This window comes from Panthera tigris, chromosome B2, assembly GCF_018350195.1.
Source record: "Panthera tigris isolate Pti1 chromosome B2, P.tigris_Pti1_mat1.1, whole genome shotgun sequence".
NCBI classification, from domain to species: Eukaryota; Metazoa; Chordata; class Mammalia; order Carnivora; family Felidae; genus Panthera; species Panthera tigris.
Window position 1 is genome coordinate 16,936,368 of NC_056664.1, and position 144,179 is coordinate 17,080,546.

Genomic DNA, 144,179 nt, shown 5'->3' on the forward strand with positions numbered 1-144,179 from the left:
AGCCTCTGCCCAAGCCTTTTTTTTTTTTTTTTTTTTTTTTTTTTTTTTTTGCTGCCAAGTGGTGTGATAAAACTTGTGAGAACAGGTTTTCCATGCGAGGTAGCTGATGCATCTGTATCTACTTTTGGCAGAAAAACCAAGAAACAAAGGACTTGGAGAAACCTTAAAGAACATCATAAGGGGCTTAATATGAATGCGCTTTGGGAGTTTAATGATTATTCCCAAGGGATGTGATTTTTGTCTGACCTTTATTCAAGCAGCTTCTCCCTGTCATAATACTCACGCTTAGCTATAACCCAGCGAAACTAGCTGGGACCTAGGCAAGTCACTTTTATTTGGATGAATTATAAGACTTTTCCTGTTCAACATGATCAGCATGTGGCCTAGGAGATTTTTTTCAACGAGGAAGCTGCACCATAATAGGGCCTTTGACCTGTTATAAGTGTCAGAGGTCTCAAAGGCTTATCACTTTTGATCCTAGGATAGAATTGCTCTAGCTGTCCAATAAATCCAGTGATTTGAATTCCTCAGTGAAAGCAACATTTTTTTTGTTTTCCACCCTTTCTCTTTAATAAGAAATAGAACCAAAAGGAACATATGCGGCCATGGCTTTTCATCAGAAACAAAGAGGGAACGCTGTGGCGTTCTCCCGGGGCTGAGGTCTCTCTCCACTGGCCTCCGAGGGTGTCACCGTGATCAGTTTTTAACTTTTGTTTACCTCTCCACTCAGACCCAAGGAAGCAGCCGTGGGGACCGAGTTCTCAGCTCTTACCACAAAAACCCAGCAGCTGTTTCATACACGCTTGATGGAGATTCCAAGCCTCAAGGTCACCAATGTAGATTTATAAAACGCTTTACTGGTTATCTCATTGAACTCTGAAGATGAAACGTGGGGGCAGATGTTATCACCTGTCATTTTAGAGACGAGGAATCAAGATTTTAGTGAGATTAAGTCACTTTTGCTATATTCAAAGCGTGCTCCGTGGACAAACAGCATCCGCATCAAGTCGGGTGGGATTTTGCTAGAAATGGAGGATCTTGGGCGCTCCCCAGACCTACAGAACCTGCATGTGACCCAGATCTCAAGTAAATTGCATGCGCATTGAAATATGAGAAGTACTGTTCTACAACCTAACTATTGCCGGCCGAAGGGAAGTTCAGCTGAGGCCCCAAATGCAGAGCGACCTAAGGAGAGGGATGTTTCCCCAGGAGGAAACTTATCGCAAGCTCCCTCTGATTTTGCATTATTTATTTGTGGTTAATCCTAAAAGTTAAATCCTGCTAGCTTTTCCAAGTCCAGTGAAACAGAATCGTAGCCTTTATGGGGCAGATGGATCTTTGCTCAATACTCTCTTGGAGGGGCAAAGGCACTGTTTTCATGTGAATCTTTTTGAAGGTCCCTAAATGGAAACATGTTTATTGCTCCGGTTAATGTTAGGGTCCTAGGTAATATGGCTTTTTAAAAAATATTTTTTTAATTTTTAATTTATTTATTTTGAGAGAGAGACAGAGAGAGTGAGCAGGGGAGGGGCAGAGAGAGAGAGGGAGAGAGACCATCCCAAGCAGATCAAAGCCTGATGCGAGGCTCGAACTCATGAACTTAGAGACTATGATTGGAGACGAAACCAAGAGTTGAGCACTTAACTGACTGAGCCACACTCAGGTGCCCCATTATGGCTCTTTTGAAAGCCCATGTAGTTTGAATATTTTTGGAGATATTCACAGATAAGCAATATTGATATTTGCTTGAACAAAAGATAACTGATAGTGGGAGAGGAGGAGAAGGAGTTGGGAAGGAGAGGCTTATAAAGGTCCCCACCAAGCTGCCTCTGACTTCATTCCCCTACCTGAAAAGCATCTTTTACCAAAGAAGGCTGAATAGGCCACTCAGGGTCTGTCTTTTTTTTTTTTTTTTTTAATTTTTTTTTTACATTTTATTTATTTTTGAGAAACAGAGTGAGACAAGGCGTGAGCGGGGGAGGGGCAGAGAGAGAAGGAGACAGAATCTGAAGCAGGCTCCAGGCTCTGAGCAAGCAGTCAGCACAGAGCCTGATGCGGGGCTTGAACCCACAAACTGTGAGATCATGACCTGAGCCGAAGTCAGACGCTCAACCGACTGAGCCACCCAGGCGCCCCACTCAGTGGCTGTCTTTAAGATGTCCTTATCTAATCTCATGGTTCGTGGGTTCGAGCCCTGCGTCAGGCTCTGTGCTGACAGCTCAGAGCCTGGAGCCTGCTCTGGATTCTGTGTCTCCCTCTCTCTTTGCCCCTCCCCTGCTCATGCTCTGTCTCTCTTTCAAAAATAAATAAACATTAAAAAATGTTTTAAAGAGATGTCCTTATCTAAATAAAAATATTTCTGGATTCTTTTCACCTTCTATTCTTACGAATTGCCCATAAGAGTGGTCAGGAAACCAAATAGCATGATTTCAGATATTGTGAAAGTCCAGTTGTCCAAAATGGATCCAATACCCTTGCCACTATCTGCTCTCCTGCACCAGGAATTTCATCAATCAGTGAATCAGGGTTTTTGCTCAAGGAATACTCATTCATATTCTAGAAATCTCAGAGTGGTTGATTAAGGAGCCATAGGTCCTGGGGCACCTGGGTGCCTCAGTCATTTAAGCATCTGACTTCAGCTCAGGTCCTGATCTAGCAGTTTTGGAGTTCAAGCCCCACATTGTGCTGTCTGCTGTCAGCACAGAGCCCACTTGGGATCCTCTGAACCCCCCTTTCTCTACCCCTCCCCCACTCACTCTCTCTCTCTCTCTCTCTCTCTGTTTCTTAAAACTAAATAAACATTAAAGAAATAAAGAGAGAAAGAAAGAAAGAAGAAAGAGAGAAAGAAAGAGAAGAAAGGAAGAAAGAGAAAGAAAGAAAGAAAGAAAGAAAGAAAGAAAGAAAGAAAAAAAGAAAGAAGAAAAAGAAAGAAAGAAAGAAAGAAGAAAAAGAAAGAGAAAGAAAGAAAGAAAAAGAGCCACAGGTCCTACTGCACAAATGTGATGATTTTGAAAAAAGATTTCAGGCCCCAAGCTTAACTTGTTTATTTGGGGGCATTGGGACTCAGAAATCCAGACTCTGTGACAAAATGACTCCTCGTTTTTCTTTCCGTCTTGAGTGTCCTGGGTCCAAGCGAAAGCTGCCTTAGTGGACAGATGTGATTCTTCCCTTTCTGTGCAGGCTGCCACATCTGGGATGCATGGCATGATTCAGGCTGCTTGGATAACTCTGTTTTGTTAGAGGACAAATGTGTGACAATTTTTAGCATGATCTTTCTCAGGCTGTGGCTTTTTCATTTGATCAACTGTATACGAGCTTGAGCCCCTTGTATATTATTTCATCTTTTTCTGTTCTAGGACAAATATAGTAGCTCTAACCACAATCTGTCTAGACTCTAGTTAACCCTGGCCTCTAAGAATCCAAATCCAATGTGCCCTACCCCATTATTCAAAACTCACTTCACCCCTCAAATTCTCCATAAACCTCTAGGTATTCTGAATCTTCTATGTTAACCTAAATATTAACTCTCTCTTGTGCCTTTTGATTTCTCGTTCTGTTTCTGGGATCGGTGACCTCGGCATCTACACAGTGATGATAATTTTGCTCTGTCAAATCTCTACTCCAAACAGCACGTCTGTATTGGAAAATTGACCTTCAATTCAACATAAAAACCATTTATCGAAGTGAAGAGTTTATTATGTAATCAATGAGGAACATTTAGTTGTTTTTCAACGAGAAACTGATATGATTTAGTCTGTATTTTGGAAAACTCGCTCATGAGGCAATGTGAAAAGGAAAGGTTTCAACCTCAGAATGAATGACACTTCTCTCCCTACCCAAACTGTGAGATTTACTAGAAATTGGCATGTAAGTAGTAAATATAAAGCTTTAGATACATGCAATGTATAAGACTGGTTTCTTTTTTAAACATCAGTTCACACACACACACACACACACACACACACAAGCTAGGCAAAAAAATGAGGTCTTACAGGACCTATTTTGGCTCTCCACGGCTGAGTGGCAAATTACCCCAGTACTTTGTGGATTACAAAGGTAAGGTCTTTCATTATTCTCACAATTTGGGCAGTTCTCCTTTGCATGATGTTGCGGGGGTGCTGGGACAGCTGGAAGGTTCACAATGGCCTCAGCCCCATGGCGGGTAGTTGGTGCTGGTGGCTGTCTGGGAACTCAGCTGGGAGCTTCGGTTCTTCTCCGTATGAGCCAGTCCACATGTCTGCTTGGGCTTCCTCCTAGAATGGTGGTTGGATTCCAAGAAGCAGCCTCCCAAAAAGTAAAGACAAAGTTAAGGCTTTGCCTTGGAGGTACACAGCATAATTCTGCAACATCATATTAGTCAAAAGAGGTCACTGGGCTGGCTTAGATGCAACAGGGGCAGAGAGGAAATAGGCTGTACCTGTTTATGGCAGAATGGCCAGATCCTAGTTCACAAGACCTATAGAATGAAAGACATTGTTGTAGATACCTTTGAAAATGGAGTGCACTTGTAATGAGCACTGGGTACGGTATGGAAGTGTTGAATCACTGTATTATACACCTGAAACTCATATTACATTGTGCGTTAACTAAATGAAACTTAAAAATTTTTTTAAAAAGAAAAGAAAATGGAGTCCGCCACAAGGTCATTTAAAAGCCCTCTTGCATGGCACTTGAACTGTTCAGAGTGGCAGGAAAAATATTATGGCGCTTTAAGAAAATAAAGGGTAGGATGCCTGAGCTTTTGATAGACCTCCTGCTCTAGAGGTGTATTCTTATTCACTGGGTTCAACACATTCCTAACCAGTGTACAGGGTAGAGAAGGACCAGAGTTCATTTTCACCACTTGAACGAAAATATTAGTTAGCACCAACTAATGGAGCATCCCAACTGTATTAACTGATTGCAGTACATTTTATGTGTTCCCTGTTGCTAGCACTGCACTAGGCATGGGGAGCTGCACAGGGGGAAATAGCCAGTCCTCGCCCTCCAGCACTTGCCCCCACGTCTTGCGTACCTAGATGCACGCTTGAAATGAGAACCAATTCCAACAGAACGGAGCAGCCAAAAGTCTACCTAGCCATACGCTTCCGAGAGTCCTGGGAAGTTTGGTTAAACTTATCAAGAGTTTAATGGAAACAAAACTAAGGAATCATTTCTTGACTTGCTACAACGCTTCAAGAACAAATGGTTGGTGGAATCTGGCCTAGGGTAAGATGCAGACCACTCTTCTGGGGGAACAAGTCATAGTAGCAAGTCAGATTAAAGTCAAATTAAAAACTGGAGGCTCTCTGGGGAGTGCGGGAGGTTTGGAAGAAGGCAAAATCTGGTGCATGTTGTCCAGGCATGTGGCTCCCAGTTGCCTGACCCCTTGTGGTCGCAGCTTAGTGTAGGATCGGAAGCTTTGTTAGATGACCTTAGCCTGGACAGAAAGTCTCTTGGTGCAGTGAACTCTGGCAAGAGAGGAACTGGGCACTCCGTAAAATAATCTGGTTGTGTTATTGGAGTAAGAGACCATAACGTGATTTGTCTGTTGGCATGATACAAAGCTTATTCGTTTTGTATGATGAACACAAAGATGTGTCTCAACTTGCCCAGAATTTGTATGATGAATACAGAGTTGGGTCCTGACTTGCTCAGAGGTAGCAGATACGTAGTAGGCATTCAGCAACTGTCGAGTGGATAATTGCATGATTCGAACAGACAGATCAATTGAATTTCCAAGTCTCCCCATCTGCCCTCAGCTCCCACCACCATACACACATGCCTACCATTTGAGTTGCCTTCAAGGACCCAAGAGACTATAAGCTGCTCCAGATTCTGAAGCATTTCAGACCAAAAGTTTAGTACATATTTCCTAACTCAAAACCACACAGACTGCATTCAGTCAGTCCTACTACTTGGGAACAGTTGCTTTCCATAGCAAGACACTCAGCAGTTGTAAGTAAGAAACAGGGCTCAAGTGGAAAATATTTGTATAGGGAACAAAAGCAAATGGTGTTGTGTTTGCCAACGACATCTTGGAAAACCAGTGGGTAGTAAGAGAGAGAAAACAAAGAAGCCTGATATTATAATATGCCTTTCTTTCAAGCACACACATACACAAAACCAAAATAAGGCAAGCCCCTGTAAGGGGGAATATTTCTGGCAGAAATAATTACTCTATACTTATTGCTGTTGGAGTTGTGGCCCAACAGGGGAATAAGAAGTGCAAGGCAATGGAGTAGAGCAGCAAGGGGGGACCAACGGGCATTGAGCAATTTATAAAGGGCTCAGTTTGTTCTACCTGGAGAAAGGAGTGTATATTTTAAAATATCACATTTAATTAACACTTGAAGAGAGGAACCTAATGGCTCACACAGTGATTCTAGGCAGCTTTTGTATGAAACAGATGAAGGGGAAAAAACCTGATTAGGCACTGGCCTTAAGCACAGTTTCCTTGGATTTCCTTTTTCCTCTTTACCATATAATAACATGGCTGAAAATTAGTTCTGACGGCTAATCAGGGTGAGTGGCTCTTTCTTTTCCTGGAGTGGTTAACAAGGACTGTGCATTGTGCCAACACACCGTACTACTGAATGGATGTGGGAAGGAAAGACCTGATTAGTTATTTCATTGTAGGCAGCTCTGTGCCTCCCTTCAGTTGAATCAGAGGGCTCCTGTGGTTACCAGGGTCTGCTATGTGTCTGAGGGCAGTCTGGGAATGTCAGAATTCGCTTCTACTAATATGGTGGTTCTTCCTTTTCCCTACTGGTCCTTATGTGCCCCCCATCTGTCTCCGATGTCTCCCACTCCTAATTACTTCTGTTTCTGATGGTGTATTGGAAATCTGTACTATTAAAGATGGAGTGTGGTGCTATATTTAAGCTATTGAATGATGAGGCAGGAATTAACTAAAGACAGAAGAACAAAATCAAATCCTGGTTGGCTCAGAATAGGACGAGTATTCACGTGTAAAGGTCAGATGTGAAGCAAGGTCATCCCAGGTGTGTAGGCAGGTGCTTCCCTCGCTAAGGGGGCGTCTTTTACTGGGTTGAAGGGAGTTTGCCTTACCAAGAGTTTTGTTTTTCCAGCTTGGGATGCTAAAAGGGCTGCAAAGAAATGGAACGGAGGTAAGGAGCCTTACGATACTCAGAGGAAAGCTGTGCAAAGGAGTGCAATGATTGCCCCACCAATTAAAAATAATAACAATAGCAAAGGTGGCCAAAGTGCTGGTATCTGGACCAAAAAGAAGCCCGTGGGATTCCATGACACCTGACCTGGAGTTGATCTCATTTGAAATCCTGAAGAGTATCCCTAAACTATAGTTTCTGACATGTCCCCTTCCTAGGGAAGGAGCCAAGGGAATGGGTTCTGCGTTTAATGGGAAACATAACAAGCCAAGGACTGAACTATGGCATCTTCGACTGAGTTAAGAGTAGCCACATCCATAGCAGTGAGCTGGGGTGCTTGGTTATGCCCAAGTGTGGTCCGGGCTGGACTCCTGAAATTTCTCCCTTTTAGATCATCCTTTGAGGGAGGAGTGGGTACTCATATTTTCCAGCCCAGTTTTCTTTGGCCTTCTGGAAGGAAGGGCCCCTGAAATAAGAGTGAGCTTTTTAAAAATTTGTATTTATTTATTTGTATTTCTTTAGCACAAATGTCCTGGCATTTCAGGGCTCTGTTTTGCGGTGTCCACGCAAGACGTTCAAAAGGAGAAAGAGAACCCAAGCCTTCAAAATTGCCTACAAAATGCACAGACTGTATTTTGCCTGGATAGACACTTGTCCTGTCCTTTTTCATAACAGAAAACTTACATTTGAATTATTTAAAAATGTACAGTTCAGTGGCATCGAGCGCATTCATAATGTGCAACCATCACCACCATCTAGTTCCGGAACTTTGCATCACCCTAAAAGGAACTTGTACCCATTATCAGTCATTTCCCATTCCCACCTCCCCCACCCCTGGAAACCACTGCTCTGCTTTCTGTCTCTATGGATTTGCATCTTCTGGATATTTCACGTAAATGGAATCGTACAATATGTGGCCTTTTGTGTCTGGCTCCTTTCACTTCATATAATGTTTTCGAGGTTCATCCGCACTGTAGCACAGATCAGTATTTCATCCCTTTTACGGGCGAATAATGTTCCATTGTATGGATATACCCTATTCAGTTTATCCATCCATCAGCTGATAGACATTTAGATTATTTCCACCTTTTGCATCCTGTGAATAGTGTCACTATAAACAATTGTGTGCAAGTTTTTGTTTGAACATTTCTTTCCAATTCCTTTGAGTACCTGTCTAACAGTGGAAACGCTAGGCCATGTGGCAATTCTATGTTTTACTTATTGAAGGACAGCTAACCTGTTTTCCATAGAGGCTGAGCCATTTTGCGTTCCCACCAGCAATGTATAAAGGTTCTAATTTCTTCACATTTTCACCCACACTTGTTATTTTCTCTATTATTATCGCCATCTTAGTGGATATGGAGTGATATCTTACTGTCGTTTTGATTTGCATTTTCTAATGACTAAGCAATGTTGAGTGTCTTTTCATGTGCTTATTGACTATTTGTCTATCTTCTTTGGAGAAATCACTCTTCAGGTTCTTTGCCTATTTTTAAATTGGGTTGCTTCTTTTGAGTTGTAAGAGTTCCTTAAATATTCTGAGTATTAGGCTCATAATCAAATATGAAATTTACAGGGGTGTCTGGGTGGCTCAGTCAGTTGAACGTCCAACTCTTGGTTTTGGCTCAGGTCATGATCCCAGGGTCGTGGGATCGAGCCCTGTGTTGGGCTCCATGCTTGGCATGGAGCCTGCTTAAGATACTCTCTTTCCTTCTGCCTCTCTCCCCTGTTTCCATGTTCTCCCTCGAAAAGAACATAAAAACAAAAATGCAATTTACAGATATTTTCTCCTGTTCTATCGGTTGTTGATTTACTGTCCTGTTTTCAAAGAGAGGTATCAGGCAAAGCATTTGGATGCTTTTGAGAAAGGAGTACCAAACAGGACAGTAGCAGCCTTAAGAGTTCTGACCGAAAGGAAGCCTCCTTACTGTCATTTTTCTCTCCCTCTCTTAGCCTCTAGTGGGTAGCTCTCATCCCAAAGTCTCCCGGAAATAATTACATCCACAACAAGTGTGTAAAGATTCCATGTGCCAGGGGTGGTGCTGGGTTGCATGTTCTCCTGTCTTTAGAGCTAGTCTGTAACATAAGAGTTGTTAATCCCATTTTACAGATGGGGAAAGTATGGTGCAGATACGTTTGTGAATGACTGAAGGTCTCCATGCTCCCAAGCATCAGAGTCAGGATCCCAATCCAGATCTGCCAGACCTCTTTCTACTTACCCACCAGTTTATTAAATTTTGTTCTGGGAAGCTCTGGGGCCTCTGGGGCCTACCTGGCTGTAGGAAGGAGGATCAGGTTTGGGTCCTGGCACCAGCTCCCACTCCTAAGAAAACAACTCTGTTTTCATCTTTTTTTTTTTTTTTTTTTAAATAATTCGGGGCTCTGGTGTGTGACTTAAAAAAAAAAAAAAAAAAAGAGGCTTCCGGTGCTTTAGAAAAATGTTTGAAAACCACTGTGGACTCATCTTGCTTCATGGAAGAAGATCCCAGAGCCCTTAGAACTTCTTGTAATACAGAAGTTCAAAGAAAAGTCAGTTCTAAACAGGGAGCTGCTGTTCCGTGGGTACAAGGTTTCAGTTACACTGAGTGGGTAGGTTCCAGAGATCTGCTGTATCACACGGTGCCTACAGTTAACGATATGGTACGGTGCCCTTAAAATTTGTTAAGAGGGTAGATCCCACGATAAGCGTTTTTACCACAAACAAAACAAAACAAAAAACACAACAGAAAACAAAAACAACACCAAAAAAGCCCCAGAGACACAAAAACAAGCACTTCGGGAGGCATCAGATACCCCTGTTCCCTTGAGTTGTGTGTTCAAACTCATCAGATGGTACACATAAGAATACGTGCAGTTTATTCTATACTGATTATACTTCGATGAAGCTACGTTTTAAAAGGAAAAGCCGTTCCTCGCTTCATTGGTAGAAACCTGTCCTACTGTGTTTGCGCACCGCCACCCCCACTCGCTCACGAGCCCTCTCTCCTTCACCCTTTTCCTGCACTTTCTACTCCGGGTGGGTGATGCCAGCTCCGGAGTGGGTTGCCTCTGAACTCCCACTCACCAAAAAAAAAAAAAAAAAAAAAGTAGCTTTTGCCAGTGACCGCACCCACACAACTTCCTGGCAACCAAGACTTTCACCCTTCATCTGCCAGGTATGCAGCCGGCTCACCTCTCACAGCATTCTCTCAGCCTCACAGCCTCACAGACACCCCAAACCAGAGACACCTTTCTTGCTTTACTTTTCAATCAGCACAATGAGTTATACCGCCCATCAGCAAGGGAGACTTTAGCTTTCCATCATCTCCAGTCACGGTGACCGGATTCAGGAAGAGAGCCGCTGTGCCAAAAAAACACAGATCTGAGGCCAGCTCTTAAGAGAAATAGCTTGCAGGTGACTGTCTTCCTCGTCTGGCAACAGTTAAGTGTGTGGCCTGGTGAAGGGTTCGTTTAGATTGCCCGTTCCCACTTAACGTGTCCGATGGTCTAGACAGAACTGGGCTCAGCTCGGCAGTGCTCTGGGCCGGGAAGTCCCCTGTGCCCAGAAGTTAGGTTTGGTCTCCAGTTCTGCATTTCCCTTCTCGGGAGGCACCGGGAGCCCTGGGGGAGTTTCCCCACGTTGGAATCGACATCTGAGGGTCTTTGCCGTGTGCAGATGAACACTTGACGGGAAGGTGCCCTGTAGTGGCTGGCCAGGCACGTGGGTTTGTGGCTTCTTAGAACTGCGTGCTTCTTGGGTGTCTGAACATTTATTCTGTGTGCCAGTAGCTTGTTGCCAGATAATTTGCTCAATCACGGTTCTGGTGTGCAATCACGTGAAGAGGTTTAATGCTGTTTAACCACTTTGGTCAGAGACGAGGAAAGGGTGATGGGAAACCTTCCTGCGCACTGAAGAAATTGAGATCCAAAAGTGGAACACCTTCGAATCATGCACTTGGCGTTTTCCCCGACTTAAACGGAACACAGGACATCTTGTTTCCTTTTGCTCTCAAACACGACTCAACTGAGTATTTATTACCCAACTCCTATAGGGTGAATGGTGCTCCCTGGCTCCCTTAGGCACTGACCATGATCGTTTGGGCCCGAACAACCTGCAAGCAGAAACTGGAGAATAGGCAGGTGTCAACAGGCCGTACTTTCCAAAATGGCCCAAGGCCTTCCTCACCTCCAAACCCTCCTCCGTTGACTTATGCAATCTAGCAAAACCTTTCTGAACTTTAAACCATTGAAGTCACTCACAGGTTAGCCAATCAATATGGCGCTGTTGCTACCAAAAGGCCCCTGGTAAAGTACACATAGTGTCGTAGACCCAGCTACAGAGTGACCCCTTTTGGGGAACAGCCAGACCACACGGACCCAACGAGACACAGATAAGAGCAAGCCCAGGTTTGTCCTACCACTTGCTGCTCTGGTGTGCACACCCACGCTGGGCTGTGCCCGACTCACCTAGCCACACTGCAGGTGAACATACGGTGAATCATCCCTGAAACACCGCATGTCCTGAAGTTGGGAAAGTGTCCCCTTTCCTCCGTCCTCGTTCCTTTCAAAGCCTAGGAGTTCACCTCTCATTTGTTCTCTTCTTTACAATCGGGAAAAGTTTTCCCTGTGTCCCAAGAAAGAATAAACGAAGAGGAGTCTGTTATAGCTTGGCTTGCCTCCCTTCACACTGTCCCAGATATTTATACAGTGTGGTGTCTAGGTTTTGGTGGTAAAACTTCCAGCTGGGAGTGAGTGAGCAATAGAAGGACAAGGCATTCCTCCTCTCCTCCAACCCCCCACCCCAACACACACACGCGCGCGCGCGCACACACACACACACACACACACACTGCCAGCTGATGGGGAAATCACTGACCACTGTGTTGTGCCACTCAGGCAAGAGCAACAGCTATCTTTAGACTCTCTATTTACCAGAGAGGAAATTAGTTGATAGGCCTTTGGGAAAACAGAAAGCCTCCCTGAAGGCATATAAAAGAGGGGGGATGAGGTGTGGTGGAGAGGCATGGTATCCCTGGAAGGAAAACAGTACGATGAGGTGCAGATATAAACCCTCTGTACTGTGGTGTGGCCTTGCCGTTTAGGGGATCCTTTGCCTTAGGTTTTCCTGTTGAACTGAACTAGCAAATCCGAGGGATCCCGGGTCAGAAAACCCCAGGGATTTGATTTAGAATGGTTCCCAGAATACTTTTCTCTCGGGACCTGCAAGATTTCAATGGGCAAGAAATAATAGATTTATGCTCGAGGATATGTCTTATATGAAATAAAAAGCAAAACAAAACAAAAACAAACAAACAAACAAAAGCCCCCCAAAAAACCCAAGAGAGTGTCCTTCCTCTGAAACGACATAGGCTGTGGGCAGCATTTCAAAGTAATCACAGGGCACAATTGAACACATTGGGTTAGGTACACAAAATATGGTTAGTACAAACGTGCTTTCTTTTAAACTATATAGCTTGCCAAATTAATTCCTATAAGCAATGAAGAAAGACATTCCATTGTCTGACTAATTATTGATTTGTCCAGGTCATGCCTCAAAACAAAGAAAATGGTGAAGGTTTAAACGTTGCAATAGGACTTTATGAAGAACCTGCATTTGAAACAATGTTTTATTTCTGTTTCAACAGTACCTATCATTCTTCTTATCAAATGAATAGATTTAGGATCCTCCTTTCTGAACAGTGCCCTGTTTTCATGCTGGGATACAGGTGGTTCTGGATGTGTTTAGGATTTGAGGAGCAGGCACAACTATTTAGAGTCTATCTGCTGGAGCCTAAGAGGTTTCTAGGAAGCAAATTATGCATCCTTCTTCACCCTGCCAATTATATACCTGCGGCGAATAGCAGAATGTATAGTTAGAGGTCATATGATGCTTGCGGTATTTTTGATGCCCCAGTAACAATTTTACCTTGGGACCAAGATTTATACCTGACCTCAGTCTCACTGTTAACCATGAACCAGGACATCCAATTTAAACGATTGCTTTTTCAGGGAGGGGAAATGACACGGTTGTTAATGAGGCAAGAATTCAAAAATAACTCTTTGGAGGTATTAGATTAAAAAGGTGTGGTTTCTAAAGGGTAATCTAAGGATAGTAGTTTATTGAAAACAAACACACTCCAGACAAGAGAGAGAAAAAGGAAAACCAATTCTAAGTGTTTAGCTCCGTATATAAAAACCTGGTGTTAATGTCTATATGCATCTACACCCCCACCCACAACCACACTCCTATTTCCCCATCCTCTGACCCAAGGTCATGCTCCCGAGAATGGTCACCCTGTAATAAAGCTGGGTGGTGGTTTTACCCAATTCTGTGGTTGCATTGGTGACCATCTATTCCCACTCTACCTTATTAGACGGCACAGATCTATAAATCCCTGCCATGGCAGAAAGTTCTGCCGAATGGTGCTGAGCTAGAGGATATTTCCTGCAATTACCTAGAACTGACATCTTTTAAAACAGTGCCCTAGCCCTCACCAGTTGGTTGAGCAAACATGTGATGCTCCTGCCATCTCGGTGAACGCACAGTGTGCTGGTTCAGCAAAGCCACAGCGAGCACTTTTGTTTCCAGAGCCCACATTTCCTGACGCATCAGGCTTCTGGAGCTATGCCCTCACTCTTCCTAGATCCCACGAATTTATAACCACTGTTGGTATTGAGTGGAAATGGGGACACGGCATAAGAAACGTCCCCCTCCCCACCCCCCACCCCCCCCCCCGCCCCGGCCAGGGGAAAGGCAAGTTAGAAAAAGAAACAGAAACAAACTGCCTGTCGATCTGATGATTCATTGCTGAAAGATCAAATTGTGAGCAAAGTGATTTATTTGTTTTATGAAATAGTGAGCCCCTGCTATGGTCTCTCCTCTGGAGTCCTTCACAGTTTAGTGGGGGGAGTTTAATGTGTTCACTGATTCTTTTTTTTTTTTTTTTAATTTTTAAAGTTTATTTTGAGAGAGAGAGAGAGAGAGAGAGCACATGAGCAGGGGAGGGGCAGAGAGAGAGAGAGAAAGAGAGAGAGAGAAAATCCCTTACAGGTAACATACAATGCAATATTGGTTTCAGGAGTGGAAAGTCAGTGATTCATTATTTACATACAGCACCCAGTGCTCATCACAACAAGTGTACCCTTCCCCTATCTAGCCCATCCCTCACCCAACAAACTCTGTCAACCCTCAGTTTGTTCTCTATTGTGAAGAGTCTCTTGTGGTTTGTGTCCCTCTCTCCTCTTTCTCCCCTCTCCCATAGGTTCATCTCTGTTGTTTCTTAAATTACACATATGAGTGAAACCGTATGATTGACTTTTTTTCTTTTTCTGATTGGCTTCTTTGTCTCAGCGTAATACATTCTAGCTCCACTCACGTCACTGCAAATGGCAAGATTTCGTTCTTTTTGATGGCTGAGTATGAAACTGTATTTTTATATCTTTGGGTAAATACCTGGTAGTACAATTGTTGGATTTCATGGTAATTCTATTTTTAGGTTTTAGGGTTTGTTTTCGTTTTTGTTTTTTGTTTTTTGTTTTTTGGTTTTTTTTGAGGAACCTCCATACTGTTCTCTAGAGCAGCTGCACCAATTTGCATTTCCACCAACAGTGCAAGAGGGTTCCCCTTTCTCCACATCCTCACCAACACCTATTGTTTCTTGTGTTGTTAACTTTAGCCATTCTGACGGATGTGAGGTGGTATCTCATCGTGGCTTTGATTTGTATTTCCCTGATGATGAGTGATGTTGAGCATCTTTTCATGTATCTGTTGGCCATCTGGATGTCTTCTTTGGAAAAGTGTCTATTCATGTCTTCTGCCCATTTCTCAACTGGATTATTCATTTTTGGGGTGTTGAGTTTGACAAGTTCTCAAGATAAGATAAGATTTTGGATAATAACCATTTATCAGATACGTCATTTGCAAATATCTTCTCCCATTGATAAGTGACAAACTCTCTCTTCTAAGTGCTTTACATGAAGAAGTACAAAATACTTTGGGAATATAGATGCTAGAAGGATCCCCAGGTGAAAATATAACACACTATTTTTCAAAATTTCTGAGAAATTTAGCATATAAACCAACCAAAACTTGTATAAGTTATTTGGAAAGAGAGAATAGTAGGGCAACTTAGATAATGTTTTTTTTTCTTCAAATAACCTTTTTTATTTTGGAATGATTTTACATTTATGGAATAGTTGCAAAGAAAGTGCATGGAGTCCCCAGATGACAGAAGGTCTCTGATTCAGATAGTAATGACTTCAAGTCCCAGTTCTGCAATTCGTTATTGTATCCTTGGACACATTATTTAAACACCCATATACTTGGATATGGCTTCTTGAATTTTAAAATGGCACCAAAATACTTGCTTTAGAGGTCCGTAGGGAAGAAAAAATGATAGAATATGCATGAAGTGTTTTGTACGTGCTAGGGTCATTGATGTGCTTAATAAGCATTAGCACTTATAATTTATATGGATGATATATTTGTTTTAAGAAATTAATGCAAATCACACATTACAATAATTGTAAATGGCCAATGTTTAGCAATGATAATTTCAGCTCTTCGAAGTATAAGTTCCATTCCCTTCCTTATCTTTCTTCTTTCTTTAGGCAGCTGATGGAGCTCTTGGCTCTAACCTCCATCTAGGCTCATTCCACACCAGCCAAATGGATCCACCGTCTTCTTGTCTCACATTGTCAACCAGCTCTTCCCACCTAAAGAAATGGAGGGAAGGTGGAATGGGTACACCCATTTCTTAGTTCAGACTGCTATAACAAAAACACTGGGTGGCTCAACCAACAGTTCTGGAGATGAAAGTTCAAGATTAAAGTACCAACAGATCCAGTGACTGGTGAGAACTCACTTCCTGGTTTGCAGAAGGCTGTATTTTCATTGTCTCCTCACACGACAGAGAGCGGAGAGAGGAAGCAAACTCTCTCCAGCCTCTTCTTATAAGAGCTCCAATCCCATCACGAGATGTCCACCCTCATGACCTAATTACCTTTCAAAGGCTCCTGTCTCCAAATACCATTACCTGGGGCATTGGGGTTTCAATATGCGAATGTTGACAGTCCGTAACACTCATCCAGGATAGGAGGTCGGAACATTCTGGTTTGGTCTGTTCAATGGAAGCTCACCGAGGATGGTCACAGTGCACCCTTTCAGGAACTCTGAGAATGGATACAGGACACTATTTTCTTTGGGGCTGGTGAATGATCAGCTTCCTAATGTCTGTCTGCTGAGCTGAGAAAAGGGGTATAAGGGCAGAGAAACCAGGGGGCCCAAGCATCATCTTCCCTTTTCTTCCATGTCTGTGAACTTGGAGGTGCTGAGGGCTGTTTCTCTACCTCACAAACACAGAGAACTCCCAGGATTCTCTGCAGGCTTCTCTGTAGTCCATTAGGGTCATGTACATTTCCCTTCGCCATTGACTAACAGTCACTCCTACCATCCGATTTCCTTAGAAGAAAATAGTTTTATCTAGACAGGATTTGGGCTATGCTTTCAAAATCAGCTTTTTCAAGCTTCAAAATTTGGTAAACAGTCAGGCATATTTGAATTGTTTCCATATTTCTCTGTGCTACCAGAAGACTTTTCTGATGGTCACTTAGCACCCCCTTAATTAAATCAAAGACAGCAGCTCAGGGCTGAGTGTTTGCTTTTCCTCCTACCTTTCCTTGCCCACATGAACTTGCATGTGTATCTGTGTGTGTGTGTGTGTGTGTGTGTGTGTCTGTCTGTCTGTCTGTCTCTCTCAAGAGAGAGGTAGTGATAATTTGTAAACATCAGATGTTAGGTCAATTTCAGTTGCTCTTTTCAATTCCTAACAAACTTAGCAGGGACGCTGGGAAATTACTGGTCATTAAAGTTTGAATGGAAAGCCCCAGGTCAAGGGTAACAACTTTTCTTCAGTTTAAAAGCTAATGTGGCCCTGAAGACAACTCTGAAATACATTTGAAAATTGTTCCCATCAATGTGTTTTGGAAAGAACTCAGGCTGCTTGGAATAGACAGCCTGTTAATACCATGCCATTCAGCAAAGATACATAGCAGAAGTTGCCACTGCAAACACACTTCCTGGTGCTTAGGTGCTTGTGCTTCAGATGCGCATTCTGATCAGATGATGGCTGCGAGGACAGACGTTGTCCAAGGACTTTCTACGAGACCTCACGCTTATGGAATACGTACCATCTTCTAGGCTCTCTCCTTCGCATTTCACACGTACTGTTTCATTCGACCCGACTGGAAACACTATGACTTGTGCACCATTATCTCCACTTTACAGCCGCAGAAACAGAGACACAGAAAGTTCCACGAGTTTGCTCACAGACACACAGGTGGGAAGAAGTGAGACCAGGACGTGAAGTAAGGCACGCTGATTTTGGAGCTCCTGGCCATTGCATGAAGGCAGTTTGCCTTGCTTTGCTTTGGAGGCCGTACTTCTTTAGAGGTAAACATTTAGCTGCAGGCTGGCAGCCTCACCGAAATGACAGAAAGCAATTCGAGAGTCTTTGAAATCACCCGGCAGCTTTCAGACATTTCCTCTGTCACCCTCTTTCTGATAACGTCCCCACAATGACGTCACCGCTGGCAGGCGGTAACGGACCAAGAGCAGTGCCAGGACTGAGGGCTGGATTTTTCTACTCGGCCCTTGATCCCAGGGCTTCTAGACCTAGCATGTTCTCTCTGAGCTCCTGGGCCAACCGATGCTCACACTAATGCCACTGAAGAGCCAAAAAAAAAAAAAAAATATATATATATATATATATATATATATACAAAAACTCTTTTTACGTTACTACTGTGGTGGGGGAGGATGTCATTAGGCCTTCAGTGAAGTAATCATTGTTTCCAAAAACAGGGGGAAAAAGTCCGCTTCTTGCACCTCAAGTAAGTTCATTGGCAAGGAGGCTTCTTGGTCTGAGGACAGCCTTGAAGACAGGTGGCTGTACTTCATGTATTTTCCATTAGGACTTCTCCAGATGCTTTTCGCAAGATTTCCTCTGACTCTTGGAAGGTGGACAGAGAAGGGGAGCAGGTAGAATACTGTGCACAAAAGTTTTTTTTTAATGTTTATTTAGTTTTGAAGGAGAGAGAGTCAGAGCATGAGTGGGGGAGGAGCAGAGAGAGGCGGAGACAGAATCCGAAGCAGGCTCCAGGCTCCGAGCCGTCAGCACAGAGCCCGACGCGGGGCTCGAACCCACAAACCGCGAGATCATGACCTGAGCCAAAGTCGGACGCTCAACCGACTGAGCCACCCAGGCGCCCTGTGCACAAAAGTTTTGACCTCTTTGAAGACAAGTATACAAAGGGTCGGTACCAAAGTAAAGAGTCCGACAATAAATTTCATATATTGAAAAACAAAACAAAACAACACAAAACAAAAGTCAAGAGTCCGAAGGAGACATTTCCTCCAATCAGCTGGGAACCAGCTGTACGTCTGTCTCCAGGAGCTGACAGTCTATAAAACATTCTTATCCTGAGCAGGCCACGTTTCAGAGAAATCTACCTTTGTCGAAGGTAACAGGAAGAGGCTGATTTTCTTCTGTACTGGTGTGTGCTTTATTTGTGACATCACTAAAAGCTGGATTCACTTTAAGTAGCCCCAAATGCCGTGAACGTTCTGGTGGAGAATGGTGCAAATTGCCTAGCGGCCATAGAGAAACCTCCACTAACCAGATAATGTGAAGCGTTTCCAGCTAAATAATTAACATGTAATAATTTAGACTTGCTTGGCAGGGAGAAAATGCCAAGGAGGCCAACAGATTTGACCTTAAGTTTCAGCCATTTGGTTAACACGAATTCTCTGAGGTTTCATGTAATTTTCACATACTCTGAGGATGGCATTTCTATTCAGAGGGCAGCCGGGTAAACGATTAGCCAAAACAATTCTTTTTGACCAAATGAGTCAAGTCTGCAATAAACAATCTGGCAATTTTTTGTTTTTTTTTAAGTTAAGGGGATTTTTAAAAGCACAGCAACATTTTCCTCACTTTTATGAAACACTGCCCCATGTTTCCAGGCAGAAAAGCAAAAACTCTCAAAAGGTCATGTAATGTCATTTCAGCAATGCAGAAATAAGAAGAAAACCAACTAACAAGCAAAAAGGATATAACTGATAACGATCTTTGGCAACAGGTCTTAAAGGAGAAGATATAAATATGCACACGTATACATGTAGTGCTAAGAGGATTTCACCTTGAAACTTCATAGCTCTACTTCCATAATAAAGGCCACTTGTTTGTCTCCGGCTAGATTAGCCTTTGAGCTGGGTTATACAGGAAATCAAATCCTGTTTCATTGCAGGAAGCATTGTCAATCTCCTCCCTGAGTACAAGTTTCAACAAATGGAGTAAGAGGCAAATAAAGCCTTTTCTTCATACCAGGCTGGAGCAGTGGGTGCACACAAACGCAGACTGGGATCCTGAAGTTCTCCCATGAGGCTCTGGGGAAGAATATATCCTCCCCTCCCCACAGGATCACGGCCTGTCCCACACCAGGGACATTGAATACTTCTGGCTTCTGCCAAGCAGTGCTCCTCAGCTGGGGATGTTATTCTTTCCAGGGGACTTTTGGAAATGTCTGGAGATATTTTTGGCTGTCATACTAGGAGCGAGCTGCAGTGGCACCAGATCAACAAAGCACATCAAAGTAGCATTACGAAGTCTCAAGAAATTAAGTTATCGTTGGAACCAGCGCCTACAAAAGTCAAGCCGGGCCCTGAGTGCTAAAATAAAAGATTTAAATAAGACTCAGAGTCTTTAAGATAATAATCAAAATGTCTAAGATTAAATGAAAATCACTGGCCACACCAAGAACCAGGACAAGTACGACTTGAATGAAAAAAAGGCAATAAACTGACACCAACGGAGAAACAGATATTGGAATTATCTGACAAAGATTTTAAGGAGTTATTATCAAAATGCCTTAAAGAACAATTATGAATTCTCCTGAAACAAATGAAAAATAAAAACCATTGGCAAAGAAATAGAAGTTATTAAAAAGGACCAAGTTGACATTGTGGAACTGAAAAATACAATAACAGAAATAAAAAAGCAAACAAACAGTAATAGGGTGGGCTCAGTAATAGGGTAGAGATAACAGAGGATCAAATCGATGAACTTGAGGACCAATTAATAGAATTTACTCAATACGAAAAACAGAAAGTGGACTGGAAAAATATAAACAGAGCCTCAGGGAACTGTGGGGATAATAACAAAATTTTCCAAAATTCGTATTGCCGAAGTCCCAGAAGGAGAGTAGAAAACGAGTTGGAATGAACGAGTATTTAAAAAGAATAATGGCTGAAAATTTCTCAAATTTGGTGAAGGACATAAATCTACAGATTTAAGAAATTGAGCAATTCTCCAAATCTGATAGGCCCAAAGAAATCCAGGCCACCACATATCACAATTAAATGCCTAAAAACTAAAGACAGGGTCATCAAAGCAACCAGAGAGAAACAACACATCAACGATAAGGAACACACATTCAAATAAAAACACATTTCTCGGGGCGCCTGGGCGGCTCAGTTGGTTAAGCATCCGACTTCGGCTCAGGTCATGATCTCATAGTTTGTGAGTTCGAGCCCCGCATCGGGCTCTGTACGCACAGCTCAGAGCCTGGAGCCTGCTTCAGATTCTGTGTCTCCCTCTCTTTCTGCCCCATCCCCACTCACGCTCTGTCTCTCTCTGTCTTAAAAATAATTAAAACATTAAAAAAAAAATTCTCATCTGAGACCATGAAGGCCAGAGGAAGTTGTACATTTTTCTTTTTTTTATATAGATTTCTTTTTCTCCTTTTTAAAAATGTTTTTGAAATGTTTATTTAATTTTGAGAAAGAGAGAGAGAGAGGGCATGCGCGCACAACTGCGAGAGGGGCAGGGAAAGAGGGAGCCACAGAATCTGAAGCAGGCTCCAGGCTCTGAGCTGTCAGTGCAGAGCCTGACGTGGGGCTCGAACCCACAAACCATGAGATCATGACCTAAGCCAAAGTCGGCTGCTTAACCGACTGAGCGACCCAGGTGTCCCACACATTTTTCGAAGAAGAAAACAAAAATATTGTCAATGGTAAATTCTACATCTTACAAAAGTCTTCAGGAATGAAAGGGGAATAGAGGCATTCTCAGATGAAGGAAAACTCAGATGAAGGAAAACTAAAGAATTTTGTTGCTAGCGGTCTTGCCTTCAGAAAATGGTGAAAGGAAATATAATTGACCCTTGAAAACACCAGTTTGAACTGCCCAGGTTCACTTCTATGTAGAGTTTTTTTTTAAGAGTTGACAGCAGAAGCCACAAAATGTTCATTTACAGCTGGGCACCCGAGTCTCCACAGGACCAGATCAAAGGCAACTGGGGCAGAGGCCCTGTCTGCTGGCCCCTGAGACACAGGGAGGCCGACCAAGGCTGTCGGAAGCCCCTGGGGGCCCCTGGACCAGAGCTGCAGGTTTCCCTGTGCCAACAGGGTGGTTGGGTGAAGTGCTCGGGGCTGGCAGGAGGGAGGCTAGGCTGAGCAGGGGGATGGCACAGAGGGCAGGGACCACAGTAGGTAGGGAGCCTGAGCCCCTGATGTCTCTGTCCCGTGTTCTCCATACACTAGCTTGTGGAAGCTGCTCTGGGCAAGCTTGGAGCTTCAGGCCCCACCTGGGCTGGGCATGGACCCTTCCCCATGTGGTGCTCTGGCTCTGAGGCCTCCTTGGGCACTCACAAATGGCCACAGTTACGGGCTGATGATATACTTGTAGGCAGAAGTGGCAACCGTACTATTCCTCTACGCTGTGCTTGCCAGCTTTGGGCCCAACCAACAGCTGATACGGCTGAGCTGGGGCCAACAGGAGAGGAACATCACCATGCTGGGGCCAGGCCCACCCTCACTGCTGTCTTTCGGTGGCCCAGCCTATCTATATGTGGACTGTTTTCAATAAGTATATGAACGGTACTATAAAAGTATTTTCTCGTCCTTATGATTTTCTTAGTGATATTTTTCCCTCTGGCCTGCTTTATTGTAAGAGCACAATATATAACATATACATAATGCTTGTCAATTGGCAGTTATTGGTAAGGCTCCCAGTCAACAGTAGGTTATTAGCAGTTACGTTTCTAAAGAGTTGACAGCTGTATGCAGACGGCTGGGGATTGGCATTCCTCACCTCAGCATTGTTCAAGGGCCAATGGTAATTCAAACCGAAAGATGATGATAAAGGAGGGAAATTGGAAGCATTGGAAAGGATGAAAGAACAATGTAAAGAGCAAAAGTATGATACATACAGTAGACTAACTCTTGTCACGATCTCTGTAAATCATATTTAATGAGTACAACAAAAATTACAATACTATCTGATGTTCAAGACTATGATATTTAAAAGTGGGAGAAGTATAGGAACTAAAATGGAAGCAAGGAGTCCACACGTCATTTGAAATGGCAAAATGTTAATAATAATAGACTCTAATAAGTCACATGTGTATATTGCCATACCCAGGGCAACCATTAAGAAAACTTCCAAATAGATACACTCAAAACCGCTATAATTCAGTCAAGATAGAATACTAAAAACATACACAATACACTGGAAGGAAAGGAGGAACAGAGGTGCAAGAAATAGAGGAAACAAGTCATAACAAGTAATTAGATGGTAGACAACTACCTTAAATGTAAATGGTCTAAATATGCCAATTAAAAAGCAGAGATTGGCACAGTGAGTTTAAAATTAAAAAAAAAAAAAAAAAGCAAAAAACCACCCACAACCCATCTATGTTATTTACAAGAAATTCACTTTAGGGTCGCCAGGCTGGCTCTGTTGAAGGGGTGTGTGGCTCTTAATCTCAGGGTCATGAACTGGATGGAGCCCTGTGATGAGTGTAGAGATTATTTAAATACATAAAAACTTTACAAAATTCACTTTAATTTCAACAAAATTGGTAGATGGTCAGTAAAAGGATCAAAAAATATAACTACGTAAACATTAACTTAAAAAAGAAGGAATGGCAATATTAATATCAGATAAGGTAGACCTTATATGAGCAAAGAAACTTATTAGAAACAAAGAAAGACATTGCATAATGATAATTCCTAATCACCAGGAAGACATAGCAATCCTAAGGATGTATGCCCCAAACAAGAGTATTAGATACCTAATGGCAAAATCTTATAGAGCTGAAAAGAGTAATACACAAATCCATAATTATTGTTAGGGATGTCAACACCCCCTTTCAGCAAATCATATAATTATTAGATAGAAAATCAGCAAATCAAAGTGCAGGTTATGTATATGACTATATATGACTCATATGTATTTCTATATAGACTGCCAAAACAAGATAACCAGAGCTTAACTGCTGATCCTCTTCTGGTGAATTTCCCAGGAAAGCAGAAATTCACACGAGAAATTTCAAAAGATTGAAATTAGAGTGTGCCCAAAAGATTGAAACTAGAATGTGCCGATTGGTCAGTATTGAGTATGTTTCTTAAGTATGCCAATTCATTTAGAAGAAAAAAATCTGTCGGCAGTATCTGAGTTCTCTTATGAAAAAACTTAAGTCTGACTAACATGGTGTTTGCAAAATACATGAAATGTGACATGGAGTCTGAAAAAGGCATTTTTCTTTCTTTCTTTCTTTCTTTCTTTCTTTCTTTCTTTCTTTCTTTCTTCTTCCTTTTCTTCCCTCCTTCCTTCCTTCCTTTCTTTCTTTCCTTTTCTTTTTTTTTTTTTTTAAGATTTTATTTATTTATTTATTTATTTATTTAGAAGAGGTGGGGTAGGGGCAGAGAGAGAGGGAGAGAGGGAATCCTAAGCAGGTTCCATGCCCAGCACAGAGCCCAATGTGGGACTCAGTCTCACAACTGGGAGATCATGACTTGAGCCACCCAGGCACCCCTGAAAAAGGCATTTATGAGTAGATACTTTTTCTTTAATAACTTCATCAGACCTCACATAATCAAGTGACGCACAAATTCAAGCGAGAAAAATTCACCTGAAAATTCTAGAACTTGGGTACAGAACAAAGCAATTCAAAAGACAGTGAGAGCTCCCTGGCTTGATTGGGAGACATGTATTCTAGTCACTGCTCCCCTATTAATTGCTCTGTGATTTGGGGTAAGTGCCTTCACCTCTCTGAGCTTTAATTTTCTCATCTAAAAGATGAAAGAGGTTGAATTAACTGACCTCAAAAGGTTCTTTCCTGCCCTGAACTTTTCAAACAATGTGTCAATTTCAAGCTTGTAAACAGGAAGCTGCTTTGGCCTCTGGATTGAAAATGCCTCTTCAAAACTGCCAACAGAGAACTTCTCTCCTTTGAGTGAGTTCGAGAAGATCACCACAGAACACTGCATTCCACTGTGAAAACAAACCTGGAGGCCAAAGTGTAAGGTGGGCCTGAAGGAAGTGTCCCAGTGCAACAGGCAGAGTAGAGTGGTGGGCCAGGAAAGTTCTACTAGACCAAAAAAAAAAAAAAAAAAGGATAAGACTCTTCTGCTTTTCAGAGTTGACGTTGGTAGCTGGAAACTCACACATGTTCTCACCCAAGAGATTCAGAAGGGGTCTCCAACGAATGTTCTAGTTTTTAATTTTTTTTTTTCAACGTTTTTTATTTATTTTTGGGACAGAGAGAGACAGAGCATGAACGGGGGAGGGGCAGAGAGAGAGGGAGACACAGAATCGGAAACAGGCTCCAGGCTCCGAGCCATCAGCCCAGAGCCTGACGCGGGGCTCGAACTCACGCACCGCGAGATCGTGACCTGGCCGAAGTCGGACGCCCAACCGACTGTGCCACCCAGGCGCCCCATCTAGTTTTTAAAAAGCAGAGTAGTTGCAGTGCCCTCTAAGAAAACAAATGTGCCGGGAGGGGGTATAAATAACCCAATGAGTGAAATGCTTCATTCTAACTCAGCTCTTAGCTGCATGTATAGCAAATGGACAAAGGCTTGTAGGGGAGCAAAATGCACTGAAAATAAGAGCCTGCTCCCCCTGCACCTTGGCTGCAACTGCACATCACACGCATTTGTTAATTTATTTATTTCCAGAATCACTCTCTTTTTGCTGGGGAGAGTCCTTTAGAAGTCAATGAAGTGACACTGAGTCAGGGGCAGCAGGGTTCTAGGAAAACACAACCAGCTCTAGGTGATGAGGGGGGTAACGGTCAGGAGAACCACGGGTTCAAGACCCCCTAGGTAGATATTAAGAATACCACAATACTAGAATTGATCCTTGCAAACAAATATTCGTGAGCATCTGGAATTTGCTTACAACCACGAATAGTTCTGAGGTCCCGGAGGTGTCCCAGACACCCCTGGAGGAGCTCACAGTTTGGTTGGCCCCATCAGGTAGGGTTCCGGCAGGAAACGGTCGCCTTCTCAGATGGGAATTTAAGGATGGGACTATTGACTGAAGAGTGGGCGAAGTTAAGGGAGGTTGCAAGGCGGGTGGAGGCATATCAGCTTTCAAGGGAATGAGCCATCTCAAAATGGCCGGGTGCAAGTTAAGAGGCAAGTGGAATGCAGACAAGGTCTACTGACCTTGCAGCTTAACACGACGGGGATTCGCTAGGATTTTGTTTGCTCAGCGCTTGCAGTTGGAGGGGCCTCTCTCTTGTGCCGAAACGAAACCATACTTCTCAACCTTTTCACCATGACCTCAAGAATGCTGAGCTCTGCCAGCCCGATTTCCTTCTCACCGCTGTGCTACCTGTAACCAACCTGCCAACGCTGAAGAGCTCTAGTTGGCTCCATGGAATGAGTAAGCATATATCTGTGTGGGCTTGGGGCTTCCCTCCAGTGTCTTCAGAGGCCACCCTTGGCCAGTTCCTCCTTTGGCTCAGTAAATGTCCTGGTTTTCGGAAGCAAGACAATCACCACCCTAGGTACCCCAAGTCCCATTTCACCTTCAAGGTAACTAACATCCCATTGCGGCTGATGGCCAGCCAGCCCAAGGTCACACAGTAGACTCAAGCCCAGCTTGGGCCCCTGCTTTTCGTACCTCATCGTTTTATGACTGGCCTAGGAATGGGTTATAATCTCTCCCGGGCAAAGCCGTTATCCACGCTGGCGGCCAGAGCTACTGTGTTCAGTGAAATCGCTTTAATCTTTATCTTCTCCTACATAGCTTCTGGAGTTTTCCCATGATTCCCTCAACGCATTTATCTTGAACTCAATCTTCTGTATATTTAGAATGACGGAAAATATGCAGGATAATTTAGGTCCCATTAGTAGGCTATGCGTGCCTCTGTTATAGTACTTATCACATCATGCTATAATTTTTTTGTTTAGATATCTGTCTCTGCCACTTGACTGTGAGTTCCTCCAGAGCCCGGGATATACCTTACTCATGTTAGTGTTCCAGCTCGTCCGCAGAACTAAGCAGCTGAGCACTTTGAACATAGTAAGTTTTTAATGAATGAGCTGGCTTTAGAGTAAGGCTCAGTAGACACCTATTCCGGGTAGATGCGTATTTGTGTATTTGACAGATATTTCTCAAGTTTTTACTGTGTGTCCAGCACTATGCTGAGCTCTAAGAATCCCCAAACACCACCTCTGAACCCAGGGAGAGAACAGTCGATTAAAGAGATTCATTTCTAATTGCTATGGAGTAAATCTTTTGTTTCTCCAAAATTTTTGTGTTGAAATCTTAACCTTCAAAGTGATGGTATTAGGGGGTGAGACCCTAGAGAGGTAATTAGACCCTTAGGGTGGAGCGCTCATGAATGGGATTATTGCCCTTACATAGGAGTCCCCAGAGGGATCCCTCACCCCTCCTCACATGCGGAGTTGTAGGAAGATGACCGTCTATGAACCTGGCAGCTCTCATCAGACACTACATCTGCTGGCGCCTTGACCTTGCACTTCCCAGACTCCAGAACTGAAGGGAATACATTTTTGTTGTTTATAAGCTACTCAGTCTACATTTTTTTTTTTGTTATATCATCCTGAATGGACTAGACGCTAATAATCATCATGCAATTTGCAGAGATGCAGGGTATTAAAGAAAACTAGAGGGGAATATTTAATATGGCCTGGTTTTTTTTTTTAAGTATGAAATTTATTGTCACATTGGTTTCCCTACAACACCCAGTGCTCATCCCAACAGGTGCCCTCCTCAATGCCCATCACCCACTCACCCTTCCCTCCCACCCCCGATCAACCCTCAGTTTGTTCTTAGTTTTTAAGACTTTCTTTGGCTCCCGCCCTCTCTAACCTTTCTTTCTTTCTTTTTTTTTTTTTCCTTCCCTTCCCCCATGGTCTTCTGGTAAGTTTCTCAGGCTCCACATAAGAGTGAAAACATATGGTATCTGTCTTTCTCTATATGACTTATTTCACTTAGCATCACACTCTCCAGTTCCATCCAGGTTGCTGCAAAAGGCCATAATATGGCCTGTTTGAGGAGATGTTCAGGGAAGGATTCCTAGAGAAGGAAAGTGCTGAGCTGCATTTTTTAGAGGATGGTATCCAGTCAAAGGCACTGGCACACGACATAGCCAGGTGTGGCTGGAGGAACATCAAATGTAAAACCAAAATGAGGCTGGAGAGAATACCAAGTTGGGGATAAGACTAGAATCAGGAAAACCAGGTAGAAGACGGTTGTCGTGGTCCTGGAAAGAGATTGGAAAGACTCGAACCGGGGCAGTTAGAGACAGATGGAAAGAAGAGGCCCGACTTGTGCTTGATTTAGAGTTGAAGTTGTTAGGATCTGGGGAAAGAGGGAGACAGAGGAGACCAGGAAGACTCCCAGGTGGACCATGGGGCCATCCCCCCAAGACAGAGGATAAAGGCAGAAAGTCAGGTTTGGGGCAAGACGGTGAGTTCATTTAAGAGATCTTGAGTTTGAGGTGCATCTGACTCATTCAGGAAATATGCAACATGTACTCAAAGATCTATTTGAAGCTTCGTGAGGATGGGGAGAGGGCTGGGAGTACATATATAAAATTTGTGGTCATAAACTGGAAAGTAGTGGCAAACACTGTGATTTGCGGTGGGCGGTGTCACCAGGGTGGGTATGTAAGGAGATGGACAGAGGGCTGGAGCAGGTCCCTGGGAAACACCAACACATAAGGAAGAGCAAAGATAGAGGAGCTCACACAAAAGACTGGGTAGAACAGTCAGAGCATGTTGGAGGCGTGGGGAGGGCAGCCCTGGTCATGTGTGGCTTCCTAGGGCCAGCTTCCCTGACCTCAGAACACTCCAGGTCTTGTGCGATTATCCTCCACAGAAGTTACCAGAAGTATAAATTAACACCCAATTGTATTATTCTTTAATGTCCACACCCCCTACTAGAATAAAGATTCCATGAGGCCAGGGATTGGATCTCTCAATATTTCTTTCTCTCTCTCTCTCTCTCTCTCTCTCTCTCTTTCCCCAAGGAATCCACAGTACTTGGCAATTAGCAGTTGCTCAGTAAGCATTTGTGACATCAAAGACTGGTGTTCCAAACTCCCAGAGGGTAGAGAGTTTCAAAGAATGTTCTTTTTAGTAGTCAAGTTATCTGTTCAATTCAAAGTATAAAATATGCTTATTGTATGTTTTTAGTACTTCCTATGAAAAAAACGCATGTTTCTGTCAGTTTTTTATTAAATTAGGAAACAATTCTCTGTTGCTTCGCCTGGATATGATGTGAGGTCTCAAGATACTTGGAAAATGGAGAAAGGCAGGCTAACAGCAGATTTAGTATGTATTAGTTTATAATATTGTGTAGCTAAACAGTCACACTCATTATTCCCCAGAGCTCTACCTGTTCTCAGAGCAGGAGACAGATGGCCAAAGTGCTTCATGAAAATGTATCTGGTTATTCAACCACAGGTACAAATTGTGATGTGAACATGGTCACAGGTAGAATTTCATTTTCACAACATTTTTATAAGAAATATGCTGAATTAAAAAATTGTATATTTTCTTTTTTTTTTTTTAAATGTTTATTTATTTTTGAGACAGAGAGAGACAGAGCATGAGCAGGCGAGGGCCAGAGAGAGAGGGAGACACAGACTCCGAAGCAGCTCCAGGCTCTGAGTTGTCAGCACAGAGCCTGATGCGGGGCTTGAACTCACAGACCGAGAGATCATGACCTGATCCGAAGTCGGACGCTCAACCAACTGAGCCACCCAGGCGCCCCCAAAAATTATATATTTTCTATACACAAATCCTCATATATCATCTTATCCATTCATTAAAAAGCTAACGATTGGATTACAATGTCAAACATTGAGCAACTTACAAATTTAAATAATCGTATCAATATTTATGAAAGGCTTCATCGATGGGCATTGAGGTTAATGCAGGAAAGAAAAAAAATCCTGGTGTTAAAAGGTACCCCCAGGTCGGGTGTATGCATCCCAGACATTTGCATGTTTCTCTTCCTCTCTTTTCTCACTTTTTCCCCAAATCCTTACACATCTGCAGATTTTTGCTTGATATTTTTGTGTAAGGGGATAAAACCCCTAAATCCATAATGGCAGGTACCGTGAAAACACCCCAGGAGACATAGCACAATAGCTTATGTGTGCGCCAAGTTTCAAAACGGACCTGTCCTTTCCTGAGAGAACTTTCCCGTGGGAGAGATAGAGGAATAAGAGGGGTTAGCGGGGAGTGGAGAAACGTTTGCAAAGGAAGTCATAGGTTCTGCAGAGCAAACATTGTTGCTTTGTGGTCAGGCTCGCTGGTTAGAGTGCAGACTATAGCTCTGTCTCTTGCTACTTTTCGAGCATCCTTTTAGCAGCCTGGCTTCCATTTCCTCATCTGAGAATGGAGTTCCTAATAGTGAGGTTCATCGTGGTACTTACTTCATATCGGTGTTTAGAGTGTTAAACGAGCTAAGGTGTGAAGCACTCAGAACAAGGCCTGTCACGGTAAGTATTGGCAAAGCATTAGCTGCTTTTGTAATTTGCCATTATTTTATTCATTTAATTTTTTGAGGATGAGAGAAAGCATGAGCAGGTGAGGGGCAGAGAGAGAAGGGGACAGGGGATCTGCAGCAGGCTCTGTGCTGACAGCAGTGAGCCGGGCGGGGGGCTCGAACTCACGAACTGCAAGATCACGATCTGAGCCGAGGGTGGACCCTCAACCGACCGAGGCACCCAGGCACCCCTGTCATTTGCAATTTTAACCCAGGCCATGGATGGAGTTGTGTCTAGAGTTTTATGTCACCATTTGCCAGATCACCCTCTCCCCTGGCAACACTTCCGAGGAAGACCCTCCATTGCTGGCTCGGGTTTGCTCTCCCCACCCTGGGCCACCATCTACCACACTTCCTGATGTCTGGGGCCTGATGACTCTTAGGAGGTGGGTCTGTTTTTCTTTTGCAGCCCACGTGCAGCCTATGGTTCCTTCTCCCAGTACTCGCAAGCCCTGGTTAAATCATGCAACAGCATCAACTCCAGACTTACATACTGGCACTGGGAGCCCTTCCCTTGGGGATTTGCGCAGAACCCTCTGAGTCAGTTGCCCGGGGAAACAAGCTGGTGACGTCACAAGGTATGACACTTCTGGCGCTCTCTCAGGGTCCTTCTGTTGAACCTGAGCAGGGCCCGGTTCTGCTGCCCGGCCCGAGCACATGCTCGTCCTCTCTAAGGCAATGCAGAGACCCTCACTGTCTCCCAGCAGTGTCTAAACTCAGGTATGTTGGGGTCATGACTACATACCTCTTCCTGTGCTTCTTTGGCCACCGACCTCACGCCATGCTTCTTCCCTCTCAGGGCTCAGAAATACCCATGCAAATAAATATCTGGGGGAGCCCTGGCTAACCTTTGATTCTCCTGGGCTTAGATATAAAACTTAAAAAAAAAAAACAACAATCTTGGAGCCGTTCCCCGGAGAGCAAAGTTTGTTGCAGGTTTCATAGGGCCCTGGAGACCCCGGGAACAAGATTACAACATCCTTTCCCATTCTCCTTACCTCCCTCTCCCTCTCCCTCTCCCTCGGTGGCATAAACATGCCCGTAATGTCTCCCTTCTGGTACATCGACCTGATCCTCATCTAGCAAGAAGTATTGTCCCAGCTTTCTTGTTCTGTCCAAATGAAAAGGAAAGAAAAGAGAAAAAGAGAAAAGAGAGAAATACTGTGGCCAGGACAGTATTTATTAGTTTATTGGCGTTTCACAATAAGGTCATTCAACCCCCACCCCAGCCAAACAGTGCAAAGGGCAGTTCTGGCCTTCCTCCCTGCCTACGTATTTATGCAAATCTGAGGATTACTTGTTATCTAAAGGAAAGCATCTCAAAGCCAGGAATAATCCTGTCTCCCAGGTTTATCAGGGAGGGAGCCTACGAGAGAAGGAAAATTCAGCCTTGTTGGAACTCTCAATCCCTGAGGGGTGTATTTTACAGCTCTCTGGCCTGCCCCGGGACACCACCTATGACCCACAGGAGGAGAAGGACGCCGAGGAGAGCTCCCTGAGACATTCATGGCTCCGAGGTCAGAGCTAGCCATGAGGAGAACTTGCACATGCATTTACCACTTCCTTGTTTGGAGCTGGTATCTTTTTCTCAATTACTACATCTCGCAGCAAGGAGGGGACCAGCGGAAATCCAAAATCTTTCTAAATGGTGGACAGTGGAAATACTTGACCTTCCTAAATCTGGTAAGTCGGTATGACCATACCAGGAAGCGATCTGTTTGTCTAGAGTATCAGTGTTTTTGCACCTATCACCTCTGAATTTTATCGGATGCCAGATCCCATTCTTTGCCTTCCTTCTTCGTTGTCTGGAAATTTTGGCTTTTTCCTTGACAATTTGCTCTGAGAGACCCAGTTCAGAAGGTACCTGTAGCTACGTGTTGAACTAGTTGCCCAGGGCTCTTTCGAAAAGGATCCTGTCGTGGAGCTCTTCTCCGAGAGCCCAAACGGAAAGACTAAATGAATGGCTTCACCAGGGGACTGACTACAAACACAGGCAGGATTTTGAACTTTGCTTGGGGAAATCTGTGAGGGAAGGCAGAGTGGCGGATGTTGTGTGGGAAGCATAATTTCCAATGGGGGGAACGATGCCATTTCCCAGCGCAGACTAACAGATTTATCTAAGAAAAGCAAACACGTTTTGCCATGTTCAGATCCCACTTCAATTTTTTATAGGCTCAGGCTCCATCTTAAAGGATAAATCACCCAACCAAATGGCAAATACACATTTTCAACCATTTACAAACCAATCCAATGACTTGATTCCTTCTCGTCTCTCTAGCCCAGCTGACCACATTCTGATGAATGAAGGGAAAATGAATGGGAGAAAACTCGATTAAAAACAATGTGTTGGAAATATGTAAAAATATTTTCAGACTTCAAAGCTAAAAATAGCACATCCTTTGGGGATGCTAATGGATGTTTGAGATTTTTAACTAAAATGTAGGGTGTGGTGAAAACCTCTGATTTCAGAGAGCAGGCAAAAATATTCCAGTCCTTTGGAATCACGATCCTAAGCAGAGGTTACGCGTGGTCAGAACGCGTTACGCTGTAAGGGGAGGAAATTCAGAAGGTTCGAAGCAAAGACGCCTGGATGTTCTGCTTCCCCCTCCCTGGCCATCTGCTGGCTTTTGATTTTGGCCTGGAAGACCCAAGCCCCCGTAGCTCCAGGGTCCCTGGAAATTATCAAGATGACTGCTTGTTTGAGTCATAGGATTTTATGAAATAGACACACAAATGGAAAACAACAAAGAAATGCTTTTGTGAAGCTAGAATAATTCAGTAAAAACCTCTGCTCTGTGCATCCATTGGCTTTATCTTAGAAATGGTCAACTAAAAGACAAGGGTGTCTGTAGTCGGGGTGGATAGTGGAATCTAACCCAAGCCCAGTATGGAACCTCACACTAAGCATGGCTGAGAACAGACTTATCACCTACTCCCACAAACCAGCTCCCTGACTTCTTCGTTTTCACTCAGTTCCGTGCCCCAGAGCTGTCATATTTCCAAGTATGGAAAAAAGCCACTTATCTTGTCAAAGACACTATCATTTCCTAGTATTAATCCCCTTTCCACTTCCCTGACTAATCAGCCACCAAATCCTATCTTTTTCCTGTTGTTAGGCTCCTTCCTTCTTCCCCAATCTTAATATCCCTCTTATTACAGGCTCTTATTAATTTGTACCTGGGTGATGAGATTATCTCTTCATTGCCCTCTCATTAGCAATTCATCTATCTACCGCTCAGATTCCAGATTAATCTTCCCAAAGCACTGTTTTTGGTTTAGTTTTGTTATAAACATCATGAGCCTGCTTGAGAAATGGGGTCTGCTACTGAAGAAACCACAGTGGCTCCCTCCTACCTTATGGAACCAATTGCAAATTCCTGACGTGTGAGCTCACCTGCCTACCCAGCCTTCAGGCCCCCCTCTCCCCAGAAAAGCTGGTCTCTTCTCCAGGAAGGCCTGTGTCTTTTCCAGCATTGGTCCCTACGCTTCTTGCCGTCACTGTTCTGCCTGTATTTACACCGTCCTTGAATGAAAGGCCTACCTGCCCCTCCACCATTTTGCTGTTTTCATAGACCCCTGATATCCCATGTTTTCCTTAAAATCTCTGCTGACCAACTCCAGCCCACATTTGTTTTTTTATTTCTGAGGTTTTTTTTAAACTCTTTTTAATGTTTGTTTTATCTATTTTGAGAGAGAGAGAGAGTGTGTGTGTGTGTGTGTGTGTGTGTATGTGTGTGTGAGCAGGGGAGGGGCAGAGGTAGAGGGAGAGAGAGAGAATCCCAAGCAGGCTCCGTGCCATCGGTGCAGAGCCTGATGTGGGGCTTGAACTCACGAACCATGAGGTTATGACCTGAGCCTAACTGAAGAGTCAGAAGCTTAACTGACTGAGCCACCCAGGCTCCCCTTTCCCTGAGTTTTTATGACATCTCTCAGCCCCTGCTTATTTAGGTATAGTATGATTTTTTTATTTCCTCCCACATGTGAGTCTTAACATTCCGATAAAATCATAAATCCTCTAAACCAGGAGCTTTGTCTCCTGACATTCTGGTTCTACACTGGATTTGCTACAATGGCTGGCATGGCGTAACCCCCGTATAAAAACTGAGAGACTTGGAACGTTGACCGCACTTGACCTTCAGTGTTTTCTGCCTCCCTGTGCAATATTATCTCTTCTGACATCTTCTGGCCTTTGAAATGAGCAGAGAGGGGCTCACCTGCAGCTGTTTCCTTTCCGGGCTCTGTTAGGTGTCACTGAAAGTGTGACTTGATGCAGAGTTTCTCAGTTGGCGACGATGGGTTGACTGTGGTTGGCTGTGTGTCAGCGGATCGATTTAAAGAATAGATTTCACATATGTTACCCAAGGTGAGATACTGGGCCTGAACATTGCTCTGCTTTTAAGGCCTCATGGGCTGATGAAGGGTTGCGTCTTTTAATGATTAATTGGTGTTAACTAAGGATTAATTAGTGACTAGCTAATGGCTGTGTTTATAAAGTCATAGAAGTCTCGTAACCTGCTCTAACACTCTTCAGTTTATTTTATGTAAGCCTGTGGAAGTCAGTACCCCAGCCTGCTCTCCAGGAAAATTACACCCCCTCCCTTGAAACAGCCTCAATTTTTACTTGGCTGAGTGTCAGTTATGCCTCCTTTCAAGAGCACAATCCACTTTGGTGCGGGTCAACATTCTGAGCGTCCCATTTCCTCTTGAAGCATCCCAGGGCGTTCAAAGGGAAGACACACAGGCTTGGTGGCGGGGGTGGGGGGCTGGGGTGGGATGGGTGTCACTGAGAGTTGGGCACAGTGACCTATTCCTGCCTGGTGCTTAAGGAGAGTAAAGGAAGGAGAGGGCAGTTGGGAGGTTTTGCCTAATGAGGGAGTCCACCCTCCCCAGGGAAGGGGCAGCCGATTCTCTGTGGGGAGGGAGAGGCTGTGTAGCCTGGTGGTTATAAGCATGAGCTCTAGGGTCATGAGTCTCTGGGATGGTTACCTCAGCCTCCCCACCTCCAGGCTCCGTGACACTGGGCTAGGTATTTCTTTGTGTTTTGGGTTCCCAAAGCTGCCAAATAGAAAGAAAAGCAGTGCCTCATCACAGAGTGACCATGAGGGGTGCGTGGCCTGGCGTGCCAGAAGCACTCAGAATGCTGTATGCGCTGGATGATGAAAAGAGAAGGTAGGAGGGTGGGGATGAGCTTCTAGTCATCCCGTCTTTGAATAGAGGTCGTGCGGAGGGAAAGGCGGTTTAGTGCGACATCGGTCCCCTCACAGCACCATGGTTGGTGGCTCCCGGCTCCGGGCAAGGGCCGCCCACCTGCCTCACTGCTCTGGTATCTCCCTCTGTGGGTGACACGCTCCAGCTTCCCAGCCAAAGGATGGCCACCGCGGAGCCCCCGCTAGACTTGTGCAGGTGCAGCCCTCGGGATCTGGGGCCGTCCTGGGAGTAGACTTTGCAGGCTCAAGCAGGGAGCATATGATGAATGGGGAAACCCCTGAAGCTGGGAGCGGAGACAAGGCAGTGCTATGGACATCCTCATGGTCCCCATGTTGGCTCTGGCTTCCAGCGCCCGGGACCTCCACAAATTTTGTGTCCCGCCTCCGTAGTCCACTCCATTTCCATCCAGGGACTGTCTCTGACCTCAAGGAATATAAGCTAGGAGGTGGGGGACGGAGGGGACTTTTAGCTTCGATTTAGCTTGTTGACTGAACGGCTTGCTGGGTTTTCCTCTTTTTAAAAGTAAGGTTCCTTCTGAAGCCCTGTTGGAGGTGGTGCCACATAACTGGGATCTCCAGGGGAGATTCTGGGTGGGGCCCTCCCCACTTCACCAACCGAGACACGACCTTTCCCTCCATTTGTCATAAAGTTGCCCAAGCCTCAGGCAGCTCCGACCTCATTCTCTTCAAGCTGTCACCATGACAAGAGCAACCTCATCACAGAGGTCCTCAGGGACAGTAAAGCAGGGCCAGCGGAAGAGAGATCCTTGAGGAGCCTCCATGGGTCCAAACTCCAAAGCAGCTCCCGAACACTGGGAAGACAGGGACCCATTTACGTTCCGGCCCCCACTTCGATACTCGGGGCCAACCTTGGATTTCCATCATCAGGTCAATATATCAATCCGTGGATCTCTGATGTGCAACAGAGTCAGAAATACACTGAACTGTCCTTTCCCAAAAATGCTTAAGGCCCCCGTTGTTAGCGCTCAGGCGGCTGAAAGGAGGAGAACCGATGGCAGGAACCTGTCACCACCAGCACCCAAAACAGAATAGCTGTAGCTTACTGAGCAGCCATGACATTTTGGTGGGTTCTTTACACACAGTATAGATAGAGGACGGGTGACCTGGGTGTGAGTGCTGGCTCTGTCGTTCACGGGCTGTGTGATCTTGTGTGGGTTACCTAACTTCCCTGAGCCTCAGTGTCCTCATAGGTAGTGTATACTGTGGTGTGGCCCCCAGGATCCCCCCCCATCTCCCTAGCATCGAGGTACCCGTTCCCCAGTTCCCGGGAAGAGTGTTGGCTGGTGATGACTCACAGCTAGGGTCCTGTCCTAGGATTGCCCTTTAGCCGAAGGGAGCTGCCTAGACAAGACTTAGGGCCCTCCCTGGAGTTGCTGCATCCAGTGACTGGCTGGTTTGTGGTGTGAAGGCCGGGCTCTGGGACCACACCGAAGAGTCAGCTCGGATCCAGAGTTCCTTTGGGGACCAGACGATTTCATGCCAATGCATTGCTTTTCCTCTTTTCCTGCTGCTCAGACCTGCTGTCCCCCCTCTTCCCTCCCGCTCACAGTTGTTCCGGGGGGTACCCCTCAATGAACACTCTGCAGGCAGATCTAAGCATCTGATCCTTTCCCAGGGAACCTGACCTACATAACATAAAAGAGTAAATGTACAGGAAAGATGCCTCCTCCTGCTTCTCCTCTCTTCTTCGTCCTAATAAAGACACATTAGCACAGGGCCTGCCCTGGCCTGTACTGTGTCTAATACAGGTTGTGGCACCTACACTCTGTGAATGTTGGTGGCATGAATAAATGACCAGAACATGGGTCTAACTGGGAAGAGTTAAACCCTGGTCTCTCGGGCCCCCCATCCCACCTGTAGGGTCGTCTCCCCACCCGCATCTTGCTGTTTCTCGAAGCCAGTTATCATCAGCACACAACACTGGCTGAGCGTTCTTAGAATTCTTCTTCCAATCCCCTGACAGTGTTCTTGGTTTCTTCTCTCGTTTTCCTCCACTTGTTGCCAGCTTATATTCTCCATTTCTCCTATGTCTTCTATCTCATTCTCTTATCTCGGTGTTTTACTGAAGCTAACTGCACCCGAATGATGTTTGAAACAGTATATTGCACATTCTGCAGCTAGATTTTAGCAAAGGTTTCTTCTACCTGCCCCCAAACACCACTACTCTCATCACCGCAATTATAGAAAATACTCACCACAGTTAGTCCCCATTTGCTGTTTTATTCTGGAATAGTCTCCCACTGTAAACCTTGCCTCATTTGGAAGGCAAGACCTAAGAAAGGTCCAGCCCGTTCAAGTCAGGCACAGAGCTGGGCTGGGTGTTGGATGACGACTCATCCAATGAGAGTTGTAATGCCTTGTTCAGAAAAACTTGTGGAATCTCCCTCTCTGGAGTTATTTCTTAAATAGAAGAAATTCTCATTTCCTGAGACAGTTGAAGACAGTTCTGGCTTAAAGGCAAAGAAATGAACTTAATGACTTAGAAAGGCTAAGTTTCCATAATTTCAAGATTTTTGTGAATCTTGCGAAGACACATGAATATAAAAACGAAATTTCCTTTAGCTATGGTTTCTTAAATTGCCCTAGTTATAAAAAACGTAATTCAGCCTTCCCAGGTGGTAAATTTGTTAGCTAGCAACAAAAAAAAAGCGGAAGCCAGCTAACAAACTTAGACCAGCAACATTTCAGAATAAAAGGCACAAAGACCAAAGAGATTTAGAGCAGACCTGGTCGAAAAGATAAATCACAGGGCAGTAGCTCTCAGGCAAATGCTGGTCAAGAAGATACCATTAGCTGTGCCTTCCTGGTGGCCAAAATAGTTGAGAAATGTAAATGACAGTGGGGCGCCTGGGTGGCTCAGTCGGCTGAGTGTCGGACTTGGGCTCAGGTCGTGATCTCGTGGTACGTGAGTTCGAGCCCCGCGTCGGGCTCTGTGCTGACAGCTCGGAGCCTGGAGCCGGCTTCCGATTCTGTGTCTCCCTCTCTCTCTGCCCCTCCCGCGCTTGCTCTCTGTCCCTCTCAAAAATAAACTTTAAAAACATTAAAAAAAAGAAAAGAAATCCAAATGACAGTAATTTTGTTGTAAGATTCTTAACTGGGCCAGTTGTTGCTACCTTGTTTTAATGCTCCCGTGTTGGTCCGCTCCGGCCACCATAACAAAGTATGACGGACGGGTGGCTTAGACAACAGAAATTTATTTTCCCACAGTTCCAGAGGCTAAAAGTCCAAGATGACTGTATCAGCAGTGTTGGTTTTTCCTGAGGCCCCTTCCTCAGCATGCTGACGTGCTCCCCGTCTCTCACTCGGTCATGCCCCACTCTGGCTGTTGTCTGTGTCCTAGAACTCCCCTTGTAAAGACACCAGCCTTATTGGATCAGGACTCACCCTTACCGACCTCATTTTAGCTCACTTACTTCTGTAAAGCCACTTTCAGAGGCACTGGGGGTTATAACTTCAATGTGAATGGTGGGGGGGGGGGCATCATTCAGTCCCTAATAACTACCATTGTCGCCCTTGACTGCTCTTGCTGTGCTTGTTTGACAACCATTTCACTGTGTTGTCCTTAGGGACTGAGCAGACCCTTGTCCCATTGGACAAGGATGGTCCCATTGGATGGAGACCTGTTCTTGTGGCCGTCCAAGGAGCCTACCCATTGAATGAGCTTATGGCACCTCCCTCTCCCTGCCCTCCAGCTCAGCTGTGTGGCTCCTCTCTACCCTAGTTCTGGCTTACGTATTTCTCTTGGCAACATCCTAGCGCCTCCCTCCCGAGCTCCTTTGTGAGGGCTCCACAAATATTCCTTGTTGAGACAGATGATGGCATGCCAATGCAAGATGAAGATGGGCGGGGACAAGGCTGCTCTACCCACCCAGCTGGCATCTTCACAGCGTGGCGTATGTACGGGAGCTGGGGGGGTAGAGGTGGAGAGGCGATTGGCCAGTTTGCGGCACGGAGAAAAGTTTTATTGATGAAGGGGAAGCCAGGGAGCCTCTGAGTAGTGTGTTCTTTCCCCCAGTCCGATTTCGACATTTTTGACTGGGAAAAGCAAGAGAGAGTTAGGACCAGCTTGACTCATGGGGACTCTAGAAAGCTCTTGCTAAGGAAAGCGGTCACATGGACCTCACATGCTGGGTGGAGGCGGCCTCTCCCCAAAGACAGAAACCCTGGCAGACTCTCCGAGCTCAGGACGTGATTAATTGCTATGTTGATAGAAGAGTGTGGGCCTCCTCGCCGGGGCCCGGGCCCCATGCCTGTCCTTCCTTACTAAAGCAGCTGCCTGCTGCGGCCTGAACAGCTGGAAGTGAAACCAGGGGTGAGGTGAGGGCTGCTGGAGGGGTGGGAGTGGGGAAGGGTGGAGGAGGCGACTTCCTCTAACATCCATGTACTCCAGATTCTACAGCCTGAGGGCTGAGTGTCAAAAGTAGATGATGGGTATTGGGGTGGCCGCGGGTTTATGACATTTATTTAACGCTTGCTTCCCACCCCTCCCTGGAACTACCCTTCTGGCTCGAAGCTTCCTCCTCCCTTCTGGGGCTCCTGTTTGTTCTGTCTTGTACCATCAGACCATTCTTTGCTACTTTGCTGACCCTCTTGGCCCCGTGCCCTTTAGACGAAGGCATCGCCCCAGCATTTGCTTTCCATCTCTCTCTCCCTCTCTCTCTCTTTGTCCGTTGCATCCCGCCTCTCTTGGGAAGGCTGGATCCAAATGTCCAAATGGAAGTTCCTCTAGGCAAGTGGTTCTCAACCTTATCTGTCCTAATTAGAACCACTTGGGAGATTTTTTAAAAATCCTGACGCCTAGGCCACACCCCCAGAAAATTAGAATCTCTGCGGGAAAGGGTGGCAATCAGGCATCAGTATTTTTCAAAGCCATTTTTCATCCTTCCACCTGGAGATAGTTTTCTTTCTTCTGACCTCTCACGGTGCTTTACCTGAACTGTTCTTAGAAACCTCTGTTTTTTAAAGTCTGACTCTTGTATGGAAACCAATCTGACAACAGATTTCATGTTAAAAAAAATAAAATTAAATAAAAAATAAAATTAAAAAAAAAATAAAGTCTGACTCAAGAACCGGACTCTGGGTTTCAAATCCCCATGTATCTACCACGAGACTTTAGGCAAGTGTGTTCATGCCTCTATGCCTCAGTTTCCTCATCTGTAAAATGGGTCGGGAGAGAGCATAATAATAGGACTTACCTCATAAGGTTGTTACGAGAAATTAAAAGCCTAGATCAGTGCCGGGCACATAACATCAGTGAAAGTCGTCTATTAGCTTTGAGGAGTCAGTAGGATTTGTAAGTGATAAATTTATATCTAACCCAGTGAGTGTCTCCAGAACTTCCTGGAGAGTTTGCTAACGAGTTCCTGGACCTCACTCCCAGAGATTCTGACTGCGTAGTCTGGGGTGGGGCTGAGGTCTGCATTTCTCATGAGTTTTGGGTAACACCAGTGCTGCTGGTCTGCGGACCCAGCTATGCATATTGCTGGCCCAATTCACCTCTGTATCCTCTCCCACCTGCTTCTTCACGCTGAAGATTGGTAGGAGGCCAACTCTGCTAGAACTCTCCTCGAGTTCAGACCTCAGAGGTCATTCCCTGACAGCTGATTGATCCCTCCTGAGTACAATGCCCTGGGGTCCAGAACTTGCCTGACTCATACTCTCAGAGAGGAGTCCAGATGGCCCCTTTTGTACCAACCCAGAGCTTTTAAGGAGTAGGATGGGTTCTAATGCAAGCACAACTCAAAACCAACCCCAGCTCTGTAGTGTGACCCATGAGGTCTTAAATCAGGAGCCATGGGTTTGTACGAAATGGTAAGAATGGGCAAAGTTTGCCCCTGATTTGGTTTTACTTCTCCGAAGAAGGCCGTCCTTCTCTTATATCTGGGCTCAGGGACCTCGTGGTATTTAGTGACACAGCAGAGCCCCTGGGTTGCTCTATCCCTGTGGATTTAAGTCACTGCCTTAGCCAGATTTTCTTTGTAAGGCCTTCGCGCACCCCCTTGCAATCAGAGAAGGACATCAACTTCTCCCTCAGATAAGCAAGATGCCATTTTGTGCTTCTCCCTCATAAGAGCACAGAGCTGCCTTGTGGTGCTCTTGACCCTGATTCTGGCTTCTTTAATGCGATTGTAGCGCTAGGCATTTAAACATTTTTTGGTTCCTTCTGGAAGAGGCCAGAATACGCCCACCATTGTGTCTGGCTCTTTGCCCTCGTGTTGTTTATTTGGTTTTGCCCACCTCTGTGCAGCTAAGGTATCTATCTCATTACATTCTCCTTTTAAGCTGACTATTTTGTTTCCATTTTAGCTCAAGTCCATTACACTAAATACTGTACACATTATTATCCCCTAAACGACTTTACTCAATCAGTTTTAGCAAGCAAGGTCAGGGCCCACTGAGCTGGAAGACCAGCCCTTGAATTGGCTCTCAACCAAAACAGCCAACAGCCCCCCCCGCCCCCCACCTCCTCAAATCAACATTGCTCCCAGAGGGACGGAGCTTTACGTTGGTGAAGAATGTATTAATTAAAGCAAATGAAAATGCCCTCATTTGTTGTAATGAATTTAGCTCTTGCAGGCCATTTTCTACGGGGTCGCCTGCGTGGAAGATGTGCTGAAAAGAATTAAAGGGGAAAGAGACCTTAAGTTCGTGACCGCCTTCAGAGACCTGCTTTTTACCACGCTGGCTTTTCCAATATCCACAGTAAGTGACGAAGGTGTGTTAGTAATATAATACCCAGGTAGATTCGCAGGAACAACACATCCCCCGGGCAGCAAGGCTGTTCAGGCCCCCATTATTGCAAACCAGAGCAACTGCGTTTGCATGAATGTCTTGCCTGAGGACTGTACCGTGTTGCCCAGTGGCATCCGGAAACAGGGCTCATTATGGACTGGAGTTAACACTGCCTTCTTATCTTGGTGAACGTTCAATACAAGATCCTTGTTGATGTCTAATGGGGAAGGGTTTGAAGGATCTTTCTTCATCAAACGACAGCTAAGATAACCTTGGCTCCATGGGAGTACCGGGAATGCAGGGTGCTGGGGAGACAGATGACTCATTTTCCCTTTTATACATCTTGTTTCACTTGCTACAATGAGCATATGTTACTTCTGCAAGTGGAAACCATAAAAAAAAAAAAAAAGGGTATGAGAACTTCAGAGTTGGTACGTGGAAAAGACAATTGGGGAGAGAGCGAGACAGTCTGTCCAAAATATCTCGTGTGGGGTGCACAGTGAGAGCCTCATTCATTTTGTTGAATGAATGGACCCTGGAAAGAAGTACAACATATGCCAGTGACAGTGAGCGTATCTGCTGATACGATCCACGTTTCGATGACGTGGCTCCTGTTTCCATTCATCTGGCAGAATGGGAATGAACTGGGATCAAGCCCGTCGGCCGCCCAGCAGAATCTGTGCTTAGAAATGGCTGCCTCTTTCCACCTATCCTTGTCCTGAATTCTCTAGCATTGAGCCTTCAAACTCAGATGGGCAAGGAAAGTGTAAGACTCAAACCACCCCGAGTGGCTGCTCTCAGTATTTCTGATGAAAGCTTAGACAAGAGAGGTCATTGGTTAAAATAAAATGACTTGGGGCACCTGGGTGGCTCAGTCAGTTGGGTGTCTGACTTTGGCTCAGGTCATGATCTCACAGATCGTGAGTTTGAACCCCGGGCCGGGCTCTGTGCTGACAGCTCAGAGCCTGGAGCCTGCTTCGGATTCTGCGTCTCCCTCTCTCTCGGCCCCTCCCCGCTCACACTCTGTCTCTCTCGGTCTCTCAAATATAAATAAACATTAAAAAAATTAAAAAAAAAAAAAACAAATGAAAATAAAATAAAATGACTTAAGAGTCAGTGAATCCTGTTTATCTATATCTACCCTGTCTGCTACGATGACAAATAATTAATCCCGAACTCTCTGGAATCCCCAGAGAGGACCTAGCAATTCAACAGTGAGGAATTTTGTCTTCATTTTACATTTCTATAATGTGCCTGGAGGATATCTTTAAAACTGGTGTCTATTCTTATTTCGCCATGTTTCCTTGGTTAACTTAGAAAGCTCCGACTGACAAAAAAATTTAATGATGCTATTTTTGTGTTCTATTTTCCAGTTTGTATTTTTGTCATTCTGGATCCTCTTTCTCTACGATCGAGAGCTCGTTTACCCGAAGGCCCTAGATGGTATCTTTCCAGAATGGTTGAATCATGCAATGGTGAGTGAGGGGGAAATTCAGTGACTTTGGAAAGGCAACAGCCTCTGTACTAAGAACTCCACAGTGCCTTATTTATGTTTCCAAACTTCTCAGCCCCCAGCATCCTGTTCACTTCTCACTCTCCATCCCATCACTATTTATTTCAAGAGCACAGTAAGGATACAAAATGAACAAACATGGCTGCTGTAATTGGAGCCACTGCGAGCAGAGGGGATGTCGAGGCAACCCTTTTTGCCAAGTTACTTCTGAAGTCGTTGAAAAGACACCCAACCATAAGGACAGGCAACCTCTTGGCGGCTGCAGTCCTGAAAGAGAGGTGACTTCCGCAAATGGCATGTAATGAAAACCTGATCTAGGAAAGAAGTCAAGCAACCTTTAAAAAAAAATCCACCCCAGCATCCAAGGAGCAGCTCACACAGCTTAGCTTTTTAGCTAATACTCGATAGGGCTATACATGGCAACTGGAATTAGCATTAACACATTTCTGTGGATATATTCCCATTTCGTTTTTTATTCGCATGTTTATTTTTGAGGGGCTGGATAGTAAACAGAACCTGTTCTGAGATATTCAGGTCACTGGTATCTGAACGCCAGTAACAGTGAGCTGGACAAGTGGTCCTGGCACACGGCTGTTTAGGTCTTGGATGAAAGGGGAGGTCTGAGTCATTGGCATTGCATGCATGCGCTAATCATTCAAAGTCCTAGCTCAGCTCTCAATATTTACGAAGGAGGCAACATCACATGAAAGCTCTTCAAGCTCACAAACTTTCTTCTGCTCCCAATCCTTACATTGTCTTAAAGCTCAGATGATTACCAATTTGGAAAAGCAACTCATTCCATTAACTCTGCCCCTCTGTGTGCCCTACCCCTGGAAAAATATAGTCTTTCACTTTTACTATGTACTCAGTGAGATACTGATGATTAATTGACAAAGATACGCAAGTTCTGATCTAACTTAGAGTTCGGGACAAAAACTATATATTAAATGAGTCCCACCTCTCGGGAATCCCTCCACCACCTTCTTTTGGTTAGACCACTCCTCACCTTCCCAATTTCCCATTAGCATTAATCTCAGATACCCATGTAGGGAATATTTCTGCTTTTTAATGGCACGATACACTGTGCTAAGCTTGTTCCTCAAATATGAGTTCATTTAATTCACACAACCTTCTTCAGATGACAACTGTAATCCTGATTTTTTGCACAAAAAAAAAAAAAAAAGCTCAGAGAGGTTAAGTGATTTGTGTGGGGCTACCAAGCTCAAAAATGGGACAGGTGGATTTAAATCCAAGGCTAATTCACTGTTGCTTTTTAGTACAATAAGTGCAAAATTTGTGGCTCGATCGGGTTTCATAATTCACCAGGCAATCAAAAAGATGTCACTCAGCTTGATTAACATAGCAAAGTGAGAATTCTCACTTAAAAAAAAAAAAAGTCCAGAATCCCCATCTGTATGCTCATAAGCCAAAATATGACTTAAGAAAATGAAGTGATTGGGGACAAGTGACTGAGCTAGTTGTTATTAAAATATAAAGACAGAGTCTAGGAAATATCTCTTATTTGGAGCCAAAGACATATGTCAAACACCTTTTTCCTGGCTTTGTGAGTTCATGTAGGAGTTTTCCTACAACCATTACAGGCTTCCCTACCTCTTGCAGGTTCCATTTTCCACATAGAAGTCAAGTTGGACTTCTTCCAAATAGTTGCAATGGTGATGCCTGGCATTTGTGACCTTGCTAAGCGGCCATATGGATTTTTGATAATTTTGGAAGCAGATAGTTGGATAATGTGCATCATATCCACAAACTAATTAGCAAGGCAGATATTGTACAACAGAGGTCTTAAGATATTTTTGTGCTTTCACAATCTGGGGGTTTCTGTTGACCCTTCTATGTGGCCTCTGGTCAATTAAGTAACTTGAATCCCTTAGAGAGAAAGGACTAGAGTCTAGAGAGTCAACAGAGGAGTCAACAGAGGAGTGACACAGGTGACAAAGAGAGGAGAGGGGGAGGCAAACTGTCTTGGGTCAGACACAGACTCTCCTGTGTTTCTGTTCATTTCATTGGAGAAACTCCCAACAGAGCCTTGATGGAAAAATGTCGGCATCGCAGAACCAACAGTGGGTGTCCCTGATGTGGTCACCTTCAAAGTGTCATGCTTCCTTTTGTTCTGCTCCAAATCCAGTGTCTTCAGGACTGCATCTCATCCCTCTTTCCCAGAGTGTGTCCCTTACCGTCTCTAGTTTCTGTCCTAATTATTAAATTCTCCTAGTCTATTGCCTTGAGGAATGCTCTCTACTAATTTCTTAAATACCAGTATGAATGAATATGAAAATGGCTATCACTGGGTCAACTTGTCGACTCTTTCTAAGTTCTAACAGTGTCCTTCCATGACAATCCAGAGGAGCGAATACCTGGAAACCACCACAGTGGCAGCCAGGGTGATAATGAGCGGTTAGGCTAGACATTTGGTACCAGTCGTCTCCATATGGGGCCGGCCCTGTTCTGAAGGGAATCGCCCCCTTTTCTCTTCCACAAGATAAGGATTATTATTGTCCATAGCCAGTCACAAGCTTTCCTTAAAGATTCTCTCATTTCACAACAGTCCTCATGTTTGTGATTCTAACCTTAGCCCTGAAATATTTCCCCTGTTGCCATTTGTGATGTTGCCCTGGGCTTTATGAGTAGTATTTGTCATATTAAGAAATACCACTCTCTCCTTTGACACAGTGTGGTTATAAAACCTTCATGATTCATCAGGTCTTTGGAACCCTACCAGCCTGACCCTTCTAGCTCCTTGGCGGTGTATCATTGAAGAAGAGTCATTCAGAGTTGACTGTCATCTCTCACGGACATTTTCGTACCCTTGTTTTTTAGTCAAACCAAATAGTAACATGAGATATTTGCATTCACCATTGCCAGGCTGCCATTCGCTGGTGCCCTAGGAACTCGAGTAGATCAACCTGACTCACTGCTGAGTGGTTCTCCAGTCTTCATGAAAGAAAGGGAAGATCAGCAAAGTATTCCTCCAGGTTTCACCGGGGAAAACACTACCTCCCTGGGTCTTATCTAAATGACTCTTGACGATAGAACCAGAGCAGCCAGATTTAAATAGCAGGAAGACGACTCAGTAACTGAGGAAACCATCAGATCCTAACCTGAAGAGAGCTAGGGAACTTATTTCTCTGGAAACCAACCTAAATTGTTCAGGTTGCCCCTAAGGAGAGTTGAAATAGATCAGAGAACCCCCCTCAGAGCCCCTCTACATTTGAAAATAGTACCTAGTTATTGAGAACGCGTTATTGCAAGCACTTTTATGAAATATAAAGGATGGCATAGATATGTGATGGTCATAGAAAACTCTCAATCCATGGTCACAGAATTTTAGAACTGAAAAGCTTTCTTTCGTGTTAACAGAGGTTTCAAAATCATCTGCTCTTAAGAGACAGGCCTTACCTTGGCTGTTTAAATTGGAGCAGGTGCCGGATACGGCTTCTTAGTTATTAAGTGCCTTGCCATTTATTCATTTGAAAAAAATAATTAAGTACCAACTATGTGTGGAGCATCACGATCAATGTTTGACAAGGGTTTTGATTTCAAGCACCCTTAAATCTGATTGAGGCTAGTATATACACACAGAGGTGAAATAATAAAATAACACTTAATACGAACGTAAGACATTGACATATGAGGCGTCATACAGAAGTAAGTCATTATTACCAAATGAGTGACGTAGACAGGAGGGCTTCTGTGCCCCCTGTGCCCTGGTCTGGCTGTGACCGACACATGGTTCATGTCTAGAAGGCCAGTGGGCCCTCTCTGGGGATGTGCTGGGGAGTCAAAATGTCGTGACAGTGAAACTCTAAACCTTCCAGTTTCTTCCTCCCTCATAGCATGCAAGACGCTGTCTCGCATAAATTCAGACCCAATCTCAGATTTTTCTCTCCCACCCATAAACCTGGTGTGAAATAGTTGGGCTGCTGAGTAGGTGAGTTCTGATGAGTAAAGAAGGTCAACTGTGGACCTATCAGTACCAAATAGCCACACTTTGTTGTCAAAAATTACCAACCCATCCTCCATACCTTCCTGATTCCTCATCCCAGCCCTGCCTCTGAGCAGAGGAGACCCACAATCTAGATATCTATGGATAGGTCAGTGGTTTTCAGCCTTTAGGGAATAGACCTTTTTGTGAATTGGGAAGTCTCTGAGTCTATAAATTCCATTTATGGGACTCTGGTTAACCTTTCCTGGCATAACTGAGCATATGCCTGGAAAGAGGACCCCTAGATGATTTTGATGCTCAGTTCAAATCGAAAAGACAGAATCAAGAATTATGCATTAATTTTTTTCATTTAAATGTTTGAACGTTTATTTATTTTTGAGAGAGAGACAGAGTATAAGCAGGGGAAGGGCCGAGAGAGGGAGGGAGACACAGAATCTGAAGCAGGCTCCAGGCTCTGAGCTGTCAGCACAGAGCCCGACGCGGGGCTCGAACTCACACACCATGAGACCATGACCTGAGCCAAAGTCTAATGCTTAACCAACTGAGCCACCCAGGTTCCCCAAGGATTATTCATTTAAAAAAAAAAAAAAGCCATTATGAAATACTTAGATCTGTTTTCATCTTTATGGGGTGAAATGTGAGATATGTGTCCTAACTGCAAAAAGCTTAAACTATAGATATTATATATATATGTATACCATACACATATATATTCCCACTCAGCCTTTTAACTTACTAAATGCAGAGGCTGTGTTTTGTAGCATCTTTGGGAGGATATTTGTGACAGTAAAAAAATACAAAAACAACCCCCACCCCAGTATTATTAACCAGAACGTCCACATCTGAAAGGAAAGAGGGACCTGGTCAAGTTCCCATGGGATACTCCACCTCCCATCCACCTCTGTGTCCCCATGATGTAAGACATCAGCCAAAGTATGTCCTGTTGGTAGAGTGCCCCAGCCCATGTCACTCTTAGGGTGGTAAATGAGATCTGTTGGAGGATATTTGAATCACAGTCCAAAGTCACTGGAAGCCATGCAGCTCTCCTACAGTGAGATAGCTGGAAATAAACTCTCCTCAAAAATACCTTTGTAAACCCTACCTTGATGGACACCATTTTTATCAAATGTTATCTCACTATAGGGAGCCTCCTTTATATTATATCTACATATTTTTATATAATATATAACCTTATATATTTTTTTCTAGCTAATGTATATAATAATAAGCAAGACCTTTAACTTTAACACGAAGCAGTGCTAACAAGCATTTATAGAGTAGCTTCTATGTACCAGGCCCTCTTCTAGGCACTAAAGATGTAAAAACAAACAAACCAAAGAAATCTGTCCTTGTGGAGAATATATATAATCTTAGTAGGGGAGAGAAGCAATAAATGAATAAATAGTGAATGATGTCAAGGAGCGAAAGTATTAAAATGAAAAGTAAAGCAGGGTGAGGGGACAAAGGAGTGTGTGTGTGTGTGTGTGTGTGTGAGTGTATAAAACTAGTAGGTTTATAGGGTGTAGGCCAATCAGAGTGGTCAGGGATGCCTCTGTGGTGAGCTGACATTTTCAGAGAAATTTGGATAAAGTGAGGAAGGCGGCCACAGGAAATTTTGGCAAAAGGGCTCAGGCAGACAGTAAAGCAAGTACTTGGGGCTCGATCTCACAAACACGAGATCATGACCTGAGCTGAAATCAAGAGTCAGACGCTTAACTGACTGAGCCACCAGATGCACCAAGAGAGATAAGGTTTTTAAGCTAAGGCATGGGGAAAGGGTATGGATGGAGATCCTGGGGACAGTGCAAGGGTTGAGGAGGACATGTTCCGTTTGGACATGTTTGAGATGCCTGTTAGATGGCAAAATCGAGGTGCAGAACAGCAGGTTGCCATTTGAGCATTGGGGAGATTTTAGGACTGGTGCTATAAATTTGGTTGTCTACATCATGATGATTCTTTTTAAAGTTAATTAAGATCACCTAAGGGGTAAGTACAGCTCCTGAAGATACTCCAGGACTAAGCCTTAGAACATTCCATTTCCTGTGCCTGGGAGGAAAAGCAGAGTTTTACGAAGGAGATTGTGAAGGGGCTGCCCATGAGTTAGGAGGAAACCCAATGCCTTTAGGTCTCCCAGAAGTCAAGTACACAAATGTTTCAAGAAAGAGGAAGTATTGCATGTCAGAAGCTTCCGAGAGGTCAAGTATGATGATACTGTAAGATGACCTGACTTAGAATCTTCCATTGGCTTTGGCAATACTAAACTCTCCAGTGACTTGCACAAGAGCAATTTGATGGAGTGATAAGGGGAGGTAGAGCCTTGGTAATGCTACATGCATTAGTTTCCTGTTGCTACTTAACAAAGTAATGGAAACTTAATGATTTAAGACAACATAAATCTGTCAGCTTAGAGTTCTGGAGGTCAGAAGATCAAAATGCGTCTTGTGGGGTGAGGTCAAGACATCAGTGCAGCTGCATTCCTTCTGGAGACTCCACAGGAGAATCGGTTTCCTTGCCCTTTCCACCTATAATCTGCTTACATTCCTTGGTTCGTGGCCTCTTCCCCCTTCTTCAAATCTGTTGTACCATTACATTCTAAAATCTTCTCTGGTGATTTTCTATTCTGGACTAGGTTCACGTCAGAACGAAAATATGACTGCCCAAAAAGATCAGAAAATGGTCTTGGGACATGATTCATCCTGGGACTTTAGGGAGGGTAGGGATACACTAGTTAAGTCCTTGAATGGATGGTGTGCCACTGAAGAGATCCTTTTCCAGAGCATTGTTCCAAAGCTCCTGAACCAAGAATGAAAATATGGTCAATGGCCACATCCTGATATTTCCTTGGATATTTTTTCCAGGTTTAATCACTACAGTGTTATTTATGGGTTGTCCTCTTGTTTAAAACCATTTCTAGCTATTACTTTATTCACACTATTCCTTTCCTAATCTAAGGCGGGTTAGACTCTCCAACAGACATTCACCTGGGAAACAGGTTGAGTGAATGCTTAAGGCTCAGCAGTGAAATCAGAAGCTAAGCTGGGATTAGGGAGCAGAAGTCACTGAGTAAGGACAATAAAGCCATCTTGCCCCTCAGGAAGTCTTAAGGTGAACAGCAGATTTTGATAATGAGCTGCCAAAGGAGTACCAATCCACTCACAGTTTTATATAACTACAACCAAGCGATCACAGTGCGTGCTTTTCTTTGATGTTCATTTACTTTTGAGAGAGACAGACAGAGTGTGAGTGGGGGAGGGGCCAAGAGGGAGGGAGCCACAGAATCCAAAGCAGGTTCCAGGCTCTGAGCTGTCAGCACAGAGCCCCATGCAGGGCTTAAACTCACAAACTACGAGATCATGACCTGAGCTGAAGTCAGATGCTGAATCGACTGAGCCACCCAGGCGCCCCATGCTTTCTTCATCTCCTGAGAGCAGGGAGGGACCCGAGTGGTGGAAGTTTATCTTTATTTTTCTTTTTTTAAATCCCACTTTGGAGAACTTCCCAGGTGTGTTGAAGAGTGGCTCTCTTTTACGATTCCACGATCTAGTATTTCTTCGTATTTCTAAACAGAATACCCATTAGAAAATACATCCCAGTTTCAAAATGAAGGTCCAAGACTTTTATTTTATTTTTTTAATATCCAAATGATATACGTGTCTTCTAAGTAGTTACTAGGAATTTGAATAATTAAAATCATTTGGTGCCCTTGAGGCTGTGCTGCTGAGTCTGCCCTCCCATGTGATGTAATTAATCCCTACTTCCATGGCAACTGTGTGTAACACTACCAACAAGAAGAATGACTTTGTGTTGAAGAATAACCGGGACGGAGAAACTCATAACGGGAGGTCCTAAACCCCTCTGAAATACCAAGAGAAAGAAAAAAAAAAAAAAAAAAAAAAGCTAAGTGGGTAGGAAAGAGCTTACTAACATCCCGTGATCTCAGAACAGAAGTGAAAATGCCCAAGAGCAGCAGGGTGGGCGGGTGGGAGAGCCTTCTTCTCCGCCAGATTCCAATGAACGTCACCCGCCTGATTACAGAGGCAGCACAAAGTCCCCCCATGCCTGTGGCTGCTTGGGAAACCCACTGGAAGCCACTCAGACAGCTGTGGAGCCCGGTCCTCTCCTGGAGCAGGGAGCCGCTGCGGGACTTTCAACCAGCCCCCAGCCCCCCGCCCCCTTCCCTGGTCTCTGCATCCTTTCTGCCTGTGGAGCAGTCACCTGTGCCCCGCTGGAAATTTCGAGCTTGTCTGAGTCTACCACCTCGTTCTCACCTCCAGGTGCTCGCGTTACCGAGCAGGAGAACATTTCTGCAGGACACTGCTCTCCTGGATGGTGTCTCCACTTACCCACATGCTGCACGCCCATGGCATGGATTCCTGGCTCGGAGACGCTTCTCTGTCTTGAGTTTTGAATTCTCCGCCCTGCCCTTCCTCTCCCTCTCACGATCTAATGGGCACATTCGTGTACATGGGCGCTTGCTTTGCCGGCTCGTTCCTAAATCTCGCCCACTCTGGTGCCCTAGCAGCGACCGTACTTTCTTACGAGCTGCCCCGTCTCACCTGCAGGTACTCATGAGATTCATCCATTTTCTCGAAGGTTTCAGGAAGTGAGCACGTGGGGGCAAGAGACAGCTCTTTCTCCAGGGAGGTCCTGCACGCTGAGCCAGGAGGCCTGGGGGGCCACTGGGCTCCGGGAGTGGGAGTAAAAGCTTTGCTCAAAGTGGGCATCCTGCTTTGATGCTCAGTGATTCTACACGCGCATGGGGCATATACTTACAGCCCTTTGGTTTGTTTAAAAAAAATTTTTTTTAGCATTCATTTATGGAGAGACAGAGTGAGACACAGAGTATGAGCAATAGAGGGGCAGAAAGAGAGGGAGACACAGAATCCCAAGCCGGCTCCAGGCTCTGAGCCATCAGCACAGAGCCCCACGCGGGGCTCGAACTCACAAACTGTGAGATCATGACCTGAGCCGAAGTCGGACACTTAACCCACTGAGCCACCCAAGCGCCCCCCCTTGTTTGTTTTTATAGATAAAATCCTTGTCCTAGTCCCGTGCTTTTGAGGGAGGGATGAATTAAGGAGCCAAATTAGAGCAGAGCATTTTTTTTTTAATTTATTTTTTAATCTTTATTTATTTTTGAGACAGAGACAGAGCACGAGCAGGGGAGGAGCAGAGAGAGAGGGAGACACAGACTCTGAAGCGGGTTCCAGGTTCTGAGCTGTCAGCATAGAGCCCGACGCAGGGCTCGAACCCACGAAAGCGAGTTCACGACCCGAGCCAAAGTCGGACACTTAGGCGCCCCAAGAGCAGGACATTTTTGCGCCTTTGCTGGGCGTCCAGATCGTGTCTGCCGTGTGCTGTGTGTATGGGGCCAGATGACGTATGATACAGACCTAGCCCCCGTCTTCATGGAGTGTATAGTCTAGAGAAGGGACAGATATTAAACAGTCTCCTAAAGTAATGGATAAGGACAAACTTTACGTATTCTATGAGAAAGACCCACAGTACAATGTGGGTTTGTGGGTCAGAAAAAAGGCCTCTGTGAGGATGAGTGGGGGGTAGCCGGGAGGGAGCAGGGGGCAAAAAAAGGAGTTCAGGCAGAGGTAAGCGCACATGAAGCCCCCAGGGCGGGAAGGAGCTCGGTGCACAGAGGAAGGGAGAGCAAGGGAGAGGTGCCGACCAGGTCGGAGAGCAGCTGGTGGGGTTGTCGGGGCCAGAGCATGAAGCCCCGTGGACACCAGGCTGAGGACTGTGCATCCTGTTTTTCTTGCCATGGGAAGGCTCTGTGGAATCATTGCCGGGGGGGGGGGGGGGGGGGTGACACGATCCGCTCTGTGTCAGGAGAGGCCCACCCCGGCTGCCATCTACAGAACACTGTGCAGGTGACAGGACCACTGAGGACGCCTTTGCGGGCATCCAGGTGTGGGTCGTGGTGCCGGGGCCCGCGAGCCAGGTGTGGAGATGAGCAGAGACGGAGGGACGTCGGGAGTGTTCGGGCGGTAGAATTAACAAACTTGCTGATGGCTTGAAGCGTAAGGCAAAAGAAAGGAGCCAAGATTACTCCCCTGAGACTTAGCTTGAGACACTGGGGGTGACTTTGCATAGAGGGGGAAGACTGGGGAGGGGAAGACCTGGTAACTTGGCGGGCTTTCTTTCCCTTTTCTGGGGCTGTGGGCTTTTTTGTATTCTGCTTAGTGCACAGCGGACCTAATGGCCCTTCCAAATTTGAAGCTGTAATGGGGCCCATGCATCCAAATGCATGCAGGCTTGGAGGCTGCCATAAAGCAGCTTTGGGGGGACCATTTGCAGTCATGACCAGGAACGTCTACAATTACCAGAGATGCTACATGGATCGTTTCGTACTCGATTTCCCTACGCCACGGTGTCCCAACACAGATCCTAGCACTGGGAGGCTCGCTGAGTCCCTGAAAGGTCTCTGGTCCTGCAGTTATGAGCCACTGCTTACCTTCAAGGTCTCTTCCTCTGTGAGTAATCAGAATTAGAAATAAGGCGTTCTGGAGGGATAGCATTTTAAAAAAAAAAAAATTGCTTTCGGTCATTATTGTTATTGTCGTCATTTCTTTCTAAATAAAAACCAAGGAGCAGATGATAGACCCGATTCCAGGCCTTCCCCTTGGGGGTGTGGAAACAGCAGGGAGTAGTCTTAGACAGCCTTAAGGGGTAGCTAGTATTTACAAAAACAAACAAACAAACAAAACACAAAACTGGAAATCCGCATTTTGAAAAATTGTGAAAACTACACAGTTAAAAGCACTAGCTCTTGGAGCACCTGGGTGGCTCACTCAGTTGAGTGTCTGACTCATGATTTCAGCTCAGGTCATGGTCCCAAGGTGGTGGGATTGAGCCCTGCATAGGGCTCCATGCTGAACGTGTAGCCTGCTTGGGATTCTCTCTCTCTCACTCTCTCTCTCTCGGAAAAAAAAAAAAAAAAAAGAAAGTTCTGGCTCTAACTATGATTCGTTGAATGTATTTTCCTTTTTTTTTTTTCTTTTAATCCTTTTTGAATGTTTATTTATCTTTGAGAGAGAGAGACAGAGCACAAGCCGGGGATGGCCAGAGAGAAAGAGAGGGAGGCACAGAGTCCAAAGCAGGCTCCAGGCTCTGGGCTGTCAACACAGAGCCCGACGCGGGACTCGAACCCACCAGCCGTGAGATCATGACCTGAGCCAAAGTCGGACGCTTAACCGACTGAGCCATCCAGGCGCCTCTGAACGCACTTTCCTTTTAATCAGACTGTTTTTCTTACTTATCACAAATGCCTCTCACTTATCATGATGGAGAGTATCAGAAAACATAGCAGCTTCTTATTCCACTGATTTCCTACCCACGAAAGTCTGCCTTGATTAAACCTGGGAGTGAGGAGTGGACAGCTGGGCCGAGCCCTGTGACTCTGTAAAACACATACTTATATAAGGAGCTAGAGTTATCAACATTTGGGTAGAACTTAGACTTTTGAAAGCTTTCATTCCTGTTTCTGTGAAATTTGTCCACCTATTCCCATTGTTAAAGTCTCCCTTTCTGCCAATTGTCTAAGACTTTTTGTAACTTATGGACACCCTGCTTTTCGTATGATTGGAGAGAGAATGTCTTCTCTCACTTGTGGGGGTTTGCATATTTGTACCTGCCTTTCTTGTTGTGGATATACTTGTAGTCTTTAAGCGTTTACTGAAAACTAAAAATGCCCTGGATGCCATTACAAAGACCCTCCATTAACACAAAAATCTGCATCTCTCTGCTCAGAGAATCAGCTGTCTAATTATGAATGTTTAAAACCAGAATTAGGGGTGCCTGGGTGGCTCAGGGGGTTAAGCAGCTGTCTCAGGTCATGATCGAATAAGAACCCCCTATTGGATTCCAAGCAGTGGACCTGCTTGTGATTCTCTCTCCCCCTCTACCACTCTTGCATGCTCTCTCTCGCTCTCTCTCTCTCTCTCTCTCTCTCTCTCAAAAAAAAAAAAAAACCAACACAAAACAAAACAGGATGAAAGCCTGATGTTAGATAAGGGGCAAAAGGGTAGGGCCACTGCTTGAAAACGCTACCTTTTGCGATTGTCTTAGTTAGGACGTGTGACTCTCATAGACAATAATACAGCGATAGTTCTCTTTTTTACCCATTTCGTGCTTGGCAATAAATATTCTTTTATTCATTTCTATTCACTATGCATTTGTAGCAGTGATTGGCAGAGATACTACAATACTTAACCTATCAAACAGTATTTAATAAAAGTCTTTTGTCTCCAATCAGCCCAGGGAGGTTAGTTTAAGGCTTATATGTGGGAACATTTTAATTAATATGCATGCTTTTACTGACATATTTTAAAATACTTTGCTAACCTAATAATGTCAGAGTTAGAAGCATTGAAGTATCATGATGATCACAGAAACGGTGAGCCCGACACAAAAGGTGCTTAAGAAATATTTGTTGAATGATTTTTGACACCTGGAATATGAGTTGTATACCCAATGACAATGGGACTTAATGGTAGTCGGGGTTTTTTTTGGGGGGGGGTGGGCATTGACCCGTAGAGTACAGTAAGGTGCAAATAATCTAAGACGTCGTCAAGTGCAGGCCATCAGGAAATGGACCATCTGGTGAAGAATTTTCTATCTTCACATCTGTTAAGTTTCTTCTGGGGCTGAAAAGTTGAAAGGGGTAAATTATTAGGAAAAGGGGTGATGGAGCTTGATCCTCAAAAATCAGGTTGGGGTGAAAGGACGCAAAATTTCTTCCCTCTGTGTCTAAGTTGCACAAATGATTGAACTCAGATGTTTCCTACAAGTTAATTTTTTATTTCCTGACAAGAATGGCCTTTAAGTGCCAGAAAATCCCAGTTTGGGCCCCATTTCTGCCATTGTCTTGCTGTGTGATCCTGGGAACGTTAGTAAACCTCTCTGGGTACTGGGTCCCTTAAGACAGGCGTGTTTACTATTCTTCCCAGGGACGTTATTAGGAGCAAAGAAAATTATCCATGTGCAACGTGAAGCTATCAGTGATACATAAATGACCCATACCAAATCGTTGTCAACTTAGAATCACCATGACTCCCTTCTCCAACCTTCTATGCGTAGCAAGGAGAAGCTTGGGACCACACACAGCTTCTAGAATCACTTTCTCCGTATGGTTCCAGGCGAGAGTCAGCCAACGAGGGGCATCCTCATGAGATGTGCGAGAGAAGAAGCCATTATTCTCTAGTGGCAGTTGAGAACAGCTTTGTGGGAAAACAGACACAAATTTAGCCGCATCTGCTGCACAAGCATCTAGGAATCACACACTTTATACTACAGTAGCTAAATCAATGGTGGCAGCTCCCAGAGACTTATGAGGGCTGCCACGGCCTCTTGGCCAACTCCCTTAAATCCTCCCTTTGAGCAGAAGTTTCCCTGACTCTTACTGCCCTACCTTGTCCAACGGTTGCCTATCCCCCCAAGACCTTCCTCCTTGGAATCTCTCAACGGGCTTCTGTGTTCCTGCTGGGCTCCTGGCGGATACATGGCCATAAAATTCCTGCTTCCTTCTGAATCATGCCCACACCCTTCACATGAGAAAAGATCCATCCAAAGGAAACAAGGTCTCCAGTGACTTCTGTTTCTGGCTGCAGAGTGGGCATAAGTACCCTGAAACAAACAGGACAAGACACCTAAGACGTTTAATAAAGTATTTTTAAAAATATTTTAAAATATTTGACTGACAAGAAAGTTATGGAAATTCCCCCAGATAACCAAAAGAGGAGCTAACAAAGAGAGGGAGGTATAGGCAATATTTGAAGAGCGGATCACTGGTTATTTCCTAGAATTTTCGAAAAATTAACTCTCCGATTCCAGAAGAACCAAAAATTGTCACGCAGGACGAAGGGCAGACATGTAGCCACTTGTATGACCCCGTGGACACGTTAGACGTGAGGAAGATCCTAGAAACAGCCAGACTAACAAGATGGGTTTCCCAAATAGAAATCTGATAGCTGATTTCTCATTAGCAACGCCAGGAGACAGTAAAGTAACCGCTTCAAGCATTGAAGAAAGAAACAAAAACAAAAACAAAAAAACCCCACCAACTTATTTACTCTATGCAAGTGTCTTCTGAAACAGGGGCAAGAGGAAGGCATTTTCAGACACACAGAAACAGACTTTATCACCTGTAAAGGCTAACGGGGATACTTCAGGAAGCAGGAAAATGATGTCAGAAGGGAGGTCGGCGATCCCCAAAGCAAATGGCAAGCAATTTGTTCAACTTCCGGTGATTTAAAAAAAGAATGCATTAAAATGCTGGATGGAAATAGGATGCAAATTGGGAGAGGATGGTTGGAAGGAAGGCATTCTAAGGCTGCCTTGGATTGCGGGGGGCGGGGGGGGGGAGTGGGGGGGGGAGGATGGGGCGAGAGATAAGGACTTCTATTGGCCCCTACTGAGTTAAAGGAGCACGTTGTAATGTCTACAAGGGCGACATAAAAATGGAGCGTATGGCTTCTGCATCAGTAGAAGAAGAAAAACTGAAGAGGAAAAAAAAAATACACTGATGAAAATTTGAATCCATAATCAGAGGCAGTTCCAGGGAGTAGAGAAAAGAGAGAGCACAGGACTCCCGTGGGGTAGGTTCAAACCCATGAATGCAGGTGCGCTTTATGGGGGACAGGCCTTTGAGCACCATTGAGTTACCTCCCCACCCTCACCCCGCAAGCATTTCTACTGCTTTTAAAGGCACAAACCTCTAAATTATGCAACTAACCCCTAATTGAACGATGCCAGTTATTAATGTTGTCAGACACGGGGACAGGAGTGGCAATATGGGAAGATCAAAATACATTTGAGGGGAAAACACAAAGTTTCTAAAGTACTCGGGTGAAAGGGACCGGCAGCAAAAGAGAGTGAGTGATGAAGCAATCCATTTTGTTCATCCGTTTATCAGGGACAAGAGCCCAGCTCCCTAAGGCTTATTCCACAGGCCGCCATTTAATAATATTAAATTGTGATTATAGATGCATTTGGTGGAGTGTCCTCCTTTCTAATCCTGGCAGGTGTCCCTGGAGGGGAGGTCTTTAGAGGTTTCTGGCATTAAGGAGAGGCTCTTGATCATAAAGTGATCCCTTCAGGTGACCAAATTGCCTGCCTTCCATGCCGGGCAGCATCACAATTAAGCACAAGTAGTATGTGCTTCTTTATATTGTGGCTCGTGCTGTTTGGCTAGTGTATAAGTAAAGCTTTGGTGTTGACTTTTAATGTCCTCGAGATTTCTTGATTTACTTTCCGGTTCACATCAACGTGGGGGTTCTGCACAAGCCTCCGGGACAGCCTGGGCCACCCCACCAGGGGAAGGGTGAAATGCAAGTCCTGTTTGCGATGTGGGCTGGGCCCCAAGGAGAGATTTAACCAGAAACCAAACTCCTAGCTCTCCTCCAAGCCCCCACGAGCTGTGAATGCCCCAAGACGAAGACGTTGCCAACGCGGGAGCTGCTTCCTCTCCCCCACACCCCCAGTTCCCTAATCCCTTCCATCCTTGTCCGTCAGAGTGGTCCGTCTTGTCCCTTTTGCTTAAGGCCCGGCCAGAAGCAAGATGGCAGCCTGCTGCTTGGTCCCTTTTCTGAGACCCACTCTCCGGCTTCCAATCAGCCTTTCAATCCGACCACTCTAAGAGAAGATGAAAGGAAGGACACCCTCCTCTTTACCACCCAAAGCAAAGACAGACCTCAAGTTAAAACTTCACTGTCCCGAGCCTATCCCTGATTCTCACCAGGGTTTTGGGGCGGGGGCGGGGGGGGGTGAGGGCAGGGTAGGCTAATTAGGAGTTTCCTTCTGGGCAGACAAGCCACAATGGAAAAGAAGCAGGTGAGTCTCTCCAAACGGGACAGCGCCCAAGAGCTTACTAAGGAGCGTCTACGCTTGTTCTGCTCCTTCCTATTCTGGTCACCAACGAGCTCCACGTTGCCAGACCGTGCAAGACCTACCTGTGGGTGGGACGCAGAGACCGGTGGGTCAGTGTGGCACTCACCGCCAAACCTGGCCTGGGCTCCTCTCTCTCAGAAAATGGAGCCGCCGCCCTCCCAGTTGCTCAACGCAGAAGCCAGCGTTGACCTTGCCACCTCCCTGCCTTCCACCACACTCACACCGAATCCATTCTACCTCCAAAATGCTTAGCAAATCTGTTCACCTTCTAGCTCTACCGCCAACACCCTGGTGTCCACATGCACTTCTCATCCAAAATAGCCATTACCTCCCAACTGGTCTTGCTTCCATTCTTAACCTTTTTCACACAACAGCAAAAGAGATTGAAACAGAGTGTTCCCTTCTTGACACTCTTCAGTGACTCTCTGTTGCACCGAGAATGACACCTAAATTCCTTTCTGCGGCCTACCGTGTCTGATGAACCTGGTCTCTGCTCTGAGCCTGAAATCCTCAGAACTCTTTCCTACACCAGGACCTTTGCACATGCTGTCCCCTTTGCCAGAAATGATCTCCTTCTACTCTTCCATGGCTCGCGCTTATCATTTGGGCCCCAGCTTAAAAATGACCTCTCCAAGATGGCCTTTGCTGTCTACCCTACTTAAACGTACGTCCCTGGCCCTAATGCAGAGATTCCTGTTTGTTTACTTCATAACACATATCATGATTGGTATCTCTGTGGTTTTTTTTACTTGTTTGTAGAAAATCTTGCTGATTCGACTATAAGATCTACAAAGGCAGGGACCACATTGTTTACCATTTAATCCCAGCACCTCTCACAGCGCCTGGCATGAAGTAGGCACTTAATAAAGATTGTTTCATGGAAGAATGAGTGAAATCTTCACCTCTTACTGTCTTAGCTTCTCTGTGCCCTTGACTGGCCCCAAAGTTCCCCCTTAGGGGCAGAGTGGGGTGTGCTCGGGCTAAGGGGGTGTTGGAGGCAGAGAGGAAGCCTTTAGCAGCCCTGCATTGAGAGTCCGTGGCTCACACCATATGCTTTGAAACTGTGAGGTGTTCTTCTGTTCAGAAAGGTGTAAGTGAGGAAAATTCTAGAGGGATTACTGATAGCTTGAAATATCTACGGGAGTTTTGGTTGTTATATCTGAGATATGACGTACTACTGATTGACTTTTGTTCAAAGAGATGCACAGAGACATAACAATTCCATATGTTTTATGAAAGGAAAGATACTGTTGTTTCCGATCAGGGCTGTGGCTCCAAGATGAACCATTCTCTGGCAGAAACACTTTGCGGCTCACGCTTTCTTCTGTTATCACCATTCTCGGATGTGAATTAGGTAACTGAGTATTCACGTAGCCCACGGGAGTTCAAAAAAGTTATTGAATCAGGGAAGAAAAATGGCAGAGGCTGAAACTAAGAACAGGAATAAAGACATGACCACATTGGAGGTAACCAGGTGAAAGAAAGGTGGTCAAAGGAAAAACAACGAGAATCCAAAGAGCCTCTTTCTATCTCTGTGAAAAATGTGTAAAAGGCCAATTCCCCAGCTTCTTTATTGCTGCCTTTCTTGGTTGATAATATATCCAACCAAGGGCTTCTATTGATGGGCAAAGAGGCTAGTAATGGGGCGCATTAGTATATGTAGGTGCCGAGTGAATCTATGAATGTAGAACTTCAATAGAAACAGAATAAATTCTTTGGTGGCCTGCCACAGAACCCAATGTTTGAACATCTCAATAGTAATCAAGAGTCTTCTTAAGTTGAGGGCAGAATTAAAAAAAAAAAAAAAGCTTTGGGCCACCTGGGTGGCTCCGTTGGTTAAGCATCCAATTCCTGATTTTGGCTCAGGTCATGATCTGACAGTTCATGAGATCAAGCCCCACATCGGACCTTGTGCTGGCAGAGTGCAAAGCCTGCTTGAGATTCTCTCTCCTCGCTCTCTGCCCCTCCCCCAGCTCACGCTTGTGCATGCGCCTTCTCTCTCTCTCTCTTTCTCAAAACAGAAAAATAAACTTAAAAATTTTTTTTTTGGAAAAGCCTCATAAAGGCAGGCGAGAGTTCAGCATTTCACTTCCCTTCCTAGGAATAGATTTTACCAGTGAAAATTCAGATTTGAAGGCTAAACAAAAACAAAAAACCTTTGTGGGCTTTTTTTTTTTTTTCCTGAGTTTGGAAACCAAAAAGTGCATGATTATTTCAGAGGGTTATTCCAGAGAGCTCTCCTAGTAAGAGCTTGTGTGTTTTGGGTCTGCCTCTCCAAACACATCTAGGAACTCATAAAAGCCACATTTTACTATTCAGTGGTGCGAAGGAATTTTGTGACCTTTTGAGAAATTTTGTTTTGTTTTTCCTAAGAAAACCGCGATAAGGAAGTGAGGCAAACTTCTTGGCAACGGGAAGACTGTCTCAGCGCCCCAGGTTTGCGTTCCCAGTGGCGTGGGGGGGACTCTGGGCAAGCAAACTGTCACCAAGTTGTCCTGCATGTGAGTTCCCAGATCTTGCACTCAGAAAGGTGTTCTAATTTCCACCCACCCTTGGGATTTGTGGAACAGACATCCGTGGCAACCACGGACACATCCCCGTGCTATTTCCCCAGTGCCCAGGGGCTCCAAGGTCCAAGTCCAAGAACACCGTGAATAAAAGGTTGAAACCAAGGGGACAGGGAACCGAACAAAGAACATGGGAGTCAACCTGGAAGAAAGAACAAAACATTTGGGGAACGTAGGAAATAAGCTCCTGCGTTCCCTTCTTGTCTCTGAAACCAAGGGGGTTGGGACTCAAGCCTTAATACCTTCTCAGCGTTTGACACATTTGACCATATTTATCGAAGAATTCTCTTCCCTTTGTCTTACCTCCAGACTTTCTAACTGCTCCTTGTCGACTACCTCTGCAAGATGTTCTTCCAAATCAGGCATTCTCAACTGGGATTGATTTTGCTCTCCAGGGGACACTTGGCAATATCTGGAGATGGTTTTGATGGGGACACCTAGGGGAGGGTGGGTGCTCCCGGCATCTAGGAAGGAGGCAAGGGTGCTGCTAACCATCCTACAACACACAGGCAACCCTCCTCAAAGACCTCTCAGTTCCACACCATGAGTAGTGCAAGTGTTCCATAGTGTTTATTCCTAGATTCTTTATTCTTTGCACTCATACACTCTTTGGGGGGTCATCTCATCTTCTGCTACTTAAAAAAGTTGTAGCTACACTCTAATGGCTCCCAAGTCTCTGTCTCTAGCTAGATGTCTCTTCTGAGCACAAAACTCGGATTTCAACCATTCTGTTGGACATCTTCAGTGTGATAACCTACAGACAGCCCTTTTGTTTTGCTTTTTAAAATATTCTTTATTTAAAAATGTTTTTTAATGTTTATTTACTTTTGAGAGAGACAGAGCACGAGCAGGGGAGGGGCAGAGAGAGAGGGAGACACAGAATCTGAAAGAGGCTCCAGGCTCCGAGCTGTCAGCACAGAGCCCGACGCGGGGTTCCAGCTCACAAACTGTGAGATCAAGACCTGAGTCCAACTTGGGCCACCCAGGTGCCCCCAGAATTTTTTATTTTAAAGAGAGAGAGAGAACACGCGAGTGAGCGAGAGGGGCAGAGGGAGAGAGACTTTTCCAAGCAGGCTCTGTGCTCAGCACAAAGCCTGATGTGAGGCTTGATCTCATGACCCTTGGGATCACGACCTGAGCCGAAATCAAGAGTCAGATGACCAACTGACTGAGCAATTTAAAAAAAAAAAAAAATTCTTGATAGAGTGCCTGGGTGACTCATTTGGTGGAGCGTCTGACTTCCGCTCAGGTCACGATCTCGCGGTTCATGGGTTCGAGCCCCGCGTCGGGCTCTGTGCTGACAGCTCGGAGCCTGGAGCCTGCTTCGGATTCTGTGTCTCCCTCTCTCTCTGCCCCTGCCCCGTTCACACTCTGTCTCTCAAAAAATAAATACAGGTTAAAACAAATGTTTTTTTAATAATAAAAAAATAAAAGAATTCTCAGCAAGGAAAAAAAAATGTTTATCATTGAACAACTAGTGTGAGCTATATCATCTTTTAATAAAAGGGGATTAAAATGAGTTTTTGTTCTGAAAGAACAAAGCACCGATTAGTGATGCACTGTGAGAGGAGACACAGTTTGGGATGCTGCTGAGGAAGAGAAACCCTAGAGTCGCTTAGGTCAGACCGATTCGCCCCTAGCGAGCCTCGCAAAAGAGAAAGGGGGTCTTTGCGTTAAACAAGGACTTTCACCGTGAACTCCAGGCACTCCCCCCCAGCGGTAACTCTTGTTGGCCAACACTTCCCGAAGAGTCTCCACTCCGTTATGCTTTAGAGCTCGCCAAGTCCCAGGTCGCACTGCAGGGCGCTAATAAATATGCACTGAAATTCATTAATGTTTCTTTGAGTTTGAAGCCCCTGCCCCATATACTTTCCAGTTTCCCGGAGTGCTGAAACGGAACTGCTTCTCGTGAGATAGTTGATGGATATCGAATGAGAGTGTTTCCCAAGCAAACTTCTTCTTTTCTTCTGCCCCTGTGGCCCCCTCCCAGATGCCTTCTCTTCTGCGGGTTAGACCCCCGCCTCCCCTGCAGTGAACACACGTGTCCCTCTTCACCCCCGTGGAGGCTAACCCCAAACCAACCAACTACTTGCGTTTGGGAACGCCACCAGAGAGCAGCAAGCGCCCCTCTTCAAGAACAGCTGGCGTGTCGCTTCAGGAATACCCTGATGGGTCAGCAAGGGAGAGCCGGAGGCAGGAAGGCGAGAGAGTTTGGAAACCGGTCCCTCATGGGATCAGTCATGTGGGGAATTTGGAACTTTGCCCCGGAGCTTGTGCGTGCAGGGTGCTTTCCTGAATCGCTGTTATCTCCCAGGGAAACCAGCTGCCCACACATCGTGTCCTTTACTGACATCACGATGTGCTATCTGAGGGGAAGCGACGGTGGCCCGAGACACCGTGGCTCTTAAAGCAAGAGCAGATTCTCATGCTTCTGCAACTTTCTCTTTCGTGAAAAGAACAGTCTCCTCTCTCCAACTTGGAGCAGCTTTCTAGAGAGCTGCCCATCTGTCTATGTCTTAAAAACAAGTCTCCATGTGTGCTATCTGGAGCGAGGCTCAGAAGCACGGAGGAAGGGTGGATCACACTCCAATTCAGAGGAGGAGATGCAAAGAAGATACTGGACAAAACCTGGGGCTTTCCACCTGGCCCAATCCCAGAGCAGAGGGCCAAGGCCAGCAGACCCCAAGACGAACAAAGTACAGCGTCTGCTGGTTACATAGGTTTTGACTTCCTGCAGGGCTGCTGGCTCCTGGGTGCTGACACCCCTTTAGCTGAGTCTCCACGGTAGTCGTCGTGACATTGACACCCTGAGCTTGTTCTCAGGCGTCCCATTTTCTCACGGGTTTCCCTGTGACCCACGACGTCCACTCTCAGGATCTGGGGTTCCGTCTGTAGCCGTGGCAAAGGATAAAGGTGATCGCCCAAAGAGGGATTGATGTGGCCCTGCGACCGTGGACACAGCCCGCTCTGTGGCCGCCCACGTCAGCTGCACCTGGCCTTCAGCTGCTGTCTTCTCCTTCCAGAACGCTGCATGGTCTTGCCAGGAGAGGTGGAGGACGGCCCCTTCCTCTTCTGCCCCACTCCATCGTTCCACTGATCTGTGCATGCATGCCACAAACAGTCACGTGGCCGGAGTAGGGCAAGTAGTGGGTCGGGCGCTGGCGATGAAACGGGAATAGCCCTAAGCCTCGAGTCTTTTCTATCCCTGGGAGGTTTGGCCAGTGTCACGTGAGCACAGTGATGTGACTCTGATGTGAAGGAGCACAGGAGGTCCAGCTGTGGCCGGGAAGGGAACGTACTGGAGGTTTCAGGATGCGGCGAAGGCTCCCCGGAGGCAGCGATATCTACACCAAGCCCTGTAAGGTGAGAAGAAGGTGAAGGAGACGACGGAGGGGAGGGACATGTGTGTGATGTATCACTGTGGGTGGCAGAAGAGGGGCGAAGGCTGTACGTAGGGACAGCACGGCCTAGAGGTAAGGTGGGCGAGGCAACCAGATCATCGGGAGCTCTGTAGGCTGCACGAAGGACTTAATTCTACTTTGCAACACATACGTTCAAATCGAGGAAATCGATCAGAAAGCACTTATTAAGCAGAGGAGGGAGGCGTCCTGAAAAAGTAGATGAGATCTTTGCCCTCAAAGAGTTGATAATCTGATGACACCAGGGGAAGAAAATTGACCGTGGAAACACGAAAGTGACAGCGTAAGAAACAGAACGGAATGGAACTGAGCACCGCAGGGCGGAGGGCAGCCCCAAAGAGCTGTGGGAGGGACAGGAGCGTGCGCACCTCGTGCAAAGGCAGGATGTGACATGGGTGTGGCATGGCCGGGGCATGGGCCCCAGAAGTTGCAGAAAGGGCTGCGTGCTCAGCTCCGAGAGGCGGGCTGGCTTCTCCTTTGCAGTAAGGGGCTGTCGTTGTTACCACTGACTGAAATCCTCCAAGCATTTAGATCTCTGTGTCACCAACTGGGGTAGAATACCTCCACTCCAGCCTCTCAGCACAGAATAAAATACGGGCTGTTGTCCGACTCATAAGGGGAACAAAACCAACCAAAAACACCCCAGGGGGGGAAAGGGTATTTATGGGAGTCGATCTACTACTCTGATCATGAGAAGCCTAATTACACAATATTATCTCCTTACGGGCAGAGTCCCCGCCTAGAGATTCTGTTTTATTATTTTGCTTTCAGATCTTATCAGTTTATGGAACCTAGATCTCTGACCTGTTCTGCGTCGGGGACACCACCTACTAGTGGAAAATGTTAGTGGAACAATTTGCTTTCCCCTAAACACGGACAAACGAGAAAAGAGACTGTTCGTTCCATCTCTCTCTTTTTACTTCGGTTGTCTGGCAACCTATTGCTGAGTTTCAATCTCAGTAAGAGCAGCCCAGCAAAGCTCTGGTTGGTAGATCTGCATTTCAGTGCCTCCTAGGTCCTGATTTTCCTTCATGTCTCCTCATGGTAAGGCGGGTGCTTTGGGTTGCAAGGCATCTCAAAGGTGTGTGGGGCTGGTCGGGAGAGAAGCATTCTAGAGCTCAGCAAATGGAGGGGGAAAAGAAAGGAAGTCTAGGGAAGGAAACAGAATGATGAGGAGATTGGTTTGAGTCAAAGGAGGGGGGAGCCTGTTGAGAAGCTGTGGAAAATCAGAGATGAGATGAGATCAGGAGTTTAAACAGTGGACCCCAGGCAGCAGGGAGCTGCAGAAGGCTTTTTGAGCAGAAGTAGCAACATGAAACTTGTTTTAGGAAGGTTAGTCTAATTGCAATGTTGAGTATGTACAAGAAAGGGTAAAGCTTGGGGGGGGGGGGTGATGCTGGGGAAGATAAAAGGATATAGACAGCCATGGGATGAATTGGAAAGGAAAAGTGAATCAAGTTTGGGTAGAAAACATGAAGAAGTGGGTCGGTGATTACAGCAGGTGTCTCGGGTGTTGTTATTGCCAGAGAGAATTAAACGAGAGGAAGGGATTTGGGTGCTTTGGAGAGGTACTGAGAGAGAGAACAGGAAAAGGCAAATATATATCCCTAGATTGTAGAGTCCTAAGATCCCAGATCTTTCTTTTCGTCCTACCCTTAACTGGATAGAGTCTAAACAGGCACCTCTTCACCAGGCTGGATGCTGTCAAAGCCAAGTAGCTTCCTATCAGAAGATCTGCTGCTCTGCTGTTGGCCAAACTCCATGTTAACCCAAGGGACAACAGTGTAGTAAGTGAGAAATCACTTAGAAACCCTCTTCAGAAGATTTACAAATGTATCACTTAACTCTCTGTTCAAGTCATGTATGAGTTCATAAATAACACCATGCTTTTTTTTTTTTTGCTCAGCCCAGTGGAGCATTTACTTCTCTTTCCAGGTCAGTAAAGACTATTCACATTGCTCCCAAGCTTTTGTTATGAAAATTTTCAAACCAAGTGCAGTTGAAAGAATTTTTGCAGTGATCTGCTGTAATACCTGCCACTTGGATTCTACTATTTGTAGTTCACTGGATTTGCTTTACCCCAAATCTGTGCATCTGCCCATCCATCAACTCATCTTATTTTTGGTATATTTCAGAGTAAATTGCAAACATCACTACTCTTCCTTGGTAAATAAGACTACTGGTGTTTAACTTCTGTGTCTGGAGTCTTGCCACGCTGGGCTGTGTCAGCCCACCCAGGAAGACCACGAAGATCAAAAGCAAACCCGTGGCTCTTTCTGTGGGTGGTTTATCTTCCCAATCCCCCTCCCTAGGCATTTGAACATTGGCTCTTTAATTATAGTGGTGCCTACCTTGTGCACTTGACTTTCTAGAAAGTGGGAAAGGGACTTTTTACAAATCCAATGGCAGTGTCTTCTATTCTCTGGTATTTGAGGCTGAAAAGACACCTACAGGCAGTGTAGGTGGAAAACTTTATAAAAAAGAAAAGAAAGAAAGAAAGAAAGAAAGAAAGAAAGAGAAAGAAAGAAAGAAAGAGAAAAGTTTGGAAGGGAGAAAGAAAGAAAGAGAAAGAGGAAGGAAGGGAAGGGAAGTAAGGAAAGAAAGAAAGAAAGAAAGAAAGAAAGAAAGAAAGAAAGAAAAAGAAAAGAAAGAGGAAGGAGGAAAGGAAAGGAAAGGAAAGGAAAGGAAAGGAAAGGAAAGATATAACCTATGTCTACGTTTCTGGATTTTCGTGTATCCGATGGATTTAAAGCAAAATTGTAACTGTAACAACATAGGGGCCAGAAAGAATACAGATGGTCTCTGCTTTTGGATACAAAATATTCCCAGGGAGACCTTCACCATTGTCCCAACCTGTGGGTGTCAGAGTCAGAAATTACAGTGGTGAGGAAGGAGGCAAAAGTTTTTCGCTGGCAAATGAATGGTAGTTATTGAAATCAGAGATGGTCTTACAAGGATTTACAAAACAATTATTACTGTGTGTGTTTACCACATGGAGTTTGCGAGCTTAAGGAACATGACCCAGCAGTGTAATAACAAGCCCGAGTATAATAGCATTCTATTAAGGTTTGTTTTGCCTCCTTTTCCATGTCTGCTGTATTTACATTTAAGTTTTAATGGATGTTTTGGCCATGTGTTTGCCCCTGAGGAGATTTTGTAAAAGCTTTTGTGTTTTTTAATACAGAAGAAGTGTTATATTTAATGCATAGTAAGCAAAAAATACCCTGAATGTCCCCAGAAATGAGATCTTGCTGGTGCAATAAAACTTCATCTTTCTTTAAGTTTATTTATTTATTTTGATATAGAGCGTGTGGGGGAGGAGCAGAGAGAGAGGGAGAGAGACAAAATCTTAAGCAGGCACAGAGCCTGACACGGGGATCTGTCTCACGAACCGTGAGATCATGACCTGAGCCGAAATCGAGAGTTGGACACTTGGGGCACCTGGGTGGCTCAGTCAGTTAGGCGTCTGACTTTGGCTCAGGTCATGATCTCAACGCTCCCGAGTTCGAGCCCCACGTTGGTTGGGCTCTGTGCTGACAGCTCAGAGCCTGGGGCCTGCTTTGGATTCTGTGTCTCCCTCTCTCTCTGCCCCTCCCCTGCTTGTGCTCTGTCTCTGTCTCTCAAAATTAAATAAACTTTAAAAAAAAAAAGTTAAAAAAAAAAAGAATTGGACGCTTAACTGACTGAGCCACCCCGGCACCCCTAAAACTTCATTTAAAATTATCAATCCATTAGCACCATAAACAAACCAAAGACATTGTTTTAGAGACTTGGGGGAAAGGACCTCAGTTTAGAGTCAGTGTAAGGAACTGATTCTAAGATTTCAGCGTTGCCTGAACAGAGGGAAGGAGGCGAACACTGATAAGAACACAAAGCGGGCGATATTACGGAAGCTCATTGTGAGAAACAGCTTCTGAAGGACAAAGTCTCTCAACGACCAGTCCAAGAGGCTAGAAGCAGCCGTGTCTATCTTGATCAACTCAAATCAACACGAGAGCCAGTCCAACAAGGAAATGAAACAGAGGAAAAAGGCAGAGACCGTATTTTTAAGCGTTACCTGCTTTTCAAAATGTGGAGGCTCCCTGAATCCTTTCACTGGAGAAAATTAAGTGCTCTTGCCCCTCGAGGATCTTAGAGATAAGAGTGGGACCATCCTAGGCTTATGGATTTAGGGCTTGGAGCCTGCATGACTGTGATGGAAACCTGGGGGCTCCATGGGTTATCTCGGGGATTAAGGCTTGCTTCTTTCTCCAGAATCAGGCAAATGCATCTGATTATACCCGTAGCCTCAAAAACAGGGAAGCTCTTGGGGCGCCAAGGTGGCTCAGTCGGTTGAGCGTTTGACTTCAGCTCAGGTCGTGATCTCGCAGTCAGTGAGTTTGAGCCCCGCGTTGGGCTCTATGCTGACAGCTCAGAGCCTGGAACCTGTGTCTCCCTCTCTCTCTTCCCCTCCCTCCACTCATGCTCTGTCTCTGTCTCTCTGTCAAAAATAAATAAACATTAAAAAAACAATTTTAAAAACCCAACAGGATAGCTCTTTATAACCGCTCCGTAGCTCCCTGGGGGGGGAAGTGAGTAAAAGTAAATGCTCCTTATGTTTCACGTTGCCACTCGTGTAACCTTGTAAGAATGCTCTGTGCGCTGGTAAATTTAAGTTCTTGTGGCCAAGGCTATTTTGCAACAAGGTATCTAAAATGCTTTACCAATAGGGGCGCCTGGGTGGCTCAGTCCCTGGAGGGTCTGACTCTTGATTACGTCTCAGGCCATGACCTCCTGGTTTTGTGAGTTGGAGCCCCGTGTAGGGCTCTGCACTGACAGTGTGGAGCCTGCTTGGGGTTCTCTCTCTCTCCCTCTCTGCCCCTCCCCTGCTCACATTCTCTCTGTCTTTCTCTCTTTCTCTCATATAAACATTTGGGGCACCTGGGTGGCTCAGCCGGTTGGGCGTCCGACTTCGGCTCAGGTCATGATCTCACCATCTGTGGGTTCGAGCCCTGCGTCCGGCTCTGTGCAGACCGCCCGGAGCCTGGAGCCTGCTTGGGATTCTGTGTCTCCCTCGCTCTCTGCCCCTCCCCCGCTCACGCTCTGTCTCTCTCTCTCAAAATAAACATTCCAAAAATTTTTAAAAAGTAACCATTAACATTTTTTTAAAATAAAAATTGAAAGACAAAATGCTTTGATATCCTAATTCTTAAATCCCTGTCTCAGGCTTAGCATTACGTCTGCAAGAGATTCAGACCAAAGTGGGCGTTCCACTGAGGACAGGAGACAAAGGCAAAATTTGGTAGAGAAGGATGGGGAGAGAGCAGCACTGTCCTTTTAACCAATGCATTTGGAACGAGATATTCAAGGGAAAACTGTACCAAAATGATGGCTAGTTGACAAGGGAAGATCATTTCACTGCATCCTCTCTGTGAGCACGTACTATTGTTTCAGCCCATGATGTTTTTGTTTACTCTGGAAGGAAATATTTTACCCCCTCTGAGATAATTAATTTTTGTCAGTTTCACTGTTTATAAGGGAAACTGAGAAACTGTTAATTGAAATACAGAATGAGTCACTGTTTTCAGTAATTTTTGGCAGTGTTCTAATTTGTGTCAATCCCAGCCTAATTATTAGATTTTTTGGAAGCAGAAAGCATATTTGATTTTTCTCTTCCTGAGTTGTTTTTTCTTCCTCAGAGGAAAAAAAAAAATCAGGCGCAGCCTGATAAAGGTTATACAATGTATATGAACGCGAGGTGAAATACCAGGACGTTTGAAACAGCAGGAGGTGTATTGTATCACGCTTGTCTCCTCATGGTAGCTCCATGTTTAGAAAGCTCTCAGACGGCCGTCTTCCTCCTATCCCCCAGCTCCGGCCAAAAAATGTGATTCTTTTAAAGACCTTTTAGCTGGTATTAAGCCACAGTATATGGCCCGTCACTAATGACATCACCGAGGTAAACTTCCCAGAAGTCATCAGGGAGAAGTCATTTGGAAATCCAATTGAATGTCACTTGCAAAGGGCAGGCTTCTAGACGAGGTGACCACTCATGCATTCCTGAGTTATTTGTTGCAAGAGCATTAATCACTACGAACTCATTTGCTCCTAATGCGAACGCACTACATTATTCCCCGGGAATTCTGTTCCAAATGATCGTTAATGTAGAGAATGGAAGCTGCTGACGACAGACAGGGTTAATAAAATCTGTCAGATCAATGGCCAGTATAATGGGACTGTTAATGCTTCCTAATAGAAGCCGGATCTTCCTGGCTGCGGCAGAGGGAGGGCGGGTGGAGAGGCAGGTGGCCGTGCTGGGCAGACAAGCCCCGTCTCTTGCCTCCCGAGGTGGCCTCTGGGTGAAAAGATCATTGACGGCAGTCACGGGGCGTAGCCAGGGCTCGGAGGTGGCCACGGCTGGGAGCATAGGCAACCACCGTGGGCTGGGGAGGGAGCCACAGGGTGGCCACAGGGACCGCTGTGCTACCCTCTTCCAGCTGCTTGCACGCCTGCATCTGAACACCTGGCGCTGTGGGCAGCCCAGAACCTCCCTTCAGCCACACTGGGCCACCAAGGGGATGAAGGACAGCGGTCACAGTGATAATGGTGGCAATCCCAGCTAACACTCACTGGAAGTGCTCAGGGGCGGAGGGCGAAGCCCTTTACACGCTCTACCCCTCATCCTCAGGGTGGTGTTCCCTGTGACATGTGGACTGGCTATTCTCCATCCTATAGCCTAGGAAGCTGAAGTTCAGGTTCAAGTCACGAGCCCAAGGTCAGATCTGAAAGTTCGTGCCTGCAATCACGATGCACTTTATTAGAGGGAGAGACGCAGAAACTATAGCCGAAAATCAGACCAGAGAAAGATGTGGGGTATGCCAATTGGCCTACGTGTCTTTCCACTTGTACATGCAACCTGTCAGTAAGTTCAGGACCATCCTGGGGCAAAGTCTATCAAAGCTGTAGCATGGGGACGCCGGGCGGGGGGTTTGAAGGGGCTCAGTCAGTTGAGCGTCCGACTCTTGATTTCGGCTCAGGTCATGATGGGTTGTGGGATGGAACCCTGAATGGGGCTGAGTGCGGAGCCTCCTGGAGATTCTCTGTCTCCTTCTGCCCCTCTCCCCCACTTGTGCTCTCTCTCTCCTCTCTCTCTCTCTGATATTAAAAAAAAAAATTGTATATATAAAAGCTATAGCTTGTCTGCAACACTGTTCCTCTAAGCTTTGCTACTAACATGAGGGAACCCGGGGCCTGGAAGAGGCCTAATTACTTTGTACCAACCAACTGCAGCCTTGTCAGGGCCCCAGGAGGCCCTCTCTGCCCAGCAATGACCTCTTATTAAGATTTGTTCCTTCTCCTTCCACCCCTACCGCATAAAAACTTGCCACATTTCTTGTCATCTGCGGGTCTGGATCTCCTGACCGTACCCTCCCTAGTTCAGGTAGAGTGAGAAGAAACTGTGGTCTTCTGGAGATGCCTCTGAGCACGACGCAGACATGACTGAGAGCAAAGGCCACCCAGAGCCGGCATCCAGGGCCCCAGCCACACAGCCGGGCATGGGAGCACGGTGATATGGGCCCCGTGACATCTCTAAGCCCCAGCGACTATTGCCTTGGGGATCAGGAATGGGAATGAGTTGGGGTTTACAAGCGGAGCCTGAGGACACGAGAGGCTACCAAGAGCCGAGGCAATCGGGGACCGGGGATGAAAGGGGAGTGATAGCTGTACGTGTGAAAATATATATACATGAAATACTCACACTACTAGATGTTCCCAGTAAGCAGTATTCTCCACCACCCCACCCCCAGATCTTACGAGTACACATCGTAAGTGCCAGACTACATGGAGCGGGATACAAATGCAGTGGAATTGGGTGAGAGAAATTAGCAAGAGGAAAATTCAGAGACAGCATCGTGGAAGATTGTCTTGGCTGTGAAGAACATGAATGATTAGAATACAGGGAGAGAAGGCATTCCACACGGAGAGTCGGGGCATGAACAGAAGTGTGAGGGTGGGAACTAGCACGCTGAGTGCAAAGGGGAATGGAGGAAACAGCTTTGTTCTAGTGAAGGAGCGTGTGTGGGTGGGTGTGTAAGTGTGTGTGGGGGGGGTGGGTGGGTGAGTGGGTGGGAAGAGAAGAGCAGAGAGCAATAAGCAGGAGCAGAGAAGGTGCTAGAACATTACAAAGAGCCTTGGTGGCCAGACAACGGAGTTTGGACCAGTATGGCAGGCAGTAGGGGGCCATTGGAGGCTCTTGGGCATCTAAGGAGCATGACGCGAGCCAAGTTTGGGGAAGTTTCAGCTGGTAGTTGCATGAGAAGGTAGATTGGAAAGGAAGGAGAGAACTGGGGGCATGGCAGGCCGCCGGGGCTGTCTGACGTGACGATTTATCATTTCTTCTCCTCCAGCACACATCCATACTGCCCTTCTCGCTGGTTGAAGTCATCCTCAGGCCACATTGCTACCCACTGAAGAAGAAAGGACTCACCTTGTTGGCTGTGGCCAGCCTCGCTTACATCAGCAGGTACGCATCGCAGAGAGGAAATCTCCTTAGACTTTTCTTTCAAGACTCTGGATACCCCAGAAGCAGCACTCTGTTCTATAGGAGTGCCTCCATCTTGGGTTAACAGGGATTTAACCATCATTACATCGTTAGGCGGGATAGATTCTTACTGTCTGATGTGGACGCTCACGGGAAAGTCACTTGTGCCAGAGTGCACAGGTGTGAGGGCACAGGGAGCAGTTGCACACTCCTCTCTCTGTCTCGTGAAGAAGTCATCATTGCACAGCTATGCATGTTACTCTCCCCAAGAAAATATTGATCGTTGGTTCCGTTTGCAATTAAAAAGGCATTTGATGGCTCGGGCATGCTCCTTTGGCCCGTTTCTGTTGCCTGTATCTTTAGGGGCTTATTTGCATCAACATTCGGCACCAGAGCTCCTACGGGGCGTTGGGGCAATTTCCCAGCGCCTTGCAGACCAGCCACGCTGGAGGCACGGGAGAGCTGGCCTAGACTTCATTATTCAACTACCTGCTGCCACCAATACTCAGGAACGCTGCCCAATGGTCTGTCATCAAGGGAAAAGGCTTGGCCTTCCACCCAATGACTAGAACCGCCCCCCTTCCCATGCTGTCGCCTTCTCATCCGCTATCTCGCTCTACAGACAGGGGCATGCCAAGCATGATCCCTGCAGATCAGAAGCTAATCTTGCTGTTCCTTCTCCAGTCTAGACTCATCTAAGCCGTTCGTGTCTGACAGTCTGGGTAATCCCCCAATCCCTCCTTATATATGGAGGTTCAATTAAGTATAGGGCTCTGCTGGAGGTAGCAGCCAGAATGAGAGCACATTCCATAGGACGTTGCTTGTTTCATTGGCTTTGCCGTCCTTTGCTTCAGAGCCCATAACCTTTGTGCCCAGAACTCAGATGATGGCTCCTCCCGTGCCTTTTGTGTCCTTCTGGAATGTATGTCCCTCCTCCCCTGCTGCACCTCTCCTTCTCTGAGTGCCCCACATCTTTCTTGCTTCTCTTCTTTTGAAGAAAGAAAGTACTTGCTCAATAAATCTACCTTAGAACGCTACACTGGTCTCCAGTCTGGGGCCTTTCCTTTTTTTTTTTTTTTTTTTTTTTTTTAGAGACAGAAAGCATGAGCAGGGGAGGAGTAGAGAAAGAGAGAAGGAATCCCAAGCAGGCTCCACATCTATCCCAGATCCTGACACGGGGCTCAATTGTATGGCTGTCAGATCACGACCTGAGCTGAAATCAAGTCAGAGGCTTAACCTACTGAGCCACCCAGGCACTCCTGGGGTCCTTGCACTTTAACAAAGGACACTTTTAGGGAGCAGGTGATGGTTGGACACCTGCTGGCAGTTGATTCTGGAGCACAGTGTCGAGAAGGATTCTGAGACCCTACAAAAAAGAGTTTTGTCATCCTTAGCAATATCTGTCCATAGTGTAAGAATGGCAGGTGGGAAGATACGTGCCAGGTACTTAGCATATCTGGCTTAACCCATAGGACTAAATCCCTAAAGATAGAATATCTGGATCCTGAGGTTGGGTAAGAGTATGTATATATCAAGATATTTTCTCGTATTATTATGTGTGGACCCGAAGCAGGGTGGCCCCTGGCAGATTATCCACACGAATTTCCATACTTTTGCCTTTTTGGGCGGACTTTCATCGGATTGAGTTCTCCTTGCTGAGTGTAACTTTTGGAGTTTATATATACGGTAGCATCTTTGGTCTGTTAACTTCTTCCACCTAACGACTTGGAAGGCGGTCACCCGTCGTCACACCTGACTTTTGCCCTCTTATCTTCAGAGACCAAGAGGGTAGAAAAGCACCTAACGCCACTGGTATCTTGGGGAGTACTTGTGGCGGCCGCAAAGATGAGAAGCAGCAGTCAAGAGAGCTTAGCTTGTCGGTGGAGAAAAGAGTTGCAATGAGATGGGGGTCCGGTGCGAGAGTATCATGTGTCCATTCGATTATTCATCAGTGCCAGGCACTGTGTTAACCAACTGAAGACACAGCGGTGTGCAAGGCACCATGCTGCCTTCAGCGTCTGTCTGAGAGACAGGAAATTGCCCACAGGGACAACAGGGTGAGGGGACTATAATAGGAAGAAGCACAGGGTGCTGTGGGTGCCCAGGAAGGATGTTGAGAGCTGGCTTCGGCAGGGAATTGATGTCCCAGCTGAGACTCAAAGAATGAGAAGGAATAAGTCAAGACAGACATGGGAAAGATCTTCACACAGAGGGAACAGCATCTGCAAAGGGCTGGAGTTGCTGAGGGTAGGGCTGAATTGGAGGACAGGAAAAGCCGGCTCATGAATTCACATCAGTGAATCTGGACTGTAGGAGGTAAGGGCTTGTCTGTGGGAAAGTTTTAAGCGGAGGAGTAAATGACTGATTGGAAAGATGACTCTGGAGGAAATTAAAGAAGAACAAGACGGGGAGACCAGTTAGTGGCACTTGTGGTAGCTGGAAAGAATGGATGTTAGCCAGCCGATGACAATATCGGTCAATCTGCAAACGGAATCAGAGAGGGCGAGTGATGGAAGTGACTGGGAGGTCATCTAGCACCGAAGGCCTGAAGCCTCACAGATTAAATGACATGCCCCAGGTCCTGTGGCTGGGGAAAAGTTGAAGCTGGGACTTACACTCCGGGCTCCCGTTTCCAAATCCAGTTCGCTTTCCGCCGTCTCCACACGGCCGGAGATTTGCTCAGCTCCCCGCGTGAGCAAAACATACTCTGCAAAGTGAGCTGGGGGGTGAGCATGAGCCGAAGCTTAACCTCATTTCCACGGTCGAAAAACTTCGGTGATGTCGTTGTTCCCGGCTCTGTGCTCGGACTGGATGTTACAGTGATACAATGGAACGAGGGGAGGGAGGGAGGTGACAGAGACCTGTCGCCAGTAGGAACGTGACTGGGTGGGCCCGGGTGAGGAGCGGAAGAGGTTTGCGATTTGGACCTCCTCATCACCGATGAAGTACCAAGGCGGCATTTGGCCCCGTTAGGCTCCTCTTTTGCTGGGACAAAGAGGACACTTTCGCTGCTGCATTGACTACAGCTTCCCTACCTCTGCCCGCTCCCGGTGGTGGGAGCTCAGACTCGGCTGTCGGCCGCCTCTGCCCTTACGCAATGCCCTGGGGCCCGTGGGGCCCTCGCAGCGACAGATGGCCATCAACCAAGTTCCACAAAGTGTGGCTATCCACAGAGACGTTTTAGGGAAGTGGCTGGGGGCCAGCTGTTAGGCAGGCCGGTTTGGATGGTCAAATAGGGAAACGGCGTGGCAAGAATGAGGTAAAGAGTATGGGCCGGGGCCAGGGTGAGCGTGAGACACAAACATGAGTCAGAAAAACGGCAGTAACGCTGAGCCGGGGAAGCAGCGCACTGCCGAAACCGTGTCACGACGACCTAAAAATAGCCACTGGGACCGTGGGGACTGCCTCACACGTGGCCCTTGATTTTTGTCATTTTTCAGATTGCAGAATTGGAGGGCTGGCCCGTAAGTGGGAAAAGAAAGCTTTGCAAAGGAGCGATGACTGCAAACGTATCATTTCCTTTGGCAAGCCTTACTCACCTAGAAATACGGTAGCTTGCTTCCCGCTCCCTTCTCTCTCACCCCTAAACTCGTCACCCAGCTCTTTCTGAGGTCATGGCGAGGAGCGGGAAAACAGACCTGTTCCTACGGCTGGCTCTGATCCGCTCTGTTAGTGAACAAATATTCCCCCTAACACGAGGCTGGTCCTGCTGGGAAGAGCCAAGTTATATAAGGCCCAGCCCCAGTCTACGGGGGGTTTGTGCTTCATAAGTGGGGATGAGCCGCGCATCGTCAGAGCACAAGATGGGAGGTGAGGAAATACAGCAAATACAAGGAGCCACGGGGAACACAGAGGAGGAAGCAGCTTTGCACGGGAAGCAAAACAGAATAAAATAACCCCCAAACAAAAGGTGGGCGGAATATTCTTATCATTGAGTTTGATCCCAATGTCCTAGTCTTGATCCATGGTTATGTCATAGCTCCCGTGTCTGCCCATGTCTGGGTGCTCCGGGCACTATTTTCCTGGCGGCAGGTGGCCCGGGTCTCCAAGATCCTCCTCCCTGAGCGTTCCAATAAGCCCATGAGTGTTCACACCTGCCGACTGGTCATGCACACCTAGCCTCCTGGGCCCCCCGTCTCCACCGGGCTCCGCATCCAAGTCAGTTTGCACTCCACCCCCCATCTGCTGAGACCCACACTGTTATCGCCCACAGGTCCCCTGTGTCCATAGGATAACACTACCGGCCGCTACGACAGCCCCAGCTGACCTGCAGCGGGTTGCCACCTTGCTCTCGGTAGACCAGAAATCTGCAGGTGCCGCAGGTGTCTCTGCTATCTCGTGAGGTCTTGCCAGGGACGAGCATCACACAGATACGCAGCTATGACCCAGCAGCGGGGGAGGTGTCTGTAAAGTCGTCCTCAATAGCAGCTCCTGTGAGGCAAGAGAGATCATTTCTGTCTTCTATACTCGGCTCACTCAGGTGAGCTTCCCCATCAAAGGTGCCTGGGCCCTCAGGGACAACAATCCTCTAAATCTGGGCATCCATTTCCATGCACACACATTTACACATACAGATACCTCAGCGCCGGAATACATTAAAAGCTGCCAGAGCGATGCACTAAGCTGAGTTCCAAGATCAGCATCTACGTCCACTAAGGCATCATGGTAAATCGCTGCCCGGAACCACTGTTAACTTTTTCCCGGGTATAAATACAACGCTTGTCTGGGATTGTCTAGACGCACCGGAGTTTCACACCCTTGAATCTTGAGATCAGACTCCCAGTCCCATTTTTCCCAGAGGTACTCCTTTGTCCCCATGTAAATTAATATATGAAATAAATATAAAGATGCCAACACAAGGCCCCTAGTTGTCCACATTTGGAGCCCAGGCCAGCTGGGGAGCAATCTGGAGACAGGTAAAAGTGGAGGGCTGGGAGAGGGAAGGGTCGTCCACACTTGTCCCTCCTGTGCAAACCTTGGCTCTTGCTCGACCCAAATGACTGTTTCAAAAATTAGAAGTAATACGATGCTGAAGAGTGATACTCCTGTACAAGGGGGAATGAGGGCACCCGAGACACATTGTGGAAGTAACAGAATAGGTTTGTGGCTTCATTGGCATGCCATGGGCCAACGAGAAGAAAAAGTCAAGGACGGTTCTATGAGTTTTTGGCTGGTAGACGAGGGAAGATGGTGGTCGCACTAATACATGTAGAAACGTTAGGGAAACAAAATGGCTTGAGGGTGTAAGTGAAAGACTCCATGTAAAACCCCCTATCTGTGTCCTATTCCAAAAGATTCTGGTTTAATTAGTTTAGGGTGCGTCCTGAGCATTGGGATTGTTAAAGCTCCCCATGGCAGTTCTCATCTTCAGCCAAGGCTGAGAACCACTCGGCTAGAGGAACTTCCATTTGGACATCCTTCCCAGGAGAGGTGGGACAGTGGAGATCCAGGGAGTAAACCCTCCTGGTAGAATGAGCTTCCTGGAAAAAGAGTGAGAGACTGAGAGTGGGGAGAGAGAGAGAGAGGGAGAGATGGAAAGTAAATGCTGGGGGGCAATGCTCTCCTCTAAGGGGCAGGAAGGACAATGGGGCAGCAGAGTAGCAAAGAATGATCCAATAGTAGAAAATGGAGAAGGTACAAGAGCCCAACAGTCCCTGAAGGGAGGATGAGGCACCGGCCCAGAAGGGGGCAATATCGTGAGGGTGGGCAACAGTTTTAACTGTCTTGAACAGGTGGCCACCCCAAACAACTCTCATTATTGCTGATATTTTTCAACATCTAGGTAAATAATTTAGCCCTCTAGCTTCACCGTTTCTTTCTACTCCATTTAAAATTTCCTTTTCTTTTCTCTTCCTTTTCTTCTTTTCTTTTCTTTTCTTTTCTTTTCTTTTCTTTTTTTTCTTTTCTTTTCCTTTTCTTTTTTCTTTTCTTTTTTCTTTTCTTTTCTCTTTTCCTTTCCTTTCTTTTCTTTTCCTTTCCTTTCCTTTCCTTTCCTTTCCTTTCCTTTCCTTTTCCTTTTCTTTCTTTTCTTTTCTCTTTTCCTTTCCTTTCTTTTCTTTTCCTTTCCTTTCCTTTCCTTTCCTTTCCTTTCCTTTCTTTTCTTTTCCTTTTCTTTTCCTTTTCTTTTATCTTTTCTTTTCTTTTCTCTTCCTTTCTCTTCTTTTCCTTTTCTTTTTTTCTTTTCTTTTCTCCTTTCCTTTCCTTTTCTTTTCCTTTTCTTTTCTTTTATCTTTTCCTTTCCATTCTTTTTTTTCTTTTCCTTTCCTTTCCTTTCCTTTTCTTTTCTTTTTTCTTTTCTTTTCCTTTCTTTTCTTTTCCTTTTCTTTTATCTTTTCTTTTTTCTTTTCTTTTCTTTTCTTTTCTTTTCTTTTCTTTTCTTTTCTCTTTCCTCTCCTCTCCTCTCCTCATTCTCTTCTCTTCTCTTCTCTTCTCTTCTCTTCTCTTCTCTTCTCTTCTCTTTCTTACACTCTTTACCTAACATGGATTTTTTTAAGACAGTGGTAGAAGAGACGTCTGGATGTCTCAGTCGGTTAAACATCTGACTCTTGATTTCTGCTCAGGTCATGATCTCATGGTTTCTGAGTTCAAACCCCACATCGGATGCTGTGCTGACAATGCAGAGCCTGCTTGGGATTCTCTTTCTTCCTCTCTCTTTGCTCTTCTCCTGCTCTCACGCTCTCCCTCTCTCAGAATGAATAAATGAACTTAAAAAAAAAAAGACAGTGGTAGAAATTCACAAGTTACTATTAAAAAGCCAGGAGCTGGCAGGTATCTTTGACCTTCCATTGTTTGTGTTTGGGAGCCTGGGCAGGCAGGTGAACAGAAGGGTGACATGGGGCTGCATTGCAAAGGCAGCAATAGGCTCTGTCCCCACCTTAAAGAATCACCAGGTCCCAGTTGTTCTCAAGGACATTTTCATGGTAGGAAGTCTTCTGCTAATTTGTTGAATTTGTTGACAAAATGTGAATTCAGGTTGTGCTTGCCTTCTGGTCTCAGGTGCAACGTGACCATCTTGCATGCTTTTGTAGGAAGTCAGCATGAAAATATGGGGCCAGAGGGCCCTTTAATTCTATTATTCTATTGATACAGCATGAGTGTTCATGCTTTACGAAGTATATGCATACAAGAGCCTAGATGGCTCAGCTGGTAAAGCATCCTGCTTCAGCTCAGGTCATGATCTCACAGTTTGTGAGTTCGAGCCCCACATCAGGCTGTGCACTGGCAGTGTGGAACCTGCTTAGGATTCTCTCTCTCCCCCTCTCTCTCTCTGCCCCTCCCCCACTTGTGCTCCCTCTCCCTCAAAAAAAAAATATAAACTGAAAAAAAGCAAGTATATGTGTAAAGCCCACAAAACCCCTTTTTATCTACTAGTCCCTAACCCACAGACTTCCACTGTTTGTGTACTGATAAGACACAGAAAATATGAATTTTATGAGAACCATCGGATGCTATAATATCTAGGATAAGAAAACTATAAAAGATTAATTTTTGGCTGCCCGTCTGTGCCTGCCCAGCCTGACTCATATAGATTCACTCAGCAGACAGCTCTAGAAGGACATAGAGTATTGCTCTCTGAACTGAGGGTCAGAATTATTGGCCTCTTCAAAGTATTAATAAAGTGAGCAATCGATTAACTAAAGTCTGGAAGGCCAAGGGTACATCTCCCTGGTTTTATTTTTTTTTAATTTTTTTAACATTTATTCATTTTTGAAAGGCAGAGAGAGACAGAGCGCAAATGGGGGAGGGGCAGAAAGAGAGGGAGACACAGAATCAGAAGCAGGCTCCAGGCTCTGAGCTGTCAGCACAGAGCCCCACGCGGGGCTCGAACTCACGGACTGCGAGATCATGACCTGAGCCGAGGTCGGCCGCTTAACCGACTGAGCCACCCAGGCGCCCCTCCCTGGTTTTAGAGGCTGTGATGTTCTTGGTGGGTCACGCAGCTGAGAGCTGTCTGCAGAAGCTGCAGTGAACAGCAGTTAGAGAACCATAGGTGCTGGGGTACCTGGGTGGTTCAGTCGGTTGAGCATCCAACTTCGGCTCAGGTCATGATCTCACAGTCTGTGATTTCGAGCCCGCGTCGGGCTCTGTGCTGACAGCTCAGAGCCTAGAGCCTACTTTGGATTCTGTGTCTCCTTTCTCTGCCCCTCTCCTGCTCATGCTGTCTCTCTGTCTCAAAAATAAACGTTAATATATATATGTTATATACATATATGTTGTATATATATGTTATATATATATGTTATATATATGTTATATATATGTTATATCTATAATATATCTATAATATATGTATTATATATATATATATTATATATATATATAATATATATATAAAGAGGGAACTATAGGTGCTAGTAGAAACACCCCAAAGAGTCATTTGCTTAAAAATATAAAGAACTTGCCATGTTCCCAGCACTTGGGAAACAGAAGTACATGATAGATATAATCCTTGTCCCATTCCAGGTTGAGAAAGACAATCAAATAAACAACAAGGGTAAGTTCGTGGTAAAGGAAGTATACGGCATAAGAACCTAACTGAATGGGTGTTATGGGATCTTCGGGAAATCTTTTCTAGAGAAATTGACTTATAAGCTGAAACTTGAAGTGTGAGTATGGTTCAGCCAGGCACAGAGCGAGGAGAAGTGTGTCCTAGGAAGCGAAAAGGTCATGGGTGTTCCAGGCAGAGACAACAGCATGAGTGAAAGCCCAGAGCTGCAGTGCTTGGTTTATTTAAGAAACAGAAAAGGGTCTAATATGGATGGATTCTAGATCTGAAGGTGGACAGGTGGGCAGGACAAGGCCAGGTAGGCTGGGTAAAGGAGCTTGGGTATTTTCCTAAAGCATTGGTGGGGTCCACTGGAGGCAGGGGAGTGCCCTGAACAGATTTCTCTTTTGGAAAGATTAATGGATCGCTAGTAGCTTGTGGTAAGGAAAGTGGATTGAAGGGTCCGAGAAAGCCCAGCAAGTAGACAATTACAGAAACCCTTCTGGATGAAGGAGGCTGGACCAAGATTAGGAAATGAGTGCAATAGATAAACAATTAGATGTGGTTTCACGGCATCTTACATGGGGGCTGGGAAAGAGCTGACATTGACTAAGAAGACATTGATGAATTCCGTTTTGGCCTCCATCTTCCTTCCTTCCTTCCTTCCTTCCCCCTCCTTCTCCTCCTCCTCCTCCTCTCTCTCTGTCTCTCTTTCTCTGACTGCCCTTCATTAAATAACTGCACTTCTACCTGCTGTTGTATTTGTATTTTCATTACTTTTCCGCTGACAGTCAATACACTTCTAACTTTCTTTGCGCTTTCTCTGTGAAACTACAGACTTCATTAACTTACCTCAGGAACTTTCCTTTATGGAACCTTATGCTGAAGGAAACAAAAATGAAGTAAATAAAGAGAAACTTTCCAGGCCTCCAGGGGAATGTCCTTATTCACAGACTATCTTACATAAATGTGCATGGAAACTAGGAAGCCCTAATTTCTGGTGTATAAAGTAAACAAAGTGAACTAATTAAAACAATCTGTTTGGAGTGTATTCAGCTCTCCCTGTTGACCCCAAATTCCAGCCCTAGCTCCTTGGGGGTTTACTTTCTGTCCTTTATACCTTCTCTGGTCTGTCATGAGAAGCAGCCACGTAACAAAGTAGTGCTGTAGATATCCTTCTAATGCGCATGCCCGTGGGACGCACATTGCACAGAATCCCAATATTGGTAATAATGACAACGTAGGAGAACGAAACCCACAACGTCTCTTAGGCATGAGGACAGTTTTCTTTTCATTTTTTAAAATTTTGTTATTCATTTATTTTGAGAATGGGAGAGGGGAAGAGAGAGAGAGAGGAGAGAGAACCCCAAGCAGTCTCCATCCTGTCAGCACAGAGCCCAATGAGCGGCTTGCACTCACGAACCATGAGATCATGATCTGAATCGAAATCAAGAGTTGGATATTTAACTGACTGAGTCACCCAGGCACCCGGGCATGAGGACTATTTTTTTTTTTAATTTTTTTTTTTAACATTTATTTATTTTTGAGACAGAGAGAGACAGAGCATGAATGGGGGAGGGTCAGAGAGAGAGGGAGACACAGAATCTGAAACAGGCTCCAGGCTCTGAGTGTCAGCACAGAGCCCGACATGGGGCTTGAACCCACGGACCGCGAGATCATGACCTGAGCCGAAGTCGGACGCTTAACTGACTGAGCCACCCAGGTGCCCCGCATGAGGGCTATTTTATGTTGATTAGTTTTAAGAAGCAGAAGGTTGAGGAAGAAACTTTGACCTTCACCCAACTGCCTAAAAGAATTTAAATGGAGGGTCTGCTCTGGGAAGGGAGCTGTCCCCATAGATAAGCGCAGTGTAATATGAACTAGGTGAGGGGGACAGGGAGGACCCTAGCAAAGTCTGTTTATGCCGTCCTTGTGTATGGCCCAGCAAACATTCAGTTAACAAATCTCTATTCTCTCTCATCTTCCTGTGAGTTGTCTTCCTTCCCTTTGAAGACCCAGAACACCCTCCCCTATCCCTTGGTTTCAAATGACATCTAAGTTTCCATTGTTTGACTGCATATGGGCCCCATATTCTTGTGGAGCCCCCATACATACAAAATTAAATTTGGTATTCTCCTGTTTGTCACGTGTCCATGTAATTCTTAGACCAGCCAAAAGGACCATGAAAGGTGGAGGAAATGTTTTCCTCCCAAACAATAATAATTATTGTTTGTTTTGTATCTAGTAAAGTTTTAATTACGTAAAAGAAGCATCTAGATGAGTTTGGGACAGCAGAGTGGTACGAGCATGGCCAGGACTAGGCACCCAGGGCCAGCCCTAGATTGATTTCTACTACCCTAAGACAGATGCTTCCTTGAATTGTTTTTATTCTGGTAAAATACACCTAACAAAAATTTACCATTTTCATTATTTTTAAACTCAGTGGCATCAACTAGTTACAATGTTGTGCAGCCATCACCAACATCCGTCTCTAGGACTTTTTTCTTCCCAAACTGAAAATCTGTACACATGAAACAGTAATCCCCCATTCCCTCCTTCCCACAAGCCCTGACAGCCACCGTTTTGCCTTCTGTCCCTATGGATTTGATCGTATAGTAGGTATTCTCTGGGACTGGTTTATATCCTCGAGGTTCGTTCATGATGTACCATGTGTCAGAATTTCCTTCCTTTTTTATGGGTTAATAATATTCCACTGTGCATCTATGCCACGTTTTACTTATCTCTTCATTCATAGATGGACACTTGGATGCTTCCATGTTTTAGCTCTTGAAAATAATACTGCTGGGGCGCCTGGGTGGCTCAGTCGGTTGGGCGTCCGACTTCAGCTCAGGTCACGATCTCGCGGTCCGTGGGTTCAAGCCCCGCGTCGGGCTCTGTGCTGACAGCTCAGAGCCTGGAGCCTGTTTCAGATTCTGTGTCTCCCTCTCTCTGACCCTCCCCCATTCATGCTCTGTCTCTCTCTGTCTCAAAAATAAATAAACGTTAAAAAAAATTAAAAAAAAATAAACGTTAAAAAAAAGAAAAAAAAAACGAAAATAATACTGCTATGGACACAGGTATACAAATATGTCTTTGAGTACTTGCTTTCGATTTTTTGGGGGTAGGTACCAGGAAGTGGCATTGCCAGATCATATGATAATCCTATATCTACCTGTTTGAGTAACTGCCACACTGTTTTCCACAGCAGTCTCTTTGGCTGATGACGTGCTGAGTACCGTTTGTTGGCCATTTGTGTGTCTTCTTTGGAAAAAGGTCCATTTATTCTTTTGCCCATTTTTAATGGGGTTGTTTGGGGTGTTTTGTTGCTGTTGTTGAGTTGTAGGAGTACTTTGTATATCATGGATATTAATCCTCTAACAGATATGTGATTTGAAAATATTGTTTCCCATTCCATAAGCTTCCTTGTCACCATATTGATTGTGTTCTGGATGTACAGAGATGGCCCCTTGAATTTCATACCATAGGTACCTCCCTTGCCTCACCCCAGTCCTGACGCTGATTTTAGTCCTTGTCTCTTCCGTAAGCATTTGAAAAATCTAAAGCATTTTAAACAATTCAGAGTACACTTGGGTTTCTGAAAGTTTAATTAAGCTCAGAATTTTATTCTTCCCTCTGAACTGATAACCTAGGGCATCAAAATTTGCCTGTTGTTTCTGAAGCATGACCCGGTCTATCCTAATTGTTACTGGAGACAGGGAGCCTCAAAGAAAGGTTGCTAAGACCCCTCTGTGCCATCCCTAAGAAGGGGAAAACTTTAAAACTCTTATTAAATGATCACCGTGGGCCAGACACTATTTTATTCTACATGGGTTAACTCCCTTAATCTTGATGACAGCTTTATAATATGGACGCTGTTTGCACCCCTCATGTTTCACATGAGGGCAGGAGGCAGAGGGGGTTCAATAAACAGCTAAAGGTAAGAGAGGTAATAGGCGGCAGAACTAGACTTTGAATCACAGAAGGCTGGTTTCAGACTCTGTCCGCTTCACCAATTATAAACTCTGCTAGATACATCATCTTCCCCATGTTTAATTTTAAAAGTTATTTCAGATTTTGGCATCGGGCGATGCAGTTGGTTTCCAGCACGCTGCCTTTGCAGGCTTCTCTTAGATATCGTGGCTCCTCTCCCGGCATTTCTTTTCCTTCTCTTGGCTTACAGAAGTGACTTCTATTTTATCCTCACGTGAGCAAGATCCGAACCTCCTGTAAATCCATCCTTCCCTACCGCACACCGTATCCGTGGCTAGATTCGTGAGCTGAAAATCGGGGCCAACAATTAAACCTCTCCTACCTCTAAAAGGCTTATTGCAATAGAGCAACGAGGTTCCATCTCTGTCCCTCCTACCCTAAGAGGCTCAGGGCTACACCTGACTCTTAGGTGCAGAAACGCAAACCCCACTTGTCTGGCTGAGAGCCAGAAAATGATGCCATCTCGGCAAGTTCAATGTCTCGGCAGGCCCTACCTCTCAGGGAAAAGAATAATTCGCGTCCTCACATACTCTCTTCGGCTGATGATGTGTTTGATGTTCTCCCATATTCTTTCACCAGCATCGAATTTTAATGGATTAGGTAGAAGAGCCCAGCACACCTTATGAAATAGGATGTCTCTTTGAATCAAGCCTATTTATCCAGAAAAGAATCACTTCTGTAGGTTTGTGGAGCACCTCAGCTGTTGACAAATGATCCCCATGGCTTCTTTTCATCTGCCTGGGCTCCAGAACCCCATTGATCTTGAGGATAAAGCGGCTTTGCCACCACGCCACCCCCCATCGTCCTAATTATTGTGATTTGTCATTATCTGCAGGGTCCTATGGATCTACTCTGAGACCGGTACGTGGGTGTATCCTTTGTTTGCCAGACTCAGCCCGGTGGGGCTGACAGCCTTCTTCTCCCTCAGCTACATCTTTACCGCCAGCATTTATCTACTTGGAGAGAAGCTCAACCACTGGAAATGGGGTCAGTTTATTTCTCTTTTACCTACAGAGACACATCTTCCTTACACTCTCTCCACTCCTCCTGAAAACAGAGGGAGAATCTAGTCCAAAGCAGAAGGAAGCGGTCCTTGATGGCTCTGTCCAGAGGACTCAAGTCCTACCAAAGCAGACAAAGGGAAAGCCTGGAAGAAGTTTGCATTTTCTTAAAGGACCCCATCACATTCTTTCCCTGCCCACCCCCCACCCCCACCACACACACACACAGCACCTCCTTTAACTTTAAGGCTAAAAATAATCTTATTTAGAGAGTTCAGGACCCAGAGCAAGAGCAAGGTGTCACTATCCTCGCATGAAAAACTGAACTCAGAGTCTTCCTCCCTTAAGCGAGGGACTGAGCGATCCAAGCTGTTAAATGTCAAGGTTTTCTTCTTGAAGGGTGTGGGTCCAGATGACCTCTTGGTTCTCACCCTCAGTAGCGCTTTCCCAGACGGCCTCCCATCCCTCTCCCATTCGGCTGCTTCTCAACCCTTAGCACAACATTTACCAGATAAAATCACCCCCTGTACTTGAGATGGGAATTGTCATTTAGACAGGGTCTTAGGCCAAGTGAATAGGTCAGCAAGCTAAGCTTCCCAATTCTAGGTGGTTGGAACCATATTGCTTCTATATTAAAAAAAAAAAAAAAAAAAAAAAAAAAAAAAAACAACTTAGCTGACTTTAAAATAGATTTTCTTTGATTCCTTGCTCCCCCCACTGCCCCGACCCCCAGAACATTATTTTGTTGGGGAAGTAACTATCAAAAAGTCAGGCTGCAAAATAATCATGATTTTTTTTCCCCACCCAAAGGGAAGTACAGGAACTCTCCCCTGATTTTGTATATAAGGAAGACAAGAGTCACATACAGTCCCCCACATCACTCGCCCACATGCCATTCTGTTCTATCAAAATAGAAATGGCAGAAGTGGCTTCTTCCGCCCAATCTATGAACTGGTGTGAAAACATAAGCCCGTGTATGCAAAAAAGAAAAAAAAAAAAAGAAAAAGAAAAGAAAAACAACATGACAGTTTCAGAAGCTTCAGTACAAGAGTGTATATTTCTGAGAGGAGAATGAGACCCTAGAGAAATAAGCAGGCAACTTGGCTTTTTCACTTGTTTTCTCCTTTTGGAGAATTTAACTGGTTGGGGAAATCTTAAAGGCAATATCCTTGAAAGCAAACACTTAAAAACCAGTTCATTCATGTTGTGTTTATTTATTCCCAAAATCAGCATTCCAAATCGCAGGAAATTATCCGGGGGGGTGGGGAATTTGTTGACATTTCAGATGTGTTGACATCTAATTCTAACTGGTTTGGCAACTTGAAGTTCTTGGTAAGGATTTTTGATGTCTTCCCTATATATATATATATATATATATATATATATATATATATGAAGAAAGAAAAAAAGAACCTAATCCATTTGAAATGTGACAGAAACAAGACGTGCAGAGAAAAATATGATTACTCAGGGCTTAGAGAACGTTAACTTTTTAAAACAACTGTATTGAATTCAATAATGATGAATTTTTAAGTTCTTATTCTACAGTGGCTTTTAAACATCCACTGAATTAAAAATCTTTTCACCAAATTTAGTAGTATTGAGATCACTATGTTCAACACAAAGCTCTTTTTTTTTTTTTTACGTTCATTTATTTTGAGAGAGACAGAGATAGTATGAGTGGGGGAGGGGCAGAGAGAGAGAGAGAGAGAGAAAGAATCCCAAGCAGGCTCTGCACTGTCAGCAAGGAGACTGACACAGGGCTTGAACCTGCAAAACCGTGAGATCCTGACCTGAGCCCAAACCAAGAGTCATGCCTAACCGACTGAGCCACCCAGGTGCCCCACAACACAAAGTGCATTTAAATAAGCTTCGTTGGTTAAGAACTACATCTAATTTTTCACTGCAGTTAGGTCCCAATGAGTAACTAGGCTAGGGTCAACACGTGGACCCTCACATGCACACATGGGAATGTTCATGTGAGTGATAGAGATTACTGTGGGTGGCCACGCATCCCTCTCCTCTCTCTAGATTTTTAAGAAATCTAGAGTCTCCTTAAAGAATAGACTGAGTCAAAAGTCCTATATAGCATCAGAATAAGATCATAAATGGGTTAAATTCTAAACAGATCATAATTACAAATGGTCTAATAAGAATTAAAAGAGAAATTAGAGGGGCGCCTGGGTGGCTCAGTGGGTTAAGCTTCCGACTCTTGGCTTCCGCTCGGAGCGTGATCTCACAATTCGTGAGTTCGAGCCCCGCGTCAGGCTCTGCGCTGACAGCACGGAGCCTACTTGGGATTTCTCTCTCCCTGTTTCTCTGCCCCTCCCTGGCTTGCTCGTGCTCTCTCTCTCTCTCTCTTTTAAAAAAATAAATAAATAAACATTTTTAAAAATTTAAAAGAGAGGGAGAAATTAAATCACTTAACATTCCAATGGCAGTGAACACTTTTAAATTGCCTAAAAGTAAACAGAACTATCTATGTGAACACACTTTCTCACGTCTTAGTCTCCTTAAAACACTTTAAGCCTTCCCCAATTTACAGATGAAAATCCAAGTTCTTGGGATGACACATGAGGGTCTCTGTGAACCAATCCCTGCCTTGGCTTCTCCTCTGCTTTTTCTAAATGTGTGCCCCAGCACCCGCAAATTGCTTGTTTTCTTTACACATTGATGCTGTTCCTCACCATCCTGGGCTTCAGTCTCTCACATTCCCCAGTCTTTGCCTGTCTCGCACCCACTGCAAATCATATCAACTCACCCCTTCCAGGAAGCCTTCTCTGGTCTGCACAGAGATTTGTTTTTACCCTAGACCCTGAGTTCTATAAGGGTTAGGGTATGTCTTCTCCATCTTTGAATCTCCCCTTTCCATTAGCTTATCCCATGGATGAATCAATGCAGACAAAGATATCTGAGGGTTCTTCTGTCTAGGCATTTAATGGGATTTTGTGCACAAGGATTCTGGATATAGTGGTCAAGGAGTGACTCTGATGGTTGGAGATTAAAGCACTGGATGGAGAGTTTAAGGAGTAGAGACAGTGACGCTATGGAATCCTGGTTGGGGAGCTGTTGAAAAGAGATGCACGTTATGGCAGGCGGTGCAAAGCGGGGGGTAGAGCCCTGGGCTAGAAATCAGGAAACTAGGCTACGTCCCCCACCAAGCCACAAACGGGCCACGTAAGTAAGCTGTGTCAGTACCCTTCAACGACTCAGTGACGGGACCTTATGCCAGTTTGCCTCGGACAGTCCTGGTTAATGCCTGCCACGCCAGTGTGCATGTAGCTTAGCCTTGTCGAGGCTTGGACGATCAACCGTATGGTTCTTCTACCTCGGGTTCCTCTCCGAACCTTCTGTTCTGGATCCGGGGAGAGACGAAGGCAGCCACCTCCTCGGTCCAAATCCGGGGCTCCCTCGATTTTGTCACCTGTTCACACCTGAGCTTCCTCGGATGAGAGCAAAACTCTAAGGAGTGCTTTGGTGACGCAGGGGGAGGTGGTGGTTAGGGGAAAAACTCTGTGCCAGACTGCCCGGGTTCCTACCTTGGTCCTACTCCTGGTAGGCCTGTGACACCGGGCAAGGCACTGAATAGTGCCTTCACAGTAGTGTTCCCGTTTTCCTTGCGTGTCACAGAGACAATCCTAGTAGCCTCCTCCTAACATCCCAGAAAACCGTAAACGATGGGAGAAGTGTCAAGTGACTAGAGCAGGGCCTGGCACATAGAACCCGTGACCATTGCCGTTAACGTCATTCTCCCTCCTCAGAACCCAGTCACCTTTTCTATGCGGACGTTCCCATCCTCTCCCTCAGTTTTATGCATCAATGACCAGTTTCCCCAGCCGAAGGCCCTTGCAAAGCAACAATCACACAGCTGCGGGCAAATCGACAGAGGTGAAACAATTCTTACAAAGCTAGAGTGATGGAGGAGGTCAGGCTAACCGAGGCTGGAATTAATCAGAATCCCCGGTTCTGAAATCCTGAGACACAGCGCGGTCCGCTCAGGAGTTATCAGCCAAGCACCAAGTGGTCAAGAAAATACCAGTGAGGACCCATCGACCATGCGAGGAACTCTCTAGCAACGGTCCTTAATCTCCTCGCCACGTTGTAAAATCACTGTTGCTAAGTCACTGGGGGCGTTTGAGAAACACTGATCCTCGGGTCCACCCCAGACCAATGACGTCGCTGTCTCTGGTGGTGGGTCCTTGGCATCGATAGTTTTCAGAGCTTTCCAGTTACTGTGGTTTGCAGGCAACGTCCGGAGCCACCGTCTCAGAGCAGCACTTCCCAGACTTGAATGCACCTCCAGCTCTTGCTAACACGAGGCTCTTGTTAAAATGCAGTAGATTCGGCAGATTTGAGGTATGGCAGGGCATTCTGGCCTTCCGATGCCTACACCCAAAGAAAGATACTGATGCTGCTGGCCCGTTGCAGTGATGGCCACAGCGGCTGAACGCCTACCCTCTTCCTACCTCCTCGCGTGTCACGTTGGTGGGTGACAGTGGGGAGGAGTGAGAAGGGCCGTAGGGAAAGGTGATGCCGGTGATCACATGTAAACCTGGATAGTACGTGATGTCCCCCAGGAGTACGCAGACTCACGGGACCGGCCCTGTGTGCAGGGAGACAAATGCTATCAGGCCCTCAGGAAGGTCTTGCTGGTCTCCAAGGGGATGCTGTGGCCCGAAGAGCTCTCAGGCGGTGCCGGAGGGCCACCCTGCCTGACTTGTCGCCATCTCACCCCCCTTCTTGTGCTAGCTGTCATGTGTTACAGGACAGAGGACTGGACCAGCACTGGGTCACTTTGGGGGGACCAGACGTCCACCAGGAAAGATTCGATTTCTACTTTTCGGGCCGAGTTAGATGGAACATACATTTCAAACGATAGTAGAATCAGGCAAGGTGAAACAGCCTCTGGCAGATTGGTGTAAGCTTGGCCCGCCATGTCTGAGCACCTAGGGAGGCCCCAGACATATTCTTTCCACCCTGATTTGGAGAAAGGGACTGTCAAGGGATTCCGGTTCAGGCTTCCTTGTCTGCCATTTAAGTACTGAGTTTTCTTTCTTTTCTTGTTTTCTCCTTGATAAGACACAAGAATGCTGACGTCCAGATGCAGGTCTCTTCCTCAGGAAGAGAAACACAACCCACAAGACAGGTCAGGCACAGGAAGGAGCTAAGTGCCTCCAGGACATCATGGCAAAGCCTCTTATATGTAGCTGTGGCCAGAGACGTAATCAGCTTATCTCTGGCCCCTGACCCCTCTTCTTACATTCCTGAGAGACTTGTGCCCGGAATCAGACTATCCTTTGTCAGGGCCTGAGACCACAAATCCTCGCCTTCCTAAGGAGAGTTTATAAACTGAAAATTCTAGTCTAACCAAGGGACTTTGTCTATGGCTAGGACAGAATAACGTTAAGGCCTTCCTTTAATACTATTTTCTGTAGACAGGATCTTTTTTTTTAGTGTTTATTTACTTATTTGGAGGGAAAGAGTGAATGAGACTAGGGGCAGGAAAGGGGGAGAGAGAGAGAGAGACTCCACACTCAGCACAGAGCCCGACTCAGGGTGATACCATGACCCTGGGGTAGTGACCTGAGCTGAAATCAAGAGCCCAGCACTTCACCGACTGAGCTGCCCAGGGGCCCCTGTAGACCAGATATTTTAAAAGGGAGATTTCATTGTTGAAACTGCTTAGAGGCCATCTAGTCAACCTCTTTAGTTTTATACATGAAGATATTTGCTTTGCGATTTTTTTCTCTCTTGCATATTGCCCCTGATCATTTCCTCACAAAAGAATCTTATCAGGAGATGACTCCATATGCATTTCTTTTTATTTATTTTTTATTTTTTTAAATGTTTGTTCATTTTCGAGAGAGTGAGACAGAGCACAAGCGGGGGAGGAGAAGAGAAACAGGGAGACACAGACTCTGAAGCAGGCTCCAGGCTCTGAGCCGTCAGCCCAGAGCCCAACGTGGGGCTCGAACTTGCGAGCATTAAGATCACGACCTGAGCCAAAGTCAGAGGCTTAACTGACTGAGCCACTCAGGTGCCCCAGTCCATATGTATTTCTAAAGCGTGGTCTCACAGGAGCAGCATTCAGTCAACAACAAAATTGCATCTCCTTTTTGCCTTTCTTGCCCTGATTTCATCTCCCTCAGCTCAAACAGAGTCCAAACTGGATTATTGCTTCTCCTCCTTTCACTGCCTCTTTCCTCACGAGGGTTTCTCCAGCCAGAACCTCGAATCCATCGCCTTCCTGCTACGTCTGCACTGAAACTTTTACTCATTCATGTGCAAACCTCATTCTTCTAACACCTCCTATCTCCCCAGCCATCTGCCTTCTCACCCTTTTCCAAGCCAACCCGCATAAACTAGGCAAATATTCTTCAAGTTTTCAGTTCAAAGTCTAGCAGCAGTAGCTTTTGTGATTGTAGATACATAGGTGTAAATCTTTGTGAATGTAATGTTTTTACTTACTCTGTTTTCTGACTATTGGAATAATAAGGAATATAATTACATATGGTACCCATAGTGATGTTGGTTAAAAGAATGGGTTGTGTTTTTTTTTTTGCCATGACGGCAGAAAACGTTTGGATCTTGCACAAGACAAACGTTAAATGCTTGGCCTAAAATGTCTCTCCTCCTTGGTATCTAACAGAAGATTAAGAAAGGACTAACATGAGGCAGGGGTGGACGTAGCTCCCTAACTCCCTGCCAACTCCTAGTGGGCATCCCGCGGGAAGAACCGTCCTGCCACGAAGAAAAGAGCGATAACAAACATTGTTTCCCTGTCAGAATTTGGAGTCCTTGTTGTGAACTTTGCGTAAGGTAATACTATCCATTACTAAGTCAACGGTTCCTTTATCTCCAGCCACGTGCTGTGGAATCGTGGTCAGAGACCAATTCTGAGCATTCAAAGAAGACTAGAGACCTCTCAGTTCTGTGAGAATCCAGGACTAAGGACCCACCCCTACCTGCCAGAAACAAAAAGAAAAATATGGTTTCTGTGATGTTCACACCACGGAGGTCACTACAGAAGAAATGATTGTTGGAAGTCCACACAGAGACATACCCGATGCCTTCTCTAATGTGTTTGTGGGTATATGGAAATGTCTCAGTGCTCCGTCTAGCTGTTTAGTGTTAGACGTGGGAGATTCTGATCCAGGAGAAAGAGCCACCTGCGCTCCTCCCACAAAGGAACTTCCTGCCACCACTTCCGGTCCTGGGCTCTTTCTAAGTCTTCAGTTTCTGTCGTGTTTCTTAAATGGAGAAGGACTCTCCAATCATTGGCAACTGGGGTTGCAGAAGTATGGTTATGGTTACAGTTACACTTGAGGGGCTGGGGGGTTGGTAAACAGCATGGATAAAGAGAGTTTTAGGAACCTTCAAAGGGACAGCGGGGAGGCGGGGGGACAAAGGTGAGAAGCTTATGTTGCCCAAGATCTTGAACAGGAAGGAATTAATGTGTCATTTAGCTGAAAAAGGATTCATTAGAGACAAAATGGGTATGCTTCAGAAAAGAGGAGGTCCTTTGTTTGTAGTTAGAGACCTGGGGAGGAGAGAAACTACATGGAAAATGAAAAATAAGTGAGATCATAAATGAAAATGACATGAAGCCTGTAAGCTGGATATATTAAGAAGGCTTCTCTGGAGTGACTGAGGGTATCTGGATTGATGAGTAGAAGAATAAGAGAGAGGACTGTCCTTAAGTGTTGAGAGACATGAATGCAGGATGGCCCCAAAGGCTGTGTGATTAGGAGTCTGCTGTCCTAGAAAATCAGTGTGATAAGGGGGATTTCAGGTCATCAGTCACTACAGCCCCCGAGAAGGGGACTTCTAGCAAAATAAAATTAGTAGAAGATATTTAAGGATATAATTGATGGAGGGGGCAGAATCTGAAGGGTAAAGCATGAAACTAGGGGCATGAGGTCGCTGTGGCACAAAGCCAGAACTAACAGGGCTCTGGAATGGGCAAGGAGAGGCTGACTTGAGAAAAGCTTTCAAAGTAGGATTGTTAACATTTGGCAACAGGTGGAAAGGATAATGCATTCGTGAGGTGTTAGACATTTCAGAGCTTGTGTGAAGATGTATGATCAGTAAAGACGGAGGTACCAACCTGGCTGAATGGAAGTGATTCTAGAACTCTAATGCTATAATTTCAGTAGAAGAATGCCCCTCTCAAGAGCTTACTAGAATCTAATATGCCAGTACTTTTCCATCCTGATAAGGTGATTCGATGAGAGGTTGCGGAATGAACCCTAAATAGGTGAATAGCCACTCTTCTATTTCTCCTCTAATTTGATGTCTCTTCATCTCCGAAAAGATTGCAACAATTTGCAAAAATCTCCGAGTTAGTCGATGGGTGGTGTGCCGCCTGTAAAGACTTGACCAAAAGCGACATCAGTCAGTGCACATTAGACATGCAGAAGCCTTGAAGGCAAATGGAACCATTGGTCAACAGGCTAGCTGTGAGCCAAGCACCAAATGAGGACAACAGAGTCACTTCTTACCCTCTCTGGAGAGGTGGTAGGTTTTCAGAACTTCGTAAAGTGCATCTACTTGCCTTGGGATAATTGCCCTTGATCTTCCACTGGCCCAAGGCACAGTGAATGTCTATTCACACAAGAATACCCATTAGGGAAACCCTGAAGTCTGATCTCTCTCTCTCTCTCTCTCTCTCTCTGTTCTTCATTGTGCAGGTGACATGATCCAGCCAAGGAAGAAGAGGAAGTGATCACAGGCCATTTTTTAAGAACAAAAGAGGAAGAAAACATGAGATACTTCTCTTTTCTTTTCTTTTTTTTTCTTTTCTTTTCTTTCTGGTTGGCGGGGAGGTGATAGAGTCAGATAGGAAGGCAGAAAGGACAGAGGATGATATTAAATTTAATAGGAGGGTTTCTGAAGGTAGCTTAATTTGGGGACTCTTCGTTTTTTGAAAGGTTTTACTGGACATGTAAAGGTTTTACTGGACAGTTGTTCAAAAACAACTGCAGTCTCAGAATCTGTTCCCTTCTTCTGGCCTCTGCGGTCAAAATCTGGCCAAAGGCCAAGGAAATTTGCATAAATTTGGCGTTAGAGAATGCTTAGGAGACAGAAAGCAACTTAGGGTCGTCAAAACTCTTCACTTTAGAGAGGAGGGTGCTGAGGACCTAGATAAAAAGTAACCTGCATGAGGGCCAAAGACAATCGCATTTGTCCCCCCGATCTTCTACTTCTCAGTCCGGTGCCATTTTTAATAACCCCAACTTTCCTAAAAGCAAGTATTTTCGTAAACTAGTCATTTTCACGGATTGCTCATCTATTTTGTTTTCCACAGTCTAGACATAAATGTAGGGAGACGGGTGCTGCCGAAGTTGTCTGTCCACCTCACAGGATAGCAAACTGATTGGTGCAATGAGACAGTTAAGTTGTAAAAAAAAAATATGGGGAAATCTGTCCATCTTGGGAGCGAGCAACTGGGGCAGGTCCAAAGACGGGACACAGCAATGTCATCAACATCTCTTCCATTCAAATGTGGATTACTTCATCAAATAAATGTACCTCTTGGGGAGCAAGTGATGGGAAGTGACATGGCCCTGAGGCGCCCCGAGAACACGTTGGTACAAAACACCTCGCTGAGTGAGCTCTTATGGTTTAACAAAGCTGACTGCCGGTTGACTAACAACGCACATCCGTGAACCCTACTTTGATCTTCCTAGGGGGTTTTTGTGGGTCTTTCTTTTTTTTTTTTTTTTTAAATTTTTTTTTCAACGTTTTTTATTTATTTATTTTTTGGGGGGACAGAGAGAGACAGACAGAGCATGAACGGGGGAGGGGCAGAGAGAGGGAGACACAGAATCGGAAACAGGCTCCAGGCTCTGAGCCATCAGCCCAGAGCCTGACGCGGGGCTCGAACTCACGGACCGCGAGATCGTGACCTGGCTGAAGTCGGACGCCTAACCGACTGCGCCACCCAGGCGCCCCTTGTGGGTCTTTCTTTACAGGGTCTTTATTTACTGGGCCTTCATTTTGTAAAGAACATGGATAACAAGGGTTTACATGTGGGTCAACATGTTGGAGTCTGGCAGCGTGTCACCAGGTCCCGGTGGGTTGGGTGTGGGCCCCAGAGTAGACTGTGCTTGGGCTTCCTAACCTAACGCCGTACAGGAGAAATTTGGCAACAATCGGTAACATTTGGTAAAAACTGTTCCTGGAATCACAGTAAGCCTTGACTGCCATTTGACCAGCCACCGTGCGGTATCTATCCCAACACCAGAAAACCTCAGAAAGACCAAGAAGTCTTGAAGTGTCAGAGAAGGCCGCCAACTGACACAGTAGGGCGGGCGGCCCACAGGAAGCTTAGGGCAGGCACAGAGAAACCTGCTGTCTTCCTAATCCTTGATCCACTAATATATAGATATGAGCCTCCACTCTTTTTGGGCTGAGCTGAGAACACCGACCGCCTCCTTTCCTATACCTGCTGCTGCCTGACTGCTCCAAGCACCTGGTCTCCGCAGGAGCCCCGAAGCAGTTGTCAAGGCGGAAATTCCCCAAATGGGAAACCCGCAGGGGATCACCCACATTTTCCACACCCCCAAACTGACTCGGGCTGCATACTTATCAGAGCGATTGTGAGCTGTTGGCCTGAAAGAGCCCGCAGAATTCTCTCTGTGGCTTCGCTGTCCCTGGAAACAAATGAAACCTTGATTTCTGCATGACTGACCAAAGTGCAGCAGCCATTCCAACACCAGAAATCCCTCAGAACCACCTCCCGGTTGGGCACGCACATCAGCCCTTAGGTGGCTCCAGGGTGCCGCGGTAAAGGGAAAATCGGCAGAATACCTGCGATGAGCACTGAATAGCATTACGAGGTCCGCAGGGTTTGCTGCCTGCGTAAGGCTACGCCAGGCCCTGCGTGGTTAGAAAACAACACCCACCAGTGAGAGAATCGGCGATAATATTTGTACTGGGGCATGTAATTTACAAGCTGCACTCACCCCCATGGTCTCATTCTACCCGCACAAAAATATAAGTCGAAAATATATTAGGTTCTCATTTTCCAGATGAACAAACGGAGTTTCTGATATTGGTGTGCTCTGTGAATGTTTAAAAATTAACTTTCGGGGGTGGGGGTGGGGGGCTGGGTGGCTAAGTCGGTTGAACGAAGAACTCTTGATTTTGGCCCAGGTCGTGATCTCACGGTTCGTGTGATCGAGCCCCGTGTAGGGCTTCTGAGCTGACGGTGGGGAGCCTGCTTGGAATTCTTTCTCTCTCTCTGTGTGCCTCCCCTACTTGAGCATGCACACGCACATGCACACGTGACCATGTCCTTTCTCCTTCGAAATAAATAAACTTTAGAAGAAAACCTAAAAAAAAAAAAAAAAAAGTCAACTCTCCAGGAAAAAGAAAGTGTAAGGCCCTGATTTATAGTGTTTTGCCCACTCCACCACGTAAACACTCCACCACAGCCTTTTCCAAGCCACCAACCGGCCACTGAAGGCAGAGCTGGGACGTAACATGCGTAACCACGTGGGCCTCGCAAGGCTGGAAGAGCTGGCCTGGAGGGCTCCCCTGGTCTCGGAGGAAGGAAGCGACTGGGCCAGGGTCACAGGGGCGGTTGCTTCCCGAACCCGCCTTCCCACCTCTTGGTTACACGGCAAAGCAGTAACCGGCCATCTGAAAGCTTTCACTTAAAAAAAAAAAAAAAAAAAGCAAAAATGTATTAGTACGTCAGCAGGGCTGGACCGAAGAAGGTGGTGGTCAGGGGCCCCCAACTGGGTGGAAACTGTCATCCCCGGCGGCAGAGGGAAAAGCAACTCTGGTGCCTCACGACCGGGCCATACGTTCTGGAGTGGCTACCTAACGCACGACTCCCGTTTTCAGTTCGAGGCGAAGACTTCTCCTGTTTGCCTAAACGATCCATTAACCCCATCCTCCCCTCAAATGGGTCATCCATTTCTCAAGCTATTTTCCGCTCCCCTGCACCTACTCGCTCGCAGTACTTGTCATAACAGGAAGTCAGTTTCATATACTGTAATCCCCGAACACGTGGTGCCTGCACGTGGGGAGCCCAGGGGGCTGAGGGAGGAGCGGGGAGGCGGGGCTTCCAGAAGGCCTCCAGGCTGAGCGCTGAACCCCCCCGTCCCAAGCCTGGGCCTCTCCCTCCGGGGCCCGGGTGGCAGAAACCAGAATCCGTACCCAGACATTGTTTTCCCTTCTCATGCGTTGGTGGCTCTTTTTCTTTCTTTCTTTCTTTCTTTTTCTTTCTCTTTCTTTCTTTCTTTCTTTCTTTTCTTCTTCTTCTTTTTTTTTTTTTTTAATAAAGCATTTGAGTAGGCAGCAAAGCCAGTCAGAACTGTTTATTTATAGCTGTGGATTCTCAATGCTGTATAAATTAGAAATCATTGCTGAATGAGGCCTGCGCCCACTCACACACGCAGGACTGCTATCTGTGAGTCCTTTCACACAGTTTGCCTGTACACAGTCTAAAATGGGAGAAAATGACATGCTCCGAGTCAAATGACGAAGTCACAGCTCAACTGCAAAGCAGAAAACCGGCAATTATTTTTCCTCAGCACAATATGGGGAGTACGACAGGTGCAATTATCCAATATTATTTAACAGCACCGGTTTGTGGTGTAGGGAGAAAATAAAGGTTTCCGTGTCTCGGAGAATAAAAAAAAGAGAGAGAGAGAGAGAGAAAGAACCTGCCTCCTGGGCTCCGGTTTCTGCGGATTAAGCTGTGTTATGTAAATTGAAACTGGCCAGGATTCCAAATAGGGAATATAGCAGCACCTGGCTCCTTCAGCCTTCCTCCCCCCGGAAACTGGCAACCTGCGTCATCAGGGCCTTCTGAGCAAAAGCCCCTCACCTTGGAGACCCCCATCCTCCTCCTCTTGAGGCAGCAGCTCCAGATAAGACTGTGGGCAAGGCCAGGTTTGCGGAGGTCCTGTCCCTGAGGCTGGGGAAACCCTCTCCTGCCCTGCCCCTCCGTCCCTCGGCTGAATTAAGAGGAGGTGAAAGACCAAGTGTCCCACAAGGAGTAATCAGGGCCCCCTGTTTGGGCCTCCAGCGTGATTTTATTCCTATTTCCAAGCTTTTCCTTCAACTGGTCTCCCTACCTGGAAAGACCTCTCTCCACCCAGCTATCATCGTATAAGCCAGTTGTCCTTTGTGGCTTCCGGCTTGGGTGGGAGCCAGTGCCCAGTCTCCTAAAAAGCTCCCTCGAGCTCCCCAAGACGCCAGGCTCATTCCCTTCTCCGCACCCCAGAGTGGGACGTACCAGTCCCACCCAGTACGACATCTCTCTTCTCCATCCAGCCTCTTGGCTTCTGTCCCCATGGCGGTTGGGTTGCTGGAAAGAAGGTGAGCTTCGGAACCTAGCAGACTCCACCCCGCACCATGTATTTGCAATCTGGAGGAAATAGTTTACATTTCTGAGGCCTGGTTCTTTCAAGTCACACGATAATACCTATCATGAGTGAATAAGACTATTTAAGTGGTGGCGACATCCAAGATTCTCCATCCCACTTGACTCCAAGCTCATGGAGAACTTGAGCCATGTCGAGTTGTCTGCATCCCTCACGAGGCCTCACTCTGTTCCCTGAGAAAGTACTGGAAATATGTACAGAGGATTGACTTGAGGGTTGGTTACAGCCTCATAATCATATGGGCATCGTCACCAGGGGTCTACCCTTCTGCCAGAAGCTGAGACTGTTAACATGAGAGCTGCTGTTTCACTTAAGATACTGTCTCCATGTTCGATCCAAGGATCCTGTTAACAGTGATGGCCAGGTGATAGTTTCATGGGACCCGGAAGTAGAAAGCACATTTCAGGATGAAGCATATTCTGTAATCAAAATATCAAACATAATTTTTTTTTTTTTTGATAAAGGGGAAAATCGGACAAGGAATGGCTTGGGGAATAAAGATTGCACACGGATGGAGCTCCAGATGGAATGACTGGATAGCCCTGATTGCCCCAAGGAGCACCTACATGGCACTGATCCAAATCAGGGAGACTTATCCCTAAGAAAGGAGACCACTGAAGACAAATCGTGTTTACCTCAGAATTTATCTTCCTTTCCTTCTCACCCCTTTCTCACAGATAATCGCTCCTATCATTGAGTCTTGGTCTAGTCTGACTCTTCGTCTGAACTGACACTTCTTCAGCCACTCCCAGGGTATGACTCTTCGGGACCGTGGAAAAGGTCTCCGGTCTTTCTGCCACTCCAAATATCTCACTGATATACAAAGCAACCCTTCACCTGGATAAAGTATTCCACTGGACGTGGAGAGACACATTTAACACATAACTGAGAGAGGGGACCCATGGACTTGCTCTCATTCATGTTCAATGATCAGCGAGAGATATTTGGCGATCTGAAAGAAAGTGTTCATACGGGAAAAGGTATGCTTAGCAGAATGGAAATGAGGATATTGGGAGAAAAGGAATAGGTTCAGAGAGGGTCAGCTGCAGACTCCAAGAACAAACTTGCCTAGTTCACAATGGTTTACCATGTGAGTTGCCAAGAGATGCCTGGGGGTGGGTTCCTGGCTCTCCATCCCACTCTGCGGGAGCTAATCTTTGGTTAGTGTGCCCCAAGATAGAGCTAGACAATGATCTTGGCCACTGACGGGTCAACAAAACTCTGCAAGCCTTTGGAGGAGTGGAAAGAGGAGGCACAGCTGTGACACGCCATTCTCGATGTTTCTAGTCTTGATTGTCTGGCTGGCACTACCGGAATTTAAATTTGCTTTATAGCTAGAGAGAGAAGTTAGTGCTGGATTGTCACCATTCTTAAAAAGAGAGGAGGCAGAGCAAAGAAAAAAAAAAAAATTGGATTCCATTGGCCCTTGAAGAGCTTCAGCCTGGTTGAACTTCCCGAGATTCCTTCTTACCCAAACATCTTCACAACCAGTCCCAGACCTCCTGAAGTGTTCAAGATAGACTGACACCTATTAAAGGTACACTGAGTGGCGTTGAGGGCAAGGGGCATGGCTTATTCATCACTCTACCCGCCCATACACAGAGTATGATGCATCACACGCTACGATGCACTCAGATTTAAATAACATGTTCAGTTCAGTCAAGGTGGTGTGGGAATTTAAACCCAGATCCATCCAACTCAAGGCCCCCACAGTTTCCACTTCACCAAGGGCTTTTAGTCTTTCCCGACTGATACCTCAGAAATACATTTTACATCACGACTCCGTAGAAACACATACACACACCTTTAATAGGTGTGACAGACCATTCTCTATCCTATTATTTTCTATTCTATCACCTGAAATGTTGCCTGAAATTGTGACCATTAAAATTGATTTCTTTTTTAAATGTTTATTTTTTTAATTAAAATAATTTTTATCATTTATTTATTCTTGAGAGAGAGAGAGAGAGGTGGGAAGGGGCAGAGAGAGAGAGAGAGAGATACGCAGAATCAGAAGCAGGCTTCAGGCTCTGAGCTGTCAGCAGAGAGCCCGACACGGGGCTTGAACCCAGCCACCATGAGATCATGACCTGAGCTGAAATCAAGAGTTGGATGCTCAATCAGCTGAGCTATGCAGATGTCCCCTCATTAAACCGACTTCTTCATCCAGCAATAAGGTTGCAACGAATGACATAGCACTCCACCGTTCAGTAGGATTCATTCATTCATTGAGCAAGTGCCTACTGTGCCTGGGTCATATGCACGCATGGTCTGAGGACAGGGACGAGGTGCTCACTGCTCGGGCCACTCGCATTGGGGTTAGGGGTTTGCAGCCTTTCTGCCTGTAGTGTCTGTGGGAATATAGAAGTGAGCCTTGCTTCTCCCGCTCGCTGTGTTAACAGCTGCTCTGCTAGACTCAGCCCCTCTGAGATGCAGACAGGAAGAAGAGAAAAAACATTTCCACTACAAGAGCTTACAAAACCTTCCGCTGAGGCTTAAGTCTGACCTGAGCTGATACATCTGGTGACACTGGGGGGATTTGTTTTCACTCAACACTTAATTTTATTAAGATTCAAATTATGAAGTTAGATGAAGTTGAGTTAAGAAAACAAATACCGTATGACTTTTACCTTGGCAGGAATCCGATACGTGATGATGAAAACTCCCCATCTAGTTGTGTTTTGTTCCATTGGAAAATTTTCCTTAAGTGTATTCTAAAATGCACTCACATTGCCATTTTATATACATTCTCTCATCTTTGCCAATTTGTAAAGTCATGTGGTGAAGTAAAATTCTTTTTTTTTATAAGATAGATGACATTGGCATTGCCTGTATTTTCCTCTGCTGGACTCTAGTCTGGCCATTTCGACCTCTTGGTGCCCTCACCGATCACCAAACAGAGACGAAGAGGCCAAGAGATATGTCTGCAGCCAATTCAGTCATGGTCTCCCTGCTCAACAGTGGTGATTTCTGGCTAAACCTCCCACCATGGGGAAGAAAAGACCTGTTGCAAATGTCCTTCCAACTCACAGATGAACTCTGTTGGGCCCACCTGGGAGCCATGTTGAGCCCTGGGATAACTTACAACGATGATAAAGAAAGATTGCTGCACATCCTGAGGGGTTTAATGAAAATGTCACATGCACGTAAATCTTGGTCCTGTGGTTCCTTATTGGGAAAGAGACTGGAAGTACAGCTCTGGGATGAGGGTGGAGGGTCTCTGAGGATGAGAGCCAGCAAGGCTCTAAGCTATTCGTGAGTGAGTGTGCTTCTGTCTGTGTTACAAGGAGGTTGTGGTCATGTGCCTGAAATCTAAGGGCAGCCAGCCCCTTTTCCCTGGCTGGTGGGTGGAGATGCCCAGTGTGGGCAGCTCTTGCATTTGACAGGTTGCCTTACTACCTCTCACCTTGCCCCCTTCTCCACTCGACATTTGTCATGTCACTTCATCTCTCATAGGGTCACCCTTGAAAGACCCTCCAAGGACCAGTGAACATCAGGCTAGAGTGTTTATCCAGTATATCTGGATAGCCCCAGTTAACATTTACCATCGCTAAATTTAAGTATATTTATAATATAAATATATTTATAATTATATTTACAATATATATTCATTTATAGTTGCAGCAATCTAGAAGTAGTACAGCTATTATTATCTTTCTTAGTTTCCCAGGGCTAGCACAATGAAGGACCACAAACTAGGTAGCTTAAAAACAATAGTTTATCCTCTTCCAGTGCTGAAGGCTAGCAGTCTGAAATCAAGGTGGCAGCAGCACATGCTTCCTCCGAAGGCTCTAGAGAAGAAGCCTTTCTTCCGATGGCCCCTGATAATCTTTGGTGTGCGGCTGCACTGCTCCAATCTCTGCCTCCGTCTTCATATGACATTCTACCTTGCATGTCTCTGTGTCTCTTACTATGGCAGGATTCTGAAATCGGTGTCCAAATCTGCCTCTCCTTTCTCTTTTAAAGACACCAGTCATTGTCTTTAGGGCTCCCCGAAGCCCAGAAGGATCTCATTCAGACCACCCCACTGCAGAGATGTCCCCCATCGCCTAGTGCACCCTTCCTGGCTACAGGGGCAGTGCCTGGGGGAGAAAGATACAGGGCTCCAGAGTTAAATCCACCTGCACCATGGAGATGCCAGGCTCTCCCCCCAAAATGGTGAAGCAGGAGAAGTAATGGCTTTCCAGATGAGGCTCTTCAGTTGGAGAAAGAAAAAAGAGGAAGTTTTGTTCCTAGTACACCATGTCAGCCAGGAAATCTGTCCCCTCTACAAGGGCAGGAACTCAGAGTTACACAAGTCCATTTGTTTCCAGGCCTCTGTGATCTCTTTGTGTCCTCTTTGTTTTGTATACCTCTTGATTTATGAGACTAGGGGAGATGATCGCTTCTCATTTAACTTATTTTGAACATGATCAATGACCAATTGCATCTACAGAGATGCTATTTCTAAATAAGTTTACATGCTGAGGTTCAAGCTGGACTTAAAGGCCACTCAACCCAGAACATTATCCCTATTTTGCAAATGAGGGAATTGAGGGTCAGAGGTCTTTGGATATCAAATTCCAGCTTTTAAAAAAAAATTTAACTTTATTTATTTATTTGAGACAGAGAGAGAGAGAACACACACACACACACACACACACACACACACATACACATACACACACACAAGTGGGGAGGGGCAGAGAGAGGAGAGAGCGCACTGAGCCTGATTCGGGACTTGAACTCACAAACCGTGAGATCATGACCTGAGCCAAGATCAAGAGTCGGATGCTTATCAACTGAGTGACCCACGCGCCTCTCAAATTCCAGATTTTAATTCTTCTCACTCATCTGTCTCAACTACAACCTGCTACAGATGGTCATTTGCTGTTCATTGCCTCTAGACCTCCTCACAGCCCCGAAAGGTAGACATTATTGTCCCGAATGTTAGGGATAAAGAAACTGAGGCTCAGTGAGGTTGGTGCGTTTTCCCAAGGAGGAATTACCCAAGAAGAATGGAATCCAAGCCCAGTCTGGTAGCTTTGGATGCTTGGCCCCTTTCCTTTATGCCGTGTGATCTCCACCAAATCTTGCTTCTGTTTGCTTCGTAATGTCTGGATGGTTAACCCTTCTTTCTGTGTCCTCAAGGTCAAAATGTTAAACATGTTCAGTTTAAGGCTTCTGGAGCAATATGGGAAGGGTGTAGGCCCAAGAAAACCTCATTATTGTGGAAGAGCCTCTTTCCTGGGCCTCACAGCTTGAATGGCCACGAAAATGGGTTAAATGGACATTGAATAGAAATACAGAAGGCTGATGGAGGAGTAGAGCAGAACTATTCAGCCTTGGGATCCCTGGGAACTGTAAACATACTTATGCCCAGATCCCTCCTCCAGAGATTTGAATCCATCTGGGCTATAGATTAGGCATTGGGAATTTAAATTTTTTTTAATGTTTTATTTTTATTTTTAAGACAGAGAGAGACAGAGCATGAGTGGAGACGGGGTAGAGAGAGAGGGAGACACAGAATCTGAAGCAGGCTCCAGGCTCTGAGCTGTCAGCGCAGAGCCCGACGTGGGGCTCGAACTCACAAACTGTGAGATCATGACCTGAGCCGAAGTCGGATGCTCAACCGACTGAGCCACCCGGGCGCACCCTAGGCATTGGGAATTTTAAAAGCACCTCTAGGTCACTCCAGTGTGCAGCCAAAGTTGGAAGCACTGATGTATGGGAATTCTCCTTGGATTTTCCTCGGACACGGTGGCAGCTGAAGTCTGATTGAACATAATAAGTTTCAGGTTGTTTTAAACATCACCCGGAAGAACCTTCTTTCCAAGCTGCCTTCTAGAGTCCAGCCATCCTAATGCTCGGCAAATCTGGTGGCGTGACTGTCTGCCTGGTTCCTTTGGATGTAACTTTGAGGCAGAGTGTGGGGCCAGGACCTGAGAACGGTTCAAAGGCCTCTGCAGGCTTTGTGGTTGGGCATCCTCATGCTTACCTTAGACCTCAACACACTTCCCTAGAAGCAAAAGAGCCCAGACTGCAAGGACACGGTGGGGGCCCCTTGTGGGAATTCTGCCAGGGGTCAGGCTTTGGACGGGAACTGCAGCATGGCCTCTCCCTTGGGTCTCTAGCCTGCTGGCCGACCCTGCAGACTTTGGACTTGCCAGCCTCTACGACTGCATGAGCCCATCACTTAAAATGCGCCCTCCCCTCGCGTATGTATGTACATACACATATATATGTGCACACACATATGCACACAGACACTAAACCTTATTGGTTCTGTTTCTTTGGAGAACCCTGACTAATCCACTCTACTTTTCCTCTTCCCTGCCCTGGCTTTCTTTCCCTGGGTCTGCCTTCCAGCCCTGCTTCACGCCTACCCCCACTCATTCGCCCCTCTCCAGATCATTTGCCTGCAGTGCCTGTGACTCATAGGCCTATAATAAGCCCTCAGCTTCCGTTTGCCAAACTCTCTCTCTCTCTCTCTCTCTCTCTCTCTCTGTGTGTCTCTCTTCCCTTCATTCAAGAATCGCCCAAAATCCTACATCATCCAATCAAAGACACAACAGTCTGCCCTCCCTCGGATAAGCCCATTCAGTGGAACAGATTTCAGCAAGAAAACCCTAGTGTTGGAGCGTTGCTTGGAAAATGAACTTGCAAGACTGTTCCACACGTGACTCTGAGGGGGCTTGGGGTTTCAAAATGCTCTGCCTCAGTTGGGGATGGGCTGGACCGCACAGGGAAGATGCCTGCCTGGTACATCTTCACATGTGCTAATGACCCCACAGGGCTGTGGTCTTGGGTGTGGCTTTCTGATTGAGGTGCTAAAGGCCACTGTCCTCCACAGTTAACAGATTTTACAACCAACCTCACGTTACCATCTTGCTCCTATAGCATTGCTTTCCAGGGGAACTGGGTGAGGAGGTGTGAAGGAATCAGAACAAACCCATAAGCATATGTCCTCCTGACTTTGGGCCCCTGTGCTTTCCTCCTGGAAGCAAGTCTAATTATTATACAAGTCCAGTGCAGATGGTCAATACATAAAGTTCCCATCAGGGAGCACAGTTACTGATCTGGTGGCCCATTAACCCTACCTGTGTTTCCTGGCAGGCTGTCCCAGGGTCAAAGGTCATCAGTAGCTGGAATGGGAAGAGCAGCCATGGCCAAACCAGTTACTACAAAAGACCTGCTGGGGTCTCGTCGCTGTCTCCTATGTCCACTATGGTTGATGGACAGTTGGCGGGGGGGGGAAGACCCTGGGGAGAGACCTTGTGCTGTTGCTGTAACCACCATTAGACCACACTCCCAGGAGATACTGTGGGAGACACTGCCTGAAGTCCCCACCAAAGATCCCTGAATGGCTTGAGGAGAGGGTGGTAGGCAGAGATAAAGAAAGCCCAAGGCATGAGTTCATATTTTAGGGGGGAAATGGAATGTCAGAAAGAGCACAAACACGCTAGGCAGGCAAAATTCAGTTAGTCCCATTACCGCAACATTTACCATTTTGGGTGACTCATTCAGCCTTCACAGCTGGGCTTCCTCATCTATAAATTGAGGGCACAATACCTACCTTGTGCTAGAGTGACTGTAATGTATGGATGGAATGTCCTAAGGGACCTAGAATACAGCCCAGCGTCTGGAAACCGATAAACATCCACGTCCTTCTCTGCTCGCTTAACTCAAAGCCTCTATTAATCCAATGAAGGATATTTATAGGTTATCATTTGTGATCCTGTAGATTCAGTGTTAAGTCACAGAGGACAAAGCGGCTAATGAGGGCACGGGGGGTCAGAAGATATTAATGGAACGGACACTAACTAATTGTCTGAATGCCTTCACAAAATCAACAAGAAGGTCCCCAAAATTCCCTGACTTCAAGTACAAATAAGAGACCATTACATAGCACCCAGCAGAATAAAAGCGGGAGAAAGCAATACACAATTGTAAATGCGTAGACTCTAGTAATCCTAGTTTTTGGAACCCTGTAAGTCTTCATAAAGCCCTAAAATTTCAACAAACATTGCTACTTTAGAGTGGTTTACATCAGGGCATACAGTGCGTTGCAACTTCCTCCTTCTTGCCATCCCATATATGGGAAAACCTTCCGAGCAGTCCTCGTGTTACAGGGTCCTAGAGATAAGTTCAGTTTTAAATTCACACAAGACAATCCTTGACATTTGGAAATGTAGCCTTTAAAGCACATGTGCTGAGTTTCAATTCTCTCATCTTGTAATAAGATGACGTGGCAGGACGTCCTTACAACGGTAGTATAAATTTAATGGGGTGGGGGAGGAGATCTAGTCTCTGTGGGTCTTTGACTACATTTGTCTGTCTCATGAATAATTCTAGACCTACAATGAAATGGAATGATGAGAGCCCTCTGGTGGCTAAATGGGCTCTTCCCCTTATTTTAGAGATAGGACAACTAATTATCTTGTGTTTTGAAAGTTCTGTGTCTTGTTCCAATTAAGCAACTTTCTGCATGAACTTCATCTTTTCTCCACCTGTGCCCCTTCACCCTCGGGTAAAGAGATGATAAGATTTTTTTATTTTCAATCTCTTTGATGCTCACCCTCGGCACATATCTGGGCAATTATTTAATCTACCTTCTGAAGAGATAAAACACATTTTTACAAATTTCATCTTCAGACATTCATCTAACAAATATCTACTGTGTATCTATAACAAGTCAAACACCATATGAGATTCTGTAAGAGATACAAGGACATTTAAAGTATAATCTCCAATTGCAAGAAGCTTATGGTACAATATAGAAAAGAATAGCCTTGAATTTTTTAAAATGTGGGTTTTGTTTTACTAAAACTTGATAATTTTTATCAGCTACAGAAATTTCTTCTAAGAGATATGCTCTTGGGTTCTCTGTCTTCTATCTGCTCAGGTCCTGTACCAGGAATCTGAGCACCATTCTGAACTTTCCCTTCTCCCACTCACCGATACAGTTATTCACCGTGCCCTGCCAATTCTGCTTCTCTTTGTTTCTATCGATGTCAGCTTAGCTTAAGGCACTATCATTTCAGTTTATCACAGCATACTTTAAAAAATATATGTGGGGCTCCTGAGTGGCTCAGTCGGTTGAGTGTCTTGATTTTAACTCGAGTCATGATTCCAGGGTCATGGGCTCGAGCCCTGTACTGGGCTCCGTGTGGAGTGTGGAGCCTGCTTGGGATTCTCTCTCTCTCTGCCTCTGCCCCTCTCCCCAAATCATGCACTCTCTTTCTCTCTCAAAAAATTATAAAAATATATATATATATTTAAAAATTATTTTGAGTGGTTAATACACACATTATAAAATTCAAAATATACAATAATGAATGCATTAAAAGCAAGTCTGTTTCATACCCTTATTCCTTGGCTACACAGTCCCCCCCTACAAAGGCAACTACAATTCCAGTCTCTTGCATATGCTTCCAGAGATATTGCCTTCATGTGCAATCATAAATATATGTTTTTTTCACAAGTGACAACATGCTTTTCTGCACCTTGCTTTCACATCTTTCAGTACATGATGGAGAAAATTCTAAATCAGTATAAAGAGGTCTGCTGCATTCCTTTTTACGAAATGCATAGAATTCCATTATATGTATATTGCCATACTTTGTGTAATCAGTTCCCTTTAGATGGAAATTCAGATGGTTTCCAATCTTTTGCTATTGTAAGTCAATGCTGCAATAAAGATCTTCAAACAGACATCATTTTGCATATGTGCCAGAATATACTTGGGATAAATTTCTAGAAATGGAATTTTTGGATCAAAGGAAATGTGTATTTTTACTCTTGATAGTTATTGCCAAATTACTCTTCTTCGAGGTTTCACCAATGTCTACCTTTGCTGACAAAATATGAGACCCTGTTTCCCTAAATCTTCAAAAGTAGAGTGGGTTATACAGTTTTATGGGTAGACACGGCATCTCTCTATAGTTTTAATTTATATGATTCTTACTTTGAATGAGGTTGAACCCCTTGTCATGTTTAAGATGTATCTTAATATGTATTATTTGTATGTGTTTTTAATGCACAGACTTTTGTACCTTTTATTTTTCTCTTTGGGGTTTTTTATTTTGTATTGAACTTCAGGAGCCTATAGTGGGCAGCCTCTAAGACTTTCCAGATGACCTTCACTCCCTGACATCCACATTCAGTCATAGGTACCTCCCACACTGTACCAGGTGGTCTCAGTGACCAACAGTGTAGGGCAGAAGGAATGGTGTGTCATTTTCAATATTAGTCTGTAAAACACATTTGGCTTCTCTTTTGGTGACTATGTCTCATGAGTCACTTGTTCTGGAGTAAAACCAGCTGCAACGTCAGCCAGCTGCTGGTGGAGAAGTCTACGTGGTGAGGAACTGACACCTTCAGCAAGTGACTACGGAGGATGTGAGGTTTCCTGCCAAGATTCACATGAAAGACCTTAGAAGGGGGCCCTCTAGCCCCAGCTGAGCCTTCAGATGAGACCGCAGCCCCAGCTGACCGCAGTCTTGACTGCAATCTTACGATAGACTCTGAGCCACAATCATCCTGCTAAGCTACTCCCATATTCTTGTACCTCAGAAACTGAGAGGTACTAAATGTTTGTTGTCCTAAGCTGCTAAATTTGGGGGTAATTTGTTATGCATCAGTCAACGATAATACAGAGCTCTAAATATGTTAAGAAAATCACTCCTTTCTCTTGAGTTTGAGCTTCTTTGAGTTTCAAATACTTCTTCCTATTTGTTGAATGTCTGTTTTCCTTCGTCCTTATGATTTCTTTCCTTTTTATGTCCTTTATTTCTTCCTATGCAGAATTTTAAATTTTCACATAGTGAAATTTACCAATTTAGGTATTTTTATACCTAGACATTATGAAAAAGGACCTATTAGAAATATTCAAAATTTTATTTTCCTCTATTTCCAATAATGAAGGGCTAGGCCATTTGAACCAACATGCTAAAATCAATGGAAAATATAATTTTCTAATCTCTTTAAAAACATGAAAAAAATAACAATTAGGAAATTATCAGACCAAGTCTAAGAGGCTCCAAGAACCCATAAAGGCAAGAAAAGCAACAAAAGCCTTCTGCCCTGAAGACATATTTGGGGGACTTACATACCTGTTTTGAAGACTGTACAGAGAAAGAAGACGTCAAAGCTCAGTGTCCACCAGGTTGAAAAGTTAATATTAGACACCTCTCTTGTGTTAACCTAGAATCCCAAAGGAAGAATCCTCAGGATAAAGATAAATCAGAAGTAAAACAAGCCACTCCTCCCCCCCACTGCCCCCATAAAAAAAACCTCCCAAGATAGAGATGGCATAATGTTGGATAGGGCAAAGGAGTGGGGAAACACACACACACACACACACACACTCACAATCTGTCCCTGGGTAGTTCTACCCAGAGGCTAGCCCCCTGAGAAATTATAACCTAAATTAAAAACCCAAGAGTGGTGCAGAAAACTTTAAGCCATGACTTAATTTGAATTGATTACAGAGAGATAGTGTCCCCACATGTCTGGCAGAAGCCAATGCAAAACTGAAAAAGAGCTCTTTCACCCAAGCCACGGTAACCACCAAAAATCGTGTCTCATAGATAGTGAGCAGTGCAAAGTCATGATAGCCTAGCCACAAGAAAATAAGTTATAAACAGTGGGAGAAAAAAAAAACAGCAGAAAAAAGAAACCTCACTAAGCAGATCCTGAAAGACTTAAGTTTCCCGAATAATCAGAAGCAAATTATAACATAGCTATGTTTAAAGAAATGAGAATTAAAACTACCTACAGTAAACAGGAACTTGGGGTGGGGGCAGGGAGAGTGACCTAACAGATTTGACAAGTAACCAAACGGAACCTCAGAAATGAAAAATACAAAAATGGAAATTAAAAACTCAAAGGAGGAGTCTGAGGGCAGAATCAACTAAGCTACAGAGAACAAGACGATCAAAGAAATGATCCCAACTGTAGAACAGAGAGACACAAATGGGAAACATAAGTGGGTAGTTAAGGGAAATGGAAGCTTGAAGGAGGTTTACCATGTGCAGAACCTGAAGAAAATGACATAAAAAAGCCCAACTACCAGAATGAATTAGTGGATTTACCGATAGATGACACAAGGTCAATATACAAAAAGTAATTGACCTGCTATATATTAATAGTAAATATTTGGGAAATAAGATTTAAAAAAACACCATTTATAAAAGTGTAAAAACATAAAAGACTTAAGAGTCTTTTTGTTATTAGGGTAGAATTTATATACAGTGAAATGCACACATCTTACCTGTTTGATTTGGTGACTTCGGGCAAATGCATACACCTCTGAATCCTATCCCACACCCACCTCCATCAAGATAGAAAACATTTCCATCACTCCAGAAAGGTTACTTATGCCCCTTCCCCGTCAAAACCTGTTCCACCTCCGACCCCAGGCAATCACTTTGATTCCTTTCACCATAGATTAACATTATCTATTATAGAATTTCGCATCAATTGCATAGCATGCACTCTTTTGTGTCTAGCTTCTTACCCTCAGCATGGACATGATGTTCTTGAGGTTCCCATGTCTGTGCATCCACATTTCATCCTTTTTGTTGCTTTTAATGTGTATGGGTTTATCACAATCTGGTTTTCCATAATCCTACTGTTAGACATTGCAGTCAATTACAGTTTGAGCCATTGTAAATAAAGTTGCCATGAACAATCCTGTGCAAGTACTTTTGCGGCTACATATTGAACCTTTTTCTCTTTTCTCCTAGGAAAATAATTAACAGTGGAACTGCTGAGTCAACAGGCACTCACCCCACTATACTGGGATTGCCCACAAAAATGGTTGCCCCATTGGACTGTAAGCTCTTGAAACAGGAGGCATTAACCATGTATTTCTTGAGTTAATATACTGAGGAGAAAGCACAAGAGACACAAAATACATAAGTAGACAATATACCTTCAATCTAGCTTGTCTTGGTTATGCCATGGTACACTTCAGGGATATGACCACCTAATTAAAAAGTCTTTTTGGGGTACCTGGGTGGCTCAGTCAGTTGAGCATCCGACTCTTGATTTCAGCTTGGGTCATGATCTCACAGTTTGTGAGCTGAAGCACATCAGGATTGGGGTCTGTGCTGACAGTGCAGAGCCCGGTTGGGATTCTCTCTCCTTCCCTCTCTCTCTCTGCCCCTCCCCTCCCATCCCGTGTGTGTGTGTGTGTGTGTGTGTGTGTGTGTGTGTGTCTCAAAATAAATACAAAATTAAAAAAATCTTCAAAAATTTCTTGTAACAATTTTGTGAAATAAATCCCATGAAAAAGGCACAAGGACTTTTGAATCTCTACAGTAACTATTTACTTTTTTTTTTTTAAGATTTTTTTTTTTTTCTTTTCTGAGAGAGAGAGAGAGAGCGAGAACAAGTGGGGAACTGACAGGGAAGGAGAGAGAATCCCAAGACTTGGGGCTCAATCTCACGATCGTGACCCAAAATCATGACCTGAGCCGAAGTCAAGAGTTGGTCACCTAACCGACTGAGCCACCCAGGAGCCCCTCTAATGATGACTATTTTTAAGTAGTTAATATTTATTAAGCCCTAACAATACAAAACAATTTACAATGATCATCACATTCATGCCTTATACTCTGGAAAGTTAGTGCCAGGAGACTAAGGTTTATAGAAGTTAAGTCGTTTGCTTAATGTCACATAGCTAAAAATTGGCGGGCCTGCAATGAATATGAAAGAGGGATTTTGATTCATTATTTCAATAAGTATTACGTTTCAGTACTTATTTTTAAAAAGCTGTTTTGGTCCAAATTTTCCGACACCAGAAATAAAAATGATCATAACAAAATCTGCATCACCTGTGTACTATAGGGACCCAAGGATCTCACTTATTGAATAATAATTTATTCTGTAAGCAGAAAAGCACGATACACAGGTAGCATCTCCCCCTCATTGTCATTACCATCACCATCATCATCATTTTTTAAAAAAAAAGTTTTAAATGTTTATTATTGAGAAACAGAGAGAGACAGAGCGTGAGCATGGGAGGGTAGAGAGAAGGGGAGGCACAGAACCCGCAACTCAGCAGGCTGAGCTGTCAGCACAGAGCCCGGTGCGGGGCTCGGACTCGCAAACTGCGAGACCATGACCTGAGCTGAAGTCCCACACTTAACCAACTGAGCCACCCAGGCGCCCCACCATCATCATTATTTGACCACCTATTAACCGTGTGTCCTTAGGTATGTGACTGTTAACTTCTAAAAAGGAGATACTAATCCTACCATCATGTTGTGACAATCAGAAGATACAATGTATCTCATATCACCTTCCACCTGCTTCTACTACGGTGCTTTTCCTTCCTGGCCAACTGGCCCTTGGTAGGGTGGAGGGCTCCCAATCAGTATTCTCCTGCTCTCAGCCTTACCAAAGCTTTTGCACAGAGCCACTATTCAGAATGTCCATTACAAAAGTATCTGGGGCCAGTTTCCAGCAACTTGTCCAAGCATTTGCAAACCCCAGCCTCCCAGTTATCTCATGGAACCTTGCACGTTTCAAGTTTAAATGCCGCACCTCTGACTTTTCGGTAATAGAATAAAGGGAACGGGGTGTATAAACTGGCGGTCGATTTTTCTAAACACAAAGTACCGTGCTTACAACCATATTCATTTCTACGTAAACCAGGAAATATGATTTACACTTTGTTTTGCTATTTTGAGTTATCTTTTGAGCCTTGGAACACTGACATTATATTATCCTCAATGGAAAGCATCATTTGCAGAGGAAATTTGAAAGCTACAAGGCCTCGCTACATCACAGGCCACGTTCATAACTACAGAGGGAAGGGACAGGGGTGCAACTCTTCTGACCTCATAGCCACCAAGAGGGGTTGGTGGCCAGTTGATTCTGCTGCAGCAGTTGGCACATGACCCCGTTCCCCGCCAAGCCTGGGACTGTCAAAGAAAGGGATCACGTAGACGCCATGGGGCTCAAAAGCTGCCAAGACCCTGGCGGCCCTCCGCTTGCTCCTATGCCAAGGGATGGGCAGTGAATGCCTAGTCAACATGAAGAACCTCAGACAGATGTGACTCTGCCCAGAGCCAGGCCGGGGCAGCCACCAGCCTGATCCCTCTACGTGCCCCCCGCTGCCCAGCCCAGTCTGGCCCGATGCCCCCGAGGTCGGTGCGCCTGCTTCCGGTCCTCACTCTGCTCCTCCCCCAGCAGCGCCTTCTACCACGCATGCGCTCCGCCCCTCCCTCTGTCACGGTGCCACTGGCTTTCTGTCACGCTCCCCATTTCTGTCCCAAGGGTTACAAGTAAACTGCCACCCGAGGTTGCTAAATTTGTTCACTCTTTTTTACAGTTTCCTCTACTGAGGTCACGTTGGCAGCTGTTTCCCTATTTAGGAACTTAAATGCAATCCTCCGGTGGGTATCCTGGGAAGCTATTCTGTGCGGCACCACGCCGCCACCGGTGACTCCTCTTCCTCCCTCCACCTGCTCTGTGCTCTACAGACAACAGTCCCTGACTGCTTCCGGCCCCAGGTAGGCCTGCCTTTCAGTTCACCGGAGCTCTCCTGCCGGGAGTCACGGACAAACACCTCATTCCCTCCTCGCTGGGAACTGGATGCAAATATGGTGAGTGGGGAAAGTCATGGTCGGAGTCCTCATTCTTCAAACGCAGAGGCCTTTCCCACAAAGGGTCCCCAGGGCCCCCGCTGGCCATTTGTAAATTGATCCACGGTCCCTGGGTTTAGCTGGTCAGAACAAAATAGACCTGCTCTCAGGTGCTCTCACACTGGTTACAGCCCCAACACCCAACACGTGATCCAAGAGCATAGCCTCCAGGACTGCACGTGGTGGGCTGCCCACCCCCACCCCTCTTGCCCAGCCGGGCGCCAGTGACCCCTGAGACGACTCTGAAGAAGGCAGTGGTTTTGTGTTTGTGTGTTTGGGATTTGTTTGTTTGGGAGGGGCAGAGAGAAGGAAAGACAGAATCCTCGGCAGACCCCATGCCATCGACGCAGAGCCGGATGCAGGCCTTGAACTCACCAACGGTGAGATCATGACCTATGCAGCGATCAAGAGTTGGCCTCCTAACCGACTGGACCACCCAGGTGTCCCTGTGTGTTGGTTTTCTTTTTTTTTTTTAAACTGTGCTTTGTAATCATCTGTTCTCAAAGATGATGCTTCTCTTTTCATTGGTTTCCCATTCTGTCCGTGGTGGAAATGCAGGGAGTCTGAGAAGATAACACACAGGCTTCTGGTTCATTACAGGGCAGGTGTGAACCCTAGATGTGAACTTGAGCCCGTTGGAAGGTACGTTTCTAAGGCGCAAGCCCATTCTGAAGGATCATCCAGGACACGTCTTCCCTGGAGAGCCCCACGGTAGCAGACACTTGCCTCCTGAAGGGTTGAAGACAGGTAGAGATTGTTCCGTTTGACCTCTGAGTTTGACTGGAGGCAAGTCCTTTAAACCTACACAGGCCACTCAAGCCCCCATGGTCCCTCTCTGTGTCTCTGAGAGCCTAAATGTCCTTCAGTGTTTTTTGATAACGGCCTCTTCGTTTTCACAGACTGACCTATTAGTTCCATTTGTTTATTAGAATCAAGGTACCCTTATTTATTGGAATATCAATGGGCAGAATGACACCAAGAATTATAACAGCCCAGAGAGGGCCCGAGGTCATACACAGGAGCCTGAAGAAAAGTGAAGGCAGAGAAACAGTCAAAATAATATGTTACATCCATGGTATCTGTCACAGTTTACGAGGCACTTTCACATGTATGATCTATAATAATCAAAGTTCTTGGTGGCAAATCACAGAAGCACTTTCTGGCTAATGGCAACAGAAATAAATGCATCGGAAAGGCAGTGTATCGGTTCACAGGATTTACACGAACACCAAACACGGAGAACAGTCAGGAACGAAGGGGACCTGGTTCCATGTGGCACGACCACATGGTCACATCCTGTCTGAAAGCTGAGCGAGGCCCTGCTCCCCCTGCCTCTGACCTCAGGGGTTGACCTCTAATAGTCTCTGAGTCTTTGTGTCCCTCCCCCGAGATTCAAAGTTCCAGGTAGGCACATCTGCTTGATCTCGCCTGTGCCCCAGCGGTCGGAATGGGGGGAGGGGGGGGTGTCAGGCGAGAAGAGAGAATGTCCATTTCCCTCACCCCTCACCGCTTGGTGTTTGGTACTGAGTAGCTGTATTAGTTTCTACTGCTGCATAATAGCTAGCACAGACTTAGTTTAAAATGACAGCCACCTATTACCTTACAGCTTCTGTGGACCAGAGCTCCACCACATTCTTAGCTGGGCTTTCTGCTCATGGTCTCACCAGGTTGTAATGGAGGCGTTGGCTGGACTGTATTCCCACTGGGAGGCTCAACTGGACAAGAGCCTGTTTCCAAGCTCCCTCAGATGATGGTGGAATTTTTTTATTTCCAGCCGTATGTCTGAAATCCCTGATTTCTTGGTAGCTATCCACTGGGGACCATTTTCAGCTCCCTGAAGCCACACTCAAGTCCCTGCCAAGTTCACAGGCCCACCCTCCATAGAGAGCTCACAGCAAGACTGTTGACTTCAGAGTCAGCAGGAGCACCTCTCTGGCTTTATATCTCCCTTTAGGAAAGCTATCGTTCCTCTTTCAAGGTTCACTTGATTAGGCCAAGCCCACCCTTTTTGATGAACTCCTAAACTGATTAGTAATCCTTTCATAGTAGTGAAACCCTATCATGGTCACAGGTCCTGCCCACACTCAAGGGGAGGCAATTATACAGGGTATATAAACCAGGGGATGGGAATCTTGGGGGCCCATCTTTGAATTCAGCTTATCACACTGGAAAATGTCAAGCACTTCCCTACTTTTAATCTCCTTGGAGCAGGAGATCAGGTATAAACTTTACAGATTTACAGAGGTTAAAAAAAAAAAAAAAAGGCTCTGAGAAGCCAGAGTGATTTGGTTCTAGCCACAGAGTTAAGAAGTAGTTGGATTGGAAGTTGTCATCAGAGCTTTCCAAAGCTAAATGGAAATAAGCAGTAACAAATATGAACATTCATGAAAATAAGTTATGTGATCATACGTGGTGCTACAGGCTCTGATGGAAAGAAGAAAGGAAGAGCAAAGATGGGAAATTATGACTAATGAACCCACGGCCTGCTGTAGGAGGCCATTCTGGACCTACTGGAAACAATGCCAGTAAAGAACATGAGCTGTCCGTTTGATGTCAGAGAGAATAACAGGCATCTGGGGCGTGATTGCTATATTTAAAAGAGGGAATTCACAGCAACTTTCAAAGGTGAATGGACGAGTTGGCACAGGTCTCCCGAAAAGACCAAACAGGAGCTAGAGAGATCGCCACTGAGACCCTGAAGTTTTCTCTAGCTCGACCCTTCCTGTTCTTCCCTTCACAGCTCAGAGACCAGCCTGTCTCCTAAGGAATCGTTCTATGACAGGCTTATCAAAGAGACCTTGAGCTTATGTCCAGCCAACTATATTATTTCCTTTATCATCAGCCTGAAATATTCCCTGAAGACGTTTTTTTAATTTTTTTTTTTTATTTTTATGAGTTTTACGTAGTTAAGTAATAATCTGTACACCCAACCTGGGGCTTGAACTCACAACCGTGAGATCAAGAGTTGTGTGCTCTACCAACTGAGCCAGCCAGGCACCCCTCCCCCAAAAGATTTAGATATTTAGATTTTAAAAGGTAGGATATCGAGGGGGCGCCTGGGTGGCTCATTCGGTCGAGCGTCCAACTCTTGATCTCGGCTCAGGGCATGATCTCACGGTTCGTGAGATTGAGCCCCAAGTCAAGGCTCTGTGCTGTCAGCATGAAGCCTGCTTGGGATTCTTTGTCTCCCTTTGTCTCTGCCCTTTCCTCGCTCATTCCCACTCTCTCTTGAAATAAATAAATAAAATCTTATAACAAAAAAAAAGCTAGGATATAGAATGGTAAAAGGGTTAAGGTTCTCTATGATACAGCTTGATATTCTGCAAATAACAAAATTTTGTTTTTCAAGAATATACAAGTAAAAGCTGGATAGGTCTTTGAACCCATGTCTGTGCATGAAAAACATACGTGTAAAGCAGTGAGAGCAGAGTTTTAAAAAATATATTCAAATGTGTCCGAGCACACAATAATATATTTAACTTCTATTCACACATATGCCACATGAAATGAGTAATAGTAAGTTACTGGAAAACCTTTGTACCGATCCTGGCCATGCCACTGTCCAGCCGTGTGACCCTGGAGATATAACTTAGCCTATCTAGGCCTCAATTTTTCTCATCTACAGGGATAAAAAGTTAGAAATTTTGATTTCTAAAAACTCTTCCAACTTTAAAATTTAGTAGTTCTTCAGTAAGCTGGTTAATGTGCAACAGTCCATATTGGGAAAGAACATCCTACTTTTCCATCTTAGATGAGAAGGCTACCTCTTGATAATCACGGGAGGCCATGAACTTGATTGCACTTTGGATTACATTCAACTAAGCCTATCGTCCAGCCCTTTTGGGATATTGCTGGGATATCTGGGATATTTGCTGGGATTCTGGGATACTTGCTGTCTGTAGATACTACTTCCCATAGCGATATATATCTAGCTATTTAGAATTACGCACATGTGCGTATTCTTGGGATACTTGCTGTCTGTAGAACTACTTTCCGTAGCGATATATATCTAGCTATTCAGAATTGCGCACATGTGCACGTGTGTGCACACACACACACACACACACACCAAAAATACGAAGACAGCAGCAGGGTCAGCGGGTTAACAGGGAGGAGTAGCTGAGTTAGCCAAGGCCTAGAGGACGAGAGAATGGAAGAATTCCCAGGCCCTCAGAGCTTTTGCAAATTGACATCATCCATATGTATCACCATTAATTATAATAATCATCTCCTACAACAAGTGCTCTGCTTGACTCTATGCCCATGTTTTATTTATTTATTTTTTAAGCATTTCTACCTCCTTTATCTTCTCTCTGAGCTGATTAATTAAGTGCAGTGAAAGATAAGAGAGGTCTCCGCCACATGGTCTTTTTGGCCTATCCCTGCTTCCTACTATCTTACAACACTTCTAACGCTTTTTAAAAAACAACAGTTACATTTTAGCGCGACCAACAAGAGATCTGGCTCTGTTCTCTTAACCCCTCACTTTCCATTTTTATTGCAGCGGAGCAAGGCACCGGGATCAGAATCCAAACCCTGTCTAGACTACAAGTAGGCTCTCTGGGACACATGCCCACTCTTTTTCCAGTCTATGCAAGGGGAGTGCATGTTCTTGCTATGACCTTCTTAAAAGCCAACAGTATTCTCTTCCAGAGAGATATGGAATCACATCTTTTTAGAAAAAGAAAAAACAAACAAACAAACAAACGGCTGTCCACTTTGTTGCTTCACTTATCCCGCCAACCAACACAGTTGAACATCCTCTGAAGTTATCGTTGAGGTAACTTAACGCGTGGTATCTCAAGTTTGTCATCCACAGTCCAAATTTCAACGATTCCTCTCTTGTCCACTACCTTAACTTACTCTCTTTACACTTAGAAATTACCTGCAAATTGCCTTACTCAATGCGCATGGTGCTTTCATTACTCAACCTTTCTGAGGTCAAGTTTTTTGTTTGGTTTATTTAGAGAGACATAGAAAGTGGGGGAGAGGCAGGGAGAGAGAGAGAGAGAGAGAGAGAGGGGAAGAGAGAATCTTAAGTAGGCTCCGTACCCAGTGCAGAGTCCAATTCGGGGCTCAATCTCACAACACTGAGATCATGACCTGAGCTGAAATCAAGAGTCTGACACTTAATCAGCTGAACCACTCAGGCACCCCTGAGGTCAAGTTTTTATTAAGCACTCTGTTCTACGTGAAATTCTCCCCGCCTTTGGCTTCTGCGCCTTCTCTCCTTTTTTTTTTTTTTTTCTTTTCCCTCTTACCATTCTAATCATCCCTTGTCGGTCTTCTCTGGGGCTTTCCTTTCTACCTGTCCCTGAAATGTAGCTTTGATGCAAGCTTCATAGCTTTGATGCAGGCTGGCTGGGTCCGAGGACTCAGAGGGGAGTCCTTGGCTTCAGGCAGGATAGAAATCATGTGTAAGCCAAGGAGAAGTGAGAGCAGAGTTGACTGAAGATGTGGAGTGTAGACACAGACAGAGTGTCTGGGAGACTCAGAAGGGAAAAGAGAGTGAGTCCCATCTTTGCTCGGGGTCTGGGGTTTCTCTTGAGGGTTGTGGTACCGTGCACGTGTCTTCTCAGGCATCCAGGAACAAATGCGAATGTGTAGGAGTCCTCCATAAGTCACTTACGCCCTGGAACCTGGGGGTCTTGATGAGTCCGTGGTCTCTGTGCTGAAGGACTCCAAAGAAATCATCAACACCACGACCTTCACAAGGAGGACACACACGATCTGTTCTATAAGGCCTGTGTAAGGCGGGCGTGTAGGTCCTAGCAAGAATAGAAGCAGAAAAAGGAGTGAAAAAAGCAGTTTTTCCTGGGATCTCTTTAGTTTCCCTGCCTCAGCCTCATCCCATAACCCTTTGCTCCTTTTATTCATCCCACTTTTCCAGGCAGTTTCATCTAAATTCGTGATTTCACTTCCCATCCCTTCAATGACTACTCCTTAATCTATTTCTCCCCTAAAGACCTCCCTTCTGGAGTCCAGAGTTATGGATTCAGATACCTACTAAGAGTCACCATTCACATGTTGACCAGATATCGTACGCTCAACTGGGCTATCTCCGTGTACTTGGGCTGCCATAACAAAACACCATAGAATGAGTGGCTTAAACAACAGAAACTTCTTTTCTCACAGTTCTGGGGGCTGGGAAGTCCAAGATCAAGAGACCAGACAGTTCAGTTCCTAGCGGGGGCCTTCCTCCTGGCTGACAGACGGCAACTTCTCTCTGCGCACGCACTTGACCTTTACTCAGTGCATGCTCACGAAGAGAGAATTCTTTGTCTTCCTTTTCTTTGAAGAGCACTGACCTCATCATGAGGGTGCCATGCTCATGGCCTTATCAACCCTAGCCGCCTCGCAAAGACCACATCTCTAAATACCATTATCACTTTGGGGATTAGGGATCCAACATATGAATTGGGGGGTGGAGGGGCCACAAACATTCAGGTCATAATATGGGCCCAAACCGAATGCCTCATCTTCCTTCCCAGACCTGCCCCACATGTGCTATGGGTCATGTCAATGGGAGACACTACCACCCACCCAGCTGCCTGCCTGGCAACCGGGAGGGCTCTCCTTCTAGGTTCTCTGCACCTGTTTCCTCATCTGTAAAACAACAATAGTATCTCCTTCACGAAGAGTTAGATCAAATGAGCTGATACGTGTAAAATGCTAATGAAATTCAGGACACTAAGTTCTCAGTAATATTGACTTAGATTCTCTCTAAAATAATGTTTTTAACCAACTCCACAAAAATGCTTCAGATCCTACCTTGCATAATACCCTTGGACTTACCACCTTCCCCCGACCTCTTCCTCTGCTACCTTGACTTTCGGTAGCTCACTTCACACACAGAATACTGGGATTGCCACCTAACGAGCTTTTCTTCATTGTCTCAGCTCGCTGTCCGATCCTTTCCTCACACAGCTACGAGAGTCATCCTTTCACATTGGAGCTCCTATCAGCACACGATCTCTGGCCAAGTCTTCAAGGGTGCCACATGCTTTGGGGCAAAGCTCAAATTCCTCAGCGTCATCTAAAGTGCCCTTCGTGAGACGGCCCCTGCTTACTGTCTGGCCCCTGTTGGGAGAGGCAGTCCGCATGGGGGCCGAGTGTCTCTGCATACCCTTACCAAGCATGCCAGACTGCAAGAATTGCCCTCTCCTGACACGGAGCAGTTCCTGCAGCCAGTCACAAAGGGACCCAAGGAGATGCAGGTGATGACAGCATGGTCACTGTTTCTGCTTGCTCCCTTGGAGTGGGGGACTTGAGAGCTGCTTGCTTCAAAAGGGCTGTGCCTTTGGGTCTGGGTTCCTCAGCTTCAGAGCAAACCTACCGAATGTGTAGCATGCATCCGGGTCCATCACATGACTTCTGTGTCATCTGGGGGAAAAAGGAGGCCAGTGCAAATATGCTGAAGATAAAGCTGCTTGCTACCCCGTTAATAACATAGTACTTTGTCTCTGACCCGGGAATCTTGTGTCATCTGCCACGATCCACAAAACCATGCCAAGCTAACTTGTTAGCTTGCAAGTAGAGAAAATTCCATACCTCTCATGGTTTTTGACAGCCCTGTCTCCTCCTATCTCTTGTTCCATCTCTCATCCCATGCTCTGTTATACTGACCTGTTTCCTGTCCCTGTGCCTTGAAAGATGCTGATCCCACTTCCCCAAATCTTATCTACTTTCTTTTCTTTTTTTTAAGTTTATTTATTTATTTTGAGAGAGAGAAAGAGAGAGAGTGTGTGTGTTTGTGCGAATAAGGAAGGGGCGGGGGGGAGGGAGAGAGAGAATCCCAAGCAGGCTTCGCGCTATCCACACAGAGCCCCACGCGGGGCTCGAACTCACAAACCATGAGATCAAGCCAAAGTCAAGAGCCAGACACACTTAACCGACTGAACCACCCAGGCATCTTTCCTTTATTTTTGACCAGCCAAAAGTACTATCCCCTCTAGGAAGCCTTCCAGACTTCCAGTGGGACTTTGGTGTCATTCATCTCTTCTTTCGCGGCACCCTGAGCACATCTCATTAATTAGAAGCCTTGCCACATTGCACCATGACTTCTTTCGCTCGTGCAGCTTCTCCACTGGAAAGGAAGCTTCTTGAAGGTAGGGGTCACGTTTTGTCTTTGCGTGCCTGGTGTCTAGAGACTTTATCCTGCAATACTTGGCACGTAAATGTTCAATACATGTTACACGTTGGAATGAATGACTAGATCCTAATGGGTTTGACCCATCCTGAAGGATGAACCTGGAATGAAATTGTCCTCTGTTTCTCTCTTTGCCTTTCACACTTCTTTTTCTCCTTACCTTCCCATTTCTTTTTTTTATTTTTTTTTCTATTCTAAGCTACACTCTACTCTGTGTGCTTAGCTAGACACAAATAGACTTACGTGAGGCAAAAGTATGCCTGCAGAGCAGCGAGGTGGATTCCATGCACCATATGGGAAAATTAATCTCACCTTATGTAATCAGTGCCTAAAGACAGAGACTCAAACTTCCTTCCTCTCCCAAATTTCCTAAGAGATTGCAAAAGAAATGGATTAAGTGGCGGGGATGGTGTGGCATTTATATTTTAAAATATTTTTAATTTTCTCTCTCTCTCTAACGCAGCCCTCCTGGCGACAGAGAACGGACCGTGGTGAAAGATAATTGCCTAGGAGCCTGGCCAGCTTTAGATAAATTTGCTATCGCTGCAGTGGAAAACTTGGCTTTAAATGAGCCCTCTTTTCCACCTACAGAATCCCTAGGCAGTAAAGACCATGAACCTGGAAGGTACATCCCGACATGTGTTAAATAAATGCATGCGCTAATAAATAATGTTCAATAGTGTGCATGAGTAACCCCCGGAGGTACCTTAAAAATAAACATTTTCATAGGGAAACTGATAGTATTCTCTTTCCTGGGGAAGGTAAATGTCTTGCCCTGCTTCCTGAATCACTGTCCTGGCTCTAGCTGTGTCTTAGGAGTGAACTCAATGATAAAGTGGCTGAGGCTCCATCCTCGTGGACTTTATTAGGGAGCCAGCTATGAAGTTGTTCTCTCGGCCTCCAACTCATCCTTGAGTACTCAGCTTTGTGATTCTGGCACCGATGCTGCAAACTCCGTGTTTTTGGTTTTTTTGTTTTGTTTTGTTTTGTTTTCCGCCAGTTCCCTCCACCTTTGCCTCTTCCAATAGGGAAGGGGATAGGGCATAACGGGCCGAGAAGTTCCCTTACATCTTCTTGTCTGTTTGCTACGGTCGCTAGCGTCACCCCAGCCTTACTCCTTCATAGTCTTAAGGAAACTCACTCTCACAAATGGCAAACAGCCCATCTCCCGGCAGCCACACTTTGCCGGACTTTGTTTCTGGTCGCTTCCCCCTGCCCCCACCCCTCACCTGTGCCTGCTAACAGCCCTGGTGGCAGCCCGTCTGCCCTCCTGGTCACGTTTTCCTCCTTGCCTCCCCTCTCTTCCCTCTCTTCCACGGCACCCTGCGAGATCACAGGGCCGTCCCTTTATAGGACAATGGCTAAAATAGCAACCGAGGTGAGACCGAACACTAGCAGCCAAGAATATTTGCACTTGCGGGCTTAAAAATAACCAATCTGGAATGACAGAATAGGAAAAATCCAGGTAAGACAACATTTGCTCTCGCACGAAGTCACAAATGGCTTTACCGGTGGGTGTGCTTTTCCCGCTTGGTACCACCAGGGCCCACAGGCAAAAGTGATCTCCTGCCTTTCCTAATCTTTCCTCCTTCCAAAACGCAGTGAAGAATTGAAATTTCCCATCTAGCGTCCAGCATTACTTGTCCCCCCCCCCCCATTTTTAAACGGGAATAAACTGCGGTGCCAGCAGTTTTAAGTGATGCTGTGTAATTTTCAGCTCAAATGAGAACTTAAAGCTTCACTAATTTCTTGAAGAGATTCTGCAGCGTCTGATGGTGGTTGGGGGCGGGGAGAAGGGAGGAAAAGAAGGAAAAGGAAAGGAAACAGCGGGACAGCCGCCGTGGTCACCCCCACCTCTGTGGCCAGAGCTGCTTATCACCACCTTGCTCTGTGTTCCCCTAGCCCATGCTACCCTTCCGTATTCTAGAAGTAGAGGCAAAATGGGACGAACCACCGTCAGAACGGTGATCAGTTTGGCTTGCTTGCTGCCCACCCCCCCCCAACTTGTCTCCAAAAATCTATCCTACGTCTCTTACAGTTCTTTGGGTGGTGAATGATACGAATAAGGACATCGACAACGTTCTAAGCAAACTGTAACTGGCATGCTGGTGGAAATGCTCGCTGAAACCTGCCATGGGCAAGTCAGAGTCCCAAAAAGATCTCAACAAGCAGATCAGCCGTATGAATTCGGACATTTATGTCTCAACTAATGTATAAGACAAGGGAAGGTTGGCACATGTGCCAGAGATCATTTGTATGACATGATTATTGGTAGAACCACACATGATTGCATGTTAGGGCCCCTCCTGCATGTTCTATCAGCGTCCTTGGCTGGATCTTATTACGGGGCTCATTACACAGTATTGCAATCGACTACCTTCCCTCCTGCGTTGCAAGCACCCTGAGGGCAGGGACTGTGTCTTTTTCTTCCTCCTTTTTGTAATCCACAGGTCTCACATAATATATAATCCATTGTGAGGACTTTATGCCAATCAAAATGAAATGGCCTATAGCTTTTGACCATAAAACTCAATACCATTTGTATTATACTGAACTTACGTCTTAAACACTGCAGTATTGCTTGCATTGTATTAAGATGAGGTTATAGGAGGCAAGTCTAGTGATTAAGGATGAGTGCTCCTCTCCTGACTGGCTGGACAACCTTGATCAATTTCCTTAAGGCTTGGCATGCCTCACTTTCTCTATCTGTAACATGGGGATATAATAAGCCCTCCTTCATAGGGCTATTGTGAGAATTAAATGAGGTAGTGCACACAAGGTATTTAAACAGGCCTGGACGATGAGGATAATGACAGTGACTCTAAAGTTAAAGATATGATACAGGGACAGATTAGAAGACAGTATTTGCAACACTAAGCCAGACAAAGGATCAGCATATAGAATATATAAAGAACTTAGGGGCACCTGAGTGGCTCAGTGGGTCAAACGCCTGACTCTTTCTTGATTTTGGCTCAGGCGATGGTCTCATGGTTTGTGAGATTGAGCCTTGTTTTGGGCTCTGTGCTGACAGCATGGGGCCTGCTTAGGATTCTCTCTCTCTCTCTCTCTCTCTCTCTCTCTCTCTCTCTCCCTCTCTGCCTCTTCCCCACTCTCTCTCACTCTCTCTCAAAATAAATAAATAAACATTAAAAATATATATATATATCTTCAAAATTTAATTCTAAAAATCAAACAAAAAAGGAAGAAAGAAATAAGGATCATTTACCACCATAGAAACTCAGCTGACAAACTGACAAGCTGACAAACTATAAGCCAAAACTCATCAATAATTTGGAAAAGGTAAAGCAAAATCCATGAACTCATTGCCCTTCTTTGGAAATCTTGTAAAGCAAAATCCACCCACCAAGTGGATGAAACCTTCAAAGTCTGATGGTATCGTATCAAATGGAGGCAAGTCTCCAGAGTGATGGGAACACTCGTGCACAGGTGATGGAAGTGTAAATGGGCACAAACACCGTGGAGGGCATGTTGGCCGTGTTTCTTAACATTGAACATGTGCACACCCAGGAACCCGGTATTCTTTACACCGGGGCTATTCAAAGGGTTCGTCAGGTTGCAGGATTTTGCTGGACTGACCTAAGAGACTACCTGTGTTCACAAAAGGCCTTCCTACATCCATCCCAAATCCTACTTCAGTTCATGGCTCCTGAGTTCAAAAACCTGTGAGTAACAAAAGAGAAGCCTCCTTTAAGGACTACTCAGAGCACCATAAAGCTTTTGGTCTTCTAGTGTTTGTAGGCACATTTCTATTAGGAGTAAAGCCTTGCTCTGAGATGAGATACAGTAAAACCTTGGTTTGTAGGCACAGTTCGTCTGGAAACATGCTTGTCATCCAAAGCACCTGAATATCAGAGTGAATTTCGAGAACTATTGGCTCCGTTGTGATCATGTGATGTTCAGCGTCACATACTCGTCGTATTGCGAGACATCACTTGTTTGTCAAGTTAAAATTTAGCAGTTCCTCTAGGCCATCCTCAATATTTATGCCTAAAGCGTATCATTAGCTGGAAATAAAAACAACATTAAAAAGCCAGAAAAGCATAGGTTAGTGACTCTGTGGTTTTTTTTTTTTAATGCATCTGACATGGAGACACCAAACTGCCCAAAGTAAATTGGATAAAAAGCCACAAATAAAATGTGTTCATCGTTTCTTTCTTTCAGTGTGTGCTCTTCAATAAAGCAGCTAAAATGCACAGTATAAAAGCATATCGTTAAATGTCTATTCTAGCTGAAATTAATTCCCAGCTCATTTTATTTATAAAACGCTTCATGTTGGGGCACCTGGATGGCTCAGCCAGTTAAGCATCTGACTCCTGATTTTGGCTCAGGTCATGCACGGTCCCATGGTTGGTGAGATAGACACCCGTGCCAGGCTCTGGGTTGACAGTGGGGAGCCTGCTTAGAATTCTCTCTCTCCCTCTCTTGTGCCCACGCAAGCTGGGGAAGGGCAGGGAGCCAGGGAAAGAGAATCTTAAGCAAACTCCATGCGCAGCACAGAGCCAGACATGGGGCTCAATCTCACAACTGTAAGATCGTGACCTGAGCCAAAATCAAGAGTCAGACGCTTAACAGACTAAGACCCTCCCCCCGCCCCCACCCAGATGCCCCCTTTTCCTTTAAATATGAGGACAAGTTTTATCCTGAGATCTAAAAATCAATGATGTTATTTCTGACGTCTATACTGGGTTCTAATTTAATTACTCCCCATAGCACAATACCAACAATCCAAAAATGCACACAAACACACTTACCAAAGCAATGCCATGTTTTTCATCATATACCTCTTTTCAAAAATAATTTACAGTGTTAGCCAAATGGTATCTAAATATCATTTACAAAATATTGTAAGTTAAATGACAAGACACGTCAGTTAATTTTCTTGTTTGGATAACTTATTATAAGGGAATAAATTAATAATCTCTACACCATTGAAATCATCCCTTTACAATATGCATCTTGAAATTTCTTTCTCATTAGTTTTAGTAGTGTTTAATATGTATGTACTATTAAATTCAAATTCGATTCAAGGAATGGCTAATGAGATTTTTGAATCCTGTATTAACATTTACTGGAATCAAAAACGAAGTTAAACTGTTGCTGTCAGAAGATGTTTTATTTTGTGGATAGGCTTGACAGAGGGTGTTGGTTTTATCAGTGTAAGAAGGATATTTTTTATAAATTAAATGAGATAAATCTGCAGCTTCAAGGTTTTGATGATGATAACAGACTTTAAAAAAAATTTTTTTTATTAACGTTTATTTATTATTTTTGAGACAGAGAGAGACAGAGCATGAACAGGGGAGGGGCAGAGAGAGAGGGAGACACAGAATCTGAAGCAGGCTCCAGGCTTCAAGCTGTCATTACAGAGCCCGACGTGGGGCTCGAACCCACGGACTGTGAGATCATGACCTGAGCCAAAGTCGGATGCTCAACCAACTGAGCCACCCAGGCGACCCGATGATAACAGACTTTAAAATGTGATGAGATATTTTTATCAGTAATAAAAGTTACAATGTTTCTATTCCTTTCAGTTACCGACACTATTGATGTGTACTGTGTATCCTACGACCCCCTTCGGGGCTCACTGCACTTTCTAGTGGTAAAGCCCAGAGCCTTTGCCTAAGGAGGACTCTCTCTGGTACTCAGCCACGTACAAGGGCAGGTGCTGCCCTTTGGTGGGACAGTTCTGAGGTGCCTTCTACATGATACTCAGGAAGTCCCCACTGTGATATACTTTTGGGGATCAACTTTCAGATAAACCACTTGAACCCAAGACTTGATCTTATTTTTTATTTTTATTTGTTTTAATTTTTTTAATGTTTATTTTTGACAGAGAGACAGACAGAGCATGAGCGGGGGAGGGGCAGAGAGAGGGGGAGACACAGAATCCGAAGCAGGCTCCAGGCTCTGAGCAAGCTGTCAGCACAGAGCCCGACACGGGGCTCGAACCCACAGACTGGGAGATGGTGACCTGAGCCGAAGTCGGACACTCAACCGACCGAGCCACCCAGGGGCCCCAAGACTTGATTTTAGAGTTTGCTTTTTTGGAGAACTCTAAGAGAGCAATCTGTTCTAAACAAGGTGCTTAGAGTGAAGGAGCAACAGGTGTGACCAAGAGCTGTTTGATAAATCTAGGTGTCTCTTCTGGAATTTGGAAGTGTAACTAACTCTCATTTGCTTGTCAGGTGGTTTTTCAACTTTCACCAATTTGAAGAATTTAATAGAATTTTTTTTTTTTTTTAATAGGCATCATGCGCAGCACAGAGCCCAATGCGGGGCTTGAACTCACGACCCTGAGATCAAGACCTGAACTGAGATCAAGAGTCAGACACCTCACCCACTGAGCCACCCAGGCACCCTGAATTTAATAGATGTTTAACAAGAAGAGTACTAAAAATAATTTGGGGTAGTAAATTACTAGGTAGTAGTTGGCATGTAATTTGAAGAAAATTCAAACAATTGGATAAAATTGCTTTAACAAACACCTTTCATTCCCGCTTATTTATTACTATGAATGAGTCTTCTCAGCAGTTACTTCTATAAAAATGGGGTGGAGGACAGAAATAAAAGTCACTGCAGAAATCGTATTGTTCTAGTATAAAGCCATTCATCAATGGATACATGAACTAACTGGAGGGAGAAGCACTATTTATATCATTTGTGGAGAAGCATTTTCAAAGATATTTTATTTCTTCTGTTCAATAAATTATAAGAGGATAATTATTTTCTAATATAGTTTTGTTTTCTTGCTCAACTGATAACACTACCAATTAGAAAGTTTAAACACTTACAGCCTTATGATCCCAGGAAATAAAACGTTTAAAAATTTTAATTTCCACTTATAATCTTGTCAAAAAGAAGTATAATAGGGTGATCAAAACTGGGACTTCCCAGCGTGAAAATATATAACACGAAGATAAAAACTCTGTGGGGGAATTGGAACGGAATGTGGAAATAGGAAAGATATCAAATTTCCATAGGAAATTATGCAGGCATTTTTTAATAGATGATGATTATTGAATCAAATTGTTACGGTATTTAGATTTTTTTGGATACACTTGAAAGAGTCACTATTTATTTTTAAATGTTAATATTTACAAAATGCCAGCAATTTTACCCTTCAGAACCGTTTTAAGCCTATAATTTCTTAAAGGTCAATGTTAAACTGTGTGAGGGGTACGTAGTTTCTCCAAATTCGTTGAAGGGTTGTACAAAAAATAAATCTGAAGACTTACAGGTTGAATTGCCCCCCAGTTCGTACACTGAAGTGCTAAGCCTAGCAATTCAGAACATGACCTTATTGGGAGACAGGACCTTTATAACGATCATCGAGTTGAAATGAGGCCATTAGGGTGAGCCCTCATCCAACATGACTGGTGTCCTAATAAAAAGGAAAACTTGGACACAGAGACAGAGGAGATACAGTGTGAAGAGACGTAGGGAGAAGGTGGTTACCTTCTAGCCGAGGAGAGAGGCCTGGAATAGACTCTCACAATGCTTACAGGGAATCCTTCTTGCAGACACTGATCTCAGACTTCCAACCTCCAGAATTGTGAGAAATGCATTTCTGTTGTTGAAGCCACCCAGGCTGTGGTACTATTTTTTACAGCATCTCTAGCAAAGGAACACAAAGGCTGTTCTCCCGGAGAAATACTCACACTTACAGACAAGGAGGAGTGTAAAGGGATATTCATTGCGTCCTTCTCTGCCTTAAAGGAATAGATCGTTAAAATATGACACCCTGGCATTTCCCATTTAGTGCTGGGGACGGGTCCTGGAAATGGGAATCCAATTCCAGGTTTTTCTGGTACGATTCCTTTGGAGATACGCTCCTGGTATCCAAAACTGGAAAATGGTCTTCCTTTTTTTTCAAATGCCCTGAAATCACACATGCCTTGGGCCATAGTTTTCTTCAGCTTCTTTCCATGCTATTGGCTGGTAATCTTTGGAGTTGCGGTGGTATTTTGGACACACTTCACGACGTCAAAGGACTTTCCGCTAGTTCCTAAGTTGCAGGCTAATTTTTACCCCCCACTATTCTCTTCAATGTGCTCCTGCCACGGCAGCTCAACAACTTGGATTTTAAAATCCAGTATGATTCTCTTCCTTTGTCTCTTTGCAACAAGGCTGTTCTCTCTCTTCTTGCATTGTGGGGCAACACCGGCAGAATCTAAAACAAATGACAAGGAGCCCCTGGGTGGCTCAGTCGGTTAGGCGTCCAACTCTCGGTCTCAGCTCAGGTCACGATCTCATGGTTTGTGAGCTCGAGCCCCACGTTGGGCTCTGTGCTGACAGTGTGGAGCCTGCTTGGGATTCTCTCTCTCACTTCTCTCTCTCTGCCCCTCCTCTGCTCATGCTCTCTCTCTCTCTCTCTCTCTCAAAAATAAACTTAAAAAATTTTAAAAATAAATAAGCAAATAAATGACAACTTTTTTAAAAAAGATGAATTGACAGCGATGGGTGGCAGAATGGATAGCAGGGGTGTGGCCAAGCAAGGGTAGTAAAAGATCAGTTGTAGAATCTATCTTGGGGATTTATGTAATAAAAACCTAAAACTTCAACTTTGGCGTGTGTTTTCAAGTTCTCATGATAAAATATTAGCAAAACAATGACAAAATAAGTGGCAGACAGACCTGCTACATCGCAGAGTGAACAATACACAATACACAGCGCATCTAACTCAGGTGGCCAAGGTCCACACCAACTGTGCTAAGTCGTGTCGGTAGCATGTGTCTTGATATGACGTGTGGGAATGGCACGTCACCTCTGTGGCTTTCCTTTCGCCAACAGATAACCCAGGCCTGATCACAACAAAAAAATGGACAAATCCCAGCTGAAGGACTGTCCACAAAATCTCGGAGCAGTAAATTGTAAAACGGTCAAAGTCATCCAAAACAAGGAAAGGCAGAGGAACTGCCACAGCTAAGAGGAGTCTAGGGAAACCCGATGACTTAAATGTAACGCGGTTCCCTGGATGGGATCCTGGAACAGAAGGAGACATTAGGTGAAAATCACCAAAATGTGAATGAAGTAGGGACCTTACTTAATGATAACCTATCAATACTGGTTATTCACTTTAGCAAACTCATCACACGAATGTAAGATGTTGACAATAAGAGAAAGTGGGTGTGGAACGGGAACTCTCCGTTCTGTCTTCACAACTGTTCTGTAATTCTAAAACTTTTCTAAAATACAGACGTTTACCTAAAAACACATAGCAAACAATTACCTGGAGGAATTAATGTTACTTTGTTAGTATACCGGGGGTGCTGTGAAATATATAACCTTCTAAATGCAGTTATAAGGTCTTTCCCTGGGTGTCCTATAGACTAAATGCTTCCATTTCCAGTGTTGACTGTGGTAGAGCAAAGGCCAAGTCATAGGAGTCATGTGTGGAATTACAGCATCTAGTCAGTTCAGTTGGTGTTAACAAACTGTGTGTGTGTGTGTGTGTGTGTGTGTGTGTGTGTGTGCGCGCGCGCGCGCGGCTGGGGATATGCAAATGCAAGATGGTGCCGTAAGATGATGTAGAACAGTTAGATGGGTGTGATAGCATTTTCCCAGATTTGACTTGGTAATATGTGTTATACGGATATACACGCAGTAATACAAACATATTTTATGACAGCTGCAAAGGTATTCTTATTCAACTTATTATTTATAATAGGCACTGTGTCAGATTTCAACGTGTATAAACTTATTAACTGTAATGCTTCTGCTACGGCCCCCATCGTCACTAGATTTTAAAGTTACAGAAATAGCCAGAGAAAGAATTTCCTTCAAGGAGTCAGCTTTATCGGGCTGTTCTCTCTGGGCCCTCTGCTGGTTGCTTCACAACCTAGAATCTAAGGCCTTTCTCTGTCTTCTGGCATCTCCTACTGTTTGTTCATGGGGCCTTCTCCTCAGCTATTTAGTTCTTGTGTATTCCTTTAAGACTTTAGTTGGACCAAAAAAAAAAAAAAATGTTCAGTTCCAAAGTTTCATGGGTTTGAAAAATAACAGCTTGCCTTTATACTGAAAATGGCAACTTCCACATATATGATCTCATGGGATCCTCAACAGAAATCTTATAAAAATTCCTTTCTTAGCTAAGGGCATGGAAGGTAAGCTTAAAAGTGGCCCGGACTCCTGATGTTGGCGATTCTTGGCCATCCAGCATCGGATGACCCTTGCAGCATTTGGGGAACCCTCCAATCTTATAAGGCAAGCATGCATGTCCCCAGCCTCCGTTTCAGCCATGACACAGGCATGTGGCCCAAGACCCGCCTATGACCCAGCTCTGGCCGACAAAGAGTAGAATAGAATAGAATCGACATACACTAGAATAAAATTAGATTGACATACAATTGAATAAAATAGACGCGACACAACAACAGACTGCACATAAAGTATATAATTTGATAATTTTTGACATACATCTGCACCTGCAAAATCATCACCAAAATCACACAAGCGATAACATTCATCACTGCCAAGAGTCTTTTTATGCTCCTTTGTAAGTCTTCTTTTCCACTCATCGCCACCCCCTCCTCCCCTCCCTGCCTATGCCAAGAGGCCACTGATCTGTTTTCTGTCATTACAGAAAATGATTTTCCGGAAATTTTGCACAAATAGAATCATACAGAGTACACACACTTTTTGTCTGGCTTCTTTCACCCAACATAACTATTTGGACATTCAGCTTGTTGCAAGTATCAATCATTTAGCAATCCTTTTGATCGCTAAGTAGCATTCCGTCGTAAAGATATACCACAATTTATTCATTTGCTGATGGACATTTGGGTTGTTTCCAGGTTTGGCTTGTTACAAATAACACTTCTATGAAGATTCATATCTAAGTCTTTGCATGGACATGTGCCTTCATTTCTTCTGAGTAAATGCCTGCGGTGAAATGTCTGGATAATATGATAAGGTAATGTTTAATTTAAGAAACTGCCAAGAATTTTCCAAAGTGATTGCACCATTTTACATGCCCACCAGCAAGGAGAGTTCCAGGCCCTTCACATCCTCTGCAACATTTGGTATGATAAGTCTTCTTAAATTTTAGCCTTTCTAATAGGTATGAAGAGATCTCATCATGGTTTAATTTGTGGTTCCCTAACAATGATGTTGAGGTATCTTCTCATCTGCCTTTTTTTTTTGCCACCCATATATATTCTTGGCTGAAGTATCTGGTCAAGGCTTTTCCCCGTTTTTAATTGGGTTGTTTGGGTTTATTTTATTATTGAGTTTTGAGAGAGCTCTTTACATATTCAGGTTACAAATATTTTCACATGTTCTGCTATCCTGGGATTTGCCATTTTGTTCTCTTAAAAGTGTCTTTTAGGGGCGCCTGTGTGGCTCAGTCGGTTAAGTATGCGACTTCGGCTCAGGTCATGATCTCACAGTTCGTGGGTTCGAGTCCTGCCTTGGGCTCTCTGCTGTCGGTGAGGAGCTTGCTTCTGATCCTCTATTTCCCTCTCTCTCTGCCCCTCCCCTGCTCTCTCTCTCTCTCTCTCTCTCTCTCTCAAAAATAAACATTAGACATTTTTTAAAAAAGAGTGTGTTATAAAAGGCAGAAGTTTTAAATTGTGATGAAGTCCACTGCACCATTTTTTTTTCTGTGTTCAATTGCTTGTAGTACCACATTGCTTTGCTTACCTCAGACTCTCAACTTGAATTCTCTTCCATTTCCTTTAAACATTTTGTAAGCCTAGGGTTTACATTTAGCTCTATGATCCATTTGGGTTCATTTTTCCCTGTGGTGTTCCCACAGTCTCGCCGTTCCCTCCACCACAAAGTCAGCTTCTGTTCTGTTGCCCTTTTTCCCTGCCATCTAGCTGCCGTGGTCCCTTTTCCAAACTCTTGCTCTCTTCTGCCAAATGGCTCTGTTCACACTGTTCCCGCCACCTAGAACACTTTTCCCTTATCCCTTCTGGCCAAACACCTTATCTATTTTAATTCGGCATAAGATCTCCTGTGCTTGGCTTAGAGCTGAGCACACAGAAGACATTCTCTCTTTTTTAAAAAGGAGGGAATAAATGAGTGGGGTTGAGTTCCTAGACTAAGGTGACATGATAGTAAGCTGGGGGACTGGAATTTGGGTCTTGATTCCTGTCCCAGTTATAGTTTTTACATGGCATTTGAATTGAAAGCTTGAAAGAACTTCTGGACCCCTGTCAGCTTCCCACACTCATTTTGGAGACGTCAATAGTCATACCCAGCCTGCAAATCTTTTGGGGGCTGAGCCCCTTCGTGCCCCACGATTGGTTGCTATTAAACTATGAAGTTATTTATGGGTGAGTTTAGTCTTTAAGAATTTCTGTTGATCCAATAATTGGTCTAAGCATTAGTTTCTGATGATTTAGCTGTGTTCCCTGTGAATTAATGATGACTAATGATAGGGATTTAAGAACTGATACCCTCAGGTACTTAGCTGTTTTAAATAGCACATTAAACAATATAACACTTAAAGTTCACGTTCCTTTAAAAAATATATTTCATGAAAACCCAGGAGGTGAACCATAAGTGCTATATTAGTTGCATTAAGGATTAATTTTATAGCTCCAGAGGTACAGCCAGAAGCAGATTCTTTTTTCTGTAAGTGAATTTGCCTTTCGCTAAGAACACAGGCGCATGATGCATGGGTGGCATATGAATTCCAGCTCCCAAACTCCAAAACCCGGTGCTTAAAAGAGAGAAGCATACAAACCTGATTTCAACTGTGAGGAAACATCAGAGAGACCCACATTGAGAGACAGGCTCAAAAGTATCAAGGTTATGAAAGACAAAAAAGACAATGGAGACCTGTCCCAGATTAGAGTCATTACAAGTAAATGCAATTGTGAAATGCTGGCTTGGGTCCTAGGTTATGGAAAGAACATTGATGTGACAACTGGCAAAATTGGAGTGAGGTCTGTTGATTAATTAGTGGTATTGTCTGTACTATTTTTACTTTCCCGGTCTCGATAGTTGTACAATGGTTTCATTTGCGGAAGATAGAAGAATACATGAAAACTTTTGGGACTATTTTTACCACTTGGATAGAAGACTAAAATTAATTCATAATAATATATTGTTTAAAATATGCCTAACATAAATAAGCAAACAAAAAGCCAAAACAGATACATAAAAAGATGTATACATAGATGTTTCTATGCAGAGAATATCATAAAGATTTTAAGTTGGCGGGGCTCCAGGGCATCTGGGTGGCTCAGTGGGTCAAGCGTCCAACTCTTGATTTTGGCTCAGGTCATCATCTCATGGGTTTGTGAGCTCAAGCCCCACATAGGACTCTCTGTTGTCAGCACAGACCCCGCTTCAGAGTCTCTGTCTCCCTTTCTCTCTGTGCCTCCTACACTCGTTCTCTCTCTCTCTCTCTCTCAAAATAAATAAACTTAAAAAAAAAAAAAGTGTTATATGGGCAGGGTTCCAAACACACACACATACAGACACACACACACGCACACACAAAGGCATGCAAATTGATCCTACTGACCCTATGGCCCCTCAAGAAAACGGAGTTCTTCTTGATATAATAGAAAAACAGAACCACCACCTCTGGTCTCAGCGGATGCAACAGCAGGAATACGGAACAGGTGCCTGACCTATTGCCTTGGGCTGCCCTGCTGACGGGGCCTGCGGGCTGCTGGGTGTCGGCCTAAGTCTTTGCAAAAGTGGCAAGGAATCGGGGCCTCCCTGCCCAAATACAAGTGAGCCACGAGTCCTTTTGAAATAGACACCTGAAAACCAGTCAGCTGTTTATATTCCAAGTATAACATGGTGCCACAGTACAGACTATTGTACTGTAATCGAGGGGCTTGATCAGATTTCCCTGTAAGGCTTGTCAGCTTCAAACCGAGAAGCTCGTGAACAGAGAAACATACAATCTTTTTTCCAAGCCGTAGCGACAAAAAGAGATCATCCCAAAGACCCCTCCTCTTGAAAGCATTATGGTTCATGTTGTAAGCGAAGAAGCCTGGGCTCAAAGAAGTGTGCTGATCTGCTGAAGAATGCAGGGATGAGAGGGATTCCAGTGGCTTCCATCCAAGTCCTGCCCACCATAGGGAGGAGCGACTCCTCTCAGCCTCTGAGCTAGGTCAATGCCAGCGTCCCTTCTAACTTTAATTTAACCTATTTAACCTTCTGAGCAGTAACTTAAGGAAAGAACGTCTATTCACATGGAAAAGCACAGACCAAACCCAAGTGCCATAATTACCATTACAACGCAAAGCCCGGCATTGCTGAGCGAGAGGCACTTCTCTCTCTCTGGTTCCGAAAAATGACTTGTGATGTGCCTACTTCTGTGCTCTGGAAGCTGTGGCTTCTGAGCTTCTCAGGTGCCGTATCATACACTTCTACTCGGGTGTATTTTCAGTCCTCTTCCATTGGCGTCTCTCTGAAACAGGCTAACAACAGGCAAATGAAGACCTCCTTCCACAGCTCTCTCTATATCCCTTCACAGCCAAACGCCAGGAAAAATGATACAGACTTGTCTTCCTTTCCACTGCCTCCTTAATCGACTCCACCATGCTCTGGGAGGGAAAGAGACGCGCAATAAGGCCACCTCTATATCACAAACCCAAGGGACATCTTTGGTTCTAATCTAACCGGACTACCCAGACCGTCCGGTACTGTGAGTCGTGCTCTCCCTGCAAGACATTCTGTCCTCAGCTTCCCTGACACTTCCAACTTTTCTCCTCTTTCTCTGGCAACGTCTCCTCCATATCCTTTGTCTGCTTGTACTTCTCTCCCCGGCCTATTAAATGTTGGAATTTCTCAAGAACAGATCCTAGGACTTCATTCTTTCGCTTGCTGTACTTGCCCTAAGTAATCTCATCCAATGTGGCTTTAAGTAGCCTGTGTTCTGGATTCCCACATACTCACCTCCGCGTTTCTGAGAGTCAACAGCTCTACCTCGCTGTCTCGAAGGCACTCCAAATCCAGCATGTCTAAAGCGGACTCGATTTCCACACCCAAGTCCCTGCACCCCTCTTGTTCCTCCCATTTCCTAGCTCACTGACTACACCACCATCATTGTAGTGGTCTTTCCAGAAACCCGGGCGTTATTGCTGACAATGCCCTCTCCTTCACCCCGTATCCAACACCAAAGGAATACTTGCCATCTTACTCCCTAAAAGTTCTTTCGCCTCCGTTCACTTGTCTCCATGTCTCCCACTGCTAGCCTCGTCAGAGCGATGACTAGAGGAAAGTTCCCAGTTGATCTCTTGTCGCTTCCCCTGCACCGGAACCATTCTAACATTTCTTCCCTTAGTCTCTTCATGCCACAACCAAAGGGGCTTTTTTTCTTCACTTTAATTTTGGAGTATTCATAAATTCACAGGGAGTTACAGAGATAGGACAGAGAGGACCCACCGACATGTTCTGCACCCATGTTCCTTGATGGTTACATTTGGTATAGTTATAGTACAATGTCAAAGCCAGGAATTTGACATTGGTGCCATGTGTGGGTTTAGTCCTGTGGCATTTTATCACGTGTGTAGATTGATGTTACCACCGCTACAGCAATCGAGGTACGGAACCGTTATCTTATCACCACAGAGACCTCCCTCATGCTACCTCTTGGGAGTCAGACCTACCTCTCCCCACTGTCTGCCTCCATCATCTGGAACCCGTTGACCCTCCAATCTGTTTTCCATCTCTAACTAATTTTGTCTTTTTTGAAAATGCTGTCTCCTTAAAAATCATAGAGTGGGTGATTCTCTGAGATTGGCTTGTGTCACTCAACACAATGCCCTTGAGATCTCAGTTACTGCCTACCAATGGTTTGTTCCTTTTTCTTGTTCGGCAGTATTCATGTTATGGATGAGTGAACTTCCATGAATTCATTTCGGCTGTTTCTAATTTTGGCTCTCATAAGTAAAACCGCAGTGAATGGTTGTATACAGGCGTGAATGTGAACATAAGCCTCATTTCTCTGAAAAGCCCAGGGGCGGAACTGTGTATTTGGTTTTATAAGAAACTACCAAATCATTTTCCAGGCTGGCTGTATCATTTTACCAGCAGCGTCTGAGAGATCCACTTTCTCTGCATCTCTAACAGCACTTGGGATCGTCACTTTTTTTTAAGCTGTTCCAAGGGTGTGTGGTGTTCTCTCGCCTTGGTCTTCATTTACATTTAGCTAATGGTTAGTGGGGCTGAACTTTTTTTTTTTTTCAACGTTTTTTATTTATTTTTGGGACAGAGAGAGACAGAGCATGAACGGGGGAGGGGCAGAGAGAGAGGGAGACACAGAATCGGAAACAGGCTCCAGGCTCCGAGCCATCAGCCCAGAGCCTGACGCGGGGCTCGAACTCACGGACCGCGAGATCGTGACCTGGCTGAAGTCGGACGCTTAACCGACTGCGCCACCCAGGCGCCCCGGGGCTGAACGTTTTTAATACGCTTGTTGCCATTTGTATATTTCTTTGGTCCAATGTCTCTTCATATCTTTTGCCCATTTTCTGATTGGCTTGCTTGTTGTTGTTGTTGTTGTTGTTTCTGAAGCTGCCCATTGAGAATTCTTTACATATTGTAGCTAAGAATCCCTTGTCAGATATGTGGTTTGCAAATATTTTCTCCCAGTCTGTAGCTTGTCGTTTCATCCTCCTAACAGAGGCTTTTGCAGAGCAGAAGTTTTTAATGTTGATGAAATCCAATTTATTCATATTTTTTTTCTTTTGTGCATCATGCCTTTGGTGTTTCAGAACTCTCCACCAAGCCCTGAGTCTCGAAGATGTTCCTCTATGTTACCTTCTGAAAGTTCTATGGCTTTATGTCTGACCTTCACATTTATACTCCATTTTAAGTTAATCGTCATATAAGGTGTGAAGTTTAGGTCAAGGTTCAGCTTTTGGCCTGTGGACGTCTAATTGCTCCGGGACCATTTGTTACAAAAACAAAACAACAACAACAAAAACACCAAAAAAAAAAAAACAAAAACCCATCCTTCTTCCACTGAATTGGTTTCGCAGCCTTATCAAACAACAGTTGGTGTACTTACGTGAAGATATTTCTTGGTTTCTCTAATTTGTTCCACTGATCTGTGCGTCTATTCCTCTACTAATGTGAACAGTCTTGATAATCGTAGCTACATGGTATCTTGACGTTAGGTAGAGTAGTTCCTCCCACTTTGCCCTTCCTTTGTAGAATTGTTTTAGCTATTCTCATTCCTTTGCCTTCCCATACACTTTTAGGAATAATCTTGTCTATACCTTCAGAAAATCTTGCTGGGATTTTAATGAGAATTATATTAAATTTGTATATCAATCTGGGGAGAATTGGCATCGTTACTATATTGCGTCTTCCTCTTCATGAAAATGGAATATCCATCTATCAACCTATCTATCTATCTATCTATTTGACAGAGAGAGAGACAGAGAGCATGTGCCAGCAAGGGAGAGTGGCAGAGAGAGAGAGAGAGAAAGAGAGAGAGAGAGAGAGAGAGAGAGAGAGAGAGAGAACCTCAAGCAGGCTCCACACCCACTGACATGGGGCTCTATCCCATGACCTTGGGATCATGACCTGAGCCAAAGTAGAGTCAGATGCTCAATCAACCAAGCCACCCAAGTGCCCCTCTCCACTTATTTAGATCTTTGATTTCATTCATCACTGTCTAGTAGTTTTAGGCACATAAATCTTGTATGTGTTTTGTTAGACTTACACCTAAGTATTTCATTGCTTTAGTGATTATAAATAGTATTGTATATCTCATTTCAGTTTCCACAAGCTAATTGCTAGTATATATAAATACTATATAGATTGATTTTTGTATGCTGATCTTGTAATAGCAGAGAACTCACTTAATAGCTGTATGAGTTGTTTTGTAGATTCCTCATGATTTCTACGTGGACAGTATGTAATATGCAAATAGGGACAGTTTTATTACTTCCTTTTCATTCTATATGCGTTTTCTTTCCTTTTCTTCCTTATTGCGCTGGCTAAAATTTCCAGTTCTGAATAGCCGTTATAAGAGTGGCTATCCTTACCTTACCCTCAACCTTAGGGAGAAAGCATCAGTTCTTCACCACTAAGTCGGATGTTAACAATAGGAGTTTTATGAACATTCTGTTCTAGTTTGAGGAGGTTCCCTTTTATTCCTATTTTTCTGATAGTTTTTTTTTATCATGAATGGGTGTGTTGGATTTTGTCAGGTGCTTTTCCTGAATTGCTTGATTTAACCATGTCATTTCTCTCCTTTAACCTGTTAACATGGTGGATGCCCACTGACTGATTTTCACGTATTAAACCAGGTTTGCATCCCTAGAATAAACCCCAGTTAGTCATGGTGTGTAATCATTTTTAATTTCATTTACTGCTATTGTTATATAAAACTAATGTTTATTCAGGTACATTGTCCCAGAATGATCTTCTAAAACATAAATTCGACTGTGTAATTCCTCTGTTTACATCCTCCACTTGCTTTCAACTACCTGTAGGAAATAGATATAGATCGAAGCCTTATTCTGGCCCAGCTCATGGCCCAGTCTGGCCCCTGCCTTCCTCACTACTTCATCCTGTGCTGCTGTGTCACTTTCTGTGCTCTGGGCTCCCTTCTTGGCCTTCACGCTGTTCTCTCTGCCTCCGACACTTCCCCTACCTTTTACCAAATTAACTCCTACATACCCCTCAGATCTTGGGCATCTGGGTCCAGACTTTTATTTAACTTTTATGTGATTACATCAGTTTCTTCTGCACATAGCTTCGAGTTACATGATTATATGTGCTATTATTTAATGTCTTCCTGTCCCATGAGATGCAAAATTTTACATGAAGAGAGGCCATGGCCATCTGAGTTTCAACAGTAACTCCCTTACTGGGCAAAAAGAAGACATCTACTACTTATTGAATAAATGCACCAAAGAAAGTCTAAGTGGAGGGTAAGCAAATGTACCTGGGTGAGAAAGTGGGCATAGGGTGGTCACCCAGTTGGGAAAGTATAGGGTCCTGGGAGACAATGCTTAAAGGGCAAGGCTTTGACTTCCAGATGGAAGAAGGAATACCATGGTTTGTAAAAAACGGGAGCCATGGCTTCTGGATAGAGGAAAACCCCTGAACTTGCTATCAGTTGTTATAAACGTATGTATGCTTTCATATTTCATCTCTTTTCTCCAACGTTTATCTCTGCAAGGTGATCTTTAAGTAACAAATACACCTATTTCTCATTTATTTGTATATATGTATAAATTGATTTGTTCTTCAGAATCTTCCAGAAACAAAAAGACAGCTAACAAAACAACTGGATGATCTCAGAAAGTTAAGATCAGAGATTGTTTTCCAAACTTTTACTAATAACTTTGAGAAGCCAACTCTAAGATCTTTTTAAAATCTGTCACGTTCTTTCATTTAGCTCTATTTGACTCCGATGAAAACTCTTTTCCTCGCCTTCTGTGATTCAATGTTTTCCTGAGACTGTGCTCATCCTTTGTTCCATTTCATCTTATCTTGTCTTTCCTGCCCCCTAATCATGAGTCTTCCACAGGGTTCTGGCCCCAGCCTTTCCTCTCCTCACTTTCTCCTCCCCACTGAGCATCTGTTCACCAAGCATCTCTGTGGGGATCACTCTCTCACCGGGTGCTCTTAATGATAATGACTTTCAGGACCCCTGACTAGAGGTCATGCTATGCTGCTGCTTCCAAGGCTCCAAAATCTCCTTTTACTCCATAGTCAGCTCTATTGCAATATAAGATGAGATAAAGAATTCCCTGGGCGATGTA

The 144,179-nt window shown here is 45.0% G+C and overlaps 1 protein-coding gene and 1 long non-coding RNA gene across 7 annotated transcripts; both read left to right on the plus strand.

The window, feature by feature from the left end:
* Positions 1 to 30,536: 30,536 nt before the first annotated feature.
* On the plus strand, positions 30,537 to 113,564 carry LOC102970167 (androgen dependent TFPI regulating protein). 5 transcript variants are annotated; one of them, XR_006217483.1, is made up of 8 exons: positions 30,547 to 30,682; positions 31,392 to 31,645; positions 41,758 to 41,892; positions 43,296 to 43,397; positions 73,671 to 73,786; positions 87,115 to 87,266; positions 101,358 to 101,660; positions 103,494 to 103,831. XR_006217483.1 is itself a non-coding variant. In XM_042985715.1 (7 exons), the coding sequence occupies exons 2-7, from the start codon at positions 31,469 to 31,471 to the stop codon at positions 113,414 to 113,416; spliced, it is 690 nt and encodes a 229-aa protein (XP_042841649.1). In that variant the 5' UTR covers positions 30,548 to 30,682; positions 31,392 to 31,468; the 3' UTR covers positions 113,417 to 113,564. The 5 variants fall into 5 exon arrangements, 4 of the variants coding, with proteins under 4 accessions (XP_042841650.1, XP_042841649.1, XP_042841648.1 ...); XM_042985715.1 differs by lacking the exons at positions 101,358 to 101,660; positions 103,494 to 103,831 and adding an exon at positions 113,409 to 113,564 and having other exon boundaries at positions 30,548 to 30,682; XM_042985714.1 differs by lacking the exon at positions 101,358 to 101,660 and having other exon boundaries at positions 30,548 to 30,682; positions 103,490 to 103,831.
* Positions 113,565 to 115,495: 1,931 nt separating this feature from the next.
* On the plus strand, positions 115,496 to 130,762 carry LOC102970638. 2 transcript variants are annotated; one of them, XR_006217485.1, is made up of 4 exons: positions 115,496 to 116,276; positions 116,916 to 117,062; positions 124,928 to 125,089; positions 130,732 to 130,762. It is a non-coding gene; the product is annotated as an uncharacterized LOC102970638 (long non-coding RNA). The 2 variants fall into 2 exon arrangements; XR_006217484.1 differs by lacking the exon at positions 130,732 to 130,762 and having other exon boundaries at positions 115,497 to 116,276; positions 124,928 to 125,198.
* Positions 130,763 to 144,179: the final 13,417 nt, after the last annotated feature.

Coding starts and splice junctions, on each gene's coding strand:
- LOC102970167 (XM_042985713.1), top strand. CDS start 31,469: ATGGCTCCGAGGTCAGAGCTAGCCATGAGGAGAACTTGCACATGCATT. Junction 31,646..41,757: donor ACTTGACCTTCCTAAATCTG/GTAAGTCGGTAT, acceptor TAATGAATTTAG/CTCTTGCAGGCCATTTTCTA. Junction 43,398..73,670: donor AATGGTTGAATCATGCAATG/GTGAGTGAGGGG, acceptor CTTCTCCTCCAG/CACACATCCATACTGCCCTT.